Source organism: Zonotrichia leucophrys, chromosome 24 (genome assembly GCF_028769735.1).
Source record: "Zonotrichia leucophrys gambelii isolate GWCS_2022_RI chromosome 24, RI_Zleu_2.0, whole genome shotgun sequence".
Taxonomy (NCBI): Eukaryota; Metazoa; Chordata; class Aves; order Passeriformes; family Passerellidae; genus Zonotrichia; species Zonotrichia leucophrys.
The window spans coordinates 1,506,041-1,621,368 of record NC_088193.1 but is presented as its reverse complement, the minus strand read 5'-3'; the positions used below and the strand labels follow the sequence as shown (position 1 = coordinate 1,621,368).

Sequence of the window (115,328 nt, the reverse complement as noted above, 5' to 3'; positions counted from 1 at the left end):
AGGACAGGGCTGGCAGTGCCCGGTGTCACAGTGCAGGACAGGGCTGGCAGTGCCCGGTGTCACAGCAGTGTCCCTGTGCAGGACAGGGTGTCACAGCGGTGTCCCTGTGCAGGACAGGGCTGGCAGTGCCCGGTGTCACAGCGGTGTCACCGTGCAGGACAGGGCTGGCAGTGCCCGGTGTCACTGTGCAGGACAGGGCTGGCAGTGCCCGGTGTCACAGCAGTGTCCCTGTACAGGACAGGGCTGGCAGTGCCCGGTGTCACCGTGCAGGACAGGGCTGGCAGTGCCCGGTGTCACTGTGCAGGACAGGGCTGGCAGTGCCCGGTGTCACAGCAGTGTCCCTGTACAGGACAGGGCTGGCAGTGCCCGGTGTCACTGTACAGGACAGGGGCTGGCAGTGCCCGGTGTCACAGCGGTGTCACCGTGCAGGACAGGGCTGGCAGTGCCCGGTGTCACCGTGCAGGACAGGGCTGGCAGTGCCCGGTGGCACAGCGGTGTCCCTGTACAGGACAGGGTGTCACAGCGGTGTCACCGTGCAGGACAGGGCTGGCAGTGCCCCGGGCTGTCCCCGCAGACACTGCAGACACGGAATGTGGGGTGGCAGCCAAGAGCTGCCGGCCCCGCCAGTGTTTGTGATGCTTTTCTGTTTCTCTGGTGGAGCTCGAAGCGGCGGCCGCAGTGTTTGTGGGAGAGGCTGATGGGAACGGGCTCCCAGCCGGCTCTCTTTGCTCCTTCCCCACAAAGCAACAAAGGCCGAGTTATCCCGGGAATCACAACAGACGCTGGCTCATTAAAACAACAGCGTCTGTGGCAAGGCACAGACACAGAGTCTGCACTTCCCAGGCAGGGACGGGCTCCTGGGAACACCTGGGCTCTGCAGAACCCCAGTCCCGGCTGTCTGCGCACATCCAGCCCTGAATTCCGGGGTGTTTCTCCAGCCCAAGCAGTGTCAGAGCAAGGCTGCTCTCCCAGAGCCAGCTGTGACCCTTCCAAAGCAGAATCCTTCTCCTTCTGCCCCTCCTGCAGGCTTTGCTGTGTGTCCTTACAGGACACGAAACAACACGAGCACACGCACTGCTGCTCTCAAGGTGAAGAAAAAAGGAAGTTTATTCTCTGACTCCAACATTTATAGTTTTCTAAAAGTGACAGTAGATTGGAGGGTGGCTTTTGGCAGCACGAGCCCGAAAAAGGCCCCACATGAACAGAGGATTAACCCTTAAAAGCAACAGCCTGCTGCATATTCATCCATGATGCATAAATTCCATTCAAACACAGGATTCTGGCTGGGCAGTGTCAGCTTCTACCTCTGAATCCTGACAGCGCCTTTGAGGTGGGAAGAAGTTCATTTCTTCTGATAAAAGATAAATAAATTGTTTTCCTCTGAAAGATTCAGGTGTCCTGTGGCTGCTATCTCACTGCGAGCCCTTTCTTTAAAAAATGTATCCTACATAACATAGTTTCTATTTTAACAATTTTTATAACCTAAAACTATATTTAACACAGTACTTAAGAGAATTAATACAGCATCGCTTTCTAACACAACACAAATAATATTCCTTCGGATATTTGCGAAAAGCCAATCATAAAATAAATGCATTTTCCACAATCCTGATAACCCTGGGAGAATGGCGCTTCCCAAGGCTCGGAACCGGGGCAAGCTGGATGGTAAACCAGATGTGGACTGGAATAAACTTCATAAACTGGAATAAACCTAATAAAGGGAACAAAGGGGCAGTTGAGGGCTCGGCTGGGTCCGTGGCTCACCCTGGGCAGGGACAGAGCCGGGTTGGGCGCTCCCGTCCCGCCGGGACTCCGGTAGATGGCACACGGGGCCAGCTCCGAAACCCGACACTGGGGACACTCCCTGGGAGCCGGGCCCGAGCAGGAACCAGGAAATACGAGCTCAGCCTGCCCGGGGAGCGCTCGGGGAGCCGGGGAGCGCCATGGGCAACCTGTGCGGCTGCGGCCGGCGCTGGTGAGTGCGGGGCGGGCACCGGGAATCGAGAACCGGCACCGGGCACTGACACCGGGCACCGGGCACAGGGGGTACCGGGCACCGGGAATCGGGAATGGGCACCGACACCGGGCACCGGCACCGGGAACAGGGAACCGGGAATACCGGGCACAACCGGGCACCGGGAATCGGAGCGACCGGGCACCGGCCGGCGGCGGGATGGCGCACCGGGACATCGGGAACGGCACGGGAACTGCACGGCACGGACAGGGGTACCGGCACCGGGAATCGGGAATGGGCACCGACACCGGGCACCGCACGGGAAGGAACAGGACCGGCACCGGAGCTGGGAACCGGCACCGGGCACTGGCACTGGGAACCGGGAACCAGGCAACGACACCGGGCACCGGGAACCGGGAACGGGCACCGGGAACCGGGCACTGGCACTGGGAACCGGGCACTGGCACTGGGAACCAGGAACCGGGAACCGGGCACCGAAACTGGGCACCGGGAACCGGCACTGGGCACCGGGAACCGGGCACGGGCAGGATTCGGGAGATTTGCACCCTTGCGCTGGGCTGGGCAGGGCTGGGCAGAGCTCTGAGCCTTGTGCTGGGGTGCCCCGGGCTCTTTGGGCTGCCCAGGGCTCTGAGCCCTGCACCTGCCTGGCACGGACAGGTGGGCACGGCAGCAGCGCTGTGCCGGTGCCCGGGGCACGGGGACAAGGGGGGTTTGTCAGTCTGAGCCCGGACGGGAGCTGGGGAATCCCAAATCGCTGTGCTCAAATCGCTGTCCTCAAATCGCTGTCCTCGTAAGGGGTCCCTTTGAGGGGTCCCTGGGACAAGGGGGGTTCAGCCGCCCCGTCCTGCCCTCACCCATCCCAGCCCCTCTCCCTGCCCGCATCTGTCTGGATTTTTTTTTCACAGAATCCCAGAATGATGAGGTTGGAAGAGACCTCCAAGATCATTGAGTCCAACCTGTGCCCTAACACCTCAGCCAGCCTACAGCACCATGTCCAGGCTTTGTTAAACACATCCCGAGATGGTGATGCCACCACCTCCTTGGGAAGAGCATCCCAGTGCTTTGTATTCCTGCTCGGGAAATCCTGGGCACGTTTCTGAGACGCTGTGGCTGGCAGGGAGGGAGGGAAGGTGGCACTTGAATCCCCCCTGGCACCTGCTGTGCCCTGCAGCTCCTGCTCGCAGAGACAGGACAGCACTCCCTGCCCAGTGGGAATAACTTCAGCTCTGCAAGGGAAGAGCCATGAATTTCAGATGAAAGTGCAAGAAATTCATCCAGTTTTTAATAATTCCAAGAGGCACAGCATCACCTAGTGGAAGAAGGCTCAGGAGCTGAGGACAGTGAGGTTCTTCCAAGCCCTGAGCCTTGGGGAGTTTGGGATTTCGGAACAGGAGTTGGAGGTGGGAGGTGGAAAGGTGGTCACCCCCCAAAACTCCCATTTTTCATTTCAAATGAGGCACCCGGGGCATCGGGGCTTGATCAGGGCATGCCTGGGGCACAGTGTGAGGTCTGGAAAGAAAATTGATCACAGCAAATTGATTCTGTCTGGGGAGTCATTGATGAAGGAATTGTGCCCTCGGGTCTGGGCTCCTCTGACCTTTAAAGTGGCACTAAGGTGGCACAGGCTGCCCAAATCCAGGTGCCAGGATTGTGTGGGGCAGGGATCAGCCTGGCCTTGGCACAGGGACAGGGCAGGAGCAGGGCTGTGGGCGCTGCCACGGAGAATCCTCTCGGGCTGGGAGCTCCAGCAGCTTTGGAGAGCAGGGCAGAGGTTTCCAGCTCCCATTTCCCCTGCCACACGTGTCCCCATTCCTGGGGAGATGCCTGGCTGTGATTATCCTGCCGACAGGAATAGCTGCAGCCCACACACTGCCTGCAGTGTTCCTGCACTGAGGGAACAGCCTGGAATGGCAGCACAGCCCCTGCCTGCCCAGGGAGGGCAGGGACCCTGCTGCTTCTGCCCCAAAAGGGGCTGCTTGCTGAAATCCTCCTTGTCTGGGTGCTGGCAGCAAGGGAAGTGCCCCAAAAGGTCCTGGTTTGGTGAAATTATCTGTGTCTGGGTGCTGGAAGGAAGGGAACTGCCCTAAAAAGGGAAGGGAAATGCCCCACAAGGTGCTGCTCTGGTGAAATCCTCACACCTGGGTGCTGGCAGGAAGAAAAGTGCCCTAAAAGGTTCTAGTTTGGTGAAATCCTCCATATCTGGGTGCTGGCAGTAAGGGGAATGCTCTGCCACACAAACTGGGCAAGGAGGGGACACTGCAGGCAGGGGAGGAGGAGGAGGAGGAGGCTGGGAGAGCCCCACAAAGGGGCTGCTGTGAGTTAAACCCAAATTCCTGGATAGAACCCCCCGGATTTTGGCTGTGAAGGGCTGGGGGTGCCCCTGTGGCAGCGCTGGAGCCTCGGCCACCCTGCCCTGCCAAAGCTGCCCAGTCCTGGTTAATCATTCCTGGCCATTCCTGCCTGCATTCCCAGGGGGGGTTGTTTTCCCTCTGCAGTGCCAGGGCATGGCTGCGCTGCCTGGCAGAGCTGGCACAGGCACAGCCCTGCCCGGGGCACTGCTCTGGGCCTGCATTCCTTCCCCAGAGCCCCATGCAGGCACTGGCAGGGCAGCTGACCCCAAAAGGAGGGGCTGGTGACCCCAAAAGGAGGGGTTAGTGACCCCAAAAGGAGGGGCTGGTGACCCCAAAAGGAGGGGTTGGTGTCCCCAAAAGGAGGGGTTGGTGTCCCCAAAAGGAGAGGTTGGTGTCCCCAAAATAAGGGGCTGGTGCCAGATGGGATGGTGCCCTGCAGCCCGTGCCTGGGAGCTGAGATCAGGAACGGAGGAAAATGCAGAAATGCAAAGCTCCAGGGAGAGGAGCTCCCATTGCTGGGGATGCTGCTGGGGCAGGAGGGAGAGCTGGGGTGGCTGTGGGAGTGTGGGGTGCCCCAGCAGGAGGAAACACATCCCATCCCCTTTGGACACTTTCCATTTGGACACTTTCCATTTGGACACCTCCCCTTTGGACATCCCCCCTTTGGACACCTCCCCTGCCAGGGTCACTGGAGCTCCTGGCTGGCTCTCCTGGGGTCTGTCCCACTCCCTGGTACCCCAGGTGGGGTCTGGGCTGCTTTGGGGGGCAGAGGTTTGGGATTTGCAGCGCTGATGTGTCTCTCTGCCTCTCTGATTTCAGGAAGTGCCCTTCACCTTTCAAAAGGAAGAAAGCAAAGCAAGGTAAGGATGTGTGACAATGTTTGCAGTGACAGAGCCCCCGGGGAGGGGACATTCCTTTCCACACTCATTTTGCACTTAACCTTCCTCAGGAGGAGTTTGAGGCAGAATTTCCTTAAATCTCAAAGCAAGGAGGGTGATGTGCCACGGGATGTGGGGAGGGAAGGGACTCAGCAGCTGTGACCGTGTTCACAGGGCTCTGAGGGTGAGGGAAGGGAAGAGGATCTGACTCCATGTTTCAGAAGGCTGATTTATTATTTTATGATATATATTATATTAAACTATACTAAAAGAATAGAAGAAAGGATTTCATCAGAAGGCTGGCTAAGAATAGAAAAAGAAGGAATGATAACAAAGGCTTGTGTCTGGGACAGAGAGTCTGAACCTGCTGACTGTGATTGGCCATTAATTAGAAATAACTGCATGAGACTAATTACAGATCTACTTGTTGCATTCCACAGCAGCAGATAATCATTGCTTACATTTTGTTCCTGAGGCCTCTCAGCTTCTCAGGAGGAAAAATCCTAAGGAAAGGATTTTTCAGAAAACGTGTCTGTGACAAGCAGAACAGCCAAATCCCTCCTCAAAACACAGCCAGGAGCTCTCCAGCAGGGCAGGGGCTGCAAACATCTGTCTGACAGCCCTGCCACAATCAGGGCCATTCCTCAAGCTGTGTCCTGTGGCCTTTGGACCGTGCTGGGCAGAACATGTTTGCCAGGCAGCAGAGGAAATGACAAAGTTAAAAGTGGCTCTGACTCCTCTGAGGGCCTGACAAGGAGCACTCTGTGCTGGGTCTGTGCCTTCTGCCAAGAACTCTGTGGTGCAGAGCGTGCTGCCATGCTGGGAAACCTCATTTTCCCCAAAGAAACAAGCCCAGGCTTTCTTCTTGGGCAGCATCAGGGCTGAGGGAGTCAGAGGAGATGGAAATCTGATTTGTGCCCCGGGGAGAGCCCACCCAGCACTGCTGCACCCCGAGGTGGAACAACAAACTGGTTCAGGCTGACCCCTAAAGTGGAGTTTCTTTTGCAGGAGCTAATGGGAGGCAGGAGGCGCAGCAGCAGCAGCCTGGCAGCAAGGTAAATGAATTTCCAGAGGGTTTTCCTAAGGGTGGGTTGAGGAGACAGAGCTGCCCTGGGCTGGGGGGACACAGGGCAGGATCCAGAGCCAAGAATCCTCTCCTGCTGGGCAGTCTCTAATCTGGGCACACTGCCCATGGCTTTTCCCATATTTTTTGCCCCTTGTAGGAATGTGCCCCCTGTTGATGGAGTGACCAAATTATTCTTTGCCTACTTAAAAGGGCAGAATTTTTGGACAGAATCAAACCACGACAGGAGATAAGCCAAATTTTTTTAATATTTGTTATGCTGAAATCATTCTTTGTAAGAGTCTCTCAGGCCAATTCTGGGAAAACTTATCTAGTTTTATTTTTTTTTTTCTGAGCAGGCTGTCCCATCAGCAGTGCCCACGTATGAGGATGTCCCAGATGTCCCTGTGTATGCCACGGTGAGCAGGAGGGGAGTCCAGCAGGAGGAGAGCATCCACTACGCCGACATCCAGGTGTTGTGCAGGGCCCAGCAGCGCTCAGCCGCCCCGGTGAGGAGCCTGCAGCAGCACCAGCCCACCGAGTACGCCACCCTCAACTTCCCCAGGGCCAGGCTCAAGTACGACAGCAAAAACGGGACCTTGGTCTGAGAGAAACCAGGGCCTCGTCCTGCTGCTCTGGCAGGGAAAGGAGCTCGAACCATGGACTCCTCCTTCAGGAGGAAAAGGAGCTCAGCCCATGGGCTCATCCTACAGCAGGGAAAGGAGCTCACCCCATGGCCTTGTCCTGGTCCTCCAGCAGGGAAAGGAGCTCAAACCATGGACTCCTCCTTCAGGAGGAAAAGGAGCTCACCCCATGGCCTTGTCCTGGTCCTTCAGCAGGGAAAGGAGCTCAGCCCATGGACTCATCCTTCAGGAAAGGGAGCTCAGCCCATGGACTCCTCCTTCAGGAGGAAAAGGAGCTCATCCCATTGACTCATCCTCCAGCAGGGAAAGGAGCTCAGCCCATGGCCTTGTCTTCCATCAGGAAAAGGAGCTCAGCCCATGGCTTCATCCCTCAACAGGAAAAGGAGCTCAGCCCATGGCCTCATCCTCCTTCAGCAGGAAAAGGAGCTCACCCCATGGTTTCATCCTCCTCCTTCAGCAGGAAAAGGAGCTCACCTCATGGCCTTGTCTTCCATCAAAAAAAGGAGCTCACCCCATGGCCTGCTCCTCCATCAGGAAAAGGAGCTCACCCCATGGACTCATCCTCCAGCAGGAAAAGGAGCTCAGCCCATGGACTCCTCCTTCAGGAAAGGGAGCTCATCCCATGGCCTAATTGTCCATCGGGAAAAGGAGCTCACCCCATGGCCTCCTCCTCCTTCAGCAGGAAAAGGAGCTCAGCCCATGGCCTTGTCTTCCATCAGGAAAAGGAGCTCAGCCCATGGCCTTGTCCTGCTCCTCCTGAATTCAGGAATTCAGCACTAAAGGGAGGTTCTGCTGCTGCCTTTGAGGAATTCAGAAATTCAGGACTAAAGTGAGGTCTTGGTGCTCCCTTTGGGGAGTCAGGAATTCAGCACTAAAAGCACTAAAGGGAGGTTTTGGTGCTGCCCTTGGGAATTCGGGAATTCAGGAATTCAGCACTAAAGGGAGGTTCTGGTGAGGGTTTTGTGTCAGTGTTAAAGCTCTGAGCCTGCAGAGTGACTCGTGGCTGGTGCTGTGAGGAGATCAGACCTTCAGCAGGATCTGCTGCTCCTGCAGGTGCAGCCAGGCCCTGGTGCATCCCCTTGCCCCAAAATCAGTGCTGTGCAGCCATGCACGGTACCTGGCAGCCAGAAATGCACAATTAGGAGGGCACAGAAGGATTTCTGTCACTGCTGGGCTGCTCAGAGGTGCATCCTCTGTGCAAACAAGTGAGGAGTGAGCTCCTGGCTCGGGCTGGAAGTGAAACAAGGGAAAATTGGCGGTTTAGCTGCAGATCAGTGCCTATTTTTAGGGCAGTTCTCTGAGTCCAGCAGCTGCCTGGGGAACTGGGAATGAACCCTGGGCAGCCTCAGAGAAGACTTTGGACTTTGCCTCCACTTTTCCCTCATTTTGTGCTGTCAGCCCTGGTTGTAAACCCCAGTGACACCGAGCACACACCCTGTGGGGCTGCCAGCTCCACCTCTGTTTGTGGGTTTGCAAGAGTGTCAATAATTCAGCGTAGCAATGGTCCAAACTGGGCAGCACTGGCACCAGGGCTCCCCAAACCCCTTCTGCAGGCACTAAAGCAAGGCTGGCACATTCTGCTCCTCAGTCAGGGCCTGCAGAGCAGATTCTGGGGCAGCCCCAGTCACTGGCAGCGTTTAGAGATGGAGATTTTATTATTAATACACAGAACTTTGCCGGGATGGTTCCTTTTATAAACACACACAACTTTGCAGGGATGGTTCCTTTTATAAACACACACAAGTTTTCATTTTACAACTCAGCTGGGTGGGAAAAGCATGAAGGAGTTCCTGCTCATGGTGAAAAATAAAGCTGCTCCAGGCTGTGTTTGCCGAGGTGGGAGTGTTTGAGGACCAATATTCCCATTTTTCCTATGTGTTTTAATGAGTGCCCGAGCCCCTGGAATGGTTCTTATCTGCCATTTCCTGAGGAGCTGCGGCTTCCACACCACCCTTGGGCTGTTCCTGGAAGTGCAGGACAATTCTGTGCTCATCCTAAGACAATTCCATGTTCATCCTGGAGACAATTCCATGCTCATCTTTGTCACTATAGGACACAAAACAACATGAGTGCACACTGCTGCTCTCAAGGTAAAGAAAAAGGGAAGTTTATTTTCTGACTCCAGCATTTACAGTTTTCTAAAAGTGACAGTGACAGTGCCGCCTCTCCAATGACACTGCACAAACCAACAGCCCATCCAATTTCTCTTCTTCAATAAAAGAATGCAAAACAATGAGTTATTTACAGAAAGTGTGTGAGAAAATTTGCTACAAGAATGTAAACATCAGAAGGCTTAGAGAAACTGAAAAAATCCAAGTGACACATCCTGGAGACAATTTCCATGCTCATCCTAGAGACAATTCCATGCTTATCCTACAGACAGTTCCACACTCCCATTCCGGTGACTTTCCCCAGGTTTTCCATGGGGAATTGTGGAAGCCGCGTGTTCTGCAATACAGATTTTCCTGAAGGACTCGGTTTTGCACTGAACATTAAAATCTGCGCTGCCCGCGTCTGCCGTGTGTGCCCAGCGGGTGTTGATGTGCCATTAAAGATGCAATGTTCAGTTTTGAGTGAGATTTCCTCTCTCTGGGGGAGGCTGGGGGGACACACAGGGTCCCGTTCCCGGGGGCGGTGCGGGGCTGGGCAGGGGCATCCCCGGGCTGGCTCCGATCCCATCCCCATCCCCATCCCGATCCCGGCCCCCCGATCCCGATCCCGATCCCGGGGCGGAGCCAGCGCCATCCCGCCCCATCCCGCCCCCGTTCCCGCGGCAACCGGAGACGCGCCGGGAGCAGGTAGGGCCGGGAGTGCGGGTCCTGATACCCATCAATCCCACCGCGTCCTATCCCATCCCATCCCATCCCATCCCATCCCATCCCATCCCATCCCATCCCATCCCACCCCATCCCATCCCACCCCATCCTGTCCCATTTCCTCTCCCCATTCCCCCTCACCTCACCCCATCCTATCCCATTTTATCAATCCCATCCCACCTCACCCCATCTCACCCCATCTCACCTCAGCCCCACTCAATCCCATCCCACCCCTGCTCGCTCTCGGTCCCCATTTCTGCCCGTGCCACCCCATCCCCAGCTTCTCCTCACCCCCCAGCACTGCCCTGCTCCTGATCCTATTCCTATTCCTGCTCCCCACATTCCCATCCCACAGCCCATCCCAGCCCTGCTCCTGGGTGTCCCTGTGCTCAAGATCCCATCCCATCCCATCTGCATCCCATCCTGTCCCATTTCACCTCTCCCCATTCCCCCTCATCCCATCCCATCCCATCCCATCCCATCCCATCCCATCCCATCCCATCAATCCCATCCCATCCCATCAATCCCATCCCATCCCATCAATCCCATCCCATCCCATCCCATCCCATCCCATCCCACCAATCCCATCCCATCAATCCCATCCCATCCCATCAATCCCATCAATTCCCATCCCATCCCATCCCATCCCATCCCATCCCATCCCATCCCATCCCATCCCATCCCAAATCCCTGATGGATTTGCTTTTCCCCTTAGGCTCAGGAGTGCTGGGACCCTCCCCTGGCACTGAGGTGACATCCAGCATGGGGACTCTGATGGGCACGGGGCCCTGTCACCCCCCACAGCCTCCTGCACCCTCTGTGAGTTCCCAACAGCCTTTTTGGTGTCCTTCTGTCCTTTTTGGTACCCTTTCTGTTCCTTTTGTTGTCCTTCTGTCCCTTTGGTGCCCTTTCTGTCCCTTTTGGTGCCTCAGGAGGATTTGGGATCAGTGACACGAGTGCAGCCGTGCCTTTGGGCAGCTCTTTGGGTTCTTGCTGCAGTCACAGCCCCACAAACCCCACGGGTGAATTCCTGACCCAGGAATTTCTCACCCAGGAATGGGGTTGGATCATTTATGTTGGATCATCTCTGGGTAATGAACAAGTCAGCCCCACAGGCCTCAGGAAATTATTTTTGCTACCAGAGAGAGAAAAGTGATGTATGAGACTGGAATTATTCCTGACCCAGGGATTCCTCTTTTGTTTTCACCCCCCAAACCCCGATTTTAGTGACCAGAAGGGTGCAAGGACAAGGGCTGGGGTCATGCTGGAAGTGGCCAGGAGATGGCAATGCCACCGAGCGCCACCAAGCCTGGGCCCAGAGGTCACTCACCCAGGGGCAGCTGCTGGGGCATCCTTTGGGTGTCACTGCCCTGATAGGGCTGGAATCACTGGGCAGAGAATTCCCTTGGGAAAATTCAGGGAGAATTCTCAATTTCCTGTTAGTGAGAGGCTCCTTGCAAAAGCAGCACTGAGAGGCAGCTCTTGTGTAAAACTGACAGCAAAACACAGCCCTGCCAGCAGCAGCTGGAAACTTGGGAGTCAAGCACAAAGGGAGAAGTGGAATTTAATTTTTAAAAGTTATTTTTAGCCCACACTCCCACCCCAGCCCCATTTGTGTCCCCACAATGGGCAGGAGAATGGCTCAGCAGGTCCAGCCTGGTTTCTATTCCCTGGCATTCAGGCACAGATAAGAAACTGTAAGAACACAATGAAAAACTCCTGCAGAAACAAATCTTTGATGAGAAAACCTCTGAGCTGGGCTGTACCCGAGCCTGGCAGGGAAAAGGAGAACATTTGGAACATTTTTGCCTTTGCTGGAGCAGGAGGGGGCTCTGCAGGAGGGAGATGGGATGAAAGGGAGCCCCTGCATCCCAGATCTTCTTGGTCGACCCAAAAATCTCAAAATCCTTCCTTGTTATATTACAAATCCCCTATAAATGTGTGTTTGCCATGTAAAAAACAGGTGGTAAATACATATAATGCAATAAATATAAATAATGTATAATTTAATAATGTATATATATTATATACCATATATAATATGCCATATATCATATACCATATATAATATACCATATATAATATATAACATATAACATATAATGTATATATTATATGATAAATAATATAAAATATATATAATATATAATATATAATATATAATATATAATATATAATATATAATATATAATAATATATGCTATATAGTATATAATACATAATGCATACTATATAATATATAGTAATATATAATATACAATATATAATAATATTTATATATATATAATGTAATAAATTATTAGTCAAGAAGAGCATTTTAAACTCCACACTGGAAGCTCTGAGTGTGTTTTGTTGGTTTTTCCTCCAAAATTAGGTCGCTTTTTGTCTCATGGGAGAGCAACTTCGTTTTCCCACAAAATGTTATTGGAATTGCACAGGCATAAGCTACTCAATTGCATTAAAAAAAGGGGTTACATATTTATTTAATGGCATTTTGAAGCTCAAAAGTGAACGGGATCAAGGCTCCAAGCCCCCAGCAGCCCCAGCTTACGAGGCTTTGTGCAAAGCCTGGCTGTAATCTGCTGTTTTGCTGAACAGATGTGGCATTAGAACCGATGAAAACATCAAAATCTCCACTCGCGGGGAATTATGAAAAGCAGGGAGAGCAAAATGAATAATTTAGAACGGGACGAGAGGGAACCGCCTCCTTTTGGGTTGGGTACAGAGGGAAGCGACCTGTTGCTTCTCTTTCTGTATTTTAGCTGTGTTGGGCTAAAATTGTGAAATTGTGCCATTGATTTTTCCTCGGCATGCATCAACACTTAGGCGGGGGGGGAAAAAAATAAAAAAAAGTTTGTTTTTAAGCGCGTTTCACACCTAGAAATGCTGGCAGGACATTTTGGGAGCGGAGGGCAGCGGGGTCAGCGCTGGCAGAGCCCCTGCCCGGCGGTTTCACCCATTCCGCTTTCATTTTCCTTTTTTCCTTCCCCGGGCGCTTCCTGAAAGGTGACACCGACTCCGAGAGGCAGCCTGGGGACACTCGATACCCATTTCTGTCATGGGAGCGCTTAGTGCTGTACGGAGCGAGCTGGGGCTTGTGGTTATTATTTGAACGTTTTCTCTCGCGTTTGGGGTTGGTTTTTTTTTGGTTTTTTTTTTTGGTTTTTTTTGTTTTTTGTTTTTTTTTTTTTTTTTGTTTTTTGCCGGTTTTTGTTTGTTTGGGGGTTTTCTTTGTTTCTTGGGTTTATTTTGTTTTTGGAGTTTTTTTGTTGGGTTTTTTGTTTGTTTTTTGGGGGGGCTTTGTTTGGTTGGTTTTTGGGGTTTTTTCTTTGTTTTTTGGGGGATTTTTTGGGGGGTTTTTTTGGGGGGGGGGTGTTTTTTGGGTTTTTTTTTTTTCCATTGAAAAAACGAAGTGTTCAAACTTGCGAACCTCCCGGGCGTCGTGGCCTGCCTTGCGGCTTCCTGTGGCTGCAGAACGATCTCCTCTCAGCGCTCTGCTCCCCGTGCAAGGCATCACCTCCCTCCGTCCCTCCTTCCTCCTCTTCCTCCTCCTCTCCCCCCGCTCTTGAAAATCCCCATTTCCCCAGCGCCTTCGGGGATACTTTCGCGGTCTGTTTTCCCCCTTTCGGCTGGAAATGGCTTTCAGATGTTTTCTCCCCCGCGCCCGCATCTCGCAAAGCCGCGGCGTCGCCGTGACAACCGAGTGACATCTCCGCCGCCTCCTCCCCCCGAGCATGCCCACAGCGGCTCCGCTCGGCCCGGCCCGCACAGATGGGACCATGAGAGCCCTTCCCCGCCGCCTCCCGGCCTTTGTGCTCGGGAGGAAGAGGAGGGAGAGCAGCGAGAGGCGGCGCCGCGGCCCCTGAGCCCCCCGGGACCATGCTGGCCTGCCTGGCCCGGGGCAGCGTGCTGGACATCCTGCAGGAGGGATTCAGCGAGGTAAAGCCGCGGCCGCCCCGGGAGGAAGGCACGGCGGGGTAGTGCGGGATTGGGGGCAGAAATGGGGGGAAACAGCGAGGTTTATCAGCGGGGAGCGGGAGTTGGTGAGGAGTTTGTGGCTGGTGCTACGGGAGGGGTTGGAGCTCTTCTCGCTGCTCTGCTGCTGGCCCGGGAAACCGCACAAACTGTGGGGTTACGGTAAATTGTACAAACTGTGGGGTCCTGGAAATAACACAAACTGTGGGGTCCTGGAAATAACACAAACTGTGGGGTCCCGGGAAATAACAGAGACTGTGGGGTCCCGGGAAATAACACAAACTGTGGGGTCCCGGTAAATAACAGAGACTGTGGGGTCCCGGGAAAGAACAGAAACTGTGGGGTCCCGGTAAATTATGCAAACTGTGGGGTCCCGGGAAATAACACAGACTGTGGGGTCCCAGTAAATAACACAAATTGTGGGGTCGCTGTAAATAACACAAACTGTGGGGTCCCAGTAAATAACAAAAACTGTGGGGTTACGGTAAATTGTACAAACTGTGGGGTCTCGGTAAATAACACAGACTGTGAGGTCCTGGGAAATAACACAAATTGTGGGGTCCCGGGTAAATTGTGGGGTCCCAGTAAATAACACAATTGTGGGGTCCCAGTAAATAACACAATTGTGGGGTCCCGGTAAATAACACAAACTGTGGGGTCCCAGTAAATAACACAAACTGTGGGGTCCTCGTAAATAACACAAACTGTGGGGTCCCAGTAAATTGTACAAACTGTGGGGTCTCGATAAATAATACAAACTGTGGGGTCCTGGGAAATAGCACAAACTGTGGGGTCCTGGTGAATAACACAAACTATGGGGTCCCAGTAAATTGTACAAACTGTGGGGTCTCGGCAAATTTTACAAACTGTGGGGTCCTGGTGAACAGCACAAACTGTGGGGCAGCGTTTGTTGTGTAAAATCGACTCCGCTGCTGAGGGATGTGTGCTGGGGGCTGGAAATCGGATTTATGGACTCACATTGCTTGGGAGAGGCAGCCAAAGAGCTGCTTTGGGGTTTTTCCCCCCATCTTTTTCTGTAAAATGAATCCCTGGGGGACTGAAATGGAACTTGGTGGGGAAAATGTAATTTTTAAAGTGTTTTTATTCGCCTATTCTGCTAGAAGAGTAATGAATTGTAAAATAAGGACATGCACAAGAAACTGCAGAGATGGGGATCCCGCAGCTGTGGGGGGACAGCAGTGGGACCTCCCTCTTTGGGGGGCACAAAAATGAGTTTTGTTGGCTGTTTATGGATATTTATAATCCCCGGGCAGCCCGTGCTGGGGCTGAAAAGGAAGAAAAACTGAGTGGGGATTTGCTGGAAGCCCAGAGCTGCTGCTATTTTCTCTCTCACTTTTGGGGGGTTTTTATCCTTTCTCAAAGCACAGAACTGAATTCTGTTTAGTGTTGTGTGACTCCTCAGCCATGCCGTGCCTGTTATGCACAGAAAATGAAAAATGAACCCTGGACATCTCTGCTGGGCTTCCCGAATCCGGGAAAACCAAACTGGGGGTGAAACCTGAGCCTGGCCCGGCTCCTGGAGCTGGAATGGCTCCGTTCCTCCTCCTCCTCCTCCTCCTCCTCCTCCTCCTCCTCACAGTGTCAGCTCATTTTTAGCCAGCCAAGGTCTGGGTTTAGATCGAGTTCGTACTTCCTGTGCTCGGGGCAGCACATCCTCCCCAGGCACAATTAGTGACTTATTTATTAATAATTTAATCAATGATGGGAGTGAACCCCAGCGATGCTCAGTGCCTGGCCCTGGCTGGTTTTACCTCAGCTGTGGAAGAAACTTCCCTCTGCCACCAGAAAAAAAAGAGATTATCGGGATCTCTGCCTCCTCACACGCTCCTACAAAAGTAAAACTGAAATGGGTTTAGCAAGGGGAGGACCTGGGATTTGCCGAGGCTCTGGGAATGAGAGAGGAGCTCCCACTCCATTCTTGCTGTGATCACCAGCTCTGAGTCCTGCCTGTCTCAGTTTGCCTGTTTGGGTGTTTATTTACACAGAAATTAACGTGGAATTGTGTCCCCATGCCGGGTGTTATTTACATTTACATTAACGTGGAATTGTGTCCCCATGCCGGGTGCTGTTTACATTTACACAGAAATTAACGTGGAATTGTGTCCCCATACCGGGTGTTATTTACATTTACATTAACGTGGAATTGTGTCCCCATGCCGGGTGTTATTTACATTTACATTAATGTGGAATTGTGTCCCCATGCCGGGTGCTATTTACACAGAAATTAACACGGAATTGTGTCCCCATGCCGGGTGTTATTTACATTTACATTAACGGGGAATTGTGTCCCGATCCCGGGTGCTGACCAGACCCAGCACAGCCAAGAGCCTCGGGGAGGTTCCTTTGTCCCTTTTTCTCCTTTTCCCCCTCCCTCTCCATCCCCTGTGACCGAGGGCACCTCGGCAGCCCAATTATCCCTAATTAGTGCTGGAGCAGCATTGTCCTTCTGCACTGCTGCTTTCTCCACCGTGTGAGGAATCCCGTCCTGCTCCAGGCTCCCTGAAATTGCTGAATTGTCACTTCAGGCCCGTTTATTTCCCTTTTTCCCCTTCCCTTTCAGGGCCAGGGCCCTGGTGGCCGCTGTCACCTGCAGACATCTGAGGGCACGATGGTTTTGTTTGATGTTGAGATGCAGCAAAGTCCCCCCCGTGGGCATTAAAGCCCCTCATTAATGGCCTGCCCTGCCTTGAAGGTGTTTCCCTGCTGTTTGTGGGGATTTCTGCAGCTCCCAGGCAGATAAATAATTCAATCCCGCAGCTGGATGGGGCCCTGGGGATGTGTGGCTGCTAAAAGCAGGAGTTTATAATGAAAGGGAACCACAGAGAGGGGGCTCATCTGCTCTGACTCTGTCCATGTGGCCCCAGCCTGTTCCCTTTCCTCGGGGAAATGCAGTTTATTTATGCGCTGACACTTCTGCCAGCTCTTGCAAACAGATGGGGCACAGAGAAATGTGTCACAAGTGAGCTCCAGGCTGCATTTGAACAGCACCACACCTTGTCTTTTTTCGAGCTGGAGGATCATTTCCTGTGGCAAACTTCATTATGTGGCTGCCCGTGTGCAGTGAGTCATTTAAAATAACTATTTTCTTCCCCCCGTCCCCGAGATTATGCTGAACAAACGATCCATTCCAGAGAGGCCAGGGAGGCTGGCAGGGGTTGTGGGGCAAGCAGGGCAGGGTGAAATGCAGGATTGGGGGAAATCTCCCCCATTTTGGGCTGCAGGGAGCTGCAGGGCTGTTCTGCCCCTGTTCCATGGGATATTTCCCCTGGTTCTCAGCCCTGTGGGTGATTCCTGCATTTCCCAACCCCTCTCCTTCACCCTGCCTGGGTGGAGGTGCCGTCCTGCCTGTGAGCTGTGATTCCTCACCCTGGGCAATGCTCTGGGGGTGATTTGGGTTCGTTTCTCTGTTTCTGGGGTGTGAGCCCTCTGTTTCCCTCCAGGCACGGTCCTGATCTGTGATTCCTCACCCTGGGGGTGTTTTGGGTTCGTTTCTCTGTTTGGGATCATTTTCTGGTGGACCCTCTGTTTCTCGGGCACAGTCTGATCTGTGATCTTGTCCTGGCAATGCATGGGTGATCTGGTTCGTTCTCTGTTTGGTCATTTTCTGGCTCTTTCCTCTCGGGCAGGGTCTGATCTGTGACTCCTTGTCTGGCAATGCCATGGATGATTTGGTTCATTTCTCATTGGGTAATTTTCTGTCTCTGCTGCCCGGGGCAAGGTCCTGATCTGTGACTCCTCACCCTGGAAAATGTCCTGGGCGGGGGAATTTGGGTTCGTTTCTCTGTTTGGGGTCATTTTCTGGCTCTGTTCCCCTCGGGGCACGGTCCTGATCTGTGACTCCTTGTCCTGGGCAATGCCATGGGATGATTTGGGTTCGTTTCTCAATTTGGGGTCATTTTCTGGCTCTGCTGCCCTCGGGGCACGGTCCTGATCTGTGACCAGGAGGTCTCAGCTGGGTGATGTCAGCACAAGGAGCTGGCACTCACCCTCTCCTGCCCCAGCGCTATTTATAGGATTAATAGGATTCACCATGGAGAGCTGGTTTGACTTCTGGCTCCCTCACCCTGCTCAGCCCCAGGACTCTCTCAGGGGTCCTGGATCCCACCCCAAGCTCCGGAGGTGCTGGTTCATCGCGCCAGCTCTGCTTTGGGGTGAGCCTGGCAGCGTTTCAGCCCTTCCCCACCCTGCTGGAGCCTGGGGGAGGCAGCGGGGGCTGAGCCTTTGCAGGGTGTCTGGGCTGCCCTGCAACCCCGGCAGAAAACACAGCTGGGGCTCCCCACAGCTGCATTCACCCCCAGATGTGCATTCACCCCCAGATGTGCTCTGCCATCAGTTTTCCCCCAAACCCTGGTGCCTGGCCAGCAGTGGGACTCCTCAGCAAGATTTTGCTGCTCTATAGGATTAGGGTAGAGCAGTTGGGATCAATCCCTGCCTTGGTGGCTAAGCCAGGCTGTCCCTTGGCAGGGTGTCCTCGCAGAGCGTTTGCACAGGAGCAATCCCACATTTCTGCTTTTCAAACCGTTTTTTCCAGGAGCAGGAAGGTTATTGCAGCTGCTTTTTGGGTGGAAAGAGGAAAAAGGGGATGGGACAGGGGAGACATGAGGGAATCCAGAATTTCTGTGTCCTGAATGTGCCTTTAGGGCTCTCACCCTGGGCCAGGGAGCCTCTCTGGGTGTCCTTCCAATCTGCAAAGTTTCTGCTTGCAGATTTTGGAGTGCTGAGGAGCCGAGGGTCCCCTCAGAGCTGCCTGGGGATGAGGATGGTGCTGAAGGAGGAACAATGCTCCTTTCCCCCCGCAGAGCACCAGGGGATGTGTCAGTGCTTGGGACTGACAGCTCAGGGTGAATCATGTGCTCCAAAGTCCTCTGTGCACTCAAAGCTCAGCTCTTTGCCACTTTTTTGCCTTTATTTTTTGCCTGTAGCTGGCACAGAAGCTCTGCCTGGGTGGGAAAAGGGCCTCAGGTACCTGCTGAGCATCATGTGAGAGGCGCTGCTCCCTCGGGGTCTTACATTTGCATTATTAAGCCCTTTCACTCAAAATTAAACTCAAAATTAAGCTCAGAATTAATGAAATGCCAGGATTTAGGCACAGGTGGGAATGACTTCATCCTGCACTGGAAGCTGGGTGGCTCTGGAATGGGCCATGGCAGCTTTTGGCTTTACAAAAATCAAAGGGGCTGAAATAATTTAAGGAGTTGGGATGGAATTTGTTCTTGCTGCTTACACTTAAGCTCCTCCTGTTAACGGGTAAAGAAAGAACTCAGGAAAAGGTGGAAAACTCTGCAGTCAGAAATTCCATGTCCTGCTGGAGGGCTGGGCACTCTGGAAATCAACACCTGCTTTAAATTATTATGAGTTTTATGAAGGAGAACTCCTGTGGGTGCTGTTGGTCGTTCTGGCCTCACTGTGGTCATGACTGGGTGGTTTTCACTGTGGGATGCATCTGAACACATTAAAAAACCTGAATCACGTTCAAACATCAATTTTGAGGGGGGAAAAAAATCTTTTTCTGCCTTTGAGAGCAGAGGGAATCATTTTCTTTGCTTGGGAGTTTGTGCTTTCTGCTTCCACAAAGGCTTCCTTGAAAAGCAACAAAAAAATTAATCAGCAAACTGGAGGAAGGCTGGGTGGAAAATTACAGTCCCCATCTAATTAAGGTAATGTCAGAAAGCTTAGAAATCATTCAGGGCCTCAACCTGATGCAATTAGGCTGCTGCAGACCTTTGGCTCAGGGCTCTGGGAGCAGGAACAGGGAATTTCTTTTCATCCTGGGCTCTTCTTGCTGCCCTCAGCAGCCCTGGGGCTTGGGCAGTGGCCACAAGTGTGCCACAGAGGGAAATGGGTGTGAAGAGCCCCAAAAATCTCATCCTAGCAGGATGGTTCCCTAAATCAAACACTAATGATGGATTCCAGCTCAGTGCATAAAGCTAAATAAATGTAAGGAGCCCCAAAAACCTTATCCTAGAGGATGATCTCCTAAATCAAACACTAATGATGGATTCCAGCTGATCAAAGCAGTGCACAAAGGGAAATCGGTATAAAGAGCCCCAAAAATCTCATCCTAGCAGGATGATTCTCTAAATCCAGTGATAAGGATGGATTCCAGCTCATCAAATCGATGCAGAGAAGGGATCTGGTTCCAGAACAGAAGGAAACAGGGTCACAGGATCTACTGGAAGGTGGCAGTGAGCAGGGCAGGCCCTCCTTGCTAGAAAAATGATTTTGTCCATTTGTTCAACACCAAAAAGTGCCATATTTTGATCCCAGAGAGGTAAAAATTAACCTCATATATCCCAACCTGTAATTTACCCATGGAATCTGTTGGGATGTTCTGTAGTCCCCAAGAACTGGGTTTAAAAACCTCCTGCCCTGCAAAGTGTTCCAGAGTAAGGCAAAACACCAAAAAAGCTCCAGCTCCCTTCAGGTACAGCTGCTGCTCTTTCTATGGCAAGTACAGGTAAAAGGGGCTTTTTTTGGAACACAAAGCTGTGTTAATGTAAACAGGATTAAGCTTAGCTCCACCATAATCCTAAATAATGTGTGTTCTGTGGAGCACACCCCACAGCAGGCTGCTTTTCCTGTGAAAAATTCTGGGTTTGGAAGAAATGTTGGTGAGAAGCTGAGTAGTGAAGGATTTTGGGCTCTCCAGCTTTGAAAGTTGCCTTTGGGGTTTCTGCTGAGCAGCTCGGGGGCTTTGTCCCTTCATCCTATGTGCATTTCGCAGCACTTGGCCTTTTTTAGGTCACTTAACTTTTATTTCTGATAAATTTCCTTGGGAGGCTCAGTCCCGTGCTGCCCTCAGCTGCCAGCACTGACAGCTCCCTCTCTGGATTTCTGAGTTCTGCAGCAATCCAGGGCTCTTGCTGAAGTCCCTCAGCCTGCCAGGATTTTGGGTACAAACTTAGGAAATGCTCTTCAGTCCAACTGTCTGAGCGTCTGCAGGAAAATCTGATGTTGAATGGAAAAAACCCAAACCCAACCAAGTGAGTCTGTAAATGAGGTGTAAGTCTGCAGAATTACAGCAGCCACGGCAGTGAAACGACTCTGTCCTGGTGCCATCCCAATTCCATTGCCTCAGAAGCCTCCTTTTAATGCTCATTGTTTAAAATGTAACTGCTCTGGGATTTAGGGATGGCTTTTTTTTGGTTTTTTTTACTAATAATAACAGTGACAACCTCCTCCTTCTTTTAAGAGACTAAAATCTTGCCAAAAATTCTTTTTTTGTGAATGTGCAAGGAATGTTCTGAGAGGAGGAACAGAAAACAAACTGCTTGGTGAAAGGGATTTTCCTCTAAATGAGGCAGAAGTGGAAGAGCCACAGAGACTCCTCCAAAAAGTGCAGATTTTCTGCAAGCTGGGAGGAGCTGTGTCCTTGGGGAATCAGTGCCAGTCCCTAAAATGATTAGAAAAATACAAAATAAAGACTTGTGGGGTGTAGGAGTGACGGGGGTAGGAGGGTCAGGATGGAGGGAGATGAGAGATCTCTGCAGCCAGGGCTGGGAATTTGTGGGTTATTGCAAAGGGCCAAGTGCAGGGCCCTGCTGGGAGCTGCAGCCACAGCTCAGAGCAGGCCTGAGAGAGAGAAAGAGAGGTAAAGAGAGCAGTAAAGAGAGAATGAGAGAGTAAAAGAGAGGATCAGAGGGTGAGGTTCCCGTTACAATACAATAAATCTTCTTCTGGTCTCAGAATTTGGGGTTTATTGCAAAGGGCCTGGGTGCAGGGCCCTGCTCTGCAGGAATGAGAGAAGAGAGAGGTAGAGAGGACGAGAGGGTGAGAGAGCGAGGTTCCCATTACAACACCATAAATCTTCTTCTGTGCTGAATATTGTAATTCTCACTAACCAATCTAGTACAAGATACAAATCCTACAGCATTTCCATGCAGCCTATAAGAATCATTACATCACCATATTGTGTTATATTTTACACAAGCTCTTTCCTCACCAAGCCTTGGAAAGCAAGGCCAGGCCTTGCTCAGAGCCCCAGAACCTCTGTGTCCCCCTCATCCAGGGCTCTGAAAACCACTTGCTTGCCATTATCTCTCATTTGTTTGTGTACAAACTTTATATTTAACCTTGTAAGGAGAGTTAAACCACATTACCATGCTCTGTTACATTTTAAACCCTAAAAGCTCCTCTTTGGGCCCCTTCTGCCAAGCTGCAGGGTCTGCTCTGACCCTTGGGCCTGTCTGCAAGCAGAGGGTGTTGTTCCATCAAAAGGGGATCACCTTCAGCAGCCACACCATGGTTTTCCAGCTGTTCAGTATCTGAGGGATCTCAAAGCTTGCTTTCATTTCAGTCTCACTTGTAGTGTCTATATTCTCCAAATCTTTTGCCAGACAATGATATTGATAAATATTTCCTGTTCCATCTCCCCCAGCAGTGGGGCTGGGCATTGCTGCCACCTCAGCAGAAGCTGCAGAGCCCCTGCCCAGGCCGGGCCAGCTCTGCCCCAGCAAAGATGGATCAGATGTGACATTTCTGCTCCCTTTTGTGGCAGAGCCCCCGGGGCAGCCCCTCAGAGCCCCCCAGGCCGTGCTGAGTGAGCAGAGCTGCCTCCCACAGCTCCAGGCGCCTTCCTGAGCCAGCCACCACTGATCCGAGCTGGATTTCCTCTGTCAGGATCATTCAGAGCCGGGCTGTGACCAGACTGTGACTTTGATGGGCTCTAAAAGCATCAGCCCTGCTGAGATCATATGGGATGGGGGCTTAAAAGCTGCTGCATGGGCACAATCATGGGGAGCTTAGTGCACAGGGAGCTAATCCCATCAGTGGATGGGTTTGTTCACCCTCCGTGTGCCACTGAGCCCTGCCCAGGGATGGCAGCAGCCCTGCAGGGTTACAGGGAAAGGCACTGGCATCTGCTCGTGGCCTTGGGGTCATTTGTGCCACATGGGGCCTCAGGGTGACCAGGAACCTGAGTTTGGGTTTTCCTGGTGTGAATTTGAGTTTTCCTGTTCCAAATTTGAGTTTTCCTGCTCTGAGTTTGAGCTGTCCTGGTCTGAATTTGAGTTTCCCTGGTGTGAATTTGAGTTTCCCTGGTCTGAATTTGAGATTTCCTGGTCTGAGTTTGAGTTTCCCTGGTCTGAATTTGAGTTTTCCTGTTCCGAATTTGAGTTTCCCTGGTCTGAATTTGAGTTTCCCTGGTCTCTCAGACTGGTCCGAATTCACACCAGTTTTCCTGGTGTGAATTTGGGTTTCCCTGGTCTGAATTTGTGTCTCCCTGGTCTGAGTTTGAGTTTTCCTGTTCCGAATTTAGTTTTCTTGGTCTGAATTTGAGTTTCCCTGCTCTGAGTTTGAGTTTTCCTGCTCTGAATTTCAGTTTCCCTGCTTTGAGTTTGTGTTTCCCTGCACTGAGTTTGAGTTTCTCTGCTCTGAATTTGTGTTTCCCTGCTCTGGGTTTGTGCTTCCCTGCTCTGAGTTTGAGTTTCTCTGATCTGAATTTGAGTTTCCCTGCTCTGCGTTTGAGTTTCCCTGCTCTGAATTTGTGTTTCCCTGCTCTGGGTTTGTTTCCCTGCTCTCTCCCACCCACAGCATCCCTCCTGAGCCCAGCCCAGCCCCTGTTCCTGGCTCCCAGGCCCCAAGACAGCCTCCCTGCATGCAGGAATAGAAACTGGGCCACTGGAAATGCTGAGGCAGCTCCCAGGCTGTGGAGGGGCTGTGCAGGAGTTCCAAATGAGCCACGCTGGGAATGGTACAGAATGAGGCTCTGGTCTCTCCAGGAATCCTCCCCTGCTTGTCCTGGAGCTGTTAAACGACCAGACAATTGTTAAATTGTTAAATTGTTAAATTGTTAAATTGTTAAATAATCAGGGTTCCCTGCCCCTGCACGCTGGGTTCCTGCTCTGGGAGTGAGCAAACCCCCAAAGTGAGGGGATGACAGCGCTGGTGTGGCTGCAGTGCAGCTGAAATGCAGAACTCGGTGAGTTCAGCTCCAATTTAGATAAAATACAAACCTCTGGGGGTCAGCTCCAATACAGATTGTGAGAAATGAACCGTATTTATCTGACAGATGCAATGCAGAGCTCTGGGGTCAGCCCCAATGCAGATGAAATGCAGAGCTCTGGGGGTCAGTTGCAGTGCCATAGATGCAATGCAGAGCTCCGGGGTCAGCTCCAATGCAAATGAAATGCAGAGCTCTGGGGTCAGCTCCAAAGCAGATTGTGAGAAATGAACCCTATTTATCTCACAGATGAAATGCAAAGCTCTGTGGTCAACTCCAGTTTAGATGAAATGCAAAGCTCTGCGGTTGGCTCCCGTGCAGCTGAAATGCAAAGCTCTGGGGTCAGCTCCAGTGCCACAGATGCAATGCAGAGCTCTGGGGTCAGCCCCAATGCAGATGAAATGCAGAACTCTGGGTTCAGCTCCAGTGCCACAGATGAAATGCAGAGCTCTGGGGTCAGTTGCAATGCCACAGATGCAATGCAGAGCTCTGGGGTCAGCCCCAATGCAGATGGGCTCAGCTCCAGTTTGGGTGCAATGCAGAGCTCTGGGCTCAGCTGTGCCCAGCCAGGACCCCTGTCCTGCTCTCTCCTCGGCCCCTGAGCTGCCCCAGCAGGCAGGGCTGTTAGCCAGGCTCTGGGGTGACAGCTCTGCTCTGTGCTCCCCAGGGCAGGGGCTGACGGCTGTGAAAACCAGGGAGAAAAGCGAAATCCCTGCAATGCAAACGTTCTGGTTTCTGTTTCAGCAACAGCTGCAGGCCTATGTGGCCTGGGTGAATTCCCAGCTGAAGAAGAAGCCGGGGGTGAGGCCAGTGCAGGACCTGAGGCAGGACCTGCGGGATGGGGTCACCCTTGCCCTGCTCATCGAGATTGTAGGTCAGTGCTGCCATCTGGCCCTGCTTATCCCCCTCAGCTCGGGCTCTGGCATCTGTCGGGCAGATGTTGCTGGGGGTGGCAGAGCTGGCTGAGAAGGAAAACAATCATAAATCAGATCACAAGTGCAGTTCTGTTAGAGCCCTTACGGCTCAGAGGCAGTTGGAGCAGATGGGGAAGGCTGGCAGGGGCACTGGGAGCTCCCACAGGGAGTTAGGGGTGGCTTTTGGGAAGAGTGACCTGTGTGCTGATGGCATTGGGCAGGGGGACAGGGAATGGGGCTGCAGTGAGTTCACTGTGCTCACTGCTCCTTCCTGCTCACCCCCAGCCCCTGCCCCAGCGGGGGACGGCTCTCCCAGCTCCCCCCAGGTGGGTCTGTCCCATTTGGCACCAGCTGAGCCCTTGCCATGGAGTCAGTCCTTTGGGAAGAGGCAGCTCCAGCGTGGGTCCCTCAGGGGGCCACAAATCCTGCCAGAATCCAGCCCCAAAACCTTGTCATCATCCCAACACAGCCCCAGACCCAGTCACTCCTGTGCTGGTTCCTGTTAAACAGCTCCAGTCACTCCTGGTTCTGGTTCCTGTTAAACTGGACCAGTCACTCCTGTGCTGGTTCCTGTTAACCTGAACCAGTCACTCCTGGTGCTGGTTCCTGTTAAACTGGACCAGTCAATCCTGGTGCTGGTTCCTGTTAAACTGGACCAGTCACTCCTGTGCTGGTTCCTGTTAAACTGGACCAGTCACTCCTGTGCTGGTTCTTGTTAAACTGGACCAGTCAATCCTGGTGCTGGTTCCTGTTAAACTGGACCAGTCACTCCTGGTGCTGGTTCCTGTTAAACTGGACCAGTCACTCCTGTGCTGGTTCCTGTTAAATGGACCAGTCAATCCTGGTACTGGTTCCTGTTAAGCAGTTCCAGTCACTCCTGTGCTGCTTCCTGTTAAATTGGACCAGTCACTGCTGGTGCTGGTTCCTGTTAAACTGGACCAGTCACTCCTGGTTCTGGTTCCTGTTAAACTGGACCAGTCAATCCTGGTGCTGGTTCCTGTTAAATTGGACCAGTCAATCCTGGTTCTGGTTCTTGTTAAACTGGACCAGTCACTCCTGTGCTGGTTCCTGTTAAGCAGCTCCAGTCACTCCTGGTGCTGGTTCCTGTTAAACTGGACCAGTCACTCCTGTGCTGGTTCCTGTTAAACTGGACCAGTCACTGCTGGTGCTGGTTCCTGTTAAGCAGCTCCAGTCACTCCTGTGCTGGTTCCTGTTAAACTGGACCAGTCACTCCTGTGCTGGTTCCTGTTAAACTGGACCAGTCACTGCTGGTGCTGGTTCTTGCTGAGCAGGACCATTTCTGGTGCTGGTTCTTGTTAGGCAGGACCAGTCACTCCTGATGCTGGTTCCTGTTAAACTGGACCAGTCAATCCTGGTTCTGGTTCCTGTTAAACTGGACCAGTCACTCCTGGTGCTGGTTCCTGTTAAGCAGCTCCAGTCACTCCTGTGCTGGTTCCTGTTAAGCAGCTCCAGTCACTCCTGTGCTGGTTCCCGTTGAGCAGCACCACCAGCCCCGTGCAGCACCAGCCATGAGACCAGAGCAGTGCCAGCGATGCCTCGGGCAGTGCCCAAAGCTTCAGCTCTCCTCTGATAAAGCTTTTTCTCTCCCTCCAGCTGGTGAGAAGCTGAGTGGCATCGAGCCCAAGCCCAGCAGCCAGCAGGAGATGAGGGAAAATGTGGAGAGAGTCTTGCAGTTCGTGGCATCCAGAAAGATCCGCATGCACCAGACGTCAGCTAAAGGTGTGTGGCCCTTGATGGGATTTCTGCTGCTGAAATTCTGGTTTTGGCTTTGTTTTCTATCTTATGAGTAAATTCACGTGTCCGTTTGTGGGGCAGTTGGAAGTTTTCTCCCCCTCTGGTTTAGTGACATTTTTGGGTTGAAAGATGGGGAATGCAGAGAAAAAAAAAGTGACTTTTTTCCTGCTACTGAGCACTGAGAAGCCCAGGCAGTGGTGTAATGAAAAATACAGGCTTGGAATCCTTCACCAAAAGGACACACAAACCTGCTAGAGTGAAAGGAGACATGGAAAAAATATCTGTGGTTCACTGGAAGCCATGGGCTGGAAACAGAGAGGAGACACAACACACAATCACATGTCTGTGGCGTGGCTTAGTCGGGACTTTGAGCAGCTCTGACTAAATTGTTTTGGGAAATCTTGGTCTGGGAGAGTGGCTGATCTTTGCCATGACATCAGTGAGCTGGAAAACACTCGTGTGATCTCACTGAATGGGATTCATTGACATTTGCAGGGTGCTGCAAACAGCTGATGGCACAGGATGCCACCACTGGAGAGATGCATCGCTGTTCTGCCTTTAGTGCTCTAAAAAAGAGAATTCTCTGCCAAGAAAGTCAGTGGCAATCCTCAGTAACTGCTCTGCTCCTCAGCGAGCACTCAGTAATTACGTGTCCAGTAATTAACTGCTGGAAATGGCCACGAAGGGAGGCTCAGGGCTGTGCTGTGGAGGTGGCAGCGCTTTGCAGTGCCCTGCAGCACCAGGGCTGAGCTGTGGCCCCCAAAGTGAGGGGGTGACAGTGCTGGTGTGGCTGCAGTGCAGGTGGAATGCAAAGCTCTGGGGTCAGCTCCAATGCAGATGGGTTCAGCTCCAATGCAGGTGAAATGCAAAGCTCTGGGGTCAGCCCCAACACCACAGATGAAATGCAAAGCTCTGGGGTCAGCTCCAGTGCAGATGGGTTCAGCTCCAATGCAGGTGAAATGCAGAACTCTGGGTTCAGCTCCAGTGCCACAGATGAAATGCAAAGCTCTGGGGTCAGCTCCAATGCAGCTGAAATGCAAAACTCTGTGGTCAGCCCCAATGGCACAGGTGAAATGCAGAGCTCTGTGGTCAGCTCCAATGCACATGGGTTCAGCTCCAATGCAGGTGAAATGCAAAGCTCTGGGGTCAGCCCCAATGCCACAGATGAAATGCAAAGCTCTGGGGTCAGCTCCAATGCAGCTCAAATGCAAAGTTCTGGGGTCAGCTCCAGTGCAGATGAAATGCAAAGCTCTGGAGTCAGCTCCAATGCACATGGATTCAGCTCCAATGCAGGTGTAATGCAAAGCTCTGGGATCAGCTCCAATGCAGGTGAAATGCAAAGCTCTGGGATCAGCTCCAATGCAGCTGAAATGCAAAGCTCTGGAGTCAGCTCCAGTGCACATGGGTTCAGCTCCAGTGCAGAGGAAATGCAAAGCTCTGGGCTCAGCTGTGCGAGCTCAGCCTCCTGTCCTGCTCGCACCTCTCGCCCTGAGCTGCCCCAGCTGCCTCTCCCTATCTCCATTTCTCCTGCAGCACCCCCGTTAACCACCCAACCATTTGCGTTTCGCAGATATCGTCGAGGGCAACTTGAAATCCACCATGAGGCTGATCCTGGCCTTGGCTGCTCACTTCAAGCCGGGCTCTGGCAGGGCTGGCAGTGCCGGTTTGGGGGGCAGGGGCTGGGCAGCGCCCCCGGGCCGGCCCCGGCCGCGCTCGGCCGCTGCCGTGGCTCAGGGGGCGGCGGCCGCGCTGGCCGATGTCCGGCAGGATGTCCAGCACTCCGGCCGGGACCTGCTCAGGCACAGGCACAGGTGAGGCTGCTCTGGGCATCTCTGCTGCTCACAGCTGGGGCAGAGTGGAAGTTTCCCCGGGTGGAAATCCGTTTTGGTTTAGGTGGAATGTGCATCTTTAAGTGTGTGGCTGTGGCAGTGGTCACAGGGCTCTTCAGGTGAGGGGAGAGACGAGAATGTTGGCTCTGTGTTCAGAATGATTTACTGTTTTATGATATATATACTACATTATAGCTATACTAAAAAGAATAGAAGGAAAGGTTTTCTCTCAGAAGGCTAGCTAAGAATAGAATAGAAAAGAATGCTAACAAAGGCAGCTGGCTCCACAGAGAGCGAGAGCCAGCTCTGCCGTGACTGGTCACTAAATCCAAACATCCACAAGAGACCAATCACAGATTCACCTGTTGCATTCCACAGCAGCAGATATATTTACCAGAACTTCCCAATACCCATCACCTATGTTAGACAGTGAGCTTCTACTCTAAACCATTCCAAAAGTGCCACCAGCACAGCAGAAGATGGAGGCCAAGAAGGAGAAGGACAGGACACATCCAGATTCCTCCATCTTGGGACCCCGAGCCCCTATTCTGAAACCCTCAAAAATCTATTTTTCACTCTGTGAAAAACTAACTCTTATTGTACTTAAACTCTCTTGACTTGTAATTCTTCATATAAGTTTGGTAATTGTTTTTTCCAAGGGCTCAATCAAAGGCACAGGGGTCTGGGGCTCCGTGCCAAGGTCTCTGAGCCCCCCGGGCAGGGGCTGGAGCCCTCCAGGGCAGCCAGAGGGATTCCCTGGGTTCCAACACCTGGGAATGCGCCTTGAGCTGTTTTATTTTCCAGCATCAGTCTCATTCCATGGTTATGACAATGGGAAGATGCCAGCAGCTCACATCCCTGGCAGCAGACCAAGAACTCAATGTTACAACTCACTTTATCAGTTTTTTGACCAATCACACAAAGCAAAAGCACATTGACAGTAGTTCTGTCCAAGCACTATAAGCACACGTACCTTTGGTTAAACAATGCTTGCTTATTTCAAATATAATGTGTGCTTGTGAGCCTTAAAACACAATGCACAGAGCTCCATTATTAAGGTTAGAACTCCCTAATATCTCACTAGATAAACTTTTTTGTAGTTTAGGGAGTTATTCTAGCCAAGCATTAATACACAGACCATTGTTCTATTTGTCCTAACTTTTCTACTTTTTAATTAATTTTTCTGCTGACCAATCTCATGGGTACTGCTGAGCTCCAATCACAGTTCTGCTGTCTCTGAGGCCTTTTGAAATTTTCCCAAACCTTCTGATTTTAAGGACTCCCACATAAATGTATCTTTGCCACTTCTCCAGGTGGCTGCTGAATCCTGGGGGTGCTGAATATCCACACACAAACAGGGAATAATGCTGAAAATCCCATTTTCCCCTTGCCAGAGGTGCTGAGGGGGTGACAATAACAATAATAGCAGTGACATTTAGCTGGGAGCCAGGTGCTGGGGCTGTGCAGGGTTTCATTTACACGGCTGAAGGTCATTTCCCATTTGGTACTGGCTCGAGGGAGCGCCCATGAAACAGCCTGGAAAGGAGGCTGAGATGGTAACTTTGGCTGGAAAATAAAATGTTAAAGGTTTCCCTTGGGGTTGTTCAGGAAAGCCAGTCCTTGTGATGTTTCCTTGCATTCCCAGAGCTTTTGGAGTTTTGTAGTCACAGAATTAGGGACGAGTTTAAAACAACAAGGCCTGTTTGCCTGTTTTCCCTTAACACCAAGAAGATGGGGATCCCCGATGGGAAAATTGGCATTTTTCTGGCTCTCTCCTCCCTCCTTTTTTTTGGGGAGAGAAGATTTCCAGCAGCACTCAGGTGAGGCTGCCCTCATTCTGTGCCTGTGACCCCCAGGAGCAGCAGCGTGGACGAGGAGATTGAGAATCCCTGCTGGAGCGTGCGGGCGCTGGTGCAGCAGTACGAGGGGCAGCAGCACGTGCCCCCGGAGCCCCACCCTGCCAGGTGAGCAATTCTACTGCCCAAGTGTCTCCTCTCCAAAATGTCACCCTGCCAGCTGAGCAGTTTTATTGGCAAAATGTCTCCTCTCCAAGATATCACCCTGTCAGGTGAGGAATTTAGGAATTTTATTGCCAAAGTGTCTTCTCTCCGAGATGTCACCCCACAAGGTGAGGAATTTAGGAATTTTATAGCCAAAATGTCTCCTCTCCGAGATGTCACCCTGTTAGGTGAGGAATTTAGGAATTTTATAGCCAAAATGTCTCTGAGATGTCACCCTGTTAGGTGAGGAATTTAGGAATTTTATTGCCAAAGTGTCTCCGAGATGTCACCCTGTTAGGTGAGGGATTTAGGAATTTTATTGCCAAAGTGTCTCCTCTCCGAGATACCACCCTGCCAGGTGAGCAATTTCATTGCCAAGGTGTCTCCTGTGCCTGACATTGCCTCAAGTGCCTGTTTTCCTCACCAAAATCCGCTCAGTTCTGGTGGAAAAGGGCACCCCTGGCTGGTCCGGAGGGTGAAAGCTCAGGAATCAACATAAAGCAGTTTTCTGTGAGAAAATGCAGCTATAAAAGGTGAATTGCTCCAGTGAGGGAGCTGATCCAGCATGCAGAGCTCTGTAGTAAAGGGAAGCCGCTCCCTTTCCCCCAGAGAACCAGAAACCACTGGGAAGAGCCAGAGCCGAGTTACTGAACAACTGCACTCCCTGTGGAAATGGAGCTGTGCTCCAGTTCCTCTCGTCTGGAGCAGATTCCCGGGCAGCGCTGCTCGTGGGGAGCTGCAGCCTCAGAGCCTCCCCCTGCCCCCGAAAGGCCCAGCTCTGATTTTCCGTGTCCTTCCCTGCCTGGGCTGTTCCCCAGTGCCTCCCTCCCGTTTGTGAGGGAGTCAGGAGCTCATTTGCCAAGGACAGATTGCCACTGACAGCCTCTCAGCAGGCACGACGTTCCCCCGGCGTTTCTCAGGCCAATTTTCACACTCCACAGCACCAATAATTCTCCGCGCACCTGGAAATTAAGGTTGCTTTGCCCAACAGAGGAGAAAAACACAAGAGTTTTGTGTTGATCCCCCAATTGCTCTGCGTGTCATTGAGGGCGTGTTTATAAATAGAGTTTTGGAGGAGCGTGGGGCTCGCGGGGAGGCAGTGCTGGAGCTGTGCCTCCACATGATGTCAGCAGTGTGCTTTGGAGGCCAGCCTGCCCGGGGGGATGGAGAAATCTGCTCTTGGCAGCAGCACTGCATGGATAATGCACAGGAGCTTGGCTCTCGAGCAGGGAGCTCAGGAGTGCCACATGCTGCTGCCTGCTCCCATCCCTCCCTTCAAGGGAGATGGAATATTTGATGTATTCTCCTGCCCCATCAGGTAGCTGCTGTTCCCTTATAGTTTAAATTTTTTTATTATTTTTTATTTTTTATTCTTTTATTATTATTTTTTTATTCTTTTATTATTATTTATTTTTATTATTTTTATTATTTTATTATTTATTTTTATTTCTATTATTAGTTTAATTTTTATTCTTTTATTATTATTTATTTTTATTATTTTTATTATTTTATTATTATTTATTTTTATTTCTATTATTCGTTTTATTTTTATTCTTTTATTTTTATTATTTTTATTTTTATTATTTTATTATTATTATTTTTATTCTTTTATTCTTCTTTATTTTTATTAATTCTATTATTTTTTTATTCTTTTTTTTTTTTATTATTATCCTTATTTTGGTGGTAAGCAAAAATCTCTCTGCGCATCCTGCGTTTCTATTTTATTTTTCCCCACAATGTCACGGATTCTCTGGTGATATTATTGCTGATAGGGCAGAACACAGCGAGAATCTTTCCAAAATGATCAAAAACTGGGAGAATTCTTCCCCTGCAGCTGCTGGGGGTGTCTGTGCTGGCACAGTTCTGCACGATGGAACCGAGATGCTTTGAGATGCTTTCCCTTTCCTCGCGGGGAGGAATGTGCTCAGCTCGGTTCGGAGATCAGGCTGGGAGGAACGAGATGCTTTAATTATTGGTGAGAGACGGTGCTGAGTGCAGGGACCCCTCCTCCTGCCAGCTCAGGGGTCCCAGGGCAGCATCCCCGGCCCTGAGCCCTCCCGATTCCCAGGGAGGGCAGCGCAGGCTGCCGAAATGATTCATGGAGAAATCTGCCCAAAATCAGCTGATCCCCAGGCTGCCGAGCCCCTCACCCATCCCCATCCGTCTCCGTTTCCCCTCCCCTTCCAGCAGCATTCCCTCCCCCACCCCCGAGCCAGGCATCTCGGAGAAAGGCTGTGCCTGCACAGCCCGTGTGACAGCGGCAGGGACAGCGACAGGCACAGGGACAGGGACAGGCACAGGGACAGGGACAGGGACAGGGACAGGGAGCCGTGCCTGGGGCTGGGAGAGCCTGGGCACAGCCTGCATCCGCCTGGAACCTGGGAGAGCAGCTTGGGCACAGCCTGCATCCCCCTAAAGCTGGGAGAGCCTGAGCGGAGCCTGCATCCCTCTGGAAGCTGGGAGAGCATCCTCAGCACAGCTCACATCCCTCTGGAACCTGAGAGCATCCTGAGCACAGCCTGCATCCCTCTGGAAACCTGGGAGAGCCTGGGCACAGCTCACATCCCTCTGGAAGCTGAGAGCATCCTGAGCACAGCCTGCATCCCTCTGGAAACCTGAGAGAGCCTAGGCAGAGCCTGCATCCCTCTGGAAGCTGGGAGAGCATCCTGAGCACAGCCTGCATCCCTCTGGAAGCTGAGGACATCCTGAGCAAAGCCTGAATCCCTCTGGAAGCTGAGGGCATCCTGAGCAAAGCCTGAATCCCTCTGGAAGCTGAGAGCAGCCTGAGCACAGCCCGCATCCCCCTAAAGCCGGGAGAGCATCCCGAGCCCATCCCGCAGCCCCCGGCAGCGCACGGACCCCGCTCCGGCCGCAGCTCCTTCTTTCCCTCCCTCCTCGGATGCTCGGCAGCGCAAGGAGGGCGGGATGGGATGAGAAACACCCCCGGCAGGCCCGGAGCCTTGTGATGAAAACAAGCGGCTGTGCAGCGGAGCAAAATGCAGCAGCAGCAGCATTGGGAGGCGAATAACGCGCGAGGGAAAGCAGCGGGAGCCGCGGGCAGGCTGCACAATTCCCCCCCGGCTCCCGAACCCAGCCCGTTCCTGGAGTTGCCTCTCGGCCGGAGGAGCCCCTGAGCCGGTTTTGTGTGTGTGTGTTTGTGTTGTTCCTGCCGGGAATCTCCGCGGCGCTCGGGCTCGCAGAATTCGCCCCGGAGTTTGGCAGGAGCTGAGCCCCGGGCGGTGGAGAAGGGAAGGAGGAATGAGCAGAGCCGGGATCCTGCGGATTCTGTGAGGCCACAGCTTCAAGTGGGATCATGGGAGGGAAGCAGGTCAAATGGTGAGCGATTGTGTGCATTGTGGTGGGTGTTTGGTAGAATTCGGGGCATTCAGGGGCTCGTTGCTCTGAAGCTGGGCTGTGCTGGAGGATCTGGGGCTCTGGGGAGGCAGGATGTGGGTTAAGGAACCAAGTGGTGGAAGGAATAAAGTGGAGCAGTTTGCATCATAAATCTCTCTTGGAAAGCTTTCATTTCCCAGCCCTGGTTCCTGCATGCTTTAATAGGGAATTGTTGTGCACTTTTAAAGGCGTTGCATCAGAGGCTGTTTCACTCTCTGATGGCTCAGATTGATACAGAAGCTGGGCAAGTGTTTGCAGCATTAAGTGGGTGATGCAGAAAGCAGCCTGACCTGTGCTGCTGCTTCAGCTGCCTCTGGCCCTCTTTGGGCACTGTTTGCAGTGTCTGGGAGGAGGTTGTGGATGCTGCCTGAACCCAGGGGCCTTTGGAAATGGAAAAACTGCCTGGAAATGGTCTGGGGATGTGGGAATGCCTCAGGAAATGTAAAGCTGTCTGTGCTGGGGGGACCTATCCCCACTTGTGATGCCTTTTCTTGGCTTTGGGCTGTGGATCCAGTGCTGGGAGAAGCGGATGTGGAATGTTATTTCCAGGCTTGTTTTTCATCCTGCTCATCCTTTTCCCTTCCCCTGTTTCACCACCTTCTCTCCCATCTGTGCCTGGTGGTGTTTTTCTGGGACAGTTTCTGCATGGATGAGAGCCAGCAGTGCCTCGGGGTGAGGGCAGGTTCAGAGCATCAGCTGGGAATGGGAGGGAGGGAGGGAATTCTGAGATCTGTTCCTAGAAAGAAGTGAAATCCCTCCTGGAGCTGCTGGCCATGTCAGACCAGCTGGGCTCCCTGCTGGCATCTGTGTGGTGTGAAAGTCCCATCCTTTCTTCTGGCCCTTGTTACATAATGCAATCCCAGCAGAACTGCCAAATCAAGTCATAAACAGCATTTTAAAAAACCCCAAACCCCGTAATTTTATGCCATGCCCCCCTTTCAGCAATGAGCAGGAGCAGGGGCTGGTTTAGTATTAAAATGATATAAAATTTGATATTAAAAATATGTCTAATGAGGGACTGCTGTGATGGATTTGAAATTCCTGGAGGTAAATCCTGGAGCAAAGCCAGGAGCCCTTTGAGCATCACAGACACACCTGAAAGGACTGGCACTGTCCCTGTGGGACATTTCTGTTGGGCATTGATTATTCTTTCGCTTTAACTCAGGGGAAGTCTGGGCCACAAAAATCTGGCCTCAGGTCTGTAATTTGAATGAGGAGAGGCTGTCCTGGCCGTGGGAGTGGGGCAGGCAGGAGCAGCAAGTCATTTCCATCTCTATTGCAGGGCTTGTCCCATTCTGTGGGAGCTGTGGGAGACGAGCAGCAGTGCTGGGAAGATGCAGGGAGGGAGCTGCTGAAGCCTCTTATTTTTCTAAACCTATTATATTATTTCCACACTGTTTTTTTCTTTTTGTTCTCTGCCTTTTGTTTCTGTGTTGGGGGAGAATGAAAAATTAACTCCTGCTCACACTTGCAAGGATTAATCCCTGCGACTTTCGGGGTACATTGAATGGGTCAGTGAGCTTCAGCCACCTTTTGATGTTGTCTGGGAGATGCACTCAGGAAGAATTTCTGAGAAAAAGATTGCTTGAAGCTCCCAGTCAGCTGGGATGGCTCCTGTGAAAATATGTGGGCACTTGCAAGAAGTTTTAATCGAAGAACACGAGTGAGTTGAATCTGACTCTCAAATATATTGGGATTTAAAGTTGGAATGATTCATCTGAAAGCTCTGGAGCAAGAGATGAAGCCAGGATGGATTTTTGTCCAGCATAAGGCTGGCAGTAAATGACTCCTCAGTGTGGTCCTACCCCTGTGTGAGAGTCTGAATTCAAAAATTTACATGTCCAGGCTGGGTTGTTGAAGGTTCCTCTGGGATGCAGATCATTCTTAGATAAAAGTGAACATGGAGAAATGCTTGTTCAAAATTAGTGTTGATTACCATAATCTCCAGCATCTAAAAGAGCTGTTCCTGCCTTGCTCTGCAGCCTGACCTCACCCAGCCCTGTGCACAGTGCAAAGAGTGAATCCACTGTAGCCCCCTTGGAGGAGAAGGAGAGGCTGGTGATCCTCCAGGCTGAAGAAACGGAGCCCAAACCAGGTAAAACCTTGGCATAGTTCTGTGTGATAAACTAGAAACCCCCCCAGGGGCTGCAGTGGGTTAGTGCTGCCTCCAGGGTGTCCTTGGGCACTGAGGGATGCTCTGCAAAGCCCCCAGCGCTTCTCCCCCTCTGTCACTGTCCCCAGTGCTGAGCGTGCACATCTCCCTGAGTGCAGTTCTAAATAAGCTGTGTGCAGGACAGCTTGGACGGCCTCGGGAATGAGGCAGGGGTCCTGGGCCAGCTGAGCTGTCCCCTTGGCTCTGGCAAGGGGAGCAGCAGGGCCCTCTGCGCTGCTGCAGCACAGCCAGCCCCTCTCTCCTGCAGAAGAGGCCCAGGCTCACTTCCAGCCCGAGTGGCAGCCGGGCAGCTCTGGCTCCTGCCTGGAGAGCTCATGGGAGGAGCAGCTCCTGGAGCAGCAGGACCACCTGGAAAAGGAAATGGAGGAGGCCAAAAAGATGATTTCGGGTTTGCAGGTGAGAGATTTCGCTTCCTTCCAGGGTCACCCAGCCCTGCGTCAGTCAGTCTGTCAGCTTGGGTGAACCTTCACATTTGGCACGTTCTCCCCACAATTCTTCATTTTTGGGGTCTTTCCCTCGCTTCCCCTCCCTGCCCCTCAGCCCGGTGTGTGTCTGGCTGTGCCTGGGGAACAGAGCCCCTTGATCCATCTGGTGAAGGCACTGAACTCCCTCAGAACATCCCTTTCTGTTTGTGCTGGGAACCACAGTGGCTTTGAATTGTAAATATTTATGTGGCAGTAAACAAAGCAGAGATTGTGTGAGGAGCACAGGCAGCTGGGCGGGCACTTTCCCCAGGGGACAATGGGCAGGACACAAAAGAGTCACCAAAAAAAAAAAAAAGAAAAAAATTCCTTGGTTGACTGGTAAAATCCCTGCATTTTGTGCCCACTGGGAGCAGGGACTGGCACTGCTCCCCCCTCATCCCCTGGGAGTGGGGAGAGGCAGCTGATGTGGCCACGCAGGAAATTGGATTTGGTTCATTGATTTTCCTCCTCTTCCTCAATAATTGGGAAGCTCCAGATTGTGACAGTTTGGTTGAAATGTTGGGGATCTGATGCACACACACCCTATAAGGTGCCGAAGCTGAGACTTGGCTCCCTGGAAATCTGAGTTGTCCTTGTTTGGTTCTTTCTGTGGGGAAGAGCATGGGCTGACAGACCCCTGGGAGAGTTTGTCAGGGGATAAATCTTCCTGTTCATTCCTGAAAAAAAAAACCAAAAAACCCTTCATTTTTGAGGGGAATAAATCAGCAGAAATGGGAAATGAAGCTGGCTGGGGACTGTCAATAGGAGTGACTGCTGGCCAGAGCTGCAGCTCACCTCTTTCCCTTTGAAATCTCTGAAAAAGATTTATTTTTCCCCCCGCCTTTATCTCCCCAGGCTTTGTTGCTCAATGGGTCTTTACCTGAGGATGAGCAGGAAGGATCCTTTGAGCTTTCAGAGCGTGGAGCCTGCCCTGAGGAGCAGCTGGTGAGCACAGCCCTGGACCCCACTTTCCCTGCTGCAGCTGCACAATAACCACATTAATGCTGATGTTTTGCTCTCAGATCATCATCCGGAGCCGCCTGGACCAGAGCGTGGAGGAAAATCAAGATCTGAAGGTCAGAGGGTGACAGATTGTCCCACTTGATGTTTTAGAGGAGAACAGGGTGGGGATGAGGCAGGGTGGACAACATGATGGATAAAACTGGAAATATTCAGGGTTATAGCTGAGGGATCCAGCTCTGGAGGCTTGAGACCAGTTCTGATGCTGGAGAAGTGTTTGATGTTGGCCTGAAGGACAGATTTGGGGGACTGGGAAATCATTATTTTCCTCAGGGCTTTAATAACAGAGCTCAGCTCTTTGTCATGTTTGTAACTCATTAAAGTGTCTCAGGCTGTAGGGTCTGTGGGAAGAGGAGGGATGTGCTTCCTCCTGCAGAGAAAACCCAGCTCTGCTTGGTCCTGAAGGGGTTAACAACACAAGGTGCTGTTTAACCAAATTGTGTTGCATTTGCAGAAGGAGCTGCTGAAATACAAACAAGAAGCTCGGAATCTCCAGGGAATAAAGGTGAGGAAAGGGGCATTGCACCAAAAATGAACTGTAGTGCTGTAGGTGAGTAGGACCAGCAGACAGCACACACCTCTGAGGAACCCCAGATTGCGGAAGGAGGAGTATTGGGGGATCCTGTGGTTTATTCCTGAATTTTTAGGCAGGTGCAAGGAGCTGGGTTTCCAGTTTACTGCTCTGTCTGTAAGACTATAGTCAAGTATTCCCCTTTTTCTCTATTTGCCCCTGTTTCTCCTGCACAAAAAGAGGCATAAATTGGTTGGCTGGCTCTTTTATTCCCTCCTCTCTCTTGGAGTACCCACCCAGCAGCATTGGCCCAGTGAACTCATTCCTGCCAGCACAGGAAAAAGAGCCTGGGGTGTCCCTGTCCTGGCCAGAAACAGCTCAGTTTGTGCCTCTGGAGTGCCAGCACTGCTGATCTCCTCCTGGCAGAGGTATTTTTAGAGCTGCCTGTCAGAAGGGAGCAAACAGCAGTAGCTGTGCAAGGTGCAGCTCTGGGTGAGTGAAAGGTGCAGAATTAGTGCTGGCTTTGGCCTCTGCAGAGAGGATTTCACTGCACAACTGGGTCACGCTCAGGCCTTAAGGCTCCTTGTGTCCTGGGCTGATCTTGGCCTCTCTGTGCCCTCGGGGTGAGTGGCTGGGGCAGGAGCTGCAGGGCTCAGCGCCCTCCAGAGCTGTTCTGTCCATCACAGCCAATATTCATCACTTCTGCAGAGGGAAATTCAGGCTGAAGCAGAGAAATCCCTGTGTGCTGGTGGCCAGAACCTTGGCAGGGAAATCAGTTTTGTGTAAGGGAGAGGCAGGAGGGCTGAGAGCCCCCGGCAGCAGCTCAGGCCTGGGTGGCCACAGGGTGTTGTGGCCCCTGAGCCCCAGGGAGGGGTCCCTGTGCCCCCTGCCCTCCTGCAGAGGTCCCCTCTCCCCAGGACGCCCTGCAGCAGAGGCTGCTCCAGCAGGACGCTGCAGTGCTGCAGCTCAAGCAGGAGCTGCTGAGAGCCAACATGGACAAGGAGGAGCTGCACAACCAGAACGTGAGTCACTGCTGCTGCTGAGGCTGGTTTGGGGGGGTTGGTGGCCCCAGGGGTGGCTGCAGCAGAGATTTCGGGGTCGTGGGATAGTGAGCAAGCAGCCAGAGGTCTCTGCACAGCACAGGCTGCTCACAGCCTGGACATTCCCGACCTTCACTCCCGCTTCCTGTCCTCCAGGACCTTCAGCTGGGACAGGGAGGGGCTTTCCCTGATGTTTTCAGTGCTGTTGCATTTGTCCCTCCTCGTTCCCCGGCTCAGCAGGTGGCACCTGCCCTGTGCAGGTCTCTGTCCAAAGGTGCCACCCTGAACAGCAGCTCCCTTGCCCTCTGTAGGTTTGTGCTCACCCTTCAGCACAAGGGGTTTGCGCTCTCTGGGAATGTCTGCCTCACACCTGGTGTTACTCCTGCAGGTTGATCTCCAGAGGAAGGTTGAAGAGAGGAACCGGCTCCTGGCAGAGTACAAAGTAATGGAGCCTCTTCCATGGGGGTTTGGGTGGATCTTCAGTTTTGGGGATGGGATGGTTCTTTCCCTGGCACTTGGACAGCCCTGGGGAGGAGCTGTGGGAGCCAGGGGTGTGTGCAGTGAGGTGGAGGGATCAGAATTCTTTGCATTCTCCCCATGGCTTCCTGCAGATCTTTAATTGTCATGGGTGTTGGTGGTGGCTGCTGAGTGTCCAGCAGAGCCCTGTTTGTGCTCTGATCCCTGGGGAATCTGTGTGCTCTGGGACAGCTGTGTGACCTCTGCAGCAGATCTGTGGCCAAGGGGACTTTGGGCAATAAAAACCTGATTGATCTTGTCCAAAAAAAGCGCTGACCCTGTGCCATCTGGCAAAGCACACCCTGTGCGAGCCACCTGATCCTGGCAGGGGACAGGATTTTCCCCGCCCTGGGAAGATGACAGAGCCTCCCTCCTGCCCTGCTGACTCCCTGGCTCCCTGTGTTGCAGAAGGAGCTGTGCCAGAAGGAGCGGCACCTGCAGCAGCAGCAGAGCAAGCTGGATGAGATGCTCAGGCAGCTTTCCGAGGCCAGCTACCAGCAGGTAGGGGGAGCTGGGCTGGGCTGGGAGCTGCTCTGCCTGGCCCATGGGTGCTGACGCCTCTGCTGCCCCTCCACAGGTGGATTTGGAGCGGGAGCTGGAGCACAAGGAGGCCCTGCTGGCTCACTGCATGAAGAGAGAGGCTGAGGAGGTACGGGAGCCTTGCTCCACACCTGGAGTGGTGTTTGCCCAGCAGCCTGCAGGGTCTGTCTCCAGGAACCCTCCCCTCCATCCCAGAGAGGTCTGGCTCTCCTTTCTCACTACCAAGGCAGGCAGAGCCCCCAGCACTGAGCACTCTGGCTCAGCCTCTTGGCTCAGAATCCTCAGGGATGAAAGCCAGAGGCTTTCTCAGCTTCCAGCTTCACCTCTGACCATGCCAGTGGTTAGACCACAGCTCAATTTACTTCCCCCTTTTGCTGCTGACCCTGCTTTTGAGTCTTTCCACCTTTACATCAGGAATCAGGTCTGTGCTGTGAGCAGGAACTCCCTGCACGCTTTAGGGACTGTCTTTATCTGGGAGAAGATGGGAGCTTTATCCCTGATGAGGAAAGCTCTCATTCCCTCTCACTTTGAAATGCATAAATGAGGATTTTTGGGGAGGTCCTGACCTCACACATCTTCCCCTGCCCAGGTGATGGCTTTCAGCAGCCACAGTGCCCAGAGCAATGGCTTTCTGCAGCCAGCAGGAAAAGGAGCTGCTCCCCCGGCCCACCGAGGGGTAAGTGCCCCTGAGGGCTGCATTCCCAGCCACATATCCTGGAATTTTTCTTTCATTCCGAGAGGTTTCCCCTTGCTGGGGAGGCAGCCCCGGGCTGGGCTCAGCTGTGCTGTTTTGGGCAGACCAGTGACCTGCAGCTGGTGCGGGACGCGCTGCGCAGCCTCAGGAACAGCTTCAGCGGGCACGACCCGCAGCACCACACCATCGACAGCCTGGAGCAGGGCATCTCCAGCCTCATGGAGCGCCTGCACCGCATGGAGACGCACAAGAGGCAGGACAGGAGGGTAAGGGCTCCCCAGGGCACGCAGCTCCTGCCCCTCGCACCCCAGCCCGGCTCTGCCTCGGAGGTGACACGCTGTTGTTCTGGCTTTGTGCGCCAGGTGAGGGGGAAATCACCAGCAAGCAGAGCAACCAACGAGTGCAGAGACTCCTGGCCCCCCAAATCCAGTAAGTGCCTGGCAGATCCTGCCCTTCCACTGGTGTAGAATCCCCTTGGGAATCCCAAATCCACTGCTCAGTTCCCAGGTGTAGAATCCCCTTGGGAATCCCAAATCCACTGCTCAGTTCCTGGGTGTAGAATCCCCCTGGGAATCCGAAATCCCCTGCTCAGTTCCCGGGTGTAGAATCCCCTTGGGAATCCCAAATCCACTGCTCAGTTCCTGGGTGTAGAATCCCCTTGGGAATCCCAAATCCCCTGCTCAGTTCCTGGGTGTGGAATCCCAAATCCACTGCTCAGTTCCTGGGTGTAGAATCCCCTTGGGAATCCCAAATCCCCTGCTCAGTTCCCAGGTGTAGAATCCCCTTGGGAATCTGCCCCCTCCAGGATCCTCCCTGGAGCAGAGCTCCTGCAAAGGGAAGGGACACACGTTTATGGCTGGTTTTCTGTAAAAAAAGAATCATCCACCATCACAGCACTGCTGTGGGCCTCTTGGGCAGTGCTGCAGCAGGAATAAGCGTGGCAATCACTGGGAAAAGGGATGTCATCCCAGCTCTCTGCTGCTGTGCACCATCTAGTGGGGACAGAGGAGTGTTCCCTGCTCGGTGTTTACTGCGTTTCACATCCACAGAATGAAACACCACATCTCCTTTTTAAACACCACATTTCTATGTGTGCAGAGTATTCTCTGCATAAAAGGAGCCTTGAAACTGTGGAGTTCAGTTCCTCTGTTTCAGCTCTTGGGGGGAAGCAGGAAGCAAGGCAGGAGCTGGGGAGAGAAACACAAATGGGCAAATTAAAATGCACGCACCACCATCCATCCTGGCCAGCAGGGAGGCGAAGCTGGGGAGGGATAATGATGACAAGGGATGATAATCGGGGAGTTGCTGCCTTGCAGAGCTGCCTCACTCTCAGAGCACGCCCGTGATGAGCACCAGTGCCTGCACCAAAGTGTTGTACTTCACCGACCGCTCCCTCACCCCCTTCATGGTCAGCATACCAAAGAGGTGAGCCTGGCCTTCCTAAGCCTCCTGTGCCCCTAAAACCAGCACTCTGCTTTCCTGGGCATGCTCCCAGCCAGCACAGGTTTGCTGTGCTTTAACTGAATTTCATGCTGTTGGCTGGGGAAGATTATCTGCAGTAGTCCCTGAGCTTTGTTTTTGTGTTTTGCATCTGCATTTATTTCCCTTGCAGGTTAGGGGAAGTGACTCTGAAGGATTTCAAGGCAGCCATTGATAGGGAAGGAACCCATCGGTACCACTTCAAAGCCCTGGACCCAGAGTTTGGCACAGTGAAGGAGGAGGTAAAAGTGGGACTGGCCTTGGGATCAGTGTCAGCACACAGCCCTGGGGACCATGGTCACCTCACTTTTAAGCTAATGAAATAGTGGATGTTCCCCCAAACAAAAGTGTCTGCTTTCCCAGCTGTGGGTTAAGCTGCTGTTGTGCTGAAATATTTTCATCCTCAGCAGAAGCAGCTCCATGGATGTGGCTGTGACTGCTTGGGAGCTGCAGAGCCCCTTGGGCAAAGCCAGCCTGTGACACAGCCCAGGGACACAGCAAAACTCTGGGCTGCAGGTTTTATAACCCCTATTGCAATGGGAGAGCCTGCATTAAGCATACGGTCTCTTCCTTTTCTCGGAAGGTTTTTCAGAGAGAACTCTGTGTGTGTGTGGCATCGTTCCCTTTGTGTGCTGCAGTGCAGCCTGTTGTGCTCAGGCTGGTGTGGGTGTGGATTGGATTCATCTCGGGTTGTTGGGACAGTTCTTGCTTCACAAATTGATTAGGGCAAGGGCAAAGGGCCACCCTCTCTGGGCACAGGCAGCAGCAGCAGCTGGAGGTCGTGGTCTGGCTCAGAAAAGGCGTGATTCCTGTCTTTAGTTTACCTTTAATGTCAAAAACAACCAGCCGATGATAACCCTGATATTCATTGGTTAATGAGGCCTGGTCTGTTATTTACCCAAATTGTGAAAATGTGACTCATACCTCAGCCATCACTGCCATGTGTTCCCTGGATTATTTTGGGAAATCTGAGCTAGGGTTTGACTTCATGCCCCTGATGCCACTCACACTGCAGAACCCTGTCTCCAGACCCCAGACATGACTGAAATACTTTATTTTTTTAATTTTTTTTCTGTAGGTGTTCCATGACGACGACATCATTCCTGGCTGGGAGGGGAAAATCGTGGCCTGGGTGGAAGAAGACCACGGGGAGAATTAATGGAGCTTTCAAGCCCTGTTTCTATGGAAACCTGTGACTGTCTGCAGAGCTCAGAGAGTGACCAAGGAGCCCAAGTGCTGGGAGGAGGCCAATTCAAGCTGCCAAAAAAGAGCCTCTGTGCCAGCCACGGGTGGTGCAGGCTGCGTGCATGGACAGCTGGCACCTGAGTGCCCGTGCCCGAGGGCAGCTGCTGTCCTGAGGCTGCAGGGATGGCTCTGTGGGACAGAAACACCCGGCTCAGCCCTGCCAGCAAAACCCTGGAGGCCTTAAGGATGCTTTGCCCCCTTCTCCTCCATCCCTGCACCGTGTGCTGTGGGCTCAGCTGGGCATCTCCTGTGCTGCTGTCACAGAAAACTGCACTGATGGTGAAAATGCGAAGCTTTGCCTTCATGGAGAAGAGGTTGCTGGATTGTGGGAGCTGAAGCTGGACCAGCTGTTGTCCTGCAGGAGCAGAGTGACTCTGTGGACATTGCAGGCTGACAGGACCTGCTCTGGGTGGGGGAAGAGTTCTCTGGAGGGTTGAAGCATGGTCTGAAACAAAGCTCACCAACCTTTCTCCCAAACTCAGGCTCCCACCTCCCAGCCCTGCTTTCCCCACTTCCCAAAGCTGTGCCCATTTCCGAGCCCCTCGGGGTTTGCTCTGCAGCTCTGGGGACTGTGGATCTTGGAGCTGTTTGTTTGCTGAAGGATTTCACGGGTGGGGGAGCTGCAATCAGCTGCTCCCTGAGGTCTTTGCACGCCCTGTCCTTGCTGAGCCTCTCCCTGCACTCCTGCCCTCGCTGCTGTCACCTCCTGTGCACAGGCATCCCCTGCTGCTGTCCCCGCTGCCCGGGCCACCAAGCACTTACCCACACCAGGTCCTTGCTATGCTGAGTCCTGAAGGATCAGGAGAGAACTGCTGGGGGAATAACAAGCCCTACAATCCCCCAAGGGAGGGGTTTTCCCTTTGGTTTTGTGGTTTTGTTTCTCTACATTGCCCGTGGGCTTGGGAGGTCAAATGGGCTCTGCTCCTTCCCAGCTCCTGTGGGACTGTCTGTGTGTGCTGTGCATGAGGCTGGGAGAGGGGGCAACCTGGTTTTACTGTTTTATATTAACATGTCCTTTTGTAAACCTGTTCTTGAAATTATTTTGTACCAATTCACATTTGTCTGAGGACTGTGGATTATTTTTATACTAGTGCAAGTGCTCTCTGTATATTTCTGCACGCATTATACTGTGTTTTACTCCTTTCCTGGTGGATGCTGAGATGTTTTGTATCGTCTTCTGTTGACACAACACTGGCCTTGTAATTTTATCCTATTATGGAAATCCAACTGGTTGATACTGGGTTTTATATCAAGGTTTCTATGTGGTTTTGTGCCACATTGGCACAACACAAGCTGCCTCCTGTTCTGGACAATTTGTGTGACTTTCTGCTTACAGACAGCGGGAGGAAAGTTCATCAATGAACAGGTTAATTAACGAGGGAAATACATCCCTTTGGAAAAGAAACAATGATTTTCTTTCTCCCCTGGACACAGTTTCTCTGTTGCATGGTCTCTAGTGAAGAGGGCATGGGCTTGTGATACTGAGATCAATTGTATTTGAATTGCCAACTTCTCACAAGTGTTTCATTCTTTGGGTTTTACTCATCGGTTTTATTCCAGCAACAGCCACACACACAGGCTAGACTTTCATGGAGCAAATTTCAAAGCTTTTCAAGGTCTGATGTTGGCCAGCCTCGTGTCCTTCTCTCCTATCCAGAGGAGCAGTTTGCTTTGGAGAGGTTTCTCCCCCATCAAAGCAAAAGGTGTCAATTTTAAATGAGTTTTAACAGATGTCAATTTAAAATAAGTTGAAGAGATTTTGCTGCAGGATGAAGTTGACAAGTATAGGAACAGGAAAGTAACTCTGAGGAAATTGGCAGAAATAAACCAATTGTAAACAGTGAAACAGACAAGCCTGGAATATGGCAGCGAGAGCACACCTCAGAGCAAACCCACCCTCGTGGGAAGAACTTGCTTAGCTTGAGGTAGAACTTGGTATGTTTTAATTTAGGACTGAACAGAGCCCTGACTCTGGGTGTATTTAATGTGTTCTGCCCCATCCACAGCCGCTCCCCTGGCCCAGCCTAAGGGCCGTTCCCGGGGAGCAGAGCCGACCCGCGGTGTCCCCTCCTGTCAGGGAGCTGTGCAGAGCCAGAACGAGCCCCATATCCCGTTCTCGGCAGGCTGAGTCCCGTACACTGGCCGCTCGGGGCAGAGCGGCGCCGAGGCGGTGTCTGAGGCGGGGCCGAGGCGGTTCCTGAGGCCGTGCTGAGGCGGTGCTGAGGTGGGCCGGTTCCCGCCCGCCGCCGCTTTACGGCCGCCCCAGTGTCGCGCCGCGCCGCCCGCACGGAGGTCACCGAGCGCCGCCGGCCCCGGTGCGCCCGGCCCAGCCCAGCCCGGCTGCAGCCCAGCCCCAGCCCCAGCATGTGGCGGGTGTTGGCGCGACGCGTGTCCCGGGGCGCGGCCGGGCCGCCCGGCCTGGTGCGGCCCCGCCGAGCGCTCGGGGCCGGGGTCGGGGCCGGGGCTGGCCCGGCCCGGCGCGGCCCGGTCTGGGGCGGCCCCGCGCCTCGCCCGCTGCTGCCGCCACCGGCCTGGCCCCGGCTCGTCCCGCGCCGCTGCTGCAGCCTCCCGGCGCACCAGAAGGTGAGAGTCACCCCCGGAGCCTGCCCCGCCTGTCCCCCTCGCTTTCCCCCTCACTTTCCCCTTCCCTTGCCCCTTCGCTGGCCCCTCGCTTTCCCCTATCGCCCTGCCCCTTCGCTCTCACCCTCCCTCCTCCTTGGCTTTCCCCTTCCCTTTCCCCGTCGCTTTCCCCTCGCTTTCCCCGTCCCTGCCCCTTCGCTTTTCCCCTCTCCGTTTTCCGTCCCCTCCCCGTGCGGCTCACTGTGCCCCGAGGATTGAGTAATGGGATCATCGAGGCTGGAAAAGTCCTTTAGGATCAGCGAGCCAGCCCTGCGCTGGAGCCCCCCACCCGCACGGCTCTTGGATGCCCCCGGGGATGGGGACTCGGCCGCCTCTGTGGGTAATCCTGTTCCAACACCTGGCCGCCCAAACTGGGAGAAAATCGGTGTTTTTTGTGTCTTTGGCACCACTTAGCCTCAAGTCCCTGCGTGGCTGTTGGGTGCTCCCTCCATCACCTCTGTCCTTTATCCCAGCTCCCTGTTGGCCCTTGGCAGACCCGGGCCGAGCCCTGGCTCTCTGTAACCCTTTCTTGGGGGAATCATAGAGTGCTAAGGGGTTGGAATGGATCCTAAAGCCATGTGCAGGGACACCTTCCACTGTCCCAGGTTGCTCCAAGCCCCACCCAGGCTGACCTTGAACACTTCCAGGGATGGGGCAAGCACAGCCTCTGCCCTCAGCACCCACTGTGGCTTTGCCAGGGTTCTCCACCGGCAGCTTGGGGCAGTGCTGGGGATTTGCAGCAGATCTGTGCCCCACATGCACGCTGAGCTGAGGATTTGTCTCTGTCCCGTGTGTGCTGCCTGGCTGTGACACTGCCCTGTCCCTCACAGGTGGCACTGCCAGCGCTGTCCCCCACCATGCAGATGGGCACCATCGCACGCTGGGAGAAGAAGGAGGGGGACAAGATCAACGAAGGGGATCTCATAGCAGAGGTATCCTGGGGATGAGGCTGGGCTGAAGGGGATCTATAGCAGAAATATCCTGGGGACCAGGCTGGGCTGAAGGGGATCTATAGCAGAAATATCCTGGGGACAAGATCAGTGAAAGGGATCTATAGCAGGGCTATCCTGGGACAAAGCTGAGCTGAAGGGGATCTCATAGCAGAAATATCCTGGGGATGAGGCTGAGCTGAATGGAATCTCATAGGAGATCTCATGGCAGAGCTGTCCTGGGGACTAGGCTGGGCTGAAGGGGATCTATAGCAGAAATATCCTGGGGACAGGATCAATGAAGGGGATCTATAGCAGGGCTATCCTGGGGACAAAGATAAGCTGAATGGAATCTCATAGCAGAAATATCCTGGGGTTAAGACTGAGCTGTCTCTCTTGAGCTGCATGTCTGGCCTGGGGGCTGTCCCCTGCAGAATGCAGATTTTGGATCCCATATCCCAAGGGATGCTGGTGGGCAGGAGTGGCTGTCAGCCTCTCAGAGCTGGTTTGAGGGCAAGCTTCCCTAGAGCTGCTGCCTCAGGGTGATTTTTCCAGAACTGTGACCCTCCAACAGACTGGGAGGCTCTGGGCTCACCATTTGCTGTTTTCTCTCAAAGGTGGAGACAGACAAAGCCACAGTTGGCTTTGAGAGCCTGGAGGAATGTTACCTGGCCAAGATCCTGGTGCCTGAAGGAACAAGGGATGTTCCTATTGGGGCTGTAATATGTATCACAGTAGAAAAGTACGTATTTTCCTAACCCTTGATGTGAGTTTCCCCTCTTGGGGCTTCTGGGATGCCTTGAGTGAAAGACAGACCAACACCTGATGGGCTTGGGGGCTCTGTGTGTTCTTCTAGGCCTGAATACATTGATGCCTTCAAAAACTACACCCTGGATTCTGCAGCAGCTGCTGCCCCTGCAGCCTCAGTGCCTCCCCCTCCAGCTGCAGCCCCCTCCCCACCACCTCAGCCTTCTCCTCAGGCCCCTGGCAGCTCTTACCCTCCTCACATGCAGGTAAGAGAGCACTGCTCCTGCTTTCAGGCTTCTTGCACTCCTTTTCTGCCCCAGCATTGCTGCCTGTGGGGCATTTTGTCATAGAAACTGTCTGGAATGGGAATTTGTTGACTGTGCCACTTCAGTTGTGGTGTGCTTAGAGCAGGTGTTGGGGGACACCCCAGAAAGCTTTTTCAATAAATCCATTTTAGCATCCCAGCTGCTGGTGGAGGAGAGACTTTCCCTCCAGGGTTGTTGCTTTGAAAAATGTGCTAAATCTGCATTTTTTGGACAGTTGTGATTTAAAAATTCCTTGTGCTTAGTGTGAGTAGGCTCTGCTCATATCTCAGAGCAGAACTCCAGCCTGTGGTGCTCTGGTGACCACACCAGAAATGTCTGTGGGTGACCAATAATGAATTGTGTTTGTGGGTACAGCCTTTTTGCTTTGCTTGGATTCTGAGTGCATCCACTGATGCATTTTGTACAGGGGGTTGCTTTGAAAAGGAAAATCTGGAATATTGAACCCCGTCCCACAGATAAAGCATGGGGGTACTGATTTGTGTGAGATGTCACTCAAAGTCAGGCATAAAATAATTAATGAATGGCTTCTAAATGTGTGTTTTGGCCACTAAAGTTGCTTTCCTCCCTCTGCTTGCCCCCTGTGCCCAGTTGTGTGTCACAGTGACAAAGGGACTTGCTGCAGCCTTCCTTGGCCTTGCAGTGATGATCACTGTGATTGATCCATTCCTTGCCCTCTGCTCTTGCTGGCTCTCCTGCTCAGGCCTTGCTAACAGAAGCCAAAGCAGCCCAGAGGGACAGAGGAGCCACACTAGGAGTGCATTAAAGCTGCTTCTTTAGGGTGGCATCATCGTCAGGGCTGTGCTGCTGAGCCCTGTGGTGAGCAGGGCCTGACCGAGCTGTGTTCTGTGCCTTCCCAGATCACCCTCCCTGCTCTGTCCCCCACCATGACAATGGGCACCGTGCAGAGGTGGGAGAAGAAGGTTGGGGAGAAGCTGAGTGAGGGAGACTTGCTGGCTGAGATTGAGACAGATAAAGCCACAATTGGTGAGTGCCCAGCCGGGGCGGGTGAGGTGCCCTTGGGAGGGTCCTGAGCAGCCTCTGCCAGCTCCTCTGGCTGCTCAGGGGGTGGTGCTGTGGGACAGGTTTTGTTAACATCCCATCCCACTGCAGAGCTCCTAAAAACACTTCTATTATCTCATCAATCCTTCTTAGCAAGTGCCTGGAGAGGTTCCCTGCTGGAGAGGGTTCTCAGTCTCCAGCAGCACTTGAGCAGCCCTTCAGCTCCTCAGTGTTGTTTGTTTCTCTCCCCTGCAGGCTTTGAAGTGCAGGAGGAAGGCTACCTGGCAAAGATCTTGGTGCCTGAAGGAACAAGAGATGTGCCCTTAGGAACTCCTCTGTGCATCATTGTGGAGAAGGAGGCTGATATCCCAGCCTTTGCTGACTACCAGGCTGCTGCAGTCACTGACATGAAGGCACCAGCTCCTCCTCCCCCTCCTCCTCCTCCCCAGGTAAGGAGAACTCATGGGCACCACTGAGGAGCCTGACTGAGCTGCTGTTGACAGCGTGAAGCCCAGGCTTCAGCAGGAGTGTTCTGATTTGTGAGTGCAAGGCTGATCCATGTGCTGAGAAGTGATCACTGATTTGCCCTCCAAGACCTACAGCGGGTTTCATTCATTCTGAATTTTTCCCAGCTTGTTGTTTGTGCCAGCTCTGATTCCTCATCCTTGAAAATGGGGAGCTCAAGTTCTGTATTTTATTTGGCTTTTTATTCAGCTGACCTCCTTCCCAGCGAGTTTCTGATTTAATTTCGGGGAGCCTTTGTGCACACGAGTCATTATCTCTTGATTGATAATTAGGTGGGCCACTTCTCTTGCTGTGGGTTCCACTGATGGCTTTGATTCTCTGTTAAGGTGATGGCAACTCCTGCAGCTGCTCCTCCTCCTGCCCAGCCTGCTGCTGCTCCTGCAGCCCCCTCAGCAGGGCCACCCCGCAAAGGAGGAAGGGTCGTGGTCAGTCCCCTGGCAAAGAAGTTGGCAGCAGAGAAAGGAATCGACCTTACCCAAGTGAAAGGTACCTTTCCTTTCCACTTCTTTGCTCTCACTGTCAGTTTTCTGTCCCTGTAGAGCCATATCCTCCTGTTCTTCCTGACTGTGCAGCTGTGAACCAGGAGTTGTGTTCAGTGATTCTCTCTGTTGAATGAAACTGAATAAAACTTGACTTTAGAAGCAAAGCCATGCTGGAAATAATCAAAATCCTCTCCTGTTTTCCTTTGTCCCTTTCAGGCACTGGACCAGATGGCAGAATCACCAAAAAAGATGTGGAGTCATTTGTGCCATCAAAGGCTGCTCCAGTGGTAGGCTGGAAATCTGTGGGAAGGGATTTTACAAGCCTGGAAAGCTCTGTGGAAGGGCAGTTCCTGCATGGAACTGGCATTGCTGGATTCTGTGGGTGGTGGTGACTGTAAGGTTGGGAAATTTAACCTGCCAGAAACACTGGTGAAGCCTTCTCCCTTTGTTTGTCCCTTTGAAATTCCACCGAGAACAAAAATAGTGTGCTCCCAACCCTTCCTCTGGCTGCTGCATCCTCCTGGGTGAGGGCACCCAGTCCCAGCTGGTCCAGATTGCTGGGGAGAGGGGGTCAGAAGGAAAGGCAGACCTAGGCAAGCCCAGCCTGTCAGTGCTGCCCCAGAAGTGCTCTGGTGCTGTGGTTTGTGCTGTCCCTGGGCTGATGGAGGTGTTTCCTGTGTGCTGCAGTTTGGGAGAGCCCCCAGCACAGCTCTGCTGTCTGTACAACAACCAGAGCAGCACATCTCAGTGCTGAGCTGCTTAGCACTGCATGCTGCATTTAGTAACCAAAGAGAGGGCTTAGAAGGAGCGTGGTGGGCACTGGAGAGGTGGAAATGGCTGCTGCCCTTCCCAAGGGGCAGCTTGGCCTCAGCACTGAGCTCCCTTGGTGCGTTTCTGGGGTGACACTGGTGTTCCCTGCAGGCTGCAGCTCCCGAGGCAGTTCCTGTGGTGGCAGCAGCACCCGAGGGAACCTTCACAGACATCCCCATCAGCAACATCCGCAGGGTAAGGGCTCGGTGGGTGCCAGGGCCGCTGTTCTGCCGGCGAGGGCTCCAGGCTGATCTGTGTCCATGCTCTGCACACCCCAGGTCATTGCTCAGAGGCTGATGCAGTCCAAGCAAACAATACCTCACTACTACCTGTCCATCGATGTCAACATGGGGAAAGTCCTGGTGCTAAGGAAGGAGCTCAATCAGGTGAGTTCTGGCATCTTGCCTTGGGAAAAAAACATTCTTTTCAGTGCTTTTTGTGGGTCAGTTCTGGACTGTCTGTGACAGAATGAGATTTTCCTCATATCTGCTCCTTCCTGACTTCCCTAAGGGGCTGTTCTGAGCTCTGCTTGGTGGTGATTCATTATTTCAGGTGGAAAATAAAAGGATAGAAAGATTTTTAATAAAAAGAAAGGTAAAAAAATTAGGCAGAATAATCATTCCAAGCCAAGTTTGAGGAAAACTAAACATTAACAAAACCTACGTTCTTAAATTACAAAGGAAATACTTTCACCTTCTAAATTATCCTTGAATTTTAATGCTTGCAAGTGGTGTGATTGTTTTCTAATGTTCCTGTGAACTGCAGTGACTGCCCTTGTTAACTGGGGGGACGAGTAGGGGACAAACTGACACCTGGGATCTCTTCATTTGCAGGAGGTCTCGGAGAACATTAAGCTTTCTGTCAATGATTTCATAATTAAAGCTTCTGCGTTGGCATGCTTGAAAGTGCCTGAGGCAAATTCTTCATGGATGGACACAGTTATTAGGCAGTAAGTTTATGGCATGGTCAGAGCCACGAACTTCCTTTGTTCATGGCACAACAGAACTGCTGGGATTTGAGGGAGGGGAAAAACATGTGAAGGTGAGAGGTTTTGTTAAAGAGATAAAATCTTCGAGTCTAAGGCTGGTGGGAAAGGTGAAATAATTGTCACAGATGAATGTTAATTTTGGGTTGTCTGGCCTGTTTTTATTTTTCCTGTTTGCTCCCTTGCTGGAGGTGTTTCAGCTGCTGTGTGTGTTGCAGGAATCATGTGGTGGATGTGAGTGTGGCTGTGAGCACCCCTGCAGGGCTCATCACCCCCATCGTGTTCAACGCCCACATCAAGGGCCTGGCTGCCATCAGCAAGGACGTGGCTTCCCTGGCAGCCAGAGCCCGCGAGGGCAAGCTGCAGCCTCACGAATTCCAGGTCAGACACCCCCGGTGTAAACTCTGCTGCTCTTGACTTGTCTGAAAGGAGCAAAGGCTGGTTTGTGATGTTTGAGCCTTGTTCAGTAGTCACAGAATGTGCTGAGTGGGAAGGGACCCACAGGGGTCATGGAATGCAGCCCCTGGCCCTGCACTGACACCCCAAATCCCAGCCTGGCCATCCTGGAGTGCTGTCCAACCCTCCTGGAGCTCTGGCAGCCTCAGGGCCGTGCCCATTCCCTGGGGAGCCTGGGCAGTGCCAGCACCCTCTGGGGAAGAACCTTGCCCTGAGATCCAGCCCAAATTCCCCTGGCACAGCCCCAGCTCTCCCTGGATCCTGTCCCTGCTCCCCAGAGAGCCTCCCCTCCTCAGGAAGCTGCAGACTGGAATGAGGTCCCCCCTCTCCTCATGTTCCCAGTTTTTGTGAGTTTGCCCCTGAATGTGTTTGTTTTCTTTCAGGGTGGTACTTTCACAATTTCCAATTTAGGAATGTATGGGATTAAGAATTTCTCTGCCATAATCAATCCACCTCAAGCCTGCATCCTGGCAGTGGGTTCCTCAAAAGAAATACTAGTGCCAGCTGATAATGAGAAAGGGTGAGTTTCCATCTGATCCTGAACTCAAACTCTGAAGTCATGCCTAGTCTCCTAACACCTGCATTAGATAGTAATTTTAAAAACCTTAAAATGTATTGTTGACACAGTGCTTTCAGTACTTGCTTCAGTTTGCACTTAAGGAAATCCTCAAGGATGGATCCTGTATTAATGTCCCCTTGCTTAGAGCTAAAATGTTTTTTTCCTCTGTGTGTGGGGCTGTCCTTGTGCTGCAAGGAAAGCTGAGCTCCCTGCGCTCAGGGGAGCACACAGAGGTGTTCTTAGTGCCTCTGGGAGGTTCCTTCCTTGGTTTTCCTAGAGAAGGAATGAACATGATCTGCTCCCCAGTGCAGCTGGGGGAAACATCTGTCACCAGGCACCAGCTGCTGTTCCTGGCTCTCCAAGCAGCTTCTCCGCTCTGTAAGTGGCACTGCCTTGCAGAGGGGTCTGTTAACCCTTTTTTTGTTGTTTTTCTCCCAGCTTTGACGTGGCCAGCGTGATGTCTGTCACCCTGAGCTGTGATCACCGTGTTGTGGATGGAGCAGTTGGAGCACAGTGGCTTGCTGAGTTCAAGAACTTCCTTGAAAAGCCAGTAACCATGCTGCTATAATTTAACCATGCAAAGCAGAATTTTCATGGGTCACACTGTTGTGTTTTAAACAAGCTATTTAGACTTTAGTGTTCAGACTTTGAGAGAGTTCCTTTTTTTATTTAAAAAAATGTATTATATTATCTGGTAATGTTATTTACCAGTCTGTACAGAAAAAAAAAAAAAAGTTTGCAAAAGTGCTTTTCAGAGCAATATTACAGCTACACTGTATTTTTATACAGTTAGTTAACTTGCAAACTCTTCCAAAACAGAGTTAAGCATCCCAGATTTTAAATAAAACAAAATTATCCTGGCATTGTGCCAGCTGCTTCTGTGCCCAGGGGCTGCACACCAACGTTTTCTTTCGTGACCTCGGTGTTGGCAGAGCCTGGAGTTTCAAACACCTCTCGCCAGGAGCGCAGGTGGGATGGCCACAGAAGGGACAAGAGGAGGGGAACTGCCCTGTTCTGGGCTGGGAGGTGGCACAGCAGGGCCGGGGACAGTCTCAAAGGCCAGCAAAATTCCTGTTTGGAATTTGGCCCTGGCCGGGACCTTCTGAGCTCCCTGAGCGCTTTGAGGTGAAGGAGCTCTGCTGGCTGTGGCTCCCAGCTCTGGGGCACCAAACCACATGCTGTGCATCTCTCATGGACTCCCACTGCCATCTGCTTCTGCTGTGGAAGCCCTGCAGCTGCTGTTCCTGTGGCTGACTTAACCCGGGCTCTGGTGCCATGGAAGTCACTGCTTTGCAGAATGTTCAGGGTGTGGGGGAAGGCAGTGTAGGCAAATCCCACACGCTGATAACCCCAGCAGGGGAAGGGAATCATGTGAGGACTGGGATGTTTGGGATTTTTCATTTCAGGCATTCTAACACAGGAAGCTCTGACTTTAGCCACTGGAATTGCAGACCTTCCCTGGATTGTCCCTGTTGTCCAGCCCCAGTGAAGCTGCAGAATGTGCTCTCCATGTACATATTGTATGTAAGGTGCTTCTCTAGTCTGTTGGACTCGTGTCCAGTAACCCCAGGCATTGTACCCTGCGAGGGCTGCGGTGCTGAACATTCTGAAATTCCACTTTCCACATGGAAACGTTCGTGTAAAAAAAGGACAAACGTGCAGTAATGACAGAGTGACCAGGAGAATTAAATAGGGGGGCAGAGCTGGAAAAAAAAGGAAGAAGTTGTTCAGGCTGATCCTGTTATTCTGTATATTGCATTAAGTACTGTCTCCTGTAAAATTCTACACAATTCACTAAAGATACTGAAAGAAAATACTGTGGAAATTAAATATTTTTGTGGGAACTGTTTAGTGTCTGGTTGCTGTGATGCCTTGCTTAAGCGCAAAAAAAAAAAAAGTGCATTAAGATTTTGGATTTTCTTGAATGACCTGAAATACCCTGATTCCAGACTGGCTCTAGTGAACCCATGTTCCATTAAATGTTGGGAATTGACAACTACTAAACCATGTCCCAGTGCTTTTCTCTTCAGTTGTGTGTGGTTTTCCTGCTGTGGCTCAGTGCTCTGCAGCCTCTCACCCTGTTAACCTGAGATTTAATCACAGATCTTTTGCTTTTTGCTGTCTGCAGCTTCCTCTCGGCTCTGCTCGCCCGTGGGGCTGTGTGTGACAGCTTGTTCCAGCATTAAATACTTGAACAGAGCTGCTCTAACCATGGCATCCTGTCCATTTATTTATTTAACAAAAACACATCACCACTGTTCCTGCTGTCCCTTCAGTAAAGCGTGTGGGCACTAGTGATTCTTTACTACAGCACATAACAAATTCTGTAACTCAATATTCAGCTATTCTTTGAATATTTACAGTCTTTACTCATTTTTACTGCTATTCCTCCAGCCTTCCTTTCCTGCTTGCATCTCTGAAGGCATTTCAGATATTCACCCCTCATGAGTAAAAAAGGAATTAAAAACGCCCTTAACCCGACTCCTACCAAAGATTTTCACTCTGGGTTTCTGTTGTGTAATCTGCCAAAACATCAAGAAGTTTCAGTCGTTTTCCCAAGCTGTGTTTGTGCAGAAGTATCTTACAACAGCTTTGCTAAATGCTGGCTAAGCATATCCACAATTATGGAAAACAATTAATTAAAAGGCAATTAAAAATAAATTATAAATAAGACTCAACAATTTATTAAAACTATTATTTTAAAATGTTATTAAAAACATTACTTAAATTTAAACCATTACTTAAAGTTGAATTTAAGCCATTACTTAAAATTGAATTTAAACTATTACTTAAAATTTAATTCAAACCATTACTTAAATTTTATTAGTTAAGTAATTGATTCAAACTACCAACAAGTTCTATCGTTTCCAGCATTACCCAGCCACAGCGTTTCTGGCAATTTCTGTGTTAGTTTGGGGTATTTTTTCCCCAAAAGGAGGATTTCTTTCGAGCAGCCACCTGCTGTCCGGGACCCAGGCGGTCCGAGCCGGGGGGGGCAGCGCGGGGCTGGATCCGGTACCGGGCCGGGCGGTACCGGGGCGGTACTGGCTTTGTTCGGGGCGGTTCGGGTCCATTCGGAGTGGTTCGGGTCCGTTCGGGGCGGTTCGGGTCCATTCGGAGTGGTTCGGGTCTGTTCGGGTCCATTCGGAGTGGTTCGGGTCCATTCGGGGCGGTATCGGCTCGGTTCGGGTCCGTTCAGGCCGCTCGGAGCCCTCACGGCCATGGCGGCGCCGTTGCCCCGGAGACGGCGCCGGAAGCGGCGCGCGCGCGGCCCCGCGCGTTTCCGCATCCCCCGCCCGGCCCGGCCCGGCCCGGCCCCGCCGCCACAAACAGCGCCAGCCCCGGCACCGAGCCCGGGCCGGCCCGCGGCAGCGCCCGCAGCATGTCCCGCGTGCCCGTGGGGAAGGTGCTGCTGCGCAACGTCATCCGCCACACCGGAGCGCACAACAAGGTGAGGCCCGGGCCGCCCGCGCCTGGCGGGGCCTGCGGGGCCGAGCGGGGCGGCCCGGGCTGCGGGGGGGACACCGTGAGGGACATCCCGGTGTGGGGGACAGCCCCGGGCTGCGGGGGGGACACTCTGAGGGACATCCCGGTGTGCAGGGACAGCCCCGGGGGTGCGGGGACACCGTGAGGGTGCGGGGACATCCCGGTGTGCGGGGACATCTCTGTGTACGGGACGCTGCAGGGACATCCCGGCGGTGCCAGCCGGCGATGCGGGAACCCCCCGGTGTGCGGGGCTGCCTTCGTGCCCCGCTGCTGGTGCTGCAGGGCAGAGCGGCAGCGTTGGGCAGAAACCAATGGAGTTTGGTAAATCCGCCACATCCTCAGGGTCACTTCTGGTTTAACGCTGTTCCGGTTTTCCCCGAGTTTCGGTTTCACCCCAATATGTCTGTGTTTACTTAAAAAGTAGCAAATCTCGAATAGGCTTTGTTGTATTTTATTTGTTGCCCTGCGTATGTGCTTTTAATTGCATGAAACAATTTGAACTTTGTTTGCACAGGCAGGATTTTAGTGCAAGGTTAAGCAACTCCATTAAGTTTAGCAAACTGTTTCATGAATCATAATTCAGCAGGTCTTAACCAGCACCAGGAAGTTCTGTTTGGGGTACAGATATGGGTAAATAATCCTTTGTTTGGGGATGGTAGGAAAGGTGGCTGTGAGTTTCCTTACCGGGAGTTGAGGTGAGTGCTGCAGAACTGTGAATTTCCCATGATGTTCAACTCATTTCCCTTCCTGGGACTTTCAGCTTCAGGAAGAGACAGAAATGTGGAAGATAAGGGAGTGGGAGAAGCAGACAGAAGAGACTTACTGGAAAAGGCAGAGCAGAATGCTGTCAGACACCTCCAGGTGAGATACACCACAGAAATGTTGATTTGCTCCTTAACAACTCCCTGCAAAGAGCTCGGGCCTCAGCTTGAGCCTGATCTCAGTGTGTTGATTGAGATGTGACATGCTGGAGGTGCTGGGTGAATGAGGGGGTGAATGAGGATTTTGGGGGGCTCTGGGAGGTGCTCCCCACCTGAAGGAGCCGTTCCCTCTCCAGCAGCCGCATGCGCAGCGACGGCTTCGACGAGGAGGGGCACAGGGCAGACTGGAAACCCAGGAACCCACAGCTCCTTGACCTGGTGGAAGATGATCTCCTCAGGGCCAGATCCTGGAATAAAAAGCTGTATGAATGTGAAGCCAACATGCCAGACAGGTGTGCGGGGGAATTCTGTGCTCTGGGATTGTGATTAAAACATCTTTTTGGAGGCCTGTACCAAAAAATGACACGTTTCTGTTTGGTGTGTGCTGTGATGAAATAGAGCTTCAGCTCATTTTGAGAATGAATAACATGTACAAACTTCTGCCATGTCACAGAATAACCAATTTGAGCTCATCTGTGGAATTTCTAAGCCACACTAAGCAGCAAAAGCCCAGCCCTAAGCTTAATATTTATTGCTCTGCCCAATAAGCTTAAAGAAATCTCAAGAAACACCATTCTAGGGTTGGATTTAAGGAATCAGAGTTGTGGTTTGAGAATATAAGGTGTATTTAAATAGCATCAAGCAAATCGGTCCTATTTCCTTCCTGTCTAAACTCAGATTCATTCTGTGGCTCTGCCTTTTCAGAATTGCATTTTTATCATCAAACACATTGTGTGTTTTTAATGGATGGTTCTGCTTTCTTGCAGGTGGGGGCACAGTGGATACAAAGAGTTGTACCCTGAAGAATTTGACACAGACAGGTAAGGCAGACACCCTTACTGATGGGTCCAGAATCTGCCTTCTGACAAGTTCTGCAGGGAATTTTACAAACTGAGTTTCGAATTTTGAATATAAATCAACCTTGACTGCAAAGCCTTACTGTTAAAAAACTCCAATCCATTAACGTGGTGTGAGTCTTCAGAGAATCTTTTGTATTAGTTAAGATAGTCAGGTTTAGCTGGAGTTACCAAAATCGATGACTCTGGGAGGTAAATAAATTCTTGCAGCATCCTAGACAGTGGAAAAACAAGATTTTAAGAATTAATTATTTTTAACCTACACCCAGCAGAATCATCAATATTTTTCAGGCTTACAGATTGGATGTAAATGAGTTTCATCACTCAGTGGCTTCCAGTTCACCTCTCTCTGTTCTTTTCCCAGTGATCAGCAGGAAGGAGAGGAGCAAAATGCTGTCAATGGGAAGAAGAGATCCCACCTGGGGAAACAAACAGCCCGTGAGTCCCACAAAAGGAAAAAAACCAAGAAATCCCACAAGAAGAAGCAAAAAAAGCGCTCACACAAAAAGAGGAAGAAAAAGAAAAAGGAGCAGGAGAGAAGTTCCACAGATTCCTCCCGGGGGGAGAGCGAGGGCTCAGGAGAGGAGACTCCGAGCGCCCGCAAAGGAAAACACAAGCGCAAGAAAAAGCCCAGGAAAGTGCCTGCCAAGGAACCTACCTCTTCTTCTGGGCAGGAGAGTGACTGTTGCCATGCAAGCAGCTCCAGCACCAGCAGCTCTGAGGACACCGAGTCCGAGGGGAGAAAGGAGAAGCGGCCCCCAAGGAAGAGGAAGAAGCGGCACAGCTCCGTGCCCGAGAGGCCGAGCGAGGTGCCCGAGAAGAGGAGCAAGAGGAAGAACTGGAAGGTGGCGGGGGATGAGAAATCTGAGGACAGCTCTGATGAGGACTGAGGGGTCTGGGTGCAGCTCAGAGCAGGAGGGGAGGGCAGAGGCAGCTCTGTGTCACTCAGCACTGCTCCAGCACTGGTTTACAGGCACGCTGCCAGCCCACAGGGAGCAGGGCTCGCCAGGCAGCACTGCAGGACAGCACCTACCTGCCCCACAGGTGCGCTCATCCCGCCAGCTTGGCTGTGATCAGGTTGTTTTGTTTCTTAAATTATGTTTGAACAGATTGCTCTTTGGCTCACCAAAACAATGGCCAGTAGGAGAGAGGACAGGCTGGTAAATCAAGCTGGTAGCAGAGGAAATGTCACTGTAACCCCCACGGCAGTTTTGTCTTCCCATCCTTCACCAAAGCAGAGCTGTGGGGGCGTGCACAGGGTCAGCTGGACACGGAGGGGAGCTGAGGGAATATTCCCATTGCAGCTGAAGGGCAGTGACTTCTCTAACGGTGAAAAAGGCCAGCAGTTTGCTTGGTTTAGCCTCCTGTCCAGAGCCTGCTGTGGGCTGGCCACTGTGTCCACCTTCCTTCCTCCTCTGTGGGGATGCTGGAAGCATTTGTGCTGACAGAGGAGCCGTGGTGGGTGTTGTGTCCTGTCTCTGCTGTGCCCAGTGTTACTGGAGAAACTGGTACCAGGCCGTTCTCCCTGCAGCGAACAGCCAAGCCTTTTAATAAAACAAATAAATCCAGATGTGTTTGATGCTTTAGTCATTGTTCTGGAGCAAAGCCCGGGGACAGAGCACAGGCCTGCGAGTCTGGGTGGTGTCTCTGTTCTCTCTGTGCTGTTTGTTGCTGCCTGACCACACTTGCAGGAGATGAAATCAGGGCACTGGGGAATGTGTGGGGTGATTGTTGTCTCCTGGACAAGCACAAAACAGTGCCAGCGGCCCTAAATCCTCAATCCAAGCCCTGACTGCTGTTCCTTTTTTCCCTCCAAATAGAAAGAAAAACAGGATATTCATGGAGGTGTTTATGGTGTGTACCAAGGTGTTGCAGTAGTGAACACACCGATGAGGAGCACCTGGGTCTGTTGCGGGGTTTAAGACAGAATTATAGAATTACAGATTGGTTCGGGCTGGAAGGGAATTTAGGGATATTCCAGTTCCCTACCACCGCACCTTCCACAGGGTGCTCCAACCTGTCCTTGGGCGCTTCCAGGGATGGGGCAGCCACAGCTCCTCCGGGCAGCTGTGCCAGGGCCTGCCCGCCCTCACAGCGGAGGATTCCTGCCCGGATCCCACCACGGCTGCCTCTGGCGCTCGCACCCTCCCCGCGCAGCTCCGCCATCGCTCCCGGCCGTGCCGGTGCCCCGGAGGCGGAAGCGGCTGCGGAAGCTCGGGCGCGGTTCCGGGTCCGGGCGCGGTGCCCTTGGAGCGGACATGGCGCTGGCGCTGCTGCGGCCGCGGCCCCGCGGGGCCGCCCTGGGTCAGTGAGGCCGGGGCGGCGGGGCGGGGAGCGGGACACGGAGGGAGCGGGACCCGGAGGGAGCGGGGCGGGGAGCGGGACCCGGAGGGTGCGGGGCGGGGAGCGGGACCCTGAGGGTGCGGGATCCTGGAGGGAGCAGGACCGGGAGGGAGCGGGACCCTGAGGGTGCGGGGCGGGGAGCGGGACACGGAGGGAGCGGGACCCGGAGGGAGCGAGGCTCCGGAGGTAGGGGAGTTCCCGGAGGTAGGGGAGTTCCGAAGGGTGCGGGATCCTGGTAGCTGCCGGTCCCCGGAGGGTGCGGGATCCAGGTGACTCATGGCCCTCAGAGGATGCGGGATCCTGGTGGCTCCGGGTCCCCGGAGGGTGCAGGATCCCTGAGGGTGCGGGGCTCCGGAGGGTGCGGGATCCCTGAGGGTGCGGGGCTCCGGAGGGTGCGGGGTTCTCACGCCGCGGCCCCGCTGTCCCCGCAGCTCTGCTGGGCTCGGCCCTGCTCCGCCGCCCCGCCGCGCTCGGTGCCGCCGCCGCCCGCTGCGCTCCGGCCCGCGAGAGCCACGGCCCGCCCCGCCAGGGACACGGTACGGCCCTGTCTGTGTGTCTGTCTGTCTGTCCGTGCTGGTGTGCGGGGGTCTCGTTTTGCCGGGATCGGGACCCCTTTTCCCCCATCCGTGCTGTACCCGAGCACCCGGCTCTAGCTCAAGGCATCCTGCCCATGGCAGGCGTTGGGGTTCGGTGATCCTTCAGGTCTATTCCAGCTTCTCAAAATTCTGTGATTCTGCCAAGAATGGGCTGTAAAGGACCAGATTTTGGTTCCTTTGGGTCCTTCAAGGCACCAACAGCGGTGCAGGAACAGAGGTGACGGAGGTAGTACCTGATGGCCATACAGAGACTTAAAAACAAGATGAGCTTTAAGGTCCCTCCCATCCCCAAACCAGGCTGAGTCTATAATTTTTTTGGGCCACTCTAGGAGATTTTAAGTGGCAGCTGTAACAAAGAACAGAAGATATTTACACATGCTGCAGTGGTTTTCTTGGTGTCCTGTTGGGTGATGTACAGTTAGGGGTGTTACCAGCAAAGTTAAAAACAATCCTAAATTCCCGTTGCTGTAAGGGAAAAGCTGTGAAATGCTGAGCGTTGTTAGGTAGGGCAGTAACTGTGCAGAGATGTTATTTGTGATAAATAATGGTGCAGTTGTGGTGCCTCAGGCTGTGAGGAGTGTGTGTACCCTCCCCTTCAGCAGCTCTGGTACCAGTTAATAACACTTCAGTTTGCCCTTTGCCCAAGTCCAAACTTCAGATCCTTTGCTTTCCTTGTGTTGTCGCTTTCTAAATTTCTTTTCTCCGTGCCAAAACGAAGGAAACCATTTGCATTTTGGTTTAGGTGGATTATATTTGTGTGTTAGCTGAGCACTTTGGGGGTGTTGCGTTGATAATTTCACAGAGTCAGTTCTGGATGATCCCAGCCTGGGCTGATGCTCCCGTTGTGTTGCCAAGCATTGCTCGAGCAGAGTTGTGGTTTGCAAACTCTCCAGATGTGACAGCCATCCAAGGCAGCCGTGCAGGGGCTGCAGAGCCCTTGGCAGAGGGGCTTTTCCCTGAGGATGTCTCTCCCTGCAGGCGGTTCCAAGGCTGCATCTCTGCACTGGACAGGGGAGCGAGCGGTCAGTGTGCTGCTGCTGGGGCTGCTCCCCGCAGCCTACCTGTGCCCTGGACCCGCTGTGGACTATTCCCTGGCTGCTGCCCTCACCCTGCACGGCCACTGGTAAGCACAGCAGGGCTCAGCTCACAGCCAAGGAGCTTTGGTGCCTCCAAACCTCATCCTGGGCTAGTGTGAAGCAAGGAAAAAGTCCTTGGTTTCTGCGTTCGTTGGCAGGAGTGGTTGTACTTTGGTCTTACTTTCTCTCACTGTCCTCTCAGTCAGAAAAAGAATCCATAAAATCTTAACCTTAAGAGCATTTCCTTGCCCCTGGAGGTGTAGAACCCTGGATGTTTTTAACCCGTGGAAGAACCAGTGTTGTGTGAACAGAGGGAATAGAAAGATCTGTATAAAAATAATATAAAAATATTCTGCCTCTAAAGCTCCATGCAGTGGCTTTGTACATCTCAGCGGTGATGAGATGGTCTCATCACCATCTCATCCATCTCAGTGGTTCTGCGTAATAAAGAGCTCACAGCAAATATTCCACTAAGGAGACCTGGATGATTGTTTCCTTAATTCCTGGATGGATGTTTGCTCAGTGTAGTTCTGCTGTGATCCTTGATGAGAGCAGGGACAGGGCTAGTTAGGAGTGGATCCAGCTGTGTGGTTGGCCAGGCTGGCAGCACCCACCTTCCTGAGGTGATCCTGCTTTGGGAGTTCCTTGCCACAAGGATAAAGCAGATTTTTGTGGTACTTTGAGGGTGCCAGGTTTTCTTAAAGCTCAGTTTTGCCCTGAGGAATTTGTGCCAGGGATTCTTGCACTTTCCTTGCTCTGACTGGGAGCTTTTTCCCAAAACAAGCATCCCGTGTCTCATGTTGCTGGATAGTTCAAATCTGGACGGGAGTTCACTTCCAGATGTAGAAAAAACTAAAAATGTACTAATTTCTTTGGCTGCCACTCTTCTAATCTAAATGAGTACCCAGGAGTGTTCTGTGTCTTTGTGACCATGGCTGGTCCCAGATATTTCCTTGCTTTTCCTCTTTTCCAGTCCTTGGAAGTCAGATAAGAAGGCAGATCCAAGGATTCTGTTTGGAGAGCTGTGGTCAGCACTTGTTTTCCTCAGGAAAACTCTGAGCCAACCTGTGTATTTTCAATAGGATCTGGAATGTTTTGGCTTGTTTTTGAAATAGGTTTTTCCCCTTTCTGTGTGGGCACTGCAGGAAAGGCTGATGGCAGCATGTCGAAGGAAGGAGACTAGGACATTAGTTGATCATCACAGGCTCAATTTTTATTGATTAGTACGGCGGGTTAAATACAGTTCGTAATGAACTTCATGCATATTGCAAAAGTTGAGCTCAGGATTGGTTAGTTACATATCAGCAGTTACACTTACTTTTACATTCTTATGGTCTTACTTTTGATACTTTCTACATATTCTTAGGAGATATTCAGGACTAATCTCTAGTCTTTCTCTTCATGTTGCAGCAAGGCCACTGATTGCTAACTGCTGACATCTCCTTTCAGCTTGCTGACTGCTGATTTCTTAGCTTAACCAGCGGCAATATGTCAGCATGGCCTTTCTCAGCTAACCAACTATTAATAAAGCTCTCCACATTAAAGCTCTCCACAGCAGCAGGGGGAAAAAAGCCCAGCTGGCAGAACGGGGGGCACAGAGAGGATGGATTTCAGTGAGTGACCTTTGCTGATTCGAGCTTTTCTCTCTCGTTTAGGGGCCTGGGCCAGGTAATTACTGATTATGTGCACGGAGATGTCCCCATTAAAGTGGCCAACACGGGGCTGTACGTCCTGTCTGCCCTGACCTTCGCTGGCCTCTGCCACTTCAACTACCACGACGTGGGCATCTGCAAGGCTGTGGCCATGCTCTGGAGCCTCTGAGGAGCCCCAGCCCCGGCACACACCATTGTCCTCTGCTGCCTCTGCTTCATCAGCTTGTGAGCAACATCCTGCACCTCACAGGAGCAGCCAAGGGTCCCCCGGGAGCCTGCAGGGGGCTCACGGCTAGTTTAGGATATATAGAGAAAAAACAGGTTTAAATACAGATTGAACTGGGAGATGTCCAGTGAGATGAGTGGATTCCAGCTGCACTGTAAATTGGGATGGATGGATGAGTGAATTACATCAGTGGCAGGTTTGCATAGCTAAAGGGAGCTCTCCTTGTAATAGCAGTTTTAATGAGTGTTTTTCTAACTGTTGGTTGGTTTCCTGTTCTGTAAAACAAATTGCCTTGTGGAAAACTGAACTGTTTCTTCTGACATCAGTGTGTAAGGCAGACCCTGTAACTCTTTGGACCCTGGGAGCTGATGTAGAAAAGGGAATACTTTTTTTTCAGATTCCATGCAATAAAGAATTTACAGAAATTTTGTGTGTGCTTCTGAACCATTTTTACTGCTTTGGGTTGCCTAAAATGTGATCTATTGATACATCTGCTCTGCCTTACTTCATAAAATGAAGAATATTTGTATGGATTAATACTTAGAGATGACTTAGACTTGACTTAACACAAGGATAATTAATGTCCCTTAGAAAACACAGCAAGAATAAAAATACTTCTGCAGATTGACTTTAGGAACATTTGACTTTTAAGGTTTTATTTGTTCTTTTTTGAGGTTTATTTTCTAAATACTCTGTTGTGCTGCGTGACAGAAAAGACAATGAAGAGGAGGCTGAGGGAATGTTCTGTTCTTTAAGGGATTTTTAGGGAGGAACTGAGATTGTGGTTTTTAACTTTTGCTGCATCCTGTCTGACTTTCACATTGCCAAGGAGTGGAGAACTCTCTCCACACTCTCATGGTACTTTTGTGGCACTGTTAATAGTGAGAGGAAGAGAATTTGTGTTACCATCAGTGACTCTGCAATGAACAGAACAACCAAGTCACTGTTTGGATTCTGCAAGACTTGGAGGGTTTTTTTCTTTTTCATGTGGATTGGAAATTTTATTTCTTAGCAAAAGCAGGTAGCTGGCCAGTTTTTTGATGGTGTTGTGGCCAGAATGGAGCTGTGGGCTGGTTTAAATGCCAGCATGTGTGAGTGGCAGGAGGAGGAGCAGGCAGATGGTGAGTCATGGGGAAGTCCCTGTGGGCAAGCTGAGGGTCTCTCATGGAAAATGTCTGAGATTTCCTCACACAGGATGCAGCTGGATGTGGTGTTTAGGCTGCCTGGGTGAGAAATTCATTATCTGGGAGGTTTGGCAATGTAGAAGTCCAAACCTAATGCAAAAGCTGTTGGGTTGACATAAAAGATTTTAGGAATTTAGGCATTAAAGATTTTAGGGATCAAATTTTCCAGGACTGTATTGACATTACGGACATTCTTGTTTCTTCAGTGTGTAGTTCTCTTCTGTCTGACTGGAAAACATGCTTGGCCTTTTGCCAAAAACTTGCATTTATTTTTTTAATGAGCACTGACAGCAGTTAAAACATAAAACTGACTTGTTTAGGATAAAGAAAGACAAAAGTTTATTTTATATAAAAAAGACAAACTGTATTTTAAAACTGTTGAGGTGTCCCATCATAGGTTGTGATTTTCATTCTGACTGAACTTACATAAACTTATCTTCATGGTTTCATCCACTTCATCTTCTGACAGTTTCTTAAGGATTAATTTTCTCAAGTAGCCTTCTTCCTCAAAGGCCAAGAACATTCCTTGCTCCATGGAGTATTCAAACTTAAATGCTTGGGAGCAGCAAGATGTAAATGTCTTCTTGAAAAAGATGATGTTGCTTTCACCAGGAATTTCTTTGGGAACTTCTCCTTCCTGAGGAAGGAAAAAGGGAGCAGGTTAATCCCAGCAGGAGCCCTGGGCAGTTTCATTGCAGCTCTGAGTTGTTGATTGTGCCTGTTGGCTTTGTGCAGATGAGGAGAGGGCAGCAGGTCCTTACCTTGAACCTGACGATCATTTTCCCGCATTCCCTCTCACAGCACATGTAGTAACTCTTGTTTTCCACTTGGACACTGAAGGCCACGGGCAGCCCGGCCGAGGGCGTGGTGGTTTTGTAGCAGTGAATGCTGAAATGCATCCCCTTGCCTGGAAAGAGATGGGTTATTGCTGATAACCTGCTCCAAGGGAGCTGCAGCAGCCGCAGCCAGCGATGCTTTGCCATTCCCCTGGCTGGCTCACCAGGGTGTTCTTCCTGACAGAAAAGCCAGGACTTGAATTTTGATGGCTTCTGGTTGTGCTTTGTGCAATAACCAGGGTGCACCAAGGTCACCAGGCAGGGTCAGACCCTTTCATGTGCATGCAGGAACTGAGACTGGCATGTGGAACCGGCTGGCTGTAAATCAGAGCATGGCTGGATACACGTGATCCAGAAATAAATATGGGCAATAAATAGAGTTGTAAATAAATTGCTGAAGTACCCCAAGAAGTCAAAACCAAAACTGTAAGTTTATAGCTAGTATTATTAGAAGAAAGTAAGACCTTTTAGTGCCAATACATTTTTTCAATTTTAAAATGATTTTTTGTAATCCAGCATAAAAAAAGGGGAAAATAAGAATTTTGTGATCAGAGCCAAGCAAGAATCTTAACAGCCCTTTTTCTGCATGTGACATCCTGCAGGCTTTGGTTTAACCCAGAAACCTTATCCATCACCAATGCCCAAGACACAAAATTTCACTCTCAGCTTCGTTTTCTTCTTGCAAATGAAGCTTGAAGTCGTTACACTCAGTCCCATCGCTGAGTGGATGATCACAAAGAACAAAACCACCTCCAGGATGAAGCAGCAGAGCCGTGGGGATGGTTTGTGCTTGTTTGGAAATTACCAGATTGCATCTCCTGGTCTGTCACATCCTCAAAGGCCGCCACGTTGAGGTCGGGGCGCACCACCAGCAGCTGGCTGTTCACGTTCCTCAGCACTCGGTGCAGGGTCTTTTCCTTGCACAGGGCATCACACTCCAGCTCTGCAGGAAGAATCAACCAAAATTCTGCACATTTTAGCTGTTGTCTCCTCACATCCTGGCAGGTAATCCTGCCATTGTGGATGTCACGTGAAAGGAGTTCTGAGAATGACATCAAACTCAGCATCTTTTACACCTCTGCTTGAAGCAGATTTCCAGAATCTGAAAATTAGTTATATAAGCAGAAATTTATTTATAACAGAAATTTATTTATAGCAGAAATGTATTGATATAAAATTATTTATAGATATTTTATTTCTAAGAAAAGCTGCTGTGCTTGTTAATGAGAATTCAGAAGCATCAGTTCTCTTTTGCCCAGCGATTAAAGTGCATTGAAAAGCGCTGTCAGGGAAGCCACCGCCCTGTGCCTTAAGAGGAATTAAAGTACACAAGTAAATTACACAAGTAATGAGCTGTAGCTCTGTGTTTTTGCAGCCACTCTCAGTGTGAATCTTGTCCTCTCTGGATTAGCAGGTATGAAATGAGTAACAAAGCCATAAAAGATGAATTTTCAGCTTACCATCGTCGTCTTGGTTCCAAGTGAGCAGTGAAAAAAAGGAAAGAAAAACAACATTAAGCTCTGCCCCCGCACAAGAAGTCACTTTGTGCCCAGGCAGCCACCTACACGTTCCCAGTGCCACCAAGGCTGAGCTGCTCACTACAGGCAGGATTTATCTGTCAGCAAAACAAATGACAGCCCAGTCATTTGAGAACTGAGTCACCACCAAACCAGAGGTATGCAAAATGCTTTTTTAGGGTTATTTAAGGGTGAGGAGGTCACTCTGAGCCTAAAACTGAGGAATAACTGCATGCAAATTTTTGGTTTTATCGGTGCCTTCAAGTGTGAGACAGGACAAGAAGAACTCATTGCAAATTGCTTTTAAAGAAGAAACTGTTTCCCAACTGACTTTTTTCCTCAAGATCGGGAATTACTCACTCACTCACTCACTCACTCCAGGTCCACGCCCCAGTATTCCAACGCTTTCCCAGAGCTTTTTGTAAACAAGTATTGCCCTGACTCAGCCACTTGGCTAGCAACACTTAAAACTGAAGCTTATGTGGGAAATGAGCTGAAATCAGACTGACAAAGGAATTGTGTTAAATCAGTATTCAAACAGAAAAGATCATTAAATGCTCTAATTACCTTCAAAATAGAGGCAGAAATTTTTTCCAAGTTCTACTGCATACACCCGAATCTCTTCAGCACTCATCTTCACCCTGCCCACAGCACAGGGAGAGGAATCAGAGTTAACCTCGATGCTTCTTACCCCATAAAAGGATAAAAGCTAGGTCTGCACGCACTCATCTTACCAGCTTTCCCCTAGAAAAGCATCAGCTTCCAAAATACCCCAGAGTTAGAACCCATTTCTGACTGCCCCTAGGCAGGTCATCCCTTGCACTAAAGATAATAAATGTCTTAAAACCAGGTGAACAATGGGGAGATCTGGCTCTTGCACGGGGACTTGATTGTGCAGTCAAAACACGCAGCTCACTCCAAAGCTTTTTCACTAGACGAAAATGACCTTTTATACAAAAAGTGAGCAATATAAACATAAGTAAACATGCACACCCAGAGGGATGAGGGTGGAAATCACTGTGCTTTTCTTTGTCCCTGTAGCAAAGCACTTTAATTAATGATGTTTTTTAAAGAGTGATTTTTTTCTCTGTATTTCATACGGTTTTTATGTAGCTGCAGCTGTGCAGAAGAGACAGCAGGCTCCCAGCAGCATCTTTGTTTGCAAACGTGCACATTCACACCTTGGAAACGAGACACCACAACACCCAACCGCGCACGTCTCATTCTTAGCACATTAACCGCAAAATCCTCTGTTTCTCAGAGGAAAAAAACCCAGGGACAAGCAGAGGCAGAGGACTAAAGGAAAAAGCGGCCCTTGGTTTAATGGGTCAAACAAAACGACTGTGCCTCTCCCCTTGATCACAGAATCAAAAACGTTGGAAAAGACCAACGCCAGGATCGTAAAACCCAGCCCTGAGTAATAAAAGATGGCTCTTTAGACCTTTTACCGAGGACCGTTTCTAGATTACCCTTCGAAAGGAACGGCAGGAGCTCAAAGGAGTTCCTGACTCACCCCGGGAGGCCGCAGGGATGCGGGGCGGGAGCAGAGGCGGCTCTCGGTGGCCCTTTCTGGCTCTCGGTGGCCCTTTCTGGCTCTCGGTGGCCCTTTCTGGCTCTCGGTGGCCCTTTCTGGCTCTCAGTGGTCCTTTCTGCCTCTCGGTTATCCTTTCTGGCTCTTCGGGAAGCGCAGCAGAGCGGTGAGAGCCAGGAGAAGCGCAGGGTGCAAGGGCGGTGGCTCTTGGTGGCCCTTTCTGGCTCTCGGTGGCCCTTTCTGGTCCTTTCTGGCTCTCGGTGGCCCCTTCTGTCTCCTGGGGAGCTGCAGCCGGGCGATGGGAGACAGGAGAAGTGCAGGATGCAGGACGGGAGCAGAGTGTTGGCTCTCTTGTGCCCTTTCTGGCTCTCGGTGGCCCTTTCTGGTCCATCCTGGCTCTCGGTTGGTTCCTTTCTGGCTCTCGGTGGTCCTTTCTGGCTCCCGGGGAGCTGCAGCCGGGCGATGGGAGCAGGGAGAAGCACAGGATGCAGGATGGGAGCAGATGTGGCTCTCGGTGGCCCTTTCTGGCTCTCAGGGATCCTTTCTGGCTCTCGGTGGCCCCTTCTGTCTCCCGGGGAGCTGCAGCCGGGCGATGGGGGCCGGGAGGAGCGGAGCTGCCGGGTGAGGATCGGGGCAGTGCCAAGGCCGGCCCGGGTCAGTGCCCGGGGCTGCCCCAGCCGGAGGGAAGCCGGCGCTGCCGGAGCGCCGCCGGGAGGGGTTTTATAGCGGCCGGGGCGGCCGAAATCGGGACGTTTTCCCAAGGTCTGTGCCTACGTCCGCATTTCTCGCACGACATTTCCCCTCCTCGCTGCAGGAGCCAGCGCCTTATGCAAATCTGGGGTTCCGAGGGTGGCTTTGTGCCGCTCGCTCGGTGTCGCGCTGATGTCAGCGGGCTCGTCCCGTGGCTCCAGCACTCTGTGTGCCTGGCCGGCTCCCTGTCTGTCGGAAAAGCCGCTTCGGGATGGAATCCCCGCGCTGCTGCTCCTCCACTGCTGGTGGCAGCAGTGCCCAGGAATGCCGGCCTGGGCGGGGAAATCTCCCCGAGTGCAGGAGCGGCCGCATGGGAGGAGTTCATGGATGGGGAGAACGCCCCGTCCGCATCCCGCTGCCTTCGGGAGGAGCGCTGCCACTGCCCTAAAAACCCGGGCAGCCAGCTGGGGAACGAATTATTGCCCAATGTCTCGGTTTAGGGCAAATCTGGGAGAAAACCTCTGAACGGGTTTTCTCTAGAAAGCAAATTTAAGTGGCCTTTCTTCTTTTTGGTTTGGGAAAAAAATTTTTTTTGGAGAAAAGTGTAAAAAACCTGCTTATTTAACAGGCAAAGCATTCACTAGGACATAATATGAACAATATTAAACAATAAAACTTGCTGCTCCAAAAGAGATGACAAACTCAGGAAGTGCCTCTGTGGGCTGTAGCTTGTCTCAGTCTCTTATCAGTGTCTTATCAGTGTCTTATCATTCCCCCCGGTGCTGGAAATGCCGCTACCCAGGCCCAGCCTGGTGGGCTATAGCTGCTCTTCTGGGTGTTCAATCCAGAGCAGGTTTAAATAGTTCTAAAGAAAAAGAAAAACCACATTCTGTGGAATTCCTCTTCCTCAGCTAGCTAAAAAACTGACTGAAAACAAAGGAGAGCTCTGTCCTGCTGTCTGTCCGTGCTGCAGACAGCACAGTCCAGGAGCCGGAATGTGGAGGAGTGCAAATTCTGAAAATAAACTCTGCGTTTCTTCTCTCCCCCCTCCGCTCTCAGAACCAGCCTTAAAGGTGCAAAACTTATTTCTGGGCTAAACAGAGAACTGGGGATACAAGCACCATAAAGTCCCCCCAGTTTGTTACGTCTCCGTGCCTGGATTTGCTGTTTCTGTGGCTGGTTACAACTCAGGGCACTCAGCCCTGCAGATTGGGGGGTAAATTGAAGAGCCCCAGCTTGTGAGGATTATAAAAACACTCCCACAAAATCCCACATCAAACCCAAACCTGAGTTTCCAGGACATTATCTCGGCTGCTCACATGCCTTTTACTGCTCCCGGAGGCAAAAACAAAAAAACCACCAAAGTTAACAGGGATGATTTAATATCTGTATGATAGACATGAGGTGGTTTTGAGATTAAAAGCTGCCTATTTGACTAATAACCCTGGATTTTGGCTGGTGTAGCCAAGAACGTTTTTCAAAAATGAATGCTGTACTACTCATTTATCATTTAAGTTTAAATATATATTCAGATAATTATTTATTTTGTATTAGCCGTTGGCACTGATATTTTTGGCCAATTGATATTCCATACAAAGCTATCAGGAAGAAGGACTTTGTCTTTCATGTCAGCCTTTGAGAGCCTTAAAATTCCATTAGTTCACTGAACACATTTAATAAAAGGCATTTCCTTATCCTTTGTGCATATATTTGCATTTTTCAGGACCAGATCTAACTCATACAATGGTGTTTATGGTACAGTTTAGACTTTTCATTTCTCCTGGAATTTAATATCTCCAATTTTAGAGGAACTGCAACTACTTTTAGAGTAATGGTTTTGATCATTTTGCTCCAGTTTGAAAGGAACTGGAACTCCAGTAAGAGTGAACTCTCTCCTCTTAGATAATTTTCTTTTAAATATTTTAATGTTACTTTTAGTCCTAGTTTTATTTATAGACTATCATATCCATAAGAAAATGGAAATGAAAATTCAGATGTCTAATTTGTTTTATTCCAGGTGGTCTGGTAGTGAAAGCTATTACCATGACACCATGAAGTGGCCATCTTAATATTTTCCTAACATGTTCTGTCATATCTGTTCGTTGATGTTTTGATAGTAATGCTTGTAACATAATTAAATATCTGATAATTAAATGAATTATGGCTATGGCTGCTTATGAAAAGTTGTTTTTACTTTGAGGAAGTATTTAGTTCTTGTACCTTCAGGAGTTTGATTTCTCATGCTGATATTTTAATTTCTTCTGTGGATGATGTATGTGAGATTCAGGTCCTTTGCTGTCTTCAAAAGAGGAAACAGAAAAAGGAAGAAAAGAAAAAAATGAAAAAAGCACAAGTCAGAGGCAAACATAACCTTACATGCCATAACTTTAATATATCATAATTGAGACACATAATATAGCATAACATAATCATAAATTCCCGTCTTGCAATGATTTATTTCGGTCTAGTGAACAAAGACTTGGCTCACCTACGGCAGTGAAGCACAGTCTCGGGAAATCTACATTTTTTTTCTCCGCTTATTAGACAGAGAGAGAAAATATGGTCTTGGCAGCCCTGTGTTGTGGTGGTGTTACCCATTTTAGTGTTACTCATTTTAGTGTTTTTATGCGTTTTTAGATTTTACTCATTTTCGTGCTGTTACTCATTTTCGTGCTGTTACTAATTTTGGCGTTTTTACTCATTTTAGTGCCTGGTCGCTCCAACTGCGCTCATTTCTCGCTCGTTTTTTGAGGCAGATCCATGGCGCGTGAGACGCGTTCCAAGGATTTCGTTTAGAAGGTGAAATTTGACGGGACATGTGAGGAACTTCTCAAAGTTTTAATTAATCGAATGGTGCGGGTCCGGGCCGCTCTCTGGGCCCTCAGGGCGCGCCTCGGGCCGCTCCTGCCGCTGCCACCGAGGCTGGCACGGAGCCGCTGCCAGCCCTGAGGGGAGCGAGTGTTCCTTGTGTCCCTTGTTTCCTGTCCCTCGTGTCCTTTCTTGTCCCTTATTTGTCGTCCCTTGTCGCCACAGTCGCGGCCCGTCACGGCCACTGCCCGCCGGCCTGAAGGGGAAGCGGCGAGGCCGGGGCGTCCTGGGCGCCTCGGTGCCCTCAGGCTCTGGGGGGATCAGAAAGGTTTAAATCCCCTCGGATATCGAATTTAAATCCCCTCGGATATCGAATTTAGGCCGGCCCGGGACTCCCCGCCATCCCCCCGCCGCCTCCAGCCCTTTGAGGAGCTGCCTCCCCCGTGAGAGGAGCGCCCTTGCAGAGGAACGAGCTGCAGGTTTTACAGGTTTTTATTTAAACATTCTTCCCAGCGTGACCTCTCAGCAAACATCTCGTGCTTTTCGTGAGGCAGCCATGGCGAGCAACTCGCAAGAAGCAGACAAAAATAGAAATAAAAGCAAAAAGATGGAGGTGAGCAGTGCTGTGTGAGGGAGGACCCCCCTTCCCATGTCCTCCTCTGGACTGAAGGAACAGAGATCCACGGCACCTTAGGGAGGTTTAGGGGAGCAGAAATTACTTTTTCTGTGTAGGGAAACCGCAGTTTCTCTGAGGGCTTGAAGCCCAACAAAATCGGGTAAGCACTGGGATATATTTATGTAGAACTTCTTGAGAACGAGCTTCTGAAGTGCACCAGCTTTTACTGAGCTACATATACTACATATATCAGTATATAGATATAAATGTGTGTGTATATATAAATAAATGTCTATATATAGAGACATCTCAATCTGGTACTTCCACCCACTCCCCAAGATGCTCACGATACTGTGAACCCACTTTCATTTTCTCCAAAAACATCCTCAAGGTCTTTTTAAACCTTTTCTTTCTCTCAGTTAAACTCCGTGCAGAGCTTGTTTTAAATCCCAGAACTGTGTTTTTCCTAATGTGCTCTGTTGTTAGAATGAAGCTTCAGAAAATCCTCCGTTGTCTGACAAAACAGATTTGGCTCCTTCTGAGGACTCGCAGTCCCTTTTCAAGACTGAACCACTGGAAAAGGTTTTAAATGGTGATGTAGTAAATATACTGGAAGTAAGTATGGAATGACCTAATTTCATCTTGAGATTCATCCAAATGTTTAAATAAAATTATCTTTTTCTTTCTTAACAGAGATCAGCAAAGAAATTAATAACTTGCTGTCAAAATATGCTGACACTATAAGGCAAGTTAACTTTGTGTAATTTGCACAGCAATTTTTAAATTCTCTAGATAAGATGGATGGGTGGCTGCAGTTTAGGGAAATTAACACTGAAAACTGTCAAGCAGATCTTGAAAGAAAAATGGTGGCTTTTATTACAACAGAGGATCAATATGGTCAGAAACTGTGCATTGATAGACAACCAATTTTTAAGAAAAACATAAAAGTAGTGAGAAAGTTAATGGCATAAGCACTGATTTTAACCAGAGATTTCTTCACTTTAGTGCAAGAATAGCGTTGGATTCTTCTTATGTCCAGGAACTTGATGAGATCCTAAAAGAAGCCAGGGCCATAGAAAAGCATTTGAAGCAGAAAAGAGAGAAGCTGAAACAGAGATTCGCTGTCATCGCCAATAGTCTGCAAAGCTAAATGGAGTTTGTTATGAAAACGTAGAGCCAAAGTTTTGTTCGTGTATGAAAACAAATCGGGATGAGTGTTGTGATGTCTGTTTCTTGTATAAATATTTCTGTCAGTTCAGGAAACTTCCAACAAGTTAAGCAGCTACTTAGTGTTTAAATACATAGTGTAGTGGTAGTTAATAAAACCAATTCTGAATACCTGTTTTAAATCCTGTGACTCAAGGGATTAAGACATTAAGCTATGTTAACCCATTAAACACAGCAAAAAACCCATTTCTATGAAATATAGAAATTTATGATGTAAGTGGAAAATGACCTCAGATTATTTAATGTTAACCATTTTCTGGTTATGAGTTGTTTTTTTCCAAATGAGTTGTAATACTGAGAATATGTGTTATATTTCAAGGCCAGGTAGTTATAAAACACAATCAAAGCCTTGCTGTTGATGTCAATAAGTAAATAGAAAACGTTAACACGATCTAGAATTACAGTGTTATTTTGTTTAGCTTCATGGATGTTGTTTGTTCATATTCAGTCCTTCTGAGAACACTGAGCCCTTTTTATTTCTTGTCATTCTACTCTTGTTAAAAAAAAAAAAAAAGATGAAAGATGGAATGTACAAAGGACCACTTGTACTAAGTATGGGGCTCATGTAATAAAGAGAAGTGCTGAAACAAGATATATTTCCATCTGTCCCCCAGCAGTGTGCAGTGATTTCCTCTCTAAATCCTCTCAGACCTAATCCACCCTCCTTTCCCCCTTTCCTGAGCTCCCAGCCAAACGTGCTGCGTGTCACAGTGACACGATTTACAGCAAAGAATCAGAGGAACTGGACATGTAGGGTGAGATTTAGATCCCTAAAGATGCAAGATATGTCCTTAGCAGGATTTTCAAAGTGCCTAAGCATGGTGTAAGCGCCTTACCCGCTTAGGAATTTTGGAAAATCCCATAAGGTGCCTATCTGCATCTTTAGCATCTCAAGGCTTTCCAAAGTCTCACCACTGCTCTGCTGTCATATTTAGCAGTCTCCTATTTTTTCCCTGATACTCTCAGGCTGCTCTGTTTATACAGAGAAGATTTAGGAAGTGACATTTCTTAAAATATTGTGCTGGGTGTTTCTGAAACCCTGGCTCATCTGCAGTGATGACACAACCCGGAGTTTCCCAATGACGCCTGCCAAGGGCCTGAACACAGACATTTACCCACAGTTATTTATGAATTATAAGGAAAACTTACACAAATCTAATTACTGAGGAGCATCTGCCTGTTACTGCATTTGAGCCGTTTGCTCTGGGGGAAATGGTGCAACCTCTTTAGAGCATTTGGGTTTGGATTATCTCCATTAGTTTATGCGGCCAATATATCCAACTACCATTAAGCTCCAGAAGTTAATTTTGGGATACAATAATTTTATAATATTTTTCCCATGGGAAATCAATTGCTCCTGTTGCAGAAGTTTGCTCTATTTAAAAACTTCATAAAATCCAACAAAAATGAGTAAAGTCCCACTTTTAAAACAATGAAGGACTGCTTATTGCAGTTCAATCCGAGATGACTCTAGGTTTTTTACAGTGATTTCCTACAGAGTTGATTGTCATTCCAATGAATAACCTTTAATAGAGTGGGATTTCTGGGATAATAAGAGGAATTTAGAATTTGAGGAGTAAAGTCAGTGAGTATGGCCATAGTAACCTAGGTGAGCTTATTATGGGGCATGAAATTTTTAAAATTACTAAGAGCAACAAAGCTTCTGGTTTTGCTGCATGAATATAGGTGAGGATACATACATATATGTATATAGGTATATAAAGTAAAATGAATTCAACATCTATTTTATAGAGTTTAGGCTTGAAATGGTGAGTTCAGAAAGTTTAAAACACCCATTGAAAATGTCAGCCTCTCCTCTTGTGAAGATAAATAATATTTCAGTAATGGAAATACTTCCTACATTGGAAATTGAAATTGAAAATGAAAATGGAAATCAATCTTACATTTATTTCTCCCTGTTTAAAGAGAACTTTCCATAATTATTGTGCTGATCAGAAATACTGAGCACTTTTCTGCTGGCTGCTCTTTAGTGTTCCACTAAGTATCTTAATATATGAACACAGTCATTGCACACTATAATCCTTCTAAGCCATTAAAAATAAAAATTTATCACTTTCTTATTTGACTAAAACTCATCCACTCTGCTGATTGCCCCCCTTATGGATTTCAGTGTTTATTGGGAGAAACAAAGGAACTTTTCTGTTCAGAGCTGACACTAAGGGCTCCTTCCTGCTCTCCCTGAGGAGTGAGCTCCTTGTGAAACCCACCTGGCATCCGTCCCATCCCTGTCTGCTGTCCAATTTTACTGCAGGAGGTTTGGACAGAAAATTAATTGGCTTTAAAGCTGCTAAACCTGATCAGCAAAGCTCAGCTGGTAACTGCGTTTTCTTTTAAGCTTCTCCCCTCCTTGTTTAAGCTCCAGCCTATAAATTAACAAGAACGTCTAAGATGACAGATCAGTAACAGAATATAAATGGATTTTTTTTTTTTTTAATCTTGAAGCATTTTAGACGAAGTTCTGACACTTCTTGGAGTCTAGGGGATCTTGACACTGAGCCTTTGCATTTCTGAGCTTGCTGTGAATTTCTTCACAGGCTGGAAAGTGTAAGTGATGAAAAACTCAGTTTCTCTCATTGCTCTTCTATTGTCTAAAAGCTAAAAATGGGAAATAACAGATAATGCAGAGAGTTTAGATAATCAGTGATGAGAATTCTTTCCTGAGAAAAGGCTAATCTTGATTGTTTACTTAAAATGAGATCACCTTTTAGAATAGAAAAAAATAGAATAGAAAATAGAATGGAAAAAAATAGAATAGAAAAAAAATAGAATAGAATAGAATAGAATAGAATAGAATAGAATAGAATAGAATAGAATAGAATAGAATAGAAAAAAAACCCCAAATCTAGAGGAACTAGAGGTGTTTTAGGCTCAGGACATTCTGTCCAGAATTAATCAAAATTCAGTTTTGCTAATGGTAGAATGCTTGACCTTTGAATTGGCTTTGAAGGTGGCACTGGAAAAGAAGAGAGTGAGCATTTTGTATCAACAGGGGAACAGCCAGGAAAAAAAGGAGGGCAGGGATCCATAGCTCAGTCAGCCTAAATCCCATCCTGGAGAGAGGCTGGAGGAAATTTCTTAACTATGACTTGGATAACAATAAACTAAAACAAAAACAAAAAAAAATTCATTTATGAGAATAGCTGGCTTAATATGGAAAATTACCAGTGGGTACAGCTTGGTGTAAGGTCATTGACACCATCGTGTATGATGATATAGAAAATAAGAGCAATCAGTTAGGGCAAACAAATGAGTTTAAAAGTAAATGAATACTCTTTTTTTTTTTTTTTTGTCATAGATCAGCCTATGGGGTATTGTATAGTGATCTGCTTCCGGCTTTGCTAATTCCACATTATCCCAAATGATTTAGAAAAAAACCCCAGAATTAATATAAAACCAGAAAAAACAGAATTAATATTTTTTTCTTTTTAAAGAGCAGCAAACTAGAAGCCACAAACGCATCACTAACATACATTAAAAATTCATGGTAATCTCAAAAACACGAAGGGTTGAGTCGAAATCAAGATTTCCAGAAATGAGAAATAATAAAGAGCTGAGAAAAGATGATCTGTGGGAAAAGGTTGAAGCAGCTGGATTTGTTGAGAGAAAGCACAACTCAAGGGAGGGAATAATAAGAGAGGCGTTTTAAAAGTGCAGGAAGGACAGGAAGAAATCAGCTTAATTCTCAGCAGGTTTCAGATGAGATTTAATCTGTCTGTGGAACAGGGTCCCTGGCGTGCTGTGCCTGCTGCCCAGCTCCCTCTCCAGGCACAGCACAGCCTTAAGAGCAGATTAATGACATGAAACCAATGTTCCATCACAAATCCAGAGCACTGGCAGCTCGCTCCTGGCATCCCCCAGGGGAAGGCTCTGTCCCAGGGGCAGCTCAGCAGAGCACAGCCCATCCTGCTGGCTTTGCTGGGGGAACCTGGCGTGGCAACCAGTATTCCCAAACCCCTGAGATTCATTACGCTGCAAAATGGCTCCTCGGGTTTTGAAACAAAACCATTTTGCATCCCAGGTACTTCTGGGAGCTGAACGTGAAGGTGAGGTGACGAGAATTCCCTGGAACCACCTGGAAGCCTGGCTGCTCTGATACACACATGCATGTCCTGTTCTTGCCTGTCTTTCCATCTCTCTGGCTGGCACAGAGTGCTGGAGCATTTTTCCCAAGGCGCTGCAGTGCCCTGGCAGCAGCAGCAGCAATGCCCTGGCAGTGGTGGCAGTGCCCTGGCAGTGGTGGCAGTGCCCTGAGAGCAGCAGCAATGCCCTGGCAGCAGCAATGCCCTGGCACCAGCACCAATGCCCGGGCAGCAGCAGCAATGCTCTGGCAGCAGCAATGCCCTGGCAGTGGTGGCAGTGCCCTGGCAGTGGTGGCAGTGCCCTGAGAGCAGCAGCAATGCCCTGAGAGCAGCAGCAATGCCCTGGCAGCAGCAGCAATGCCCTGGCAGCGTCACCAATGCCCTGAGAGCAGCAGCAATGCCCTGGCAGTGGCGGCAATGCCCTGAGAGCAGCAGCAATGCCCTGGCAGCAGCACCAATGCCCTGAGAGCAGCAGCAATGCCCTGGCAGCAGCAGCCATGCCCGGGCAGCAGCAGCAATGCCCTGAGAGCAGCAGCAATGCCCTGGCAGTGGTGGCAATGCCCTGACAGCAGCAGCAATGCCCTGGCAGTGGTGGCAATGCCCTGACAGCAGCAGCAATGCCCTGGCAGCTGCACCAATGCCCTGAGAGCAGTAGCAATGCCCTGGCAGCAGCAGCAATGCCCGGGCAGTGGTGGCAGTGCCCTGGCAGCAGCAGCAGCAATGCCCTGGCAGCGGTGGCAATGCCCTGGCAGCAGCAGCAATGCCCTGGCAGCAGTAGCAATGCCCTGGCAGTGGTGGCAATGCCCTGGCAGCGGTGGCAATGCCCTGGCAGCGGCACCAATGCCCTGGCAGCGGTGGCAATGCCCTGGCAGCAGCAGCAATGCCCTGGCAGTGGTGGCAATGCCCTGAGAGCAGTAGCAATGCCCTGGCAGCAGCAGCAATGCCCTGGCAGCGGTGGCAATGCCCTGGCAGCAGCAGCAATGCCCTGGCAGCGGCAGCAATGCCCTGGCAGCAGCAGCAATGCCCTGGCAGTGGTGGCAATGCCCTGACAGCAGCAGCAATGCCCTGGCAGCAGCAGCAATGCCCTGGCACCAGCACCAATGCCCTGAGAGCAGTAGCAATGCCCTGGCAGTGGCGGCAATGCCCTGAGAGCAGCAGCAATGCCCTGGCAGCAGCAGCAATGCCCTGGCAGTGGTGGCAATGCCCTGACAGTGGTGGCAATGCCCTGGCAGTGGCACCAATGCCCTGGCAGCGGTGGCAATGCCCTGGCAGCGGTGGCAGTGCCCTGGCAGCAGCAGCAATGCCCTGGCAGCAGCAGCAATGCCCTGGCAGCGGTGGCAATGCTCTGGCAGCGGCAGCAATGCCCTGGCAGCAGCAGCAATGCCCTGGCAGTGGTGGCAGTGCCCTGGCAGCAGCAGCAGCAATGCCCTGGCAGCAGCAGCAATGCCCTGGCAGTGGTGGCAGTGCCCTGGCAGCAGCCGCACCAATGCCCTGGCAGCGGTGGCAATGCCCTGGCAGCAGCAGCAATGCCCTGGCAGCAGCAGCCATGCCCTGAGAGCAGCAGCAATGCCCTGAGAGCAGCAGCAATGCCCTGGCAGCGGTGGCAATGCCCTGGCAGCAGCAGCAATGCCCTGGCAGCAGCAGCAATGCCCTGGCAGTGGTGGCAATGCCCTGGCAGCAGCAGCAATGCCCTGGCAGCAGCAGCAATGCCCTGGCAGCGGTGGCAATGCCCTGGGAGCAGTAGCAATGCCCTGGCAGCAGCAGCAATGCCCTGGCAGCGGTGGCAATGCTCTGGCAGCAGCAGCAATGCCCTGGCAGCAGCAGCAGCAATGCCCTGGCAGCGGTGGCAATGCCCTGGCAGCAGCAGCAATGCCCTGGCAGCAGCAGCAGCAATGCCCTGGCAGCAGCAGCCATGCCCTGAGAGCAGCACCAATGCCCTGAGAGCAGCAGCAATGCCCTGGCAGCGGTGGCAATGCCCTGGCAGCGGTGGCAATGCCCTGGCAGCAGCAGCAATGCCCGGGCACTCGCGGCTCACCTGGCCCAGGTGCACGGAGCGCTCGGGGCCGGCGAGCGCCGCGCTGGCGGCAGGACCCGCCCCGGCCCGCGGGACGCGGCGCTGCTGCGGGCAGGGCGCTGCTGCGGACACGGCTCTTATTGTGAAAGGATGATGAGAGGCAGCGCTCACCTCTCCCGTCCATCGCTGCCTCCCTGCTCGCTGCCCTGGCACCGCTACCTCCGCCCGCTCGCTCCCAGCCGATGCTTTCTGCCCGCCGGAACATGTTCGCCAAAATCCTTCTGTCCGCCACCAGCCTTCTGCTCGCTCACCTGCTGCATTTCCTCTGCTCTTTGATGCAATTCATTCCAGGTAAAACGCGTTAAAATCCCTCTCATCCCGTGCCCTCGGAAAGGGGCTGCTGCTGCTAACACGGGTCGGGAGAACGATTCCTATTGTCAGGCATTCGCGACGGAGCGATTTGAAGTCTTTGTTAGATGGCACAAAATGCCTGTTGTTTGCTGAATGGATAAAGGGCAGAGGCAAGGATTACAGCAGATACAGATGGTCTAGAGCTGGAAAAGCAGCACACAGCAGATTCTGTGTGCGAGGGAGCCAGCTGGAAGTGGGCAGGGAGAGGGTTCTTTGGAGCCGCATCGTTGCCGAGGCTTTAACCCGACCGTGCAAACGGTGAACTGCCCCAAAGGATTTGTATCACAGCTTTGTGTCATCATTGTACCGCTTGGGCTGCTTTTTGTTTGGGGTTTTTTTCCCCCTTCGTTTTATTTTGTTTATTTGTTTACTCGTTTTCTGTAATTAGGAACCAATAAAAATCATGGCCGACCTCAAGGGAATTTCTGCTGTTTGATGGTAGTGGTAGTTTTGTGCCCTTTAAATTCAAAGCACTGCTTCCCAGGTATCCAAAGAGCTGAAAAAAATCTCAACTCTGCCTTGTTGTGCCATGAGAAGACCCCAAAGTGTAAACTCTAATTTTTCTGGGAAATCAACAGCTATTTCATGTGCTGGGGTTCACTGTCGCCTTCCTCCTTCCCTTCCTTTGAGCCTTCCCCTGCTCTTTCTCCATTTATTTTTTTCCCTGTGTTTTCTGTCGTTTCTTCTCTGTTTTCCTTTGCTCCTCGGGCTGTTAGAGAGGAAGTCGGTGCCTGAGGCCCTGGCCATGGGGAACCAAGCAGCTGCGTGGAGCAAGGAGCCCAGCACGGGCACATCCCGGCACTCGCCAGGCAAGTGCTGCCCCTTCCCCTCGGAAATCCCGCTGGGAGCTCAGGGCTCCGACCCTGGGGATGGCTGGAGTCCAGAGGGCACAAATCCTCAGCTCTGCTTCGGCCTGGGGTCGGGGAGAACTGCTTTGCTTCCATGTTGCGCCAGTGTTTTACATGGAACAAAACACAGCCTGTGCTGGAGGAAAATTCCCAGTTCGAATGTTCCTCGGGGAGAACAGAATTCTTGCCTCATTCTCCCTACCTGAAGAATATAACGAGCATTCTGTTTGCTAAATTTTGCCCTTAATTCTGGAGTCAAACAATTAGACTGTGCATGGAGAGGTGGATCCTGAGCCTTGGCTTTGAAGGCGTAGATTAAAATCAAAATGGCGTTGCCCATGTAGCAAATGGCTCCCATGCTTCTATCATCCACCATTCCAGATTTCGTGTGCCACCCACTGCTGTGGAAATGCAATTTAATGTCTGATTCGTGGCGGCTGCACCCACAGCAGCTTTCTCTTCAAAAGCCTGGTCCTTCATCCCACCATATCTGCATAGAAGCAATCAATAAATAATCAATGCTGGGCTGTCAGTTTGTACGGGCCGGTGAAATCATGGCACACTGTGCAGGGAAGCAGGAGCTGAACAAAGGATAACTCTGCTGTGGTTGCCTGCTATGTTAAGAAATATTGGAGGAAAGTTACACCTCTGTGTCTGGCACTGCCTCTGCTTGGATATGCCAAAGACCTTAAGCGTGTTTTTAGAAGTCTGAGGTAGGATGGAAAGGAACTACAGTGGAGAAATGAGGGTTCTGTGATCTTGTGCCGATTTTCAAATGTTCAAGCACACACAGAGAGCCCTGCTGAGACTGTCGGCTTTTAATTGTGGATTCAAGTTCTTCCATCTCGGAGCGTGGCCAGAACTGAAGGAATAATTTTATTTATGCATTCTTTAAAATTAAAAACCGGCCTATCTTCTGCCTTCCTCAGAGAGAGATTGGTCCATTCTTGGGGAGCTGGATGTTTAAAAAGGGTTTTTTTATGAGTGAGTTTTCCCCTGAAGCTGAAACAGCTTTTTTGAAATTACTCAGGAACATTGTGTCGAGCAGGAGTTCTCTGTGTTTCGTGCATTCAAAGTTCACTTAAAGTTAACAGTTATTCGTCACATCTCTTTTTGTTTAATAGGGAAGATATGTTGGTTTGGTTTTTTTCTTCTTGCATGCCTTCCCTCCCACTAGCTGTTCAGAATTGTCTGCAATGACTTGTCTTGTTTCTGGAAGTTTCTGTTTTGGCTCATGTTGGTGTTGGGGTTCGCTCCCATTTTGCCAGGGAGCAAATTTCTGCCAGGATCTTCAGCTCATTTGAGTGATGCTCAGAAGAAAAAAACCAATCCATTCTCTTGCTGTGCTTCTTTCTCCCTTTCTGGCCTGCATTTGGGGCATTCCCTTAAATATTCTTGTTGTTTATAGTCCATTCTATTGAAGTCCAGTTTGTAGGGGATGCCTCGGAATGAATTCTAATGAGATGAGTTCTAACTAGATCAGATTTCAAGGATTACTGAGATGACCACGTGAATGGTTATCACAGGACAGGAAAAACAAAAAGAACTTGGCTTACTTAGCTTAGGAAGTGATATGATTCTTCACCCTAAATACAAGACAAGGAAGAGAAAACTACCAAAACTACACACCAGAGCTGCCATAAAAACAAGAATAAGACCCTTTGGTAAATTGGAAGCATTTTCCTGATCATCTGGACAAGGAGCAGTTATCAAAAGAGGGAATAAATGCATGTAGACATAATAATTTTTAACACAGAATTCTTAAATACAAATTTCTGGGGCAGCAGTTGGGAGGGGTGGACTCAGGAGGTCTTTTCCAGCCCTGGTCAGGCTCTTTTGTGGAATGTATCTTTGCAAAATTTCCATTTACAGTGCTCTCCAGGAACTTTCAATGTAGTGCTGTCTTGAGTCATGCCAGCTTTGTTTCTGCTTGGATGTGAATTATTTCCTCATGGATGCGTTCCTCTCATTCTTTAATGCGCATTTTGCATCTTTGCAAACGAAATCTTCTAAATATCTCCTTATGGATGTGTTTCTCTTGTTCTTTAATGTGTATTTTGCATCTTTGCAATCCCCATCGGCGTTTCTGTAAACACTTCAGAGATCTAAAGGGGGATTTGGGGATTGGCAGATTGGAGAGCTAGATTGGATCCTTGCATTTTACCTTCTTGCAATCCTAACACACAACCTGTGGGTGTTTTTGTGTAGAGAAACAAGCTCAGCAGAGTTCTGCCTGCCAGCTCAGCTCCTTTGCAGATAGTCCAGCTGAAATAGTGGATTTCCTCTGGAGATGTTGAGCAAAAGGTTTCAGAGGAGGGAAACTGGGCAGCAGCTACGCTTGGTCACCTGGATTAAAGGATGTAGGCCAGAAGCAGTGGTGGCGAAAGAGCAGAAAATCAGAGTGAATTCTGTAACAGCCCGGACTCCCTTCAGTGTGTGGTGTCTGAGCAGCCCTGGGCGATGGAGCTCTGCCTGCCATTGCCCTTTTTGGTCAGCATTTCCCCCACCTCAGTGCTCAGCAGTGTCTCGGGGAGAGCACAGAGCGGCTGCACTGAGGGCAGGATGGGCAGGTGCCAATCTGGGCAGGGAGGCACCCCCGGCTAAATCCACCTCTGCAGCTAAATGGATTGCTAAAACAATCCTTGTGTTGATGAGGCTTTGCAAACCAGGCTGTGGGAGCCAATCACTGACATTACTGGTGGCTCACAGCATTCCAATCACTTCATGCTCTCCTGGGGCTTTTGTTCTCCAAAAGGGGTGGTTGCAGCCAAACCAGAAGCTTCGTCATAAATTATCCTTCTCTGCTTATCTCCCTGCCAAATAAAAGTTGTAAATCTATCTTGTGCTGTAAATGGGCTTGGGCTCAGTTTCATTGGTCTTCTTCCATTTTTTGCAGGTTTTTTTCTCTTCTCTTAATTATTTGCAAAATTAAATCCAAATATGCATTTCTTTGATTAAAAGAAAAGGCATTATCTTTTCCATCATCCTATATCTGTTACCTCCTTTGGGCTGCAGAACTAGTGTTTCTTGTGGATTAACTAGAGCAGAGTATCTACAAGATTTTCAGCTCCCTGTGGATGTGTTGGGTTTTGTGGCATTACTTTGAGTATCCACCACAGCTTGGCTGCTTGCTGAATGCTCTTCTCCCTGACATCCAATCTCAGGATCTAGCATTTGTCACTCAATTCCAGTGAAAATCTCAATTCCCTGTGTTTTGTCCTCCCTGCTCTCTTTGCAGGTTTCAAGCATTACCTGCCCAGCCCATCCAAGGAGCAAACCCTCTGCCACAGACCCCGGGGGCTGCAATGCATCTCCCCCTTAGTGCAGAGCGTGGAGGAGACCCCCGAGCCCATCCCAGCCAAGATCAAAGGCCACATTCCCAAGTGGATCAATGGAAATCTCCTGAGGAATGGCCCTGGCAAGTTCGAGTTTGGCAATGACAAGTAAGTCTCCTTTAAATGAATTTTTAAATGCCCCTGGGCAGAACGCTGCCTAAACCTAAAGGGGACACCCCTCATGACTATTTAGAGCATCTTTTAGCTTCTTTTTATGTAAGGGAAGGAAGAAATACCAATGTCACTCTTTTGAGAGCAGTTGCTCCCTCAGTTGGGAGCTCCCATTTTCTGCAAAGAGGACCTGGGTGGTGAAGTCACCCAGGCTGGCGAAGCTGAGTCACAGGGAACATCTCGCTCACAAAGAACATGCCCAGCTTTGTCCTCTGTCCTGAGCAAAAATCCACCCCTGAGCACTCTGAAATAAATCCAGGGCACGAATCTGGAGAGTTGGTTGCACCAAATGGTGTGAACTGCTTTAGAAGCAAATCCACCCAGTTGTAAGAATAATACATTAAAATGCCCCCAGAAGGCACTGACTCCCTGTGGCTTGGAATGTGCCATTGCAGTAACTGACAGCTCAGCTGGTGTCAGTAACTGGCCAAAGCTGATCTCCTCCTCGTATTCCTAGAGTGAGACCATCAGGTGTTCTGGGAGTCTCACCAATCCCTTGGTTTGGAGACAATGACATCCTGCAAGAAGCTGAGAGCTAAACGCCTCTGCGTTTGCAGTAATAATTTATGTTGTTGTACAGTACAGCACAAACTCCATTCCCTCTGCAGAGGTGGGTGGTTTATCTATATAGATTATTCCCAAAAAGCCTTACAGCATTTGCAAACACCACATCCCACAGCTATGAATATACTTGTTTCAATTTGGTTTGATTTGGTTTGTTTGATTCAGAGGTTTTCCCAAAAAAAGCTGTGGTTAATATATTATTCAAGGGATCTGGGAATCAGCTTTTACAAACATCAATAAACCTAAAAAGAGGGTACTACACAGCATCATACAATGCCCAACTCTTCTTCATCTCTTTTTTTCTCCCTCCTGGAAGGTTTAACCACTGGTTTGATGGCATGGCCCTGCTGCACCAGTTCCAGCTGGCCCATGGCACGGTGACCTACAGGAGCAGGTTCCTGCAGAGCAGCTCCTACCTGAGGAACAGCCAGCACAGCCGCATTGTGGCCTCAGAGTTTGGCACCTTGGCCATGCCAGACCCGTGCAAGAGCCTCTTTGGGCGCTTCCTGTCCCGCTTCGAGCCGCCACGTACGAGTGCTTCTGTGAAACCTGAGGGGCTGCTGAGATCTCCTTGGAGGAACTTGTGGTTAGGTGGAAAGGGAGGGGAGAGGAAGTCTGGCAGACTTTCTGTGAGCCCGTGTTTTTCTTAGAATATGGCCCAAATTCCAAAATTATGCAAATTGGCGTCAGCCTCAGCGTGGGGAGGCAGAGTTTAATGTTTTAATGCCACTTCAGCTCGCTCAATCCTGCGTCTTTCTGCAAATTTCCCAAAGAAAGCTCTCCCCGAGAGAACATCCTGTGCAGTGCTGATAATGAGCATTACAGCCTGATGTTCTACCTGAGACACAGCTTTGCCCTTAGAACACCTTGCCTTGCTAAGCTTGTAGGGTAAGTGGGCTAATCCCTCCCTTCCTGGACTAAGGGGCAGGAGATTATTGGGTAGGGTGAGGGATGGAGCTGCGCAGGAATGGAAGTTCCAGTACCTGTAGGAATCTGTGTACGTCAGGGAAGAAAGAGGCTTAAATGCAAGCAAGGTGTTCCCCACTAAAACCAGCAGGGCTGAAGCTTGCACCTTGTTGCTGATGCTGTGGCCATCCTCTGTTTCTCCTCTCCCCTCCTGCCACATCATCTGTCCTTTCCCGAGGTGCTCACACCTTCACTCGGGGTGACACCCCCCAAATCCCCACCCCAGCTCCCTCAAGGCATTCCAGATCTCTCCACATCCCTCACCTGCCTCGGCCCAGCTCCAGCAGTGATTCCATCTCTGTCCTTGTCCTTTTCACCCAGCTCCACCTGCACAGTTTCCCTGTGTAGATTATCAAGATGTTTCCAATCAATCTCCCAGGGATTAATGTCACTGCAAATGGGTTTATTTGTTTAAACATGTCTAACTTGCCATAATTCAACATGAGCTGCACAGAGCTGTACACAATGCCAGGATTTCTGTTTCAGAGCCCAGTGACAACTGCAATGTGAACTACGTGCTGTACAAAGGGGATTACTATGTCAGCAGCGAGAACATCTGCATGCACAAGGTGGACCCAGAGACGCTGGAAACAAAGGAGAAGGTGGGAAAAGGGAGCTGAGATGTGGTGGCGCAGAACCACACCTTGCTGGATCGAGGGGAATTCCATCTCCGGAGGGATTTGTCTGTGCCTGCAGCATCTCCGAGTGCCGAGTCCCTGGGCAGCTCTCAGGGGTGGGGGTGCAGTCACTGCCTGGCTGGGCACAGCTATCAGTTCTCCTCTGCTCTCCCTGCTTGCCTGGGCTTGTCTGCGCCTCTCAGCAGAACAGGAAACAGCTTTTTTCCGTGCACAAGAAAAAGTGAACATTGCTGGTCTCACATCTGCCTGTTCCCTGCTGCTTTGCTTTCGTATCGATTCTCTTGATCTGCTTTTTCCACCTCGAGCTTTGCACGCTCCAGAGCTGCCCCTGATCAAACCCTGTTGTAAAGGGGTGGTTCAGCTGCCGCTTGATTTTCTCCCCCCTGTTAGGAAATGGCCAAAACATCAGAGAAGTTTTTCCCTGTGACAGAAGAAGGTGACCTGTGACAGCACAGCACAAGCTATGTAGGGCTGTCCCGAGCCATGCCAGCTTTGTTTCTGCTTGGATGTGAATTATTTCCTTATGGATGTGTTCCTCTCATTCTTTCATGCATATTTTGCACCTTTGCAAGTGAAATCTTCAAAATATCTCCTTATGGATGTGTTCCTCTCATTCTTTAATGCATATTTTGCACTTTTGCAAACGAAATCCCCCCTGCCTGCACGCTTAGAGGGGATTTGGGCTGGACAGCTGTGGGAAGGGCTGAGGGAGGATTCTGCCCTTTCTAAGTCAGTATTTACTGCTGGGCCTGTTTGACACCAGGAAATGCCAGCTCAGAGCATCCCTCAGGCTGTGAGGGAGCCACTCCAGGAATTCTGCAGGGTCAGCAGTGAGTCATGAATAAGCTGTGTGTAAAGCACAGCCACTGAGCTGTGCTGGGTGGTTTGCCAGCTGACCTGTTTGTAAACCAGACTGCAGTCCTGAAAAGACACGTGGGGATTTTCAGGTTCAGCTCTGCTGAGCAATCTTGTCATAAAATGAAAAGAATTCCCTTCAAGTGTATTTTTTTAGCTGCAGGCTGTTTTTTTTTTTTGGGTAAGCGAAGAAATGGAAGGGATTATCTCACATTTAAACTCTCCAGTTTGTGATGCCTTAATAGGACCTGGTTTTCTGAGCTTGCAGTGACAAAACTCTTGGTGATTTCTTGGGGCAGTGACCGTCCCTTCACACACCTACCTGTGCTTGTTGTGGGCATCATTCCCACTGCACCTGTACCCTGAGGACATCTGTGTCCTCCAAGGAATGTCTACTGCTATTAGTCCTGCTTTACTGATAGAGAAATATCCTTATTTTCAAGGATTTGCAGGCAGAATGAAGGCTGGAGTCCAGATGCCACATTATTAATAATGAATAAAATCTGCTCTTCTTCCTCAGACTTCCACAAAAGCGACCCTTGGGGAAGTTCTGCACTGACTGAAAATCTCTGGCATTTGCAGGTGGACTGGAGCAAGTTTATTGCAGTGAATGGGGCCACAGCTCATCCCCACTACGAGTCTGATGGGACAACCTACAACATGGGCAATTCCTATGGGAAGCACGGTGAGGAGGGCATGGCCAGGCTGGTTTTTGGGCAGGGGGTGCAGGACCCCTCCTGGTGCTGCTTCAAGGAGCAGCTGTTGGAGAAACACCCAAAGAGACCTGAAAATTGCTGTTCCTCAGTCAAAATGTCAGTGTCAGTCTGTGCCATAAAACTGGCTCCTCTCAGGATTTAGTTGCAGATGCTTCTGACTTTGGCCTGTGAATGTACAGCAAATTCTCCTCTTGCTCTCCCAAGCTTTGCTGGAAAACGGGAGAATGATTTTTTTAAAGTCCCCTCCACTGTTAAAGCCTCATCTGAAGAAATTTAGCAATTCATGTTTTTCACTTAGAATAAATTGGCTTTTGATGAGCATCATAAGGGTTTTTGCAGGAGGGGAGACAGAATTTATTCTGGTCGCCTGGCTATCTTCCAGCAAAGCTGGGTTTTATGGGATGTTTTTCTTCTTCTCAGAACTCTGAGCATCTTGATAGGATCCTGTTCCATCCACATGGCTGCTCAGTGAAATCCTTCTTTTCCAGAGGCCTCTGAGAACAGCCACTGCCCTTTATTGTGATCCCTTGTGATTTTCCCAGTTTTGACCATTTTCCATTCTTTCTGCTTTCATTTCCTTTTGGCCTCAGAAAAGCCCAGCTCCGTGCCATGTGATTTTCCAGCTGGACATACCAAGCTCTAGATCATTATTACTCAGGAGTGCCATCCTTTCCTGCTCATATGCCAGGTTTATTAAATGAGGATTACTAAGGCTCAGAGTTTTCATTTCCTGTGGGCTTGGTTTTCATCCTGCCCATGTTATCACAGGACAGCACTTCAGGCAGAGCTGGCATTCTCCCAGGCTAAGATCTCTCTATTTCCTTTCAAGCATCCTCTTTTTGTTGTTCTTTTGGTAGATAAATCCTCTGTAGATGCTTTACTGCCTGTTGGGAGATGTTTAGGAGTGGTTATTCCAAGTATTCCTGGAGGGCAGGGAGGAGCAGAGCCTGAGTTTGGTTTGAACACCTTCTCCCCTTTCCAGGATCCAGCTACAACATCATCAGGGTCCCCCCACAGGAGTCAGGCCACGGGGACACCTTGGAGGGAGCCAAAGTTCTGTGCTCCATCCCTCCCAGGAACAAGGCAAAGCCATCCTACTACCACAGCTTTGGTAAGATTCCACCCCAAAACCAGGGAGTTTGGGAAAATGCGGTGCAGAAAGGGCTGGCCAGCTCTCTCTGCCCTGGAGATGTTTTCATTTTGGGTGATATTCCTCCCTTCTCTCCTCAGGGATGACTGAAAACTACATCATTTTCATCGAGCAGCCCCTCAAGCTGAACCTGCTGAAGATCATCACCTCCAAGCTCTGTGGGAAAGCCATCTATGATGGGATCAGCTGGGAGCCTCAGCACAACACCTACTTCCACGTGGTGAACAAGCACACTGGGGAGGTGAGGGGGTCTTTGGCCCCTGCAGCAGCTAATCTGGAACTTCAGTTCCAGATTTCCAATTTTTTTTTTTCCCAATTTTTTGGGAACTTTCATTCCCTAAAGTGCTACATAGCAGCCATGGGGAGTTTAGGAACCAATCCAGAAGTTACTGCAATAAATATTTTAAAGTTTATTGTAGTGTACATTTACACTGCAATGTTTATTTGTAGATTTGTTAAAAATGGGATTTCTTCGTGCATTTTCCTCTTTATTCATTCATTTCTTTGCCAGGCAGAAAGAAGCAGTTTGGAGGGACAGGGACTGAAATGCAGGTCCCAGGTACTACAGGGTATAAAAAAGTCAGAACCTGGGAAAGATGCACAGCAAGGTTAATTGATATTTTGGGTTTTCTTCTTCCAGTTTTGCTCCTTAGGTACTTAAGGCAGCCCTTTTGTAGTGACACAAGGACAGAAGGCAAAGCCCAAGGGACGAGAGGGGTTGCAGTGGGGGGCAGAGTGTGGTATTTGCAGGGATCTTCAGTACGGGGAGAGAATGATGCATCTGACTCCATCTTATCAGAAGGCTAATTAATTATTTTATTATAGTATATTCTCATGACTGTCAGCCAACAGTTCCTACACACACACACACACCTGGCCCTGATAGTCCAAGGAAACAAAACACCATGACTTTGGGTAAATAATCTCCATATTGCATTCTGCTTTTGCACAAACATGGGCACAGCAAATGAGATAAGAGTTGTTTTGATCACTCTGAGGTTCAGAGAATGTGAAACCCGGGAGTATTCTCGGGAAGAATTGTGCCTCGCTTTTCTCTGTGAAGGTGAATTTCTCTGTGAATGATGAGGACTGCATTGATATCAGAAGGCTAATTAATTACTTTATGACACTACATTATTCTATACTATATTACATTGCATCTAAACTGAATCTTCCAAGCACCAAACTCTGCACACAATCTTGTGACTGTCCTGACTCAGACACACACACCTGGTCCTGATAGACCAAGGAAATAAAACACCGTGACTTTAGGTAAATAATCTCCATATTGCATTCTGCTTTTGCACAAACACAAGCACAGCAAATGATAGGAATTGATTTTCCTTTCTCTGAGGTTCAGAGAATGTGAAACCCAGGAATATTCTCGGGGAGAATTGCGCCTTGCTTTTCTCTACCAAGAGAAATGCGGGGCTGCCGGAGAGAGGAGGAGGAGGAGGAGGAGGAGAGGCAGGAGCTTGCAGAGGAGCTGAGCTGTGCCCTGCTCCCTGCAGGTGCTGCCGGGCTCATGGTGCTCGCAGCCCTTCGTCAGCTTCCACCAGATCAACGCCTTTGAGGAGCGGGGCTGCGTGGTGCTGGACCTGTGCTGCCAGGACGAGGGCACCAGCCTGGCCCTGTACACGCTGCAGAACCTCCGGAGGAGCGGGCAAGGGCTGGACCAGGTGAGATCCCTGCCCCTGCTCCCCCAGCAGCTGCTGCAGTAAATGAGCCTTGCTCGGTCTTACCCTATGCAAGCTGTTACAGCTCCAGAGCTCAGTCCCCAAGGGGACTGGGTGCTAGAAGCCAGCTCGCTCTCAGACCAAGGCCGTGGGACAGCCCCTAGCAAGCAGGGAGATATTCAGCTCTTAGTGATCAGGCAGCTCTTGTGATTTCAGCTTTGCTTGCTAGGTAGCTTTTCCCTTGGCCTAGCAAGCCAAGGAGAAGCAGAAGACGCTGGCTGTTCCACGAGTATGGCTTTATTGGAGGGTCCGTGAAGGGTCTCTGCTCTTCTTCTTCCAAGTTAGTAGGGGTACAGTGTGCTACTTTTATACCCTTGGCCTGGATCCAATCCTGACCAATGGCAAAGGTGTTAGAGTGACCATAAGTGACCAATGGTAGGGTTTAACACAATATTGCCTTACATGGCTATAGGGATAAGGTACAAGGCGGATGTCCCTGGAGACAGGAAACTTCTTTGCCGCTGTGTCAGCATTCTATTCTCCAAGGGGCCCTGGCTAAACCTGAGGGGTTTACTACACTGCAGCAGTTGATTTTCTGCAGCAAAGCTCAGGTTGGGAGAATGGAGAACGCCGTGGGGACAGCACAAGCACAGTCCGTGAAAACTGAAATGATCATCTCTTGATGCTTTCTCTCTTTTTATATCTCTCTCCATGGAGCGTGCCCTTGAAACTCTTCAAGCCCTGTGTGTCACACAGAGCTCCATAGCCTGGCAGGATTTATTTCTGTTTTTAAACCTTGGTTTTAATGGCATTCATTTTCCCTATCCGTGTGTAATGCAATTTTCCCCCCAGAAATGATGCAAAATAAGTTGTAGCATAACTTCTAAATGGAAAAAGAAAAAGGAACCCTGTTCTTTAAGACATTACTTCATAAAACGAGCAGTTTTTTTGAAAATCACAGAAACACAAATACCACAGAAACCCCTGCCCTGTTCCTCACAGACACCTCACAACAGCACATTCAAATAAATTATTTATTGTGCCCAGCTCTGTGAAAAGCCCCGTTTCAGGCTGTGTGAGGGGCATTATTTTGCATAGGTCACACATGGGAAAAGTGGGGGTGCTTTCAGTTTCTCAGCGTGCAGATGTGTTTGTTGGAAACCCAGCGTGCTGGGGGGGCTGCTGCATGTCCAGACAGGGCTGAACTTCCTCTGTCTGTCCTGAGCTGTCTAGAACCAGCTCAGCTCCTGCCTCAGAGGGGCACAGCTGCGTCCCTTCGGGTTCTGCTTTCTCTTGGCATTTATTCTGGGCGTTTCTCAAGCATTTTCCCAGCCTACGCAAGTAGAGCAGATTGTTAACACCAGCTTTTATTTTGTCCTCCTCTGAGCACAACCCAGGTGGAGTTGGATGTGGCTGGAGGTGTCCTGGTGTCAGCACTGGGCCTGTGTTTCCAGCAGGCACGTTCTTCAAGTGACAAGTGGCATCACCAGCACACTTCACCCACGCGCACACAGAGGAGTCATTTCAGAACAGAACCTCAAACTTCACTGCAGCAAAAGCCTCACAACTGTCTGGGCATGGCTTGTCTGCTTTCCCCAAATTTTCTGCCTCACTAACCCTGGCAGAGTATTCTGTGTGGCAGAGTTCCTCAGCCAGATTATACGAACCAGTAAAGTTTTGAAAACAAGGTTAACATGTAATTAAAGTGAGCTTAACTGAGCTGGTGGGTTGTGGATTGAAGTAACTGAGACACACCAAAACAGGGTCCTTATCTATTTTACTTAAATGGGAATATGATGGGTTGTGAACTTGGCTTGAGCAGAGCTTTAGTGGCAGTGGTGGAATTATCCTCTCAATGTGCTGTCTGCCACACTGGGGGCTGCACTTTGCTCCCCAGGTAAACCCATCATCATTCCCTGGACCTCCAACCATGAATCCACAGGTACCTGAGCATGGAGGAGGGAATCCTGCAGGGGAACTTGAGGCACTGAAGGCACAGTGCTCTCCTGCTTCTCCTCAGAGTGATGTGAAGCAACACAAGCCTGTTCTAACTGAATAAAACACAATGCAGTGTCTGTCCCACTGCTGGATTTGGTGATAATGGTTTTATATTGGGCTGATTTGCATACCCAGCTCAGCATTAATTACTGTGAGAGCAGTGCGGACCCTTTTAATTCATGTGGTTTTGGTTTCTGCTGTAAATTACTGGAACATGCAGGAACTTATTCTTTCCATTATGTGCGTTACTTTACCAGAACTTGGTCAAACATGTAAGGAAAAGAAGAAGAAGAATTCAGGGGTGTCTAAAACTTCAGAATTGTTCCCTAAAAGTGCATTTTAGCTGAAATGTGTGTCCTCTGCCCATCACCATCACTCTCTGTCTCTGTAACAGGTTTATGCCTCCGTGCCCAGAGCTTTCCCTCGCCGCTTTGTTCTCCCTCTGGACGTGGGCTCAGACACACCCGTGGGCAAAAACCTGAACCCGCTGCCTTACACCCAGGCAAAGGCTGTGAAAGGTGCAGATGGCAAGGTGTGTACCAAACCATAAATGCATTTATGCAGCAGCTCCTGGACCTCGGAGCTTTAACCACCTTTGGTTGTGTGATGGTTGGTGGGACCAGCCAGCTCTCCCGCCCTGCCCGAGCTGAACCAACCCTGCACATTTCCTGGAGAAATTACCCTGCAATTTTCTTTTTCTCCCAGGTGTGGTGCACACATGAAAATCTGCACCCTGAGGGCTTTGAGAAAGTCGGGGGCCTGGAGTTCCCCCAGATCAATTACTCTGGGTACAACGGCCGCAGGTACCGCTACTTCTACGGCTGCGGCTTCGGGCACCTGCTCGGAGACTCCCTGATCAAGGTCGATGTGGAGACCAAGAATTTCAAGGTGAGGTGAAGGCAGCTCATCGAGTCCTTCCCCTGAAGTGCATTTGAAGGTGTGACATTTACTGGGGGGTTTTTAGGGCTTTGCACAGATGGGTCTGGGATGAGATTCCCAATTTCATCCCTCACCTGGCACCCTTATGAACGTGGCACAGTCACCAAACAGGAGAGGATGGCACCAGTACACTCCTGGAATGAAAAAAAAGTTAATAAAAAGTTGAACTCTTAAGTTTCTTGGAGCCCAGAGTATTTCCAGGTGCCTTTGTGGGGAGCATTGTAACTCTGCTCAGTGCAGCAGACAAGTATTAATGCAATGAAGCTCATCCATATGTCCCTGAAGCTCATCCATGTGTTCCTGTGCTTGCTAGATCTGGCAGGAGGAGGGATGCTACCCGTCAGAGCCCGTGTTTGTGCCAGTGCCCAATGCCACGGCAGAGGACAGCGGAGTCATCTTGTCTGTGGTGGTCTCCCCTGCTGAGGTAACTTGCTGCCTGCAGTTTGTCAAAGTCACACAGCATTAATTCACTTTTTGAACCTCACAGCCGAGCTGGAGGCTCCTGGCAGGTGCTCCCCAGAGGCAGTGCAGGCAGGAGTTCTCCCCAGGCTGTTGGTGTGTCCCCAGTGAGGCTCAGAGCTGAGTGAGGCTCGGAGCTCCTGCCCTGCAGGTTTGCTCTCCGTGGTTTGCTCTGTGCCTTTGTGTGCAAACAGTGCGAGAAGTTCAGCCTGGGCGCTCACTCTGCCTCTCTGCTCCTCCTGCAGGACCAAAGTGCTTTCCTGCTCGTGCTGGATGCAGAGACCTTCCAGGAGCTGGGGCGAGCAGAGGTCGGGGTGCCAGTGCCTTACGGGTTCCACGGCGTCTTCAGTGCCCACTGAGGAGCTCCTGGGCACCTCCTGGGACTCAGGGCCGAGCCAGCCCCACGAGGAACCTCTGCTGCCTTCACCTCCCACCTTTCCATCGCGTCTGGGATGAAGGAGCTGCTTTTTCTCCACCACAACCTCCTGTATTCCTAACAAAACACAGCCAAGGAAGGCAGGAACCCCTTTGCTCCCACAGCCCACTGCTTTATCTGCATTGTTTTTACTATCTTGCTAGACCAGCTAGAGCAGCAGTTCACAAAGGATGCCAGGGTGAGGCTTGCAAGGCAGAAAATGGAAGCTGAGGTGATAAAACCCTTCCTGTGGTGCCCTGAGGGGAAGAGAACATCAACATTCAGGGCTGTGACTTTGGCTGAAACATTCAGAGCAGACGAGAGGAGTAAAACCCAGCAGGTGACAGGTGGGCCCAGTGAGGGGGAATAAATAAATCCCCCCTTGCATCCAGGTTGCCTTCGGGGGGCTCCAGGGGGTAGATGCAGACACTCACAGAAGCTGTGCTCGTGCTTTTTTCTGTACCATAGCAGTGCCCTCAAATAAAACCTTGGGAAGTTTTTCCTTTCTCTGCCTGCCCTCAGAGGCTTGTAGATGTGGGGGGCACATCTGCAGAGCGGGACACAGCTCTGCTGGCTGACAGCTCCTGCCTCCCTCCCAGTCCCACCAGTAGGAAACACCAGTAGGAAACACGGAGAGCTCCAGTGTGGCCTTGGTGTCCCTCTGGGGTTGAGCAGAGCAGAACAAACTCCAGCCCCCTGTGTCATCCAGGCTTCTCCAGACCCTCTGGGTGGGTCAACAGTGAGGACTTCTAGTTGTACTTTTTCGTTGTGAAGAATTATTTGAATCATTTCCTTGAGTAATAAAGGAGCCCTTTCGCCCTTGGGGCTTTTCCCCCTCTGAGGAAGCTTCCTTCACCTTCCTTACAGGTCTGGGGAAAAGAAAAAGGATTTTACCTGAGGGAGAGGCAGACGAGGCTCAGCCAGAGCTGGTGGAAGCCACTAGATGGCAAACAGTTCCCGTTCCTGCTGTTCAGCAACCTCTGGTCATTGTCACATCCCGCTCTCCTGCTGGAGCCTGTCCCCGCGGGACAGCAGAACGGTGCCAAGAGCTGTTTGATGGAGTTCAGCCACCATTGGTTCTCTTTTTTCATTTTTGTTATTTTTCTCGTTGAGGTGGGAAACGAAAAGGAGCATCTGGTGCCAAATGGGGTTGAGCATCCCGGGATAGCACATGGGTTTGGAGCTATCCTAGGTGCTGAACACGGGGAAAAATGGAGCATCCCGGGGATGAAACAGGGGGTTGGAGCATCCCGGGGCTGAACATGAGGGGATTGGAACATCCTAGGGCTGAACAAGGAGGGATTGGAGCATCCCGGGGCTGAACATGGGGGATTGGAGCATCCCGGGGCTGAACACGGGGGGAATTGGAGCATCCCGGGGATGAACATGGGGGTTTGGAGCATCCTGGAAGCGAACACGGGGGGATTGGAGCATCCAGGGGCTGAACACGGGGGGAACTGGAGCATCCTAGGGCTGAACATGGGGGGTTTGGAGCATCCCGGGGCTGAACAGGGGGTTTGGAGCATCCCGGGGCTGAACACGGGGGATTGGAGCATCCCGGGGATGAACATGGGGGGTTTGGAACATCCTAGGGCTGAACAAGGAGGGATTGGAGCATCCCGGGGATGAACATGGGGGTTTGGAACATCCTAGGGCTGAACAAGGAGGGATTGGAGCATCCCGGGGCTGAACACGGGGAGGAACTGGAGCATCACCGGGTCCGACAACAACACGGAAGGACCGGAGCATCTCCAGGGCTAAACACGGGGTAACCAGAGCATCCAGGGGCTGAACACGGCGAGGAACTGGAGCATCCCCGAGTCCGACATCGGCACCGGGGGATTGGAGCATCCCCGCATCCCGCACCGGCACGGATGGACCGGAGCATCCCCGGGGCCTCACACGGGGAGGAACTGCAGCATCTCCCGGTCTCGGCGGGCGGATCCCGCGGGCTGGAGCCGCCCCCGGGGCCGGGATGAGGCCGGGCCGGAGCCGCCCCCGTGGCTGGGCTGGAGCCGCCCCGCTCCGGCCCCGCCGCGTCCCCGCGATGTCACCGCGCTCCGCCCGCCTGGCGCGGCTGTCGCGCTCCGTCACCTTCAGCGCCTGCCACCGCCTGCACAGGTGAGCCCCGCACAGGTGAACCCGCACAGGGAGCCCCGCACAGGGAGCCCCGCACCGGAGGACGCTCCGAACCCCGCTGCGTTTCCCGGTTGTGTCCCCGGCCCGGCCCCTTCCCGCAGCCAGCCCTCCGTGCCCGGCTGCAGTTCCGTGTTCTGACTGAGCCGGCGGCGCTTTCGCTTTGTAAACATCGCCCTGCGCCCCCCCATCTGCTGGTTTTCCCCCAAAACTGATAAATTCCTTGACCTGAAGCTGCCTCAGTTTTAGGACCGGTCTCTTCTCCCAGGCTAGGAGCGGTGGGACGAGGGGAAACAGCCTCGAGCTGTGCCAGAGGAGGTTTAGGCTGGAGATCAGGAGGATTTCTCCATGGAAGCGGTGGCCAGGCCTTGGAAGGGGCAGCCCGGGGCGTCCCCATCCCTGGAGGTGCCCGAGGAACTCCGGGATGTGGCACTCAGTGCTCTGGCTCTGCTTGGACCCCAGGATCTCACGGCTCTTTCCAAGCTCAGTGATCCTGGGGTTCTGTGATGTCCCCAAAATGTGCCTTGACCTGAAGCGCTCAGAGCAGGGCCCTGCATTGCTTCAAAGGGAACATTCAGAGGGAAATCCTTTGTACTTCTTTGTTAATCGGTGATAAACCCAAATGTGCAGCTTGCTGCAGGCCGAAGGGATTTTGGGCCCAGATGTTGAACATTTATCCAGCAGTGAAACAGACACAAAACCACAGCAGGGAAAGATTCAGTGCTGTCAACAGCATCTTTTCATGGCCCAGCCATTTCTGTCTGTGTTTGTGCCTCCTGGGCTGGTTAAATGTGGGAGAGGGAAGAGATGGAGAGCTGGAGAGCAGAGCTGAGTGAACCCATGGAGATGTGGAACAGATCCATGCCTGCCTTTCCCACAGCAAATCCCTGAGTGATGAGGAGAACCTGAAGCTCTTTGGGAAGTGCAACAATCCCAATGGCCACGGACACAACTACAAAGGTGGGAAACTGATTTCCATCCTTGCTCAGGGTGGGGAGGGCAGGGCCACTCACTCTCAGCAGCCTCAAACAGCTTTTTTTCCTCCTAATTCTTAATAAAAACACAAACCCAGTGGCTGAGTTTGTGTTTTTATTCAGAATTAGGAGGAAGTTTCAGCAGCAGGGGGTTGAACCGTAGCATGGGTTTGCCATTTTTCAGCTGAGTAGATAATAAATATTTATTTTCAAATGCCACTTTTTGAATCAAGTCTGCTTGTTTACGCGCTGCAGAGTCATTGTGATTGGAATGGAGATTTTTCTAAGCAAGAGCCATGCAAATTAAACAGCCTGTAAACATTATTTGAATGGGTTTTTTTCACAAGTTCTCCCATTTGAACACTCCGAGCACGCAGAATTAGATCTCTGCAATTCCTGGAGAGGCTCCCTGTGCTGTTGGCACCCTGAAACCTCTACTGAGGAGCTGCTTTATCAGGGGAGACAGGCTTATCTGCAGCCTGCTGTGGCACCAGCCCTTGGGGAGGGATTTTTGTGCCTCTGAGCCGTTGTTTTTATGGAGCATCCCCTCATTTTGTAAAAGCAGTCCCACTCCTGAGTGCAGCCCGTGGGTGAGCAGGGCTGTGAGTCCCAGCCGAGCAGCAGATGTGGTTTTGGGTTCATGGGCACCACAGTGACCTGATCTTTTCTGTTTTCCAGTTGTGGTCACCGTGCGTGGAGAGGTGAGTGCTGCCAGCGTCCTTTCCTGTCCCTCAGGGTGGCACAATCCCCACGGTTCTGGATTTCCCAGAGTATTTCAGAAACTCTGTGCACATCGCTAGAGCAGGTTTTCTGTGCCCACTGTCCTGTTCACAAGGATTTGCAGTTTAATGCTGTTTTCATGCTTGAAGACTCTTCCAGAGCGTTGTTTCTGCCTGGTGTCAGCTTTTAGGAGAGAGTGGAACCTCTGGAATTGTTTCCAGGCTGTACCAAGCCCTTGGGAGCATCCCAGGAGTGCAGCTGGAGCCCTCTGACAGCGGGGAGATAATTTCCTTGTGGCTCAGATGAGCTGAGCATAGATATTCCTGTCTGGTTTGTGCTGCCACCAATGTCCCTTGTGCTTCCCTGCAGATTGACCCGGTCTCGGGGATGGTGATGAACCTGACAGACCTGAAGGAATACATGCAGGTAAAAATAGCCCAGTTTTCCTTCTAATCCCCTGGGAGAGATGATTAGAGCTTGTCTGGTCCCAGCATGGGGACGTGGTGAGCTGCTGAAGGCAGCACATCAAAAGGAAATTAGGCAATAATTGAAGAATAAATGCCTTAGCTGTGTTCTGTGAGGCAGAGCCGCGTCTCCAGCTGGGAATCTACAGCTGCATCTGGGGCTCTTTCCCTTTATTCCCATCCTGGCTGTGGGGGTTACCTGGGCCTCAGGCCAGGCAGGGACAGGGACAGGGACGGGGATGGGGACAGGGACAGGGCTGTCACTGTGCTCTCTCTGCAGGCAGCGATCATGGAGCCCCTCGACCACAAAAACCTGGACAAGGACGTGCCCTACTTCTCTGAGGTGGTGAGGTGGGTCAGGGGGCTCCTGGGGGGGCTCATCCTGCCTGGGCAGCAGCAGCAGCAGCAGCAGCAGCAGCAGCATCTGTACCTGTGTGCTGAGCACACCTGTGTCCAGCCCTGCTGCCCCTCCTACATCAGCCTGGACAGGCAGGACCTGCCCATCCCACCCATCCCACCCATCCCATCCCATCCCATCCCATCCCATCCCATCCCACCCATCCCACCCATCCCATCCCACCCATCCCATCCCATCCCATCCCACCCATCTCACCCCATCCATCCCATCCCACCCATCCCATCCCATCCATCTCCAATCCCACCCCATCCCACCCATCCCACCCATCCCACCCATCCCATCCCATCCCATCCCATCCCATCCCACCCCATCCCATCCCACCCATCCCACCCCACGTGCTGGCAGTGCCACCATCCCCACGTGGCCCAGGTGTCCCCAGCTGCCCCTCAGCATCCCCCAGCCCACCCTGGCTGCAGATTTTGGTGTCAGTTCTGCCCTCTGAGCCCTGGCCCTGCTGCTGTTCCCCCTCAGCACCACGGAGAACGTGGCTGTGTTCATCTGGGACAGCCTCCAGAAGCTCCTGCCCCAGGGCGTCCTGTACAAGGTGGAGGTGCACGAGACAGAGCAGAACGTGGTGGTTTACAAGGGAGAGGAAACAATTGTCAAGTGAAATCAGCCTGGCCTCAGGTGCTCAGCAGAAATCTCCATTCTCAGCTCCCTGCCCAGCGTTTCCTGCAGCCAGCCCTGGTTCTGTGCTCCTGCAGGACGAGGGCAGGTGTTTCACCAGGACCCTCCCAGCAGTTTGCCCATCTGGCTTCTCACAATGGGTTGGTTTCTCTGCTTTTCCTCAAGACCTTCCTGTTTTGCCAGCTGATGTGAGATTTAGAGTTGTGCCGTGGTAAATAAAGCAGCTTTGGGGAGAGGAGGTGGCCTGGCAAAATCCCCAAAGTCTTTGATTTCTCTCTGATTAAATATTGAATTAATTTATTTGATAATGTGAGCTTTGGTGTTGCTTTGCTCCTTGATCAAACAGAGAAGCATTTTTGAGGGTGAGAACAACATTATCTTTCTATTTTTTGCTTCTTATCAGTTTATTTCCTGTGCTGCAGGCACGTTTCGTCCTGTGGCCAGCAGATCTTTCTGTGTGTGTGCAACTGCTGTGGTGGGCAGTGAAAAAAAGCATTTCTGACCCAAACTGGAGAGCCAAAGGGAGCAGGGTGAGAATGGAAAACTGAGGGAGCTGCAGTGGGAATGCCACAGCCCCAGTGGTGGCAGAGCCCTGGGGAGGGAGTGCAAGAATAAACCCTTAAATCCACCCTGAAATCAACCCTTAAATCCTCCCTTAAATCAACCTTTAAATCCACCCTTAAATCAACCCTGAAATCAACCCCAAAACTCAGTGGAGGCTGTTGCAGCAGGATGAGGCTGTGAGAGGAGTTTAGATGGGCACTACCCCAATTCTCCTGGATAACTTAATGGATATAATTAAAAAACAGAATCTGATAAGCAAGGCAGCAATTCCCTTGCTTTCAAAGGAAATGGGGTGTTTGAGTAGTGGGAGCAAACATCCTCTTTGGGGAGGTTTAATGAAGCACGCTCTGCTGCAGGTTCAGGCAAAGTGGGCTTTGCCCTGCCAAAAAATACCTGGGATGGTTTAAAACTTTAAATTCACAGGAGTCTGAGCTGCTCTGGAATGTGAAATGGGAATTGCTATAGATGGGGGCAGCTCTGTGCCCTGGCCTGGTTCAGCTTCACTCAACCTCCCTGGGAGAGCTTCAGAAAGGGAATTGGGAGAAAAATGAGGAATATTCCCTTTGGAAATTCCAAAAGGGAATTGGGAGAAAAATGAGGGATATTCCCTTTGGAAATTCCAAAAGGGAATTGGGAGAAAAATGAGGGATATTCCCTTTGGAAATTCCAAAAGGGAGTTGGGACAAAAATGAGGGATATTCCCTTTGGAAATTCCAAAAGGGAATTGGGAGAAAAATGAGGAATATTCCCTTTGTCAGGGCAAAACCTCTGCCCTGGCTGCAGCAGCTTTGGGGATTTTTTTCCTATTTAAAGGTGGTGCTTTGGGGATATTTGGCTGCAGGTTCCTTGCAGTGTGAGCCATGCAGGGAGTGCTCAGTGCAATGAACACTCAGCGGCCACATTTGCCCCTTTTCCCTGCTTTTTTCCCTCCCCAAATGTGGAATCAGCAGTTTTTATTCACCATGGGGGGGTTTTGCAGCTGCTCTGACCCCTCCTGCTGCCCTGCAATGATGTAAATCCAGAGCTGGTGCTGCTGATTCACAGGGCAGTGACTCATGGACACTCAAACACATCATGTGCTCTCTTTATCAGAGCAGGAATCCGCTCAGCTGCTGGCAAAAACCGAGCAAACAAACGTTACATCTGCACAGCACAGCCCACTGCTTTTATTGGCACGGGGGCAGAAAAGGCAGCCCAGACTGCTGAGGGTTTCTGCAGCCCCATGGCCCTGACAAAGCCCCTGAGTATTTATTTAATATTAAAAATATATATATATATAGTATATATAGTATATAGTATATAGTATATAGTATATAATATATAAGGTATAATATATATAATATATATAATTAATATATATAATATATATTAATATATAATATATATATTAATATATATTAATATATATATTATATTTATTATAATTATATTATTATATATAATATATAATATATAATATATAATATATAATATATCTATATTTGTATTTATTGCTGTGAAGATCGATCTGTGCCAATTATTCGGATTTCTCGGATTTCAATGACTGCAGCTCTGGGGAAATGGGAATAAATTGGGTGCCTGGGCAAGGGGTTTGGGTGAAAGGGGCTGGAAACAGCAGGGCTGGCGTTGAAATTGGGATTTCATTGGTGTGAAAATTGGGATTTCAGTGGTGTGAAAATTGGGATTTCAGTGGGTGCTGTCCCCTCGTCCTGCTCAGAGGGAGCCCTGCAGGGAATTCTCTGTGGGATTCCAAATTCCCAGCTGAGGGAGGGAGGGAATGAACTCCCGGAATTAAACACTGAACATTAAACATTGGGCTCTGCCGGAGTGACTGAGTGATGAAATGCTCTGAGGACAGTTCAGGTGACAGAGGGGACAGCCCTGCGAGGCCACAGCTGATCCCAGCAGAGCCTGGAGGACCAGGATTCCAGCTTTGGTGCATGGAAATGAGAATGGCAGGGAAATAATGACAGGAAATGTCATTTCAAGCCCCCAGTTGTGTTTAGTGGGACTGAAAGACCCAGCCCTGCCTTCCTGCCCCGTGCTAAAATCAAATCAGGGTTTGTGGAAGAGCTGGGCACAGTAAATAATTTATTTGAATGTGCTGTGGTGAGGTGTCAGTGCAGGGGTTTCTGAGGTATTTCTGTGATTTTCACCAAAACTGCTCCTTTCCTGAGCCAATGCCAGGCCAGGGGCTGCCTGTGCCAGCAGCTGATGGAGTTGAACGCCCGTGGCACGGTCTGCTCCTGTCAACCAAAAGCAAAGGTTGAGGCAGCCCAGGAAATCTGTCCAGCAGCAGCTTTCCTTTTTATTTCCATTTATTTTCATTTTTCATTTTTAGTTCAGGGAGGTTTTTCCCAATTCTGCCTCACTGGAGGAGGAAAAATCTCGATTTCTTCCTGTTTTTGAAGCACAGTGGCCAAGGGAGGACAGAGGGTGCAGTGAACTGATCCTGTTCCTGTGACACCTGGGGACATGGAGCGCCCAAAAGGAGCAGCAGAGAGAGAGGAAACTCCACCAAGTTCTGCCGCTCCTCGGGCTGGTTTTTTACAGCCCATTGTAGCCCAAACAAGGCAGGAGTTAATAAATAATCCACATATTGAGGGATGAGGAGCTGCTCCCCTGAGCTCAGCTGCACCTCCCAGTTCCCCACTGGGATTCCCCTCCTTAAAGTGCTTTTATTTCTCTCCTTAAGGTGCTTTTATTTTCCTCCTTAAGATAAAACATCTTAATTTTCCTCATTAAGGTGCTTTTATTTCTCTCCTTAAGGTGCTTTTATTTTCCCTCCTTAAGGGGCTTTTCTTTCCCTCCTTAAAGTGCTTTTATTTTCCTCCTTAAGGTGCTTTTATTTTCCTCCTTAAGATAAAACATCTTAATTTTCCTCATTAAGGTGCTTTTATTTCTCTCCTTAAGGTGCCTTTACTTTCCTTCCTTAAGGTGCTTTTATTTTCCCTCCTTAAAGTGCTTTTATTTTCCTTCCTTAAGATAAAACATCTTAATTTTCCTCATTTATTTTCCTCATTAAGGTGCTTTTATTTCCCCCCTTAAAGTGCTTCTATTTCCCTTTTTAGGGCGTTTTTGTTTCCCTCCTAAAGGGGTTTTTTTTTGGGATTGCTCACTTTTGGGCTGGACTGAATGAGGCCAATAAAGAGCAAAAAACTGGAGAAAAGGAGCTGTCTGTGCCCCAGAATTCCCCAAATTTCCTCATTTTCCTGAGCCCCCGCAATTCCCACCCTGGGTAAAGCTCATTAGGGTGTTTGTTTGTGCCTGGCACTAATTGGAACCAATTAATTAACCTGTAGAGCGGGGAGGCCAAGTGGAAACAGAGCGTGGGAGTCTGAAAAATGAGGGGAAAACCGGGGTTGGGTGCTCAGGGGCATTTCTTGGCTTTTTCCCTGAAATTGTTTTTACACTGGTGTGGAAAATTCAAATTTCTGCTCGTAAATGTGCTCGGAAATTCAGTGAATGAGGCAAAGAATTAAAAAACTTTGTCCTTGTAAATTTACCTAGAAATTCAGGGAATGTGGTAAAGGAATAAACAGCTCTGTCCCCATAAATGTACCCAGAAATTCAGTGAATGTGGCAAAGGATTCAGCATGGATGGGCCAAAGCAGCACGTGGGGATAATCTGGGACATGGGAGGTGCCACAGGGACATTTAAATGCAATTTCATATTTATTATCCGAGGCTGTAATCTTAGCAGATAGATGGATCAACAAAGAGATGGGAGCTGAGCCGTAATTTCCCGCACTAATTAGGATTTTATTGTGTGTCGTGCGCTGATAAAGAATGCTCCTATCTCTGCTAATTACCCCGTCTGCTACACAGGAGCCAAATTTAATGGCTGGCCACTAAAATAAAATGATTTATGTGGAATTCTGCGAGAACATTCCACGAATGGAGCCCTGCAGGCTCAAATGGCACCTGTGGAAATGTGAAATTGTGCTGGGGAATTCTTCCCTCGCCAACCCCTCCTCAGCCCAGCAGCAAACAGGGAGAGAAGTGGAAATTACGGTGAAACAAGTGGAATTTACACTCAGGGCATGGGAGGGGGAATTACCTTTATTTTTTGGGGCAAATCATGGCTTTTGTACAATTTGAACAAGCAAGAATTGAGTGAAAGCTCAGCCTGAAAGCCAAACCAGCCTTAGCAATGTTTAATCACAGCTGTCAACTCTTGGGGATAATATTTTGAACGATTCTGATGGAATTAATTAAAAAATTTCCCTCTCAGACTTGATATCTGAGTGCCTAAGAAATAGAAATGAGCAGGGACAAATTCTTCTGAATTCCTGAGAAATAGAAATATAACAATTCTTTCCGAATTCCTGGGAAATAGAAATGGGCAGGGTCAATTTTTTTCTGAATTCCTGGAAAATATAAATGGGCAGGCACAATTTCTTTCTGAATTCCTGAGAAATATAAATGAACAGGCAGAATTCTTTCTGAATTCCTGAGAAATATAAATATAGTAATTTTTTTCTGAATTCCTGAGGAATGGAAATGGGCAGGGACAATTTCTTCTGAATTCCTGAGAAATAGAAAGGTAACAATTTTTTTCTGAATTCCTGAAAAATGTAAATGGGAAGCCACAATTTCTTTCTGAATTCCTGAGCAATAGAAATGGGCAGGCAGAATTTCTTTCTGAATTCCTGAGAAATATAAATGTAACAATTTTTTTTCTGAATTCCTGAGCAATAGAAATGGGCAGGCAGAATTTCTTTCTGAATTCCTGAGAAATATAAATGTAACAATTTTTTTTCTGAATTCCTGAGAAATATAAATGGGCAGGCACAATTTCTTTCTGCATTCCTGAGAAATAGAAATATAACAAAACTTTTTTGAGTTCTTGAGAAATATAAATGGGCAAGCAGAATTTTTTCTCGTGGTGTTCAGCTCCTGCGTTAAATTTTCAGGCTCCTTCATTCCCAGGCTCCTCAATCCCTTGGGAATTAGGATTTATTCAGCAGAAATGAGGGGATTGGGCAGCTCTGGGCTGGGAAGGGCAGTTTAAAGCCAGGACTGTTTTTTAAATTTGAAATGTTGCTCTGGTTTGGGGCTCAGCCTCCTCAAGAGGAAGCACAAGAGGATTTTCCCCCAAAAATCCAGGATTGCAGAGCTCAGGCCTCACCTTTATTTATTTGTTCCTCCATCTGTGGGGTCAAAGCCAAATATTTCAGAACAATTTCAAATCCCCTTCACCTCCAACAACATCACCAGGAAACAATGGGAGGTGCAAGAACCAATTTTGATTCCTTATTTTATTTAGATTTGTTTAAGGAAAAAAAAAATTGCTTTCCACAATTTGAAAAATTTCTAAACACACGTTTTTCCCATATAAAAATACAAACAACAATAAAATCAAGACGTCCGTTGGCCCACACAATAATCTTGCCTTGCAGTAAAAATCAGCTGTTGATTAAAAAAAAAAATAAAAGAGGAACACAAAATGCCCACCTTGCCTTTCCAGGGGGAAAAACAGAGGGAGAACAAAGAGAATCATCTGCTGGAAGAATGAAATTCAGGGGGTTTGGAGCAGAAATTCCTGGGCTGGGTGTGGGGGCTCTGCAGCCTGGGCTGGGCTCAGCCTGGGGGGTTTGGGCTGGATTTCCCTCCCCAGGCTCAGCTCCGCTCCCCGAGAGCCAGGGCTGTGCCAGGAGGGGATGGAGGGAAAGAGGAGGAAGAGGAGGAAGAGGAGGCAAAGGCAGAGCCCTCCTGGAGCTGCTTGGAAGAGGAGGAGGAAGAGGAGGAAGACGAAGAACAAGAAGAAGGAGGAGAAGATGGAGAAGAAGAAGGAGGAGAAGACGACGAAGAAGAAGAAGACAGAGAAGAAGAAGATGATGAAGAAGACAAAGATGAAGAAGAAGAAGACAAAGACAAAGATGAAGAAGAACGAAGATAAAGAAGACAGAGATGAAGAAGAAGAAGAAGAAGATGAAGATGAAGATGAAGAAGAAATAGAAGAAGAAGAAGAAGACGAAGAAGACGAAGAAGAAGAAGAAGAAGAAGGAGAAGACAAAGAAGGAGAAGACGACGATGAAGAAGAAGAGTTCTCCTCCCTTCAGGCGTTTTGTGCTTCACAGGATGCCTTCAGGCCATGAGGAAATCATGGATTCATGAATGTCCCGTGTTCCTTGGGCTCTGCTCACCCATTTTTGGGTCACAAAAGCACAGCCAGGGCAGAGGGGTCTCTGCTGGGGAAATTCCCTTTTGCTGAGCTCGTGGGCGAGGGCAGCAGGGGAGGATCACTGTTCTCGTTTCCCGTGCAGGTGCATTTCTCACACATTTCTCACAGCAAGGAAGAGTTTTCCTGAGTAAATCAGCTCAGCCCCGTGTTCCTGAGCAGGGGAAGGGGCAGCAGAGCTGGGGCCCCTCTAGGAGAGCAGGCTGGCTGTGGGCAGCAGCAGCAGCAGGGCAGCCAGCAGGCAGGAGCTGCCCCGAGCCCTGCCCACCGAGTTGGGAGTGGTGCTGGAGGCGGAGGTGGTGTTGGAGGGCACCGGGGTGGTTTCTGCAGCTGAAATGGAAAAAAAAAATTGGTTACAAATGTAAAGGAACATTTGTAATTTGAGAGCTTCTGCTTCTGTGATTTCAGAGGAATGAGGGGTCACACTCTCTGTGGAGGAGGGGGGTGGCTGAGGACATCAGAGGAGCCTGACCCTAACCCTGATCCTAAACCTGACCCTGGCCCTGACCCTGATCCTAAACCTGACCCTGTCCCTGACCCTGTCCCTGACCCTGACCCTGACCTAAACCCTGACACCTGATAACCCTGACCTAAACCTGCCCTGACCCTGACCCTGTCCCGACCTGACCCTCCTGACCCTGACCCTGCCCTATCCTAATCCTGACCCTAACCCTGACCCTCTCCCTGACCCTGACCCTGGCCCTGACCCTGACCCTCTATGCAGATTATTTATTTACCTCTATGCAGATTATTTATTTACCTCTATGCAGATTATTCTCCTCTATGCAGATTATTTACCTCTATGGAGATTATTTACCTCTATGGAAATTATTCACCTCTATGCAGATTATTCATCTCTATAGAGATTATTTACCTCTGTGGAGATTATTTACCTCTATGATTATTTACCTCTGTGGAGATTATTCACCTCTATGCAGATTATTTATTTACCTCTGTCCAGCGTCCAGATCCTGAGCTCAGTGATGTCATTAGGGAGCCTGATATAGACCCTGTGGGAGGAGGGAAGAGAGAGGAAAACCAGTTCAGGGCAGAGAAGCTGAGTGTCCCAGGGGGATGGAAAGGGGACACTGCCAGCAGATGGAGGGACAGGAATTCCAGAGCCACTCTGAGCTTGTTTTGGGGGTGTTTCCAACATCTGAAATTGTTTCTCCATCACATTTTGGCTGCGCTGGGGCTGGGGACGGGTGGCAATTAACTGGGAACCATCTGCTCCCTGTAATTAGCAGGAGCTGGCTGAGCTTCCTCCCCACAGATAAGGCTGGGGGCTCTGCTGGCCTTGGACAAACGTCTCCCACTGGGGTAATGGGAGTGCTCAGCTGGGCCCCTTCCATGACATTAATCTGCATTTCTGCTCTGCGAGCATCTCCAGACTCCCACTGCACCCCTGGGCTGGCTTTCGGGAGCTAAAGTTGGAAAAGGAGAAGGAGGAGAAGGAAAAAAGGAGAGGGAGAAGGAGAAGGTGATGGAGGAGGAGAAGGAAAAAAGAAGGAGAAGGAGAAGAAGGAAAAAAGGAGGAGGAGAAATAGAAGGAGAAGGGAAAAAGGAGAAGGAGCAGGAGAAGGAGAAGGAGAAGGAGAAGGGAAGAAGGAGAAGGAGAAGAAGGAGAAGGAAAAAAGGCGAAAAGGAAAAGGAAAAGGAAAAGGAAAAGGAAAAGGAAAAGGAAAAGGAAAAGGAAAAGGAAAAGGAAAAGGAAAAGGAAAAGGAAAAGGAAAAGGAAAAGGAAAAGGAAAAGGAAAAGGAAAAGGAAAAGGAAAAGGAAAAGGACAATGCAGAGGGCTCTGGAGGATGTGCTCAGCCCGGCTCTGGGTTTGTCCCAGCCGGGGCTCAGGGGGTCGCTGCTCACATGATCTGCACTGAGGAGAAGTTCTCTGCATGGGATGTCCAGTTGGCCGCTCTCTCAGAGACGTTCAGCCATGCTGTGGTCACATTGTTGCACGTCTGCGTGTCTAACGTCTCCCACTGCCCCACCGAGGTGTTCTGGGACACGGCCTGCAGCAGGAACGGCCCCGGGCTGCTGCTGTGGTTCCTGTCGTCCTTGATGGTCACTGGGGCACAGCGAGAGGGACACAGTCAGATTCCTGCCAAAATGGGATTTACATTCCTGCCAAAATGAGATTTCTGCCAAAATGAGATTTACATTCCTGCCAAAATGAGATTTCCACCAAAATGAGATTTACATTTCTGCCAAAAGGAGATTCCTGCCAAAATGATATTTACATTTCTGCCAAAATGAGATTTCCACCAAATTGAGATTTACATTTCTGCCAAAATGACATTTCTGCCATAATGAGATTCCTGCCAAAATGAGATTTACATTTCTGCCAAAATGGGATTTCCGCCAAAATGAGATTTACATTCCTGCCAAAATGAGATTTCTGCCAAAATGAGATTCCTGCCAAAATGAGATTTACATTTCTGCCCAAATGAGATTTACATTCCTGCCAAAATGAGATTTCTGCCAAATGAGATTCCTGCCAAAATGAGATTTCTGCCATTATTACATTTCTGCCAAAATGAGATTTCCACCAAAATGAGATTTACATTTCTGCCAAAAGGAGATTCCTGCCAAAATGAGATTCCTGCCAAAATGAGATTTACCTTTCTGCCAAAATGAGATTTACATTTCTGCCAAAATGAGATTTCCACTGAAATGAGATTGCAATTTCTGCCAAAATGACATTTCTGTCATTGTTGCATTTCCGCCAAAATGACATTTCTGCCCTGCCAGGACCCCGGGCCCTCAGGGTTTGCCCACACCCTGTGTGGCCCTTGTGGTGACAGCAGCCAGCACAGAGGGTGTTTTACCCCCAAAAACCCCCTTTATGTGTCCCTGAGCTGCTCACACCGGGCTCAGCCCCCGGTGCCACACCTGGTGCCACACCTGGTGCCACGCCAGGCAGAGCCCTGTGCCCGCCCTGCAGACGGGAAGGAACCCTGGGCAGCCCCAGCCTGGCTGGTTCTGCCTCTCCCTGCCCTGCCCGGGGCTCTCGGGGATTTTCCCCAGAGCAGAACCTGGCCCATGGCCAGGAGGGGCAGGGAGGAGCTGCTGGGCACCACCAACAGCGCTGGGCACCAGCAGGGGCTGCCCAGGCCCCTGAGTGCCCTGCCACGGCCCTGCCAGCCTTCACTCCCCCTTGGGCCAGCCCTGCCTCAAACCAAAGCTGCCAGAACCTCCAGGAGATGAGGTGAGGCAGGAGCTGCCATCCAAACCTCAATTCCCTGCTCAAAAAATGGAAATAACACCCAGAACCTCCGGGAGATGAGGTGAGGCAGGAGCTGCCATCCAAACCTCAATTTCTTGCTCAAAAAAATATTGAAATAACACCCAGAACTTCCAGGAGCTGAGGTGAGGCAGGAGCTGCCATCCAAACCTCAATTCCCTGCTCAAAAAAATGGAAATAATAGCCAGAGCCTCCAGGAGATGAGGTGAGGCAGGAATTGCCATCCAACCTAAATCCCCTGCTCAAAAAATGGAAATAATAGCCAGAACTTCCAGGAGATGAGGTGAGGCAGGAATTGCCATCCAACCTAAATCCCCTGCTCAAAAAATGGAAATAACAGCAGTGAGTGAATGAAAGGAGCCCAGCTGAGTGCTGTGGGTGCAGCCTGGTGGGATCTGAGGGAACCCGTGTAGTTCACACCTCCTCCCTGCAGGGAGGATCAGGTAAGGCTCAGGATGTCTTTTCCCCACTGTTTTCTCAGAATTTGGGTTTTTCTGGGCCTCAGGGCCCAAGCTGTGTTTGCCCCATCCTGCTGCAGCCTGAAATCCATTTCCTCCCGTGGATGCTGAGCGTTTGTCAGCACCAAAGTCGCCTCTTCCCCTTTGTCTGTGCAGAAAGACAAAGTCCGAGAGAGGAGGGGAGGGAACCGAACCACAAAACAGCTTCCCCAAGTTCTGTCTTTTCTTTTGTCCTTCTGTGCAAAAAGATAAAGGGGGGGGAAAAATCATCCTGAGCAGAGAGAGGGGATTTGGGATTGAGCTGCGGAGGGGAAGATGAGATAGGAACAAAGAGGTAACAGCAGCAAATAACAGCCAGAACCCGCCTGGAATGAGAAAGGATTGCAGCAGAATCAGAACGTGCATTTGCAGCAGATTTGCAGCAGCACAGCAGGGTCAGGCACAGAGGGCAGCCTGCGAGCTCCAGGCAGGGCTGGCTTACCCAGGTAGGCTGTGTTGGGCTGGTAAGTCTCAGGTGTTGTTTTCACAGAGAAATTCCCTTCGGTGGTGTTCCTGAGCCACAGGCATCTATCTGTGCCTGTGTCTGCCTGGCCAGACGCCGTCCCCAGCAGCAGCAGGGGTGCCAGGAGCAGGAAAGCTGCCATGACCCCTCTGGTGCCCCCTGCTCACCCACCTGCCCTGGCACTGAGGCAGCCTCGCCCCTTGCCAGCCCCGTTTATACCCAGACTGCGATGAGGTCAATGCAAATATTCAAGTATTTCCTCCTCCCCGTCCAGCTCACACGTCCACACCCCCCTGGAGGTTTCACTGATAGAGACACTTCCTCCTACCTGCCCAGAACTGGTGACAAACAAGGGGTGAGCCCTGTTTGAGGGGTTCAGATGGGCACTGGGGACATCCCTGGGCTGGACACCAAGGTCTGTGTCCCTTGGAATGGTGACCAGTCCTGTGAGCTCTTGTAGAAACCCTGGAAAGGTGGAGGAGCCTCCAGTCTTGATCTCCAGGCTTTTCTTGAAATTCCAGAGGATGTGAAAAAGCCAGAGAGGGAACAGCCCTGTAAAAATGCTCAAATTCAGCTTCTGATCCTGCTTGGAAAGAGCTGGATCATGAAGGGCCAAGGGTGTGGGGAGAGCTGGTCTCTCCTGACCCCTTTTCACAGCCCCTCAATAGTGAACATGGAATTTTCATGCTGGGGGACTCATCCCTGGTGGGATTCCTCCCCAGTAATTTTGGCTGGACACCTCAAATAACATCACAGAGGAAAACGGCTCCAGTTTCTCCCTCCTCTCCTTCCTGGATTTTTCCCCATTTCCCTCTCAGGTCCTTGGCTGATTTTGAAGTATTTCAAGGTTGATTTTGATGCTGATTTGAGGCTGATTTTGAAGTATTTTGAGGCTGATTTCAAGGCTGATTTTGCAGCTGTTGGGGCAGTACTTGGGATCAGTGCTGGGGACAAGGACAGCACTTCCCTGTCCCTGAAACAAGCGGGATTCCTCCTGCTCACCTTCCACCTCCTTGGGACAGGAGAAGGAATTGAGGCCAGAGCGAAACCCGGCTCTCTAATTACCCAGTAATTAGAGCTGATGATCCTGAATCAGCGTCCGTGCACGGGGATGGCTCCAGATCCTGCTCCAGGATGGTTCCACCTAGATTTACATTTCTGGGGAAGGGCAGCAGCCCCAGCCCTGATGCTCGGGGGCTGTTTGGAAATGCTCAGGGGCTGTTTGGAAATGCTCGGGGTTGTTTGGAAATGCTCGGGGTGTTTCCCCGGTGCCGCCCACATGGCAGTGTGTCACCAGAGGGGATGATCAGGATCCTGATCAGGATCTGCTCCCTCCTGGTTTGCAGCAGGAGCTGTCGCCAGGGCTGGGCTGGGATCTCTGCTGCTCACAGTGACCCCAGATGAGTCAGAAATTCTCTTTTCCCAGTCTGGCAGTCAAAGAAGGAGTCAGAACTCTTCAGTTCTCTTTCTCAAGGTTGTTTAGTGTTCCTTATCTATAAAATTCTTTCTCCTGTCCAGCCAAGGTCCACTCAGCAGGACAGACAGAGGCACTCTGGTATTATCTTTTTATACTAAAAACTACGTGTACAATATTTACCATAACTTCCCAATACCCATCACCTGTGTCAGACAGTGAGCTTCTACTCTAAACCAATCCAGAAGTGCCGCCATCACAGCAGAAAATGGAGGCAAATTTTTCGAGGCCAGAGCGAAACCCGGCTCTCTAATTACTCAGTAATTAGAGCTGATGATCCTGAATCAGCGTCCGTGCACGGGGATGGCTCCAGATCCTGCTCCAGGGAATAAAACAGATTAAACAAGTGCACAAGCACCTGCCTGGGAGCAGGGAAATGCCAACCGCAGGGAAAGCAGCTCAGGGTCAGGCAGAGGTGATGGGGAAGGCGAGGCCAGGGAGAGCTCTGTGTTCCATTTCCTGCTGCTGGAACGGCCCTGGGCAGGGCTGGAGCCACCCTGCACATCGGGGCATCCTCTGCTCTGCTCTGCTCTGCCAGGGCTGCTGGCCCTGCCTGGCACAGGGTGGACTCTGCCCAGCCCATCGAGCCGGGCTGTGTTTGCTCTCAGCTCCTCGCCAGCCTTTATGGGGCTGTTTGCTCTGGGTGAACAACAGTTGAGGTTTACTGGCCGGTTTTGCAAATATTGTGTTTTGTGAATGTGACCGCGGACGGGGTTTTTTTACTGCTTGAAAGGATTCCTTGTGCTGCTGGAGGTGTGGGGCGAGTTCCCGGCGCTGGGATGGGCTCAGGGCTTGGCAGTCTGTGCCTGCAGTGTCCTCGGCTGCAGAAATCCACCCCATCCCTGCCTCCAGCAGCAGGGGAGGCAGAGAGGGCAGGCAGAGCCTCGTGGCTCGCTGGGGGTGTGAATGAGGATGGATTTTGCATCCAGAGGGGACAGGAGGCTGCCGGAGCCCCACACCTGAGCAATGCCAGCTCTGCAGGGCATTTCCCACCTGCAGCAGGAGGAACCCCAGCTCTGAGGGCTGTCCCAGCCTGGCAGGGCTCTGTCCAGGCTGCAAGAACAAAATGGGGATTGTTCTCTGCAGGGATGGGTCCTGAAAGCCCCTGGTGACCCGCAGGGAGGGCAGGGCAGGGGGAGGCAGGAAGGACAAACATTTTGCCAGAGGGTTCCTCCCCAAAGGGAGCAGCTCAACAAGGGAACTCTGCTGCTCCTTTGCACTCCTCCAGAAGCTGCAGAAGGAGGAGAAACAGCAGCCAGGAGCTCCTTCTGGCCAGCTGGGAGGGCTCAGCTGCTCCTGCTCTCCCCACATGCAGAGCTCTGCTCTCCTTGTGTCTGCAGAGCCTCTCTGGGACAAAGTCCAGCTGTGCTGGTGTCCTTGCTGCCCTGTCCCAGTGTTGGGATGGATCCCTGGTGTCCCACCTGTATCCCTGGTGTCCCCAGCCCTGGGATGGATCCCTGGTGTCCCAGCTCCATCCCTGGTGTCCCAGCCCCATCCCTGGTGTCCCCAGCCCTGGGATGGATCCCTGGTGTCCCAGCCCCATCCCTGGTGTCCCCAGCCCTGGGGAGGGGACAGGAGCCTGCCCTGGTGTCTCGGTGCCACCTGCAGCAGCGCCGCTGTGGTGGGTGCCCAGGTGATCCATTCCCAAGTGATCCATTCCCAGGTGATTCCCAGGTGATTCCCAGGTGATCCATTCCCAGGTGATCCATTCCCAGGTGATTCCCAGGTCTTTCCCAGGTGATTCCCAGGTGATCCATTCCCAGGTCATTCCCAGGTGATTCCCAGGTGATCCATTCCCAGATGATTCCTGGGGGATTCCCAGGTGATTCATTCCCAGATGATCCATTCCCAGGTCATTCCCAGGTGATCCATTCCCAGATGATTCCTGGGGGATTCCCAGGTGATCCATTCCCATGTCAACCATTCCCAGGTGATCCCCAGGTGATTCCCGGGGCTCAGAGCCCTGCAGGCCCTGCCGGCCAGGCGGGCAGGAGGGAGCAGCAGCCCTTGGCAAAGGCAGCCGGAGGGGCACAGGGTGCCCAGCGCTGCCCAGGAGATGGCAGCAGGCTCCC

The 115,328-nt window shown here is 50.6% G+C and overlaps 9 protein-coding genes across 12 annotated transcripts; 8 read left to right on the top strand and 1 right to left on the bottom strand.

Moving 5' to 3' along the window:
• Positions 1-1,865: 1,865 nt before the first annotated feature.
• On the top strand, positions 1,866-9,483 carry C24H11orf52 (chromosome 24 C11orf52 homolog). The gene is made up of 4 exons (XM_064731986.1): positions 1,866-1,975; positions 5,146-5,186; positions 6,213-6,259; positions 6,627-9,483. The coding sequence occupies exons 1-4, from the start codon at positions 1,944-1,946 to the stop codon at positions 6,873-6,875; spliced, it is 369 nt and encodes a 122-aa protein (XP_064588056.1). The 5' UTR covers positions 1,866-1,943; the 3' UTR covers positions 6,876-9,483.
• A 195-nt stretch (positions 9,484-9,678) lies between these two features.
• DIXDC1 (DIX domain containing 1) lies at positions 9,679-44,665 on the top strand. Of its 3 annotated transcripts, XM_064731925.1 has the most exons (21): positions 9,679-9,709; positions 10,443-10,546; positions 24,408-24,537; positions 26,192-26,317; positions 27,903-28,143; positions 30,018-30,125; positions 35,537-35,649; positions 35,975-36,123; positions 37,047-37,136; positions 37,214-37,267; positions 37,666-37,716; positions 38,640-38,744; positions 39,151-39,204; positions 39,687-39,779; positions 39,856-39,927; positions 40,408-40,494; positions 40,617-40,778; positions 40,875-40,941; positions 41,829-41,937; positions 42,125-42,233; positions 43,070-44,665. In XM_064731925.1, the coding sequence occupies exons 2-21, from the start codon at positions 10,490-10,492 to the stop codon at positions 43,148-43,150; spliced, it is 2,058 nt and encodes a 685-aa protein (XP_064587995.1). In that variant the 5' UTR covers positions 9,679-9,709; positions 10,443-10,489; the 3' UTR covers positions 43,151-44,665. The 3 variants fall into 3 exon arrangements, with proteins under 3 accessions (XP_064587995.1, XP_064587992.1, XP_064587996.1); XM_064731922.1 differs by lacking the exons at positions 9,679-9,709; positions 10,443-10,546 and adding an exon at positions 13,456-13,666; XM_064731926.1 differs by lacking the exons at positions 9,679-9,709; positions 10,443-10,546; positions 24,408-24,537; ... (1 more) ...; positions 27,903-28,143; positions 30,018-30,125 and adding an exon at positions 32,142-33,497.
• An 859-nt stretch (positions 44,666-45,524) lies between these two features.
• Positions 45,525-54,521, top strand: DLAT (dihydrolipoamide S-acetyltransferase). Its single transcript, XM_064732023.1, has 14 exons — positions 45,525-45,819; positions 46,686-46,787; positions 47,402-47,526; positions 47,641-47,797; positions 48,715-48,841; positions 49,112-49,305; positions 49,708-49,867; positions 50,080-50,150; positions 50,785-50,868; positions 50,952-51,059; positions 51,507-51,622; positions 51,877-52,039; positions 52,498-52,634; positions 53,112-54,521. Exons 1-14 carry the CDS (start codon positions 45,601-45,603, stop codon positions 53,239-53,241), a joined length of 1,893 nt encoding a protein of 630 aa, XP_064588093.1. The 5' UTR covers positions 45,525-45,600; the 3' UTR covers positions 53,242-54,521.
• A 1,437-nt stretch (positions 54,522-55,958) lies between these two features.
• On the top strand, positions 55,959-59,504 carry NKAPD1 (NKAP domain containing 1). Its single transcript, XM_064732162.1, has 5 exons — positions 55,959-56,124; positions 56,920-57,020; positions 57,217-57,372; positions 57,847-57,900; positions 58,301-59,504. The coding sequence occupies exons 1-5, from the start codon at positions 56,056-56,058 to the stop codon at positions 58,824-58,826; spliced, it is 906 nt and encodes a 301-aa protein (XP_064588232.1). The 5' UTR covers positions 55,959-56,055; the 3' UTR covers positions 58,827-59,504.
• Positions 59,505-60,121: 617 nt separating this feature from the next.
• Positions 60,122-64,254, top strand: SDHD (succinate dehydrogenase complex subunit D). Its single transcript, XM_064732066.1, has 4 exons — positions 60,122-60,240; positions 60,711-60,815; positions 61,854-61,998; positions 63,607-64,254. The coding sequence occupies exons 1-4, from the start codon at positions 60,195-60,197 to the stop codon at positions 63,770-63,772; spliced, it is 462 nt and encodes a 153-aa protein (XP_064588136.1). The 5' UTR covers positions 60,122-60,194; the 3' UTR covers positions 63,773-64,254.
• Positions 64,255-65,325: 1,071 nt separating this feature from the next.
• Positions 65,326-69,231, bottom strand: IL18 (interleukin 18). The gene is made up of 6 exons (XM_064732067.1): positions 68,880-69,231; positions 67,934-68,007; positions 67,310-67,318; positions 66,655-66,792; positions 65,775-65,920; positions 65,326-65,650 (listed from the first exon to the last, which is right to left on the bottom strand). The coding sequence occupies exons 2-6, from the start codon at positions 67,998-68,000 to the stop codon at positions 65,405-65,407; spliced, it is 606 nt and encodes a 201-aa protein (XP_064588137.1). The 5' UTR covers positions 68,001-68,007; positions 68,880-69,231; the 3' UTR covers positions 65,326-65,404.
• A 3,720-nt stretch (positions 69,232-72,951) lies between these two features.
• TEX12 (testis expressed 12) lies at positions 72,952-74,187 on the top strand. Its single transcript, XM_064732240.1, has 4 exons — positions 72,952-73,008; positions 73,498-73,603; positions 73,705-73,756; positions 74,017-74,187. The coding sequence occupies exons 1-4, from the start codon at positions 72,952-72,954 to the stop codon at positions 74,159-74,161; spliced, it is 360 nt and encodes a 119-aa protein (XP_064588310.1). The 3' UTR covers positions 74,162-74,187.
• Positions 74,188-80,384: 6,197 nt separating this feature from the next.
• Positions 80,385-96,334, top strand: BCO2 (beta-carotene oxygenase 2). 2 transcript variants are annotated; one of them, XM_064731974.1, is made up of 13 exons: positions 80,385-80,703; positions 81,480-81,572; positions 84,850-85,054; positions 85,998-86,209; positions 87,134-87,249; positions 88,723-88,825; positions 89,839-89,967; positions 90,087-90,247; positions 91,518-91,685; positions 94,075-94,212; positions 94,386-94,568; positions 94,933-95,043; positions 95,324-96,334. In XM_064731974.1, the coding sequence occupies exons 1-13, from the start codon at positions 80,595-80,597 to the stop codon at positions 95,435-95,437; spliced, it is 1,842 nt and encodes a 613-aa protein (XP_064588044.1). In that variant the 5' UTR covers positions 80,385-80,594; the 3' UTR covers positions 95,438-96,334. The 2 variants fall into 2 exon arrangements, with proteins under 2 accessions (XP_064588044.1, XP_064588045.1); XM_064731975.1 differs by lacking the exon at positions 81,480-81,572 and having other exon boundaries at positions 80,386-80,703.
• Positions 96,335-97,207: 873 nt separating this feature from the next.
• On the top strand, positions 97,208-101,145 carry PTS (6-pyruvoyltetrahydropterin synthase). Its single transcript, XM_064732168.1, has 6 exons — positions 97,208-97,614; positions 98,510-98,589; positions 99,282-99,304; positions 99,693-99,749; positions 100,068-100,138; positions 100,677-101,145. Exons 1-6 carry the CDS (start codon positions 97,469-97,471, stop codon positions 100,813-100,815), a joined length of 516 nt encoding a protein of 171 aa, XP_064588238.1. The 5' UTR covers positions 97,208-97,468; the 3' UTR covers positions 100,816-101,145.
• Positions 101,146-115,328: the final 14,183 nt, after the last annotated feature.

What these genes read in the sequence shown, in the direction of transcription:
- NKAPD1 (XM_064732162.1), top strand. Translation starts at nt 56,056, where the DNA reads ATGTCCCGCGTGCCCGTGGGGAAGGTGCTGCTGCGCAACGTCATCCGC. An exon ending in ACACCGGAGCGCACAACAAG is followed by an intron (nt 56,125 to 56,919) that starts GTGAGGCCCGGG and finishes TGGGACTTTCAG; the next exon opens with CTTCAGGAAGAGACAGAAAT. An exon ending in GAAGCCAACATGCCAGACAG is followed by an intron (nt 57,373 to 57,846) that starts GTGTGCGGGGGA and finishes GCTTTCTTGCAG; the next exon opens with GTGGGGGCACAGTGGATACA.
- DLAT (XM_064732023.1), top strand. Translation starts at nt 45,601, where the DNA reads ATGTGGCGGGTGTTGGCGCGACGCGTGTCCCGGGGCGCGGCCGGGCCG. An exon ending in CCATCAGCAACATCCGCAGG is followed by an intron (nt 50,869 to 50,951) that starts GTAAGGGCTCGG and finishes TGCACACCCCAG; the next exon opens with GTCATTGCTCAGAGGCTGAT. An exon ending in TGCAGCCTCACGAATTCCAG is followed by an intron (nt 52,040 to 52,497) that starts GTCAGACACCCC and finishes GTTTTCTTTCAG; the next exon opens with GGTGGTACTTTCACAATTTC.
- DIXDC1 (XM_064731922.1), top strand. Translation starts at nt 13,607, where the DNA reads ATGCTGGCCTGCCTGGCCCGGGGCAGCGTGCTGGACATCCTGCAGGAG. An exon ending in AGGAGCTGCACAACCAGAAC is followed by an intron (nt 38,745 to 39,150) that starts GTGAGTCACTGC and finishes TTACTCCTGCAG; the next exon opens with GTTGATCTCCAGAGGAAGGT. An exon ending in TTGGCACAGTGAAGGAGGAG is followed by an intron (nt 42,234 to 43,069) that starts GTAAAAGTGGGA and finishes TTTTTTCTGTAG; the next exon opens with GTGTTCCATGACGACGACAT.
- BCO2 (XM_064731974.1), top strand. Translation starts at nt 80,595, where the DNA reads ATGCTTTCTGCCCGCCGGAACATGTTCGCCAAAATCCTTCTGTCCGCC. An exon ending in TTCGAGTTTGGCAATGACAA is followed by an intron (nt 85,055 to 85,997) that starts GTAAGTCTCCTT and finishes CCCTCCTGGAAG; the next exon opens with GTTTAACCACTGGTTTGATG. An exon ending in GTCCCGCTTCGAGCCGCCAC is followed by an intron (nt 86,210 to 87,133) that starts GTACGAGTGCTT and finishes TTTCTGTTTCAG; the next exon opens with AGCCCAGTGACAACTGCAAT.
- IL18 (XM_064732067.1), bottom strand. Translation starts at nt 68,000, where the DNA reads ATGAGTGCTGAAGAGATTCGGGTGTATGCAGTAGAACTTGGAAAAAAT. An exon ending in AGACCAGGAGATGCAATCTG is followed by an intron (nt 65,921 to 66,654) that starts GTAATTTCCAAA and finishes ATCTCTTTCCAG; the next exon opens with GCAAGGGGATGCATTTCAGC. An exon ending in AAATGATCGTCAGGTTCAAG is followed by an intron (nt 65,651 to 65,774) that starts GTAAGGACCTGC and finishes TTCCTTCCTCAG; the next exon opens with GAAGGAGAAGTTCCCAAAGA.
- C24H11orf52 (XM_064731986.1), top strand. Translation starts at nt 1,944, where the DNA reads ATGGGCAACCTGTGCGGCTGCGGCCGGCGCTG. An exon ending in TGCGGCTGCGGCCGGCGCTG is followed by an intron (nt 1,976 to 5,145) that starts GTGAGTGCGGGG and finishes CTCTGATTTCAG; the next exon opens with GAAGTGCCCTTCACCTTTCA. An exon ending in AAGGAAGAAAGCAAAGCAAG is followed by an intron (nt 5,187 to 6,212) that starts GTAAGGATGTGT and finishes TTTCTTTTGCAG; the next exon opens with GAGCTAATGGGAGGCAGGAG.
- TEX12 (XM_064732240.1), top strand. Translation starts at nt 72,952, where the DNA reads ATGGCGAGCAACTCGCAAGAAGCAGACAAAAATAGAAATAAAAGCAAA. An exon ending in ACTGGAAAAGGTTTTAAATG is followed by an intron (nt 73,604 to 73,704) that starts GTGATGTAGTAA and finishes CTTTCTTAACAG; the next exon opens with AGATCAGCAAAGAAATTAAT. An exon ending in AAATATGCTGACACTATAAG is followed by an intron (nt 73,757 to 74,016) that starts GCAAGTTAACTT and finishes TCTTCACTTTAG; the next exon opens with TGCAAGAATAGCGTTGGATT.
- SDHD (XM_064732066.1), top strand. Translation starts at nt 60,195, where the DNA reads ATGGCGCTGGCGCTGCTGCGGCCGCGGCCCCGCGGGGCCGCCCTGG. An exon ending in GCCCCGCGGGGCCGCCCTGG is followed by an intron (nt 60,241 to 60,710) that starts GTCAGTGAGGCC and finishes CTGTCCCCGCAG; the next exon opens with CTCTGCTGGGCTCGGCCCTG. An exon ending in CCCGCCCCGCCAGGGACACG is followed by an intron (nt 60,816 to 61,853) that starts GTACGGCCCTGT and finishes CTCTCCCTGCAG; the next exon opens with GCGGTTCCAAGGCTGCATCT.
- PTS (XM_064732168.1), top strand. Translation starts at nt 97,469, where the DNA reads ATGAGGCCGGGCCGGAGCCGCCCCCGTGGCTGGGCTGGAGCCGCCCCG. An exon ending in GCCTGCCACCGCCTGCACAG is followed by an intron (nt 97,615 to 98,509) that starts GTGAGCCCCGCA and finishes CCTTTCCCACAG; the next exon opens with CAAATCCCTGAGTGATGAGG. An exon ending in CCACGGACACAACTACAAAG is followed by an intron (nt 98,590 to 99,281) that starts GTGGGAAACTGA and finishes TCTGTTTTCCAG; the next exon opens with TTGTGGTCACCGTGCGTGGA.